The 115,966-nt window shown below is 42.2% G+C and overlaps 3 protein-coding genes and 2 long non-coding RNA genes across 17 annotated transcripts in view; 4 read left to right on the top strand and 1 right to left on the bottom strand.

The window, feature by feature from the left end:
* The first annotated feature begins 13,730 nt into the window (after positions 1-13,730).
* On the top strand, positions 13,731-18,306 carry LOC118377226 (unconventional myosin-XVB-like). The gene is made up of 5 exons (XM_052493075.1): positions 13,731-13,786; positions 14,106-14,183; positions 14,312-14,369; positions 14,795-15,015; positions 17,868-18,306. The coding sequence occupies exons 2-5, from the start codon at positions 14,181-14,183 to the stop codon at positions 18,105-18,107; spliced, it is 522 nt and encodes a 173-aa protein (XP_052349035.1). The 5' UTR covers positions 13,731-13,786; positions 14,106-14,180; the 3' UTR covers positions 18,108-18,306.
* Positions 18,251-86,922, top strand: LOC118374305 (unconventional myosin-XV-like). Its single transcript, XM_052485872.1, has 38 exons — positions 18,251-18,258; positions 19,778-19,785; positions 19,837-19,933; positions 25,519-25,830; positions 27,229-27,306; positions 29,638-29,754; positions 29,950-29,988; positions 32,275-32,483; positions 34,157-34,403; positions 34,657-34,822; positions 36,471-36,528; positions 37,778-37,810; positions 37,941-38,122; positions 38,698-38,949; positions 39,134-39,212; positions 39,336-39,656; positions 39,990-40,235; positions 64,262-64,368; positions 64,476-64,535; positions 64,634-64,709; positions 70,850-70,968; positions 71,187-71,305; positions 71,456-71,597; positions 72,337-72,448; positions 72,534-72,825; positions 73,909-74,045; positions 74,181-74,257; positions 74,376-74,452; positions 74,556-74,686; positions 75,022-75,116; positions 75,195-75,272; positions 75,359-75,455; positions 79,120-79,268; positions 79,394-79,518; positions 82,204-82,337; positions 82,503-82,636; positions 82,855-82,995; positions 83,362-86,922. Exons 1-38 carry the CDS (start codon positions 18,251-18,253, stop codon positions 83,446-83,448), a joined length of 4,941 nt encoding a protein of 1,646 aa, XP_052341832.1. The 3' UTR covers positions 83,449-86,922.
* LOC127914996 (uncharacterized) lies at positions 34,937-36,460 on the bottom strand. Of its 6 annotated transcripts, none has more exons than XR_008089762.1 (3): positions 35,940-36,460; positions 35,088-35,587; positions 34,937-34,957 (listed from the first exon to the last, which is right to left on the bottom strand). It is a non-coding gene; the product is annotated as an uncharacterized LOC127914996 (long non-coding RNA). The 6 variants fall into 6 exon arrangements; XR_008089764.1 differs by lacking the exon at positions 34,937-34,957 and adding an exon at positions 35,850-35,909 and having other exon boundaries at positions 34,968-35,587; XR_008089768.1 differs by lacking the exon at positions 34,937-34,957 and adding an exon at positions 35,850-35,899 and having other exon boundaries at positions 34,968-35,587; positions 35,950-36,460.
* Positions 77,967-79,109, top strand: LOC127914998 (uncharacterized). Its single transcript, XR_008089776.1, has 3 exons — positions 77,967-78,406; positions 78,463-78,518; positions 78,793-79,109. It is a non-coding gene; the product is annotated as an uncharacterized LOC127914998 (long non-coding RNA).
* A 10,178-nt stretch (positions 86,923-97,100) lies between the features above and the next one.
* Positions 97,101-115,966, top strand: part of LOC118374302 (transmembrane protein 94-like) — a 55,630-nt gene continuing 36,764 nt past the window's right edge. For 7 of the 8 annotated variants that reach the window (XR_008089645.1, XR_008089651.1, XR_008089644.1 and 4 more), the window contains exons 1-12: positions 97,101-97,599; positions 98,027-98,088; positions 98,421-98,773; positions 112,636-112,761; positions 112,860-112,987; positions 113,638-113,774; positions 113,962-114,176; positions 114,343-114,494; positions 114,870-114,972; positions 115,058-115,144; positions 115,271-115,387; positions 115,471-115,527. Coding sequence is in view for 2 of the 8 variants with exons in the window: in XM_035760680.2 (XP_035616573.1) it covers positions 98,750-98,773; positions 112,636-112,761; positions 112,860-112,987; positions 113,638-113,774; positions 113,962-114,176; positions 114,343-114,494; positions 114,870-114,972; positions 115,058-115,144; positions 115,271-115,387; positions 115,471-115,527 (1,146 nt within the window). In the remaining 6 variants the exon portion in view is untranslated. The remainder of the gene's footprint in view (positions 97,600-98,026; positions 98,089-98,420; positions 98,774-112,635; positions 112,762-112,859; positions 112,988-113,637; positions 113,775-113,961; positions 114,177-114,342; positions 114,495-114,869; positions 114,973-115,057; positions 115,145-115,270; positions 115,388-115,470; positions 115,528-115,966) is intronic. The other variant, XM_035760681.2, reaches the window with a different exon arrangement.

Genomic DNA, 115,966 nt, shown 5'->3' with positions numbered 1-115,966 from the left:
ATTGCTTGCTGTTTGGGGTTTTAGGCTGGGTTTCTGTACAGCACTTTGAGATATCAGCTGATGTACGAAGGGCTATATAAATAAATGTGATTTGATTTGAAGAGTAGCTGCTGCCTTGACAGGAACTAATGGGGATCCATAATAAACCCCAGGAAGAGTAGCTGCTGCCTTGACAGGAACTAATGGGGATCCCTAATAAACCCCAGGAAGAGTAGCACTGCCTTGACAGGAACTAACGGGGATCCATAATAAACCCCAGGAAGAGTAGCACTGCCTTGACAGCAACTAATGGGGATCCATAATAAACCCCAGCTAGAGTAGCTGCTGCCTTGACAGCAACTAATGGGGATCCATAATAAACCCCAGGAAGAGTAGCTGCTGCCTTGACAGCGACTAATGGGGATCCATAATAAACCCCAGGAAGAGTAGCACTGCCTTGACAGCGACTAATGGGGATCCATAATAAACCCCAGGAAGAGTAGCTGCTGCCTTGACAGCAACTAATGGGGATCCATAATAAACCCCAGGAAGAGTAGCACTGCCTTGACAGCAACTAATGGGGATCCATAATAAACCCCAGGAAGAGTAGCACTGCCTTGACAGCAACTAATGGGGATCCCTAATAAACCCCAGGAAGAGTAGCTGCTGCCTTGACAGGAACTAATGGGGATCTGTAACGGCGTTCTTCGTTTGTCGAAAGAGAGTCGGACCGAAATGCAGCGTGGTTGTTACTCATGATCTTTAATGAAGGAAAACGGAACGATACATGAAATAACTATACAAAATACAAAAACAACAAACGGAACGTGAAACCTAATTACAGCCTATCTGGTGAAACTACACAGAGACAGGAACAATCACCCACGAAATACACAGTGAAACCCAGGCTACCTAAATACGTTTCCCCATCAGAGACAACAAGAATCACCTGACTCTGATTGAGAACCGCCTCAGGCAGCCAAGCCTATACTAGACACACCCCTAATCAACCACAATCCCAATGCCTACAAAAACCCCAATAAGACAATACAATAACCCCATGTCACACCCTGGCCTGAACAAATAATTAAAGAAAACACAAAATACTAAGACCAAGGCGTGACAGAACCCCTCCCCCCTAAGGTGCGGACTCCCGGACGCACCTCAAAACCATAGGGAGGGTCCGGGTGGGCGTCTGACCATGGTGGCGGTTCCGGCTCGGGACGTGGACCCCACTCCATTAATGTCCTAGTTCCTCCCCTTCGCGTCCTGGGATAATCCACCCTCGTCGCCGACCATGGCCTAATAGTCCTCACCCAGAACCCCACTGAACTGAGGAGCAGCTCGTGACTGAGGGGCAGCTCGGGACTGAGGGACAGCTCGGGACTGAGGGACAGCTCGGGACTGAGGGGCAGCTCGGGACTGAGGCAGCTCGGGACTGAGGGGAAGCTCTGGACTGAGGGGCAGCTCGGAACTGAGGGGCAGCCCGGAACTGAGGGGCAGCCCAGGACTGAGGGGCAGCCCAGTACTGAGAGGAAGCCCAGTACTGAGAGGAAGCCCAGTACTGAGATGAAGCTCAGGTAGGTAGTAGGCTCCGGTAGATCCTGGCTGGCTGGCGGATCTGGAAGATTCAGGTTGACTAGCAGATCTGGAAGATTCTGGTTGACTAGCAGATCTGGAAGATTTTGGTTAACTGGCAGATCTGGAAGAGACTGGTTGACTGGCAGATCTGGAAGAATCTGGTTGACTGGCAGATCTAGAAGATCATGGCTGACTGGCGGATCTAGCTGCTCTATGCAGACTGACAGCTCTGGCTGCTTCATACAGACTGACAGCTCTGGCTTCTTTATGCAGACTGACAGCTCTGGCTGCTTCATACAGACTGACAGCTCTGACTGCTCCATGCAGGCTGACAGCACCCTGCAGACTGGCAGCTCCTTGCAGACTGACAGCTCCTTGCAGACTGACAGCTCCTTGCAGAATGGCAGCTCTTTGCAGACTGACAGCTCTGGCTGCTTCATTTACATTTACATTACATTCAAGTCATTTAGCAGACGCTCTTATCCAGAGCGACTTACAAATTGGTGCATTCACCTTATGACATCCAGTAGAACAGTCACTTTACAATAGTGCATTTAAATCTTAAAGGGGGGGGGGTGAGAAGGATTACTTATCCTATCCTAGGTATTCCTTAAAGAGGTGGGGTTTCATGTGTCTCCGGAAGGTGGTGATTGACTCCGCTGTCCTGGCGTCGTGAGGGAGTTTGTTCCACCATTGGGGGGCCAGAACAGCGAACAGTTTTGACTGGGCTGAGCGGGAACTGTACTTCCTCAGTGGTAGGGAGGCGAGCAGGCCAGAGGTGGATGAACGCAGTGCCCTTGTTTGGGTGTAGGGCCTGATCAGAGCCTGGAGATACTGAGGTGCCGTTCCCCTTCATGCAGACTGACAGCTCTGACTGCTCCATGCAGGCTGACAGCACCCTGCAGACTGGCAGCTCCTTGCAGACTGACAGCTCCTTGCAGACTGGCAGCTCTTTGCAGACTGACATCTCTGGCTGCTTCATGCAGACTGACAGCACCTTGCAGACTGACAGCTCAGGCTGCTCCGAACAGGCAGGAGGCTCCGGCAGCGCTGTAGAGGAGGAAGGCTCTGATAGCGCTGAACAGGCGGGAGACTCCGACAGCGCAGGAGGGAAGGAAGGCTCTGGCTGTGCTGAACAGGCGAGGCGCACAGAAGGCCTAGGGTGTGGTGCTGGAACTGGTGCTACAGGATCGAGGACACGCACAGGAAGCCTGGTGCGGGGAGCTGCTACCGGAGGACTGGTGTGTGGAGGTGGCTCTGGATAGACCGGACCGTGCAGGCGCACTGGAGCTCTTGAGCACCGAGCCTGCCCAACCTTACCTGGCTCGATGCCCACTGTAGCCCGGCCAATACGAAGAACTGGAATGAACCACACCGGGCTATGCACCCGCACTGGAAACACTGTGAGCTCCATAGCATAACACGGTGTCTGCCCGGTCTCTCTAGCCCACCGGTAAGCACAGGGAGTTTGCGCAGGTCTCCTACCTGGCATAGCCATACTCCCTTTAAGCCCCCCCCCCCAATATTTTTTTTGGCCTGCTTTTCGGGCTTCCATCCGCGTCGCCGTGCTGCCTCCTCATACCAGCGCCTTTCCGCTTTAGCAGCCTCTAGTTCTTCCTTGGGACGGCGATATTCTCCAGGCTGAGCCCAGGGTCCTTTTCCGTCTAATATCTCCTCCCAAGTCCAGAAGTCATTATATCGCTGCTCCTCACAATTAACAGGGAGAGTAGGCTCAGGTCTGACTCCTGACTCAGCCACTCTCTCTCTGAGCCCTCCCCCAATAAATATTTGGGGGTGACTTTCGGTTTTCGCTCTGCGCCGCTGTGTCTTTCTTTTTGACTCCATTCGCCTATAGCCCTCTTCGCACTGCTCCAGCGAATCCCAGGCGGGCTCCGGCATTCTCTCTGGGTCGGGCAGCCCACCTGTCTATTTCTTCCCACGTAGTATACTCCAAGCCTCTGCTATCCATAACGTCCTCCCTTCGCTGTTCCAGCTGCCTGTTACCACGCCACTCGGTCCGTGTGTGGTGGGTGATTCTGTCTTCGTTTGTCGAAAGAGAGTCGGACCGAAATGCAGCGTGGTTGTTACTCATGATCTTTAATGAAGGAAAACGGAACGATACATGAAATAACTATACAAAATACAAAAACAACAAACGGAACGTGAAACCTAATTACAGCCTATCTGGTGAAACTACACAGAGACAGGAACAATCACCCACGAAATCCAAAGTGAAACCCAGGCTACCTAAATACGGTTCCCCATCAGAGACAACAAGAATCACCTGACTCTGATTAAGAACCGCCTCAGGCAGCCAAGCCTATACTAGACACACCCCTAATCAACCACAAAAAAACCAATAAGACAATACAATAACCCCATATTTACATTCACATTAAAGTCATTTAGCAGACGCTCTTATCCAGAGCGACTTACAAATTGGTGCATTCACCTTATGACATCCAGTGGAACAGCCACTTTACAATAGTGCATCTAAATCTTTTAGGGGGGTGAGAAGGATTACTTATCCTATCCTAGGTAATATCACACCCTGGCCTGAACAAATAATTTCAAAAAACACAAAATACTAAGACCAAGGCTTGACAGGATCCCTAATAAATACATATACAAAAGAGTGACACCTAGAATGACCCCACTGTAACACAATGATTACTATTACTATGTCACCAACCTGAGTAACGGCAGAGTAACAAGCAGGAACTAGTGCCAAGGAAACCTTCCTGTTGCTAATGGAAGTCTGTGGGTGTGTCTGTATTGATGCAGTCATGTCCATGTCATCGCTGATGCGGCCTTCAGCCAATCTCAGAGCTCACCGCAAGAACAGTTGATCGTCATGAAGTACGTCAGAGGCACCAGTTTCTTTTTTCTCTCTTTAGAGTACGGTACTGGTCTGTCCTCTGGTCTACAGTACTAGTCTGTCCTCTAGTCTACAGTCTGTTGCGTCTTTCTATAGCGGCCAGAGTGGATCAGGTAAGACTGAGGCCACCAAGAGGATAGTCCACGTCTCGGCTCTATGTACCAGGGCAGGAACGACAACCTCAGACAGCCCATGGAGGTGCTGCCGATCTTTCAGAGTTTAGGTAATGCCAAGACCATCCTCAACAACAACTCTATAGTCGCTTTGGCAAATACCTTGTTCAGAGTGGTGTGCTCACAGGATGTGTTGTTCAGAGTGATATGTTATGTATGCTCACAGGGGATGTGTTGTCAAGTGTTTCTTCACAGAGATTTCCACATGCGCAAAAGGGATCTATCATAGCAGCCAAACAAATTAAATCGACATCCCTTGACTCAAAACCAGATCTTGTGCCTTGTAATTAAAGCAGATGATCTTTTCTCATGCAACATATTTCTATTACTTTACTACATCAAAGTAGCTCCACAAAGATAATTAGTTTGATGCAAACCCTAATTTGGCTTTGTATGACGTATAAATTAATTCGAAATCGCATTACACTTTTCAGGCGTTAAGGGCAGTTTCTCTAAATGTATTACCTGGACGGAAAAAATCCCATAAGTATTTAGACAGTCATATCATGCTTCAACCTTACAGTGGGGCAAAAGAGTATTTAGTCAGTCACCAATTGTGCAAGTTCTCCCACTTAAAAATAAGAGAGAGGCCTGTAATTTTCATTATAGGTGCACTTCAACTATGACAGACAAAATGAGAAAAAAAATCCAGAAAATCACATTGTAGGATTTTTTATGAATTTATTTGCAAATTATGGTGGAAAATAAGTACTTGGTCAATAACAAAAGTTTATCTCAGTACTTTGTTATATACCCTTTGTTGGCAATGACAGGGGTCAAACGTTTTCTGTAAGTCTTCACAAGGTTTTCACACACTGTTGCTGTTATTTTGGCCCATTCCTCCATGCAGATCTCCCCTAGAGCAGTGATGTTTTGTTATTTATCTTTATTTTCTTCACCCTACTGATTAAATTAACCGATCTCACCTCTCCTTCGATACTATGTTCGGAGGTGGTATCCACCCGCCAAGTCTTCCTGTTGGATCCTGAGGTAGGTCTGGGTCTGCTCCTCCTCAGGAGTGCAGCTTCCCTGTGGTCTCAATTTGGAGCCCCCTGTGCACAGTTTTACCCAGGTCGTCAGGAACGGGTGGAGTTACACCTCCTGGCAAGCTCGCCAAAAATGTGGTGGAAATTCTACCCTTAATCAATAATGAGGAGGTAAAATGATCAAGGTAGTAGTTTTATTAAAATACTTATGAGGCTTGTTATAACAAGGAGGCTGGTCGCCCCTCCCCCGCGGGTGGTTGGAGTGAGAGCCCCCTGAGTGGAGTTAGCTTCTAGGTTATATACTATCTCAGGATAGGTGCAACATCAGATATGATGTGCAATGGTTCCAAACACTAACCCCACACATCCTGTGCCAGACCTGGGACCCAAAATACAAATAACTTGTTTTGTTCAGTACTAAGAATTTAGAGCATTTGTTGTTACTTTGTTCTGCCCTAGTTCAAGGTGGAAACTGTCTCCCCCTAGGAGGAGGTGACTGACACACAGACACTGTGGAGACAAGTGATTGGTTCCCCATTACTCATGCCATCCCTTCACATGGTATGTAAATAAAGACACACAGTTCACATATGGAAACAATGTTTCCTTCTGATCTCCTTTGCCATACTCCTTGCTGATATTCTGCATAGCAACAGGGACATGTAATAGATAAGACTGACTTCTCCCCACTCTGGACCCAAGGTGAAGGAGGTCCATATGAGGGAGGAAGTGCACCTGCCAACACCAGAGTCAGAAAGGAGACATGTCAAGACCCGGTTACAAACTCGGTTCTCCGGTGTGAGAAACAGTCACTTAGCAAACTGACAGTAACTTTATGATCAAACTTTATCAATGTAGAAGCAACAGTTATTTTTCATACCTGGACAGCTGGATAGAACATCAGAGGGTTCATCTGGAACATTAGAGGGTTCATCTGGAACATTAGAGGGTTCATCTGGAACATCAGAGGGTTCATCTGGAACATTAGAGGGTTCATCTGGAACATTAGAGGGTTCATCTGGAACATCAGAGGGTTCATCTGGAACATTAGAGGGTTCATCTGGAACATCAGAGGGTTCATCTGGAACATTAGAGGGTTCATCTGGAACATTAGAGGGTTCATCTGGAACATCAGAGGGTTCATCTGGAACATCAGAGGGTTCATCAGGAACATTAGAGGGTTCATCTGGAACATTAGAGGGTTCATCTGGAACATTAGAGGGTTCATCTGGAACATTAGAGGGTTCATCTGGAACATCAGAGGGTTCATCTGGAACATCAGAGGGTTCATCAGGAACATTAGAGGGTTCATCTGGAACATTAGAGGGTTCATCTGGAACATCAGAGGGTTCATCTGGAACATTAGAGGGTTCATCTGGAACATTAGAGGGTTCATCTGGAACATTAGAGGGTTCATCTGGAACATCAGAGGGTTCATCTGGAACATTAGAGGGTTCATCTGGAACATTAGAGGGTTCATCTGGAACATTAGAGGGTTCATCTGGAACATCAGAGGGTTCATCTGGAACATCAGAGGGTTCATCTGGAACATCAGAGGGTTCATCTGCAGACACAACTTGGCTTCACTCAGTTCTGGGCTGCTCTGATGATCACCAGGAACACTAAATGTAGATCACAGTGAAGGGTAAGACCAGCACGTGTACACACACACACATACACACCCGTACACACACATACAGGAAATAACCGGCTGATTTATAACTAAGTCAATGACCGTGTTACTTGGCCACCATATTAAGTTTATTAAATACAGACTTTATACATAGGACTATACGTTATTTCCTCAATCCATTATGTTGCACAACACCAGTAGGTAAGAAACCCCATCACAGGTGTAATGGAGGAATGTGTACCCCTCCCCTCTCTCTCCCACCCTGATGTCGTTTCATCATGACCTTCCATATTCTACCTGAATGCGTATTGTAATGTATCTTGATACTGTTGTGGTACCATAATATATAATAATATATATAATATCTCACGTAACCTACTGCTGTAGTTTTATCCTATGGACCAGCGAGGAAGCGTGACTTTTCTAAGTTCAACAATGCTATGTTGTATGAACGTGGCTTTGGTATTACCTGTTGGTGTTCATCACTCATGTTTATGTTCACCTCAGTCATGGCTGAATCAATAAAGCCTGGTTCATTTTCATCCCAAAGAGACTTTTTGAATTCTGAGGAATTTAGTTGATTGTGTGAGAACTTCAGGATTAGAATGAGTTCAAGTCTTTGTGTTGACAGAGTAAGTGTTTGTGGTTTTGAAATTCATACCTTTGTGTTTGGGGAGAGCCGGGGTGTCCCTAACGTTGATCCGTGGGTTACGTACAGTCACTTCCTGTTTATAGAGAATCCTGTGAATTCAATTGGAGTGTTCTATTTTCTATGGTTATTAAACTAGCATGTTATGAGGTTGGGGGTGATTTTATTAATGTATAATTACATTTAGATTAGGGTGAATCCCTACTGTTTCAGAGAATATTTATTGACTAAGTGGTCCCTTCAGTAACTTACCTGGCAAGAACGGGTGACTGTTTATGAATGTAGTTGTTTGAAATGTGTGTTTTTGATCCTACAATTGATCTTTGAGAAGAAAGGCTTCAGGAGGGAATTGAAGTGAATGTGTAACCAGGCCTGCTGTTCCCTCTCTGCGTCACTGCCAGGTACATTCTAAAAAATGATAGGTTACAAACAAACCAATTTGGGTTATTTGATAACCCAGTGTTGGGTAAACATTAGATAGAACACACACTGTTTTTTTGTCTGGGTTGCAGGAATAATTCCACACGTTGGGTTGTTGGAATCGGTTCTGGGGTTTATTCCCTTTCACGCGGGGTTGACTTATCCTGTTCCGCATGTTACGTTTGTACACTTCTTTTTCAAGTATGTACACTGCAAATTAAAATGTTCCTTTAATATTTTTGCACATTACATATTCTTAAACTAAATGAATGATGTTATTATTTACATGTTGTAACAGTGGCATCTACCCCAAAATTACAATATGCTCTAAAGCTCATAAAGCTCATACACTAGTGTAAATCTCATTAAAGTCACAAACATGATAACAACAGAACAGATTAACCGGAATTATATTTGCTATCACGGGTGGCCAAAAATAATGTCCTAAAAGCCACACTCCTTCTAAACTACGGCTCCAGCCTTCTAATCTGACCCACTGGGTCATATCTCAATAACCCATCATCAACAACCCAACCCGGTTATCTTTAAAGAAAACAACCCTAACTAAGTAACACAATGCCTGCAACATTTTTTTTATAGTGTAATGTGATGTAAACAGGTCGTGGTCACTGAAATATTTCAGTTACTTCCTGTCCTTGTCCAATTTACCTACACTTACCACCTTCTATATTCTTTCCATACCCATTCTCTCTCTGTTTCGTGTTCCTCATACACACACACGCATGCACGCACGCACGCACACCCTTCCTGTCTTGGACTTTAACCCATATTACTGAAGTAAGAGGCTGTGGCATCTCTCCTTCCGCTTGCCAGTTCTTATCCTCTCTGGACTAATACAGGATTATTAACAGGTAGGTTTTGCTTCTTTTATCAATAGACTTTTTAATTCTTGATAATACTGCATCTTCTTCAGGGCTGTATTGACATTTTGAGAGTTTGGGGGAAGAAGAGAGATAGAGGGAGAGGAGGGAGAGGGTGGAGGGAGAGGGTGAATGCGAGAAAGAGGGAGGAAGAGTGACAGGAAGTAAGAGAGAGGATACTATTGCCAATGTTTAGTTTTTGTTTGCTGTTGAGGTGGATGATGATGAAGGTGAAGGTGGTCTTCTCCCTTTATTTTTCTCCCTTTCTATTGTTGTTCATTTCATTTTTCTCTGTGTTCATCTATTAGAGCGGTTCAGTTTACTTTCTTTTCGCTTCCCCTTTGGGTGCTGGTTATTTAGTCTCATTGGGTGTTATTGTTTTATGGGACTTGGACTATGGACACTGTTGTCATGATGACAGGCCAGGGAGAAAGAATGAGAGGCTATCGTTCACCTGGTAGAGCTGTTGTGAGCACTTAGTACCATGTACCATGTACCATGTACCTTCAGAAAGTATTCGTACCCCTTGACTTATTTCACATTTTATTGTTACAGCCTGAATTCAAAATCGATTAAATACAGTGCCTTGCGAAAGTATTCGGCCCCCTTGAACTTTGCGACCTTTTGCCACATTTCAGGCTTCAAACATAAAGATATAAAACTGTATTTTTTTGTGAAGAATCAACAACAAGTGGGACACAATCATGAAGTGGAATGACATTTATTGGATATTTCAAACTTTTTTAACAAATCAAAAACTGAAAAATTGGGTGTGCAAAATTATTCAGCCCCCTTAAGTTAATACTTTGTAGCGCCACTTTTTGCTGCGATTACAGCTGTAAGTCGCTTGGGGTATGTCTCTATCAGTTTTGCACATCGAGAGACTGAAATTTTTTCCCATTCCTCCTTGCAAAACAGCTCGAGCTCAGTGAGGTTGGATGGAGAGCATTTGTGAACAGCAATTTTCAGTTCTTTCCACAGATTCTCGATTGGATTCAGGTCTGGACTTTGACTTGGCCATTCTAACACCTGGATATGTTTATTTTTGAAACATTCCATTGTAGATTTTGCTTTATGTTTTGGATCATTGTCTTGTTGGAAGACAAATCTCCGTCCCAGTCTCAGGTCTTTTGCAGACTCCATCAGGTTTTCTTCCAGAATGGTCCTGTATTTGGCTCCATCCATCTTCCCATCCATTTTAACCATCTTCCCTGTCCCTGCTGAAGAAAAGCTGTCCCAAACCATGATGCTGCCACCACCATGTTTGACAGTGGGGATGGTGTGTTCAGGGTGATGCGCTGTGTTGCTTTTACGCCAAACATAACGTTTTGCATTGTTGCCAAAAAGTTCCATTTTGGTTTCATCTGACCAGAGCACCTTCTTCCACATGTTTGGTGTGTCTCCCAGGTGGCTTGTGGCAAACTTTAAACAACACTTTTTATGGATATCTTTAAGAAATGGCTTTCTTCTTGCCACTCTTCCATAAAGGCCAGATTTGTGCAATATACGACTGATTGTTGTCCTATGGACAGAGTGGCCCACCTCAGCTGTAGATCTCTGCAGTTCATCCAGAGTGATCATGGGCCTCTTGGCTGCATCTCTGATCAGTCTTCTCCTTGTATGAGCTGAAAGTTTAGAGGGACGGCCAGGTCTTGGTAGATTTGCAGTGGTCTGATACTCCTTCCATTTCAATATTATCGCTTGCACAGTGCTCCTTGGGATGTTTAAAGCTTGGGAAATCTTTTTGTATCCAAATCCGGCTTTAAACTTCTTCACAACAGTATCTCGGACCTGCCTGGTGTGTTCCTTGTTCTTCATGATGCTCTCTTTTAACGGACCTCTGAGACTATCACAGTGCAGGTGCATTTATACGGAGACTTGATTACACACAGGTGGATTGTAATTTATCATCATTAGTCATTTAGGTCAACATTGGATCATTCAGAGATCCTCACTGAACTTCTGGAGAGTTTGCTGCACTGAAGGTAAAGGGGCTGAATAATTTTGCACACCCAATTTTTCAGTTTTTGATTTGTTAAAAAAGTTTGAAATATCCAATAAATGTCGTTCCATTTCATGATTGTGTCCCACTTGTTGTTGATTCTTCACAAAAAAATACAGTTTTATATCTTTGTTTGAAGCCTGAAATGTGGCAAAAGGTCACAAAGTTCAAGGGGGCCGAATACTTTCGCAAGGCACTGTATATGTTTTTTTCTCACCCATCTGCATACAATACCCCATAATGGCAAAGTGAAAACGTGTTTTTATACATTTTTGCCAGTGATTTTTCCAGCCGATTTAAGTCAAAACTGTAACTAGGCCACTCAGAAACATTCAACATCGTCTTGCTAAGCAACTGCAATGTATATTTGTCATTGAACGATTACCCTGCTCACACCCCAATGGACATTCATTTTGATCATTGTCACAGTTGTAAATATGTGTTATAATTATTATAATTCTGTATTTATTTGATTGTTTTATTCACACCTGTATTGTTGGTGCTATTTTACGGCATCTGTGACCCTGTGCATGTCACTAAATAAACATCCAATCTAACCTACCCATAACGATGACAAGCATACCCATAACGTGATGCAGCCACCACCATGCTTGAAAATATGAAGAGTGGTACTCAGTGATGTGTTGATTTGCCCCAGAACATAACACTTTGTATTCAGGACATAAAGGTCATTTCTTTCCCACATTTGTTTTGCAGTTTTACTTTCGTCTCTTATTGTAAACAGGATGCAGCTTTACTTTAGTGCCTTATTGTAAACAGGATGCAGTTTTACTTTAGTGCCTTATTGTAAACAGGATGCATGTTTTGGGGTATTTTTAGTCTGTACAGGCTTGATTCTTTTCACTATGTAATTTAGATTAGTATTGTGGAGTAAGTTCACTGTTGTTGATCCATCCTTAGTTTTCTCCTATCACAGCCATTAAACTCTGTAACTGTTTTAAAGTCATCGTTGGCCTCGTGGTGAAATCCCTGAGCGGTTTCCTTCCTTCCCGGCAACTGAGTTAGGAAGGACGCCTGTGTCTTTGTAGTGCCTGGGTGTATTGATACACCACCCAAAGTGTAATTAATAACCTCAATGTCAGCTTTTGTTTTTACCCATCTACCAATGGGTGGCCTTTGCGAGACTCTGAGGCATTGAGAAAACCACCCTGGTCTTTGTGGTTGAATCTGTGTTTGAAATTTACTCCTCAACTGAGGGACCTTACAGATAATTGTATGTGTGGGGTACAGAGATGAGGAAGTCTTTCAAAAATCCATGTTAAGCACATTTTTACTCCAGAACTTATTTAGGCTTGTATAGTTACTGTCATTTCAGCTTTTCATTTTCAACTTTGACATTATGGGGTATTGTATGGAAGACATTGACACAAAATCTCAATCTTTTTATTTTTAAATGTCAAGGCGTGGGAATACTTTCTGAAGGCACTGTGTATTACTTGATAAGTAATGTGGAATTCAAACTCTGTGGAATTGTCACGACTTCCCCTGAAGTCGATCCCTCTCCTTGTTCGGGCGGCTTTCGGCAGTCGACGTCACCAGTCTTCTAGCCATCGCCGCTCCACATTTCATTTTCCATTTGTTTTGTCTTGTTTTCCCTCATACCTGGTTCACATTCCCTCATCAGACTAAATGTATTTTACCCTCTGTTTCCCCCATGTCTGTGTGTGGAGTTGTTCTTTGTGTAGGGTGTTAGGCTACAGGCTGTCTTGCACTAGGTTTGTTTCAAACCTAGGTTTGTTTGTTTTGTTTATCCGGTTCATGTTACCGTGGTTGTGCTTTGTGCTGCCTCACCTGTGCCTTTGGGCCAGGGTGTATTTTACAGTTATCCTGTTATCACCCATCTCTGCTCTCCTGTGCCCGGCAATCAGTCACTTTCCCCGTTACAGGAATGGATGTATAGATATTGTCCCCATCATACCAAATGTGGTGGATTAATGAAAGGATTACGATACAGATACTCTAGTGGACTATCGCTTTTAATTGTAACAGATGTAGCTGACTCATGTTTAGTAAACTGACAGCACCCATTAACCACCCAGCAATCACATCAGCAAATCTCTTAATCAGGAGACTACATTGTCTTTGCGTGTGTGTGTGTGTGTGTGTGTGTGTGTGTGTGTGTGTGTGTGTGTGTGTGTGTGTGTGTGTGTGTGTGTGTGTGTGTGTGTGTGTGTGTGTGTGTGCGTGTGCGTGTGCGTGTGTGCACCCATGCACCTCGGCATAAAACTACATTTTGTTTGTGTGTTTCTTTGTTTGTGTACTGTGTAACCCACACACACCCATCAATACACCTCAGTAAATACATTGACAAGGGATCTACGTGCATCCTAACAGAAGAGTACAGGATGATACGTTCACCGGGATATGAGGGAACACCTTTAGCTGTATCGAGCTCAGGCTGTAAACCAGAAGATAAAGGATTGCATTCTGGACTCTAGTATCCGTGTGGCTTGTATTGTGGGCGGAGGGAAGGCAGCTGGGATATATAGCAGGCTGTGTTACTGAGAATAGGACTGGACTCTCTCTCTCTCTCTGTCCATAGTCTGTTTACCTGACAGACCTCTTCACGCCTCTCCTGAGCAGGTAGAATAAGCACACCTGATGACAGCTACAGGAGAAACACCTGGAGAAAAACAGTCAAAGGTTTATTCACAAGCTGGGAAATAATTGAGAAAAGGCTGGATATAATCGAATATACGACATGAATTGCTGATTCCTGTTTGTGTAAAGCTTTGACAGCTGTGTGTTCATGGGTTGTCGGTTTGGTTTCTGTTATATTGAAAGGAGGGGTCCTCGCTGCCTATCAGTGCTCAGCCTCTCCTGATTGGATGAAAACTATTTAACATCATATAGATAGCTTGGGGCTCAACTCAGTCGAAGCTGTGTGTTTGTTTGCTCTCAGGAAAAAGACAGGAATGAGAGGAGCACGGTGAAAAGTACCATCACCACAAAGACCCAGGATTCGTACTCTACAGGAATGGTGGGAGCTAACTACAGTTTGTTGCTTAACACATGTACAAAATCTATTCCAATTATTAGATATAGAATTCAGAGCCGTATATTTAAAAGGAGCCTCTGCTACTCCTTCCTGATAATTCCCTTTTCCAGGATGTGAGAACGTTGGAGATTCCGGCTGAGCTATCGGCCAGACTACGCAGCGCAGCAGGTGAGTGAGAGCAGTGCTGGGAATGGAGAAGATGGGTTGAGGAGGGCTGGGATTGGCTAAAACATTTATGTAGAACATAACGCTTTTATCTGACTTCTTCTGTTCTGTAATTTTTTTATTTTTTATTTGTTTACCTTTGTTTAACTAGGCAAGTCAGTTGAGAACAAATTCCACTGTTCCTAGGCCGTCATTGAAAATAAGAATTTGTTAACTGCCTGTTCAGGGCCAGAACGACAGATTTGTACCTTGTCAGCTTGGGGATTTGAACTTGCAACCATCCGGTTACTAGTCCAACGCTCTAACCACTAGGCTACGCTGCCGCCCCAGAACAAGTAAACGACAGGTTGTTGTTGGACTGGACCCAAGGCTGCCATTGCCTCTGTCTTTTCTCTGTGTGTGATTGTAGTTCTGTGTCTCTCCACCAGGGCGGCAGCACGTATCAGGGGTGACAGAGGTGGCACCTCCACAGGTGAAAGCACAAAACACCTTAATCCTGCCCCTCGATATCGACAGCTACCCCTTCTCACGATACGCCAACGCCACACTGAAGGATGGCTGGTGTCAGCCACAGGGCTACTCCCTCCAGCGACCTCTGACCTCTCTGGAGCCTGAAGACGCTCAAACTGCTCTGGAGATCCACAAGCTGGTCAGTACTGGACACACATGCGCACACACACTGATACAGTATGGTGCTGGTGTTATCTTAACTTCATGTCTCTCCCTCTATATCCCCGTCTTTCCCTCCTCAGATACTGGTGTTATCTTAACTTCATGTCACCTCCCTCTATATCCCCGTCTTTCACTCCTCAGATACTGGTGTTATCTTAACTTCATGTCACCTCCCTCTATATCCTCGTCTTTCCCTCCTCAGATACTGGTGTTATCTTAACTTCATGTCACCTCCCTCTATATCCCCGTCTTTCCCTCCTCAGATACTGGTGTTATCTTAACTTCATGTCACCTCCCTCTATATCCTCGTCTTTCCCTCCTCAGATACTGGTGTTATCTTAACTTCATGTCACCTCCCTCTATATCCTCGTCTTTCCCTCCTCAGATACTGGTGTTATCTTAACTTCATGTCACCTCCCTCTATATCCTCGTCTTTCCCTCCTCAGATACTGGTGTTATCTTAACTTCATGTCACCTCCCTCTATATCCTCGTCTTTCCCTCCTCAGATACTGGTGTTATCTTAACTTCATGTCTTTCCCTCCTCCCTCTATATCCCTATATCGTCTTTCCCTCCTCAGATACTGGTGTTATCTTAACTTCATGTCACCTCCCTCTATATCCTCGTCTTTCCCTCCTCAGATACTGGTGTTATCTTAACTTCATGTCACCTCCCTCTATATCCTCGTCTTTCCCTCCTCAGATACTGGTGTTATCTTAACTTCATGTCACCTCCCTCTATATCCTCGTCTTTCCCTCCTCAGATACTGGTGTTATCTTAACTTCATGTCACCTCCCTCTATATCCTCGTCTTTCCCTCCTCAGATACTGGTGTTATCTTAACTTCATGTCACCTCCCTCTATATCCCCGTCTTTCCCTCCTCAGATACTGGTGTTATCTTAACTTCATGTCACCTCCCTCTATATCCCGTCTTTCCCTCCTCAGATACTGGTGTTATCTTAACTTCATGTCACCTCCCTCTATATCCCCGTCTTTCCCTCCTCAGATACTGGTGTTATCTTAACTTCATGTCACCTCCCTCTATATCCTCGTCTTTCCCTCCTCAGATACTGGTGTTATCTTAACTTCATGTCACCTCCCTCTATATCCCCGTCTTTCCCTCCTCAGATACTGGTGTTATCTTAACTTCATGTCACCTCCTCTATATCCTCGTCTTTCCCTCCTCAGATACTGGTGTTATCTTAACTTCATGTCACCTCCCTCTATATCCTCGTCTTTCCCTCCTCAGATACTGGTGTTATCTTAACTTCATGTCACCTCCCTCTATATCCCCGTCTTTCCCTCCTCAGATACTACTGGTGTTATCTTAACTTCATGTCACCTCCCTCTATATCCTCGTCTTTCCCTCCTCAGATACTGGTGTTATCTTAACTTCATGTCACCTCCTCTATATCCTCGTCTTTCCCTCCTCAGATACTGGTGTTATCTTAACTTCATGTCACCTCCCTCTATATCCTCGTCTTTCCCTCCTCAGATACTGGTGTTATCTTAACTTCATGTCACCTCCCTCTATATCCTCGTCTTTCCCTCCTCAGATACTGGTGTTATCTTAACTTCATGTCACCTCCCTCTATATCCTCGTCTTTCCCTCCTCAGATATTGGTGTTATCTTAACTTCATGTCACCTCCCTCTATATCCTCGTCTTTCCCTCCTCAGATACTGGTGTTATCTTAACTTCATGTCACCTCCCTCTATATCCTCGTCTTCCCTCCTCAGATACTGGTGTTATCTTAACTTCATGTCTCTCCCTCTATATCCCCGTCTTTCCCTCCTCAGATACTGGTGTTATCTTAACTTCATGTCACCTCCTCTATATCCCGTCTTTCACTCCTCAGATACTGGTGTTATCTTAACTTCATGTCAACTCCCTCTATATCCTCGTCTTTCCTCCTCAGATACTGGTGTTATCTTAACTTCATGTCACCTCCCTCTATATCCTCGTCTTTCCCTCCTCAGATACTGGTGTTATCTTAACTTCATGTCACCTCCCTCTATATCCTCGTCTTTCCCTCCTCAGATACTGGTGTTATCTTAACTTCATGTCACCTCCCTCTATATCCTCGTCTTTCCCTCCTCAGATACTGGTGTTATCTTAACTTCATGTCACCTCCCTCTATATCCTCGTCTTTCCCTCCTCAGATACTGGTGTTATCTTAACTTCATGTCACCTCCCTCTATATCCTCGTCTTTCCCTCCTCAGATACTGGTGTTATCTTAACTTCATGTCTCTCCCTCTATATCCCCGTCTTTCCCTCCTCAGATACTGGTGTTATCTTAACTTCATGTCACCTCCCTCTATATCCCGTCTTTCCCTCCTCAGATACTGGTGTTATCTTAACTTCATGTCACCTCCCTCTATATCCTCGTCTTTCCCTCCTCAGATACTGGTGTTATCTTAACTTCATGTCACCTCCCTCTATATCCTCGTCTTTCCCTCCTCAGATACTGGTGTTATCTTAACTTCATGTCACCTCCCTCTATATCCTCGTCTTTCCCTCCTCAGATACTGGTGTTATCTTAACTTCATGTCACCTCCCTCTATATCCTCGTCTTTCCCTCCTCAGATACTGGTGTTATCTTAACTTCATGTCACCTCCCTCTATATCCTCGTCTTTCCCTCCTCAGATACTGGTGTTATCTTAACTTCATGTCACCTCCCTCTATATCCTCGTCTTTCACTCCTCAGATACTGGTGTTATCTTAACTTCATGTCACCTCCCTCTATATCCTCGTCTTTCCCTCCTCAGATACTGGTGTTATCTTAACTTCATGTCACCTCCCTCTATATCCCCGTCTTTCCCTCCTCAGATACTGCGTTTTGCAGGGGACAGTGATCTGAGTGGCTGGCAGGAGCAGATGTTGGGGAACTACATTGTGGAGCAGGGCCAGACTAGACCCCCCCTGAGGGATGAGATCCTAGCCCAGCTGGCCCACACCACCTGGGGCAGGGAGTCAGAGGAGGTGGCGCTGCGGGGCTGGTTGTTACTGGCCTACTGCCTTAGTACATTCACCCCATCCCCAGCCCTGGACAAACCCCTGCTCAAGTAAGCAGCCCAGTGAGAAAAATCATTTGTAAAGATGTCGTTTTTGGAGTGGTTAAACATGTGCTTTGTGTAGTACTAGAAGAAAGGCATTAAAATATGTAATCTCTTTGTCAACCATTATGTTCTTGGTTCTTTGGTTTTGCGTACATGTGCAGGTATGTTGGTCTGTGTTTCTCTGTCTCTCCTGTGAACAGGTATGTTAGTCTGTGTTTCTCTGTCTCCCCTGTGAACAGGTATGTTAGTCTGTGTTTCTCTGTCTCTCCTGTGAACAGGTATGTTAGTCTGTGTTTCTCTGTCTCTCCTGTGAACAGGTATGTTAGTCTGTGTTTCTCTGTCTCTCCTGTGAACAGGTATGTAAGTCTGTGTTTCTCTGTCTCCCCTGTGAACAGGTATGTAAGTCTGTGTTTCTCTGTCTCCCCTGTGAACAGGTATGTAAGTCTGTGTTTCTCTGTCTCCCCTGTGAACAGGAATGTTAGTCTGTGTTTCTCTGTCTCTCCTGTGAACAGGTATGTTAGTCTGTGTTTCTCTGTCTCCCCTGTGAACAGGTATGTTAGTCTGTGTTTCTCTGTCTCCCCTGTGAACAGGTATGTTAGTCTGTGTTTCTCTGTCTCCCTGTGAACAGGTATGTTAGTCTGTGTTTCTCTGTCTCTCCTGTGGACAGGTATGTTAGTCTGTGTTTCTCTGTCTCCCCTGTGAACAGGAATGTTAGTCTGTGTTTCTCTGTCTCTCCTGTGAACAGGTATGTTAGTTTGTGTTTCTCTGTCTCCCCTGTGAACAGGTATGTTAGTCTGTGTTTCTCTGTCTCTCCTGTGAACAGGTATGTAAGTCTGTGTTTCTCTGTCTCCCCTGTGAACAGGTATGTAAGTCTGTGTTTCTCTGTCTCCCCTGTGAACAGGTATGTAAGTCTGTGTTTCTCTGTCTCCCCTGTGAACAGGAATGTTAGTCTGTGTTTCTCTGTCTCTCCTGTGAACAGGTATGTTAGTCTGTGTTTCTCTGTCTCCCCTGTGAACAGGTATGTTAGTCTGTGTTTCTCTGTCTCCCCTGTGAACAGGTATGTTAGTCTGTGTTTCTCTGTCTCCCCTGTGAACAGGTATGTTAGTCTGTGTTTCTCTGTCTCCCTGTGAACAGGTATGTTAGTCTGTGTTTCTCTGTCTCCCCTGTGAACAGGTATGTTAGTCTGTGTTTCTCTGTCTCCCCTGTGAACAGGTATGTTAGTCTGTGTTTCTCTGTCTCCCCTGTGAACAGGTATGTTGTTAGTCTGTGTTTCTCTGTCTCCCTGTGAACAGGTATGTTAGTCTGTGTTTCTCTGTCTCCCCTGTGAACAGGTATGTTAGTCTGTGTTTCTCTGTCTCCCCTGTGAACAGGTATGTTAGTCTGTGTTTCTCTGTCTCCCCTGTGAACAGGTATGTTAGTCTGTGTTTCTCTGTCTCCCCTGTGAACAGGTATGTTAGTCTGTGTTTCTCTGTCTCCCCTGTGAACAGGTATGTTAGTCTGTGTTTCTCTGTCTCCCTGTGAACAGGTATGTTAGTCTGTGTTTCTCTGTCTCCCTGTGAACAGGTATGTTAGTCTGTGTTTCTCTGTCTCCCCTGTGAACAGGTATGTTAGTCTGTGTTTCTCTGTCTCTCCTGTGGACAGGTATGTTAGTCTGTGTTTCTCTGTTTCCCCTGTGTACAGGTATGTTAGTCTGTGTTTCTCTGTTTCCCCTGTGAACAGGTATGTTAGTCTGTGTTTCTCTGTCTCCCCTGTGAACAGGTATGTTAGTCTGTGTTTCTCTGTCTCTCCTGTGGACAGGTATGTTAGTCTGTGTTTCTCTGTCTCCCCTGTGAACAGGTATGTTAGTCTGTGTTTCTCTGTCTCCCCTGTGAACAGGTATGTTAGTCTGTGTTTCTCTGTCTCCCTGTGAACAGGTATGTAAGTCTGTGTTTCTCTGTCTCCCTGTGAACAGGTATGTTAGTCTGTGTTTCTCTGTCTCCCTGTGAACAGGTATGTTAGTCTGTGTTTCTCTGTCTCCCCTGTGTACAGGTATGTTAGTCTGTGTTTCTCTGTCTCTCCTGTGAACAGGTATGTTAGTCTGTGTTTCTCTGTCTCCCCTGTGAACAGGAATGTAAGTCTGTGTTTCTCTGTCTCTCCTGTGAACAGGTATGTTAGTCTGTGTTTCTCTGTCTCTCCTGTGAACAGGTATGTTAGTCTGTGTTTCTCTGTCTCCCCTGTGAACAGGAATGTAAGTCTGTGTTTCTCTGTCTCTCCTGTGAACAGGTATGTTAGTCTGTGTTTCTCTGTCTCTCCTGTGAACAGGTATGTTAGTCTGTGTTTCTGTCTCCCCTGTCTCTGTGTTTCTCCTCCCCTGTGAACAGGAATGTAAGTCTGTGTTTCTCTGTCTCTCCTGTGAACAGGTATGTTAGTCTGTGTTTCTCTGTCTCCCCTGTGAACAGGTATGTAAGTCTGTGTTTCTCTGTCTCCCCTGTGAACAGGTATGTTAGTCTGTGTTTCTCTGTCTCCCCTGTGAACAGGTATGTTAGTCTGTGTTTCTCTGTCTCCCCTGTGAACAGGTATGTAAGTCTGTGTTTCTCTGTCTCTCCTGTGAACAGGTATGTTAGTCTGTGTTTCTCTGTCTCTCCTGTGAACAGGTATGTAAGTCTGTGTTTCTCTGTCTCTCCTGTGAACAGGTATGTAAGTCTGTGTTTCTCTGTCTCTCCTGTGAACAGGTATGTTAGTCTGTGTTTCTCTGTCTCTCCTGTGAACAGGTATGTAAGTCTGTGTTTCTCTGTCTCTCCTCAGATACTGTGGACAGGTATGTTAGTCTGTGTTTCTCTGTCTCTCCTGTGAACAGGTATGTTAGTCTGTGTTTCTCTGTCTCTCCTGTGAACAGGTATGTTAGTCTGTGTTTCTCTGTCTCCCCTGTGAACAGGTATGTAAGTCTGTGTTTCTCTGTCTCTCCTGTGAACAGGTATGTTAGTCTGTGTTTCTCTGTCTCTCCTGTGAACAGGTATGTAAGTCTGTGTTTCTCTGTCTCTCCTGTGAACAGGTATGTAAGTCTGTGTTTCTCTGTCTCTCCTGTGAACAGGTATGTTAGTCTGTGTTTCTCTGTCTCTCCTGTGAACAGGTATGTAAGTCTGTGTTTCTCTGTCTCTCCTGTGGACAGGTATGTTAGTCTGTGTTTCTCTGTCTCTCCTGTGAACAGGTATGTTAGTCTGTGTTTCTCTGTCTCTCCTGTGAACAGGTATGTTAGTCTGTGTTTCTCTGTCTCCCTGTGAACAGGTATGTTAGTCTGTGTTTCTCTGTCTCCCCTGTGAACAGGTATGTTAGTCTGTGTTTCTCTGTCTCCCCTGTGAACAGGTATGTTAGTCTGTGTTTCTCTGTCTCTCCTGTGAACAGGTATGTTAGTCTGTGTTTCTCTGTCTCTCCTGTGAACAGGTATGTTAGTCTGTGTTTCTCTGTCTCTCCTGTGAACAGGTATGTTAGTCTGTGTTTCTCTGTCTCCCCTGTGAACAGGTATGTTAGTCTGTGTTTCTCTGTCTCCCCTGTGAACAGGTATGTTAGTCTGTGTTTCTCTGTCTCCCCTGTGAACAGGTATGTTAGTCTGTGTTTCTCTGTCTCTCCTGTGAACAGGTATGTTAGTCTGTGTTTCTCTGTCTCCCCTGTGAACAGGTATGTTAGTCTGTGTTTCTCTGTCTCTCCTGTGAACAGGTATGTTAGTCTGTGTTTCTCTGTCTCCCTGTGAACAGGTATGTTAGTCTGTGTTTCTCTGTCTCCCCTGTGAACAGGTATGTTAGTCTGTGTTTCTCTGTCTCCCCTGTGAACAGGTATGTTAGTCTGTGTTTCTCTGTCTCCCCTGTGAACAGGTATGTTAGTCTGTGTTTCTCTGTCTCCCCTGTGAACAGGTATGTTAGTCTGTGTTTCTCTGTCTCCCCTGTGAACAGGTATGTTAGTCTGTGTTTCTCTGTCTCCCCTGTGAACAGGTATGTTAGTCTGTGTTTCTCTGTCTCCCCTGTGAACAGGTATGTTAGTCTGTGTTTCTCTGTCTTTGAACAGGTATGTTAGTCTGTGTTTCTCTCTCCCTGTGAACAGGTATGTTAGTCTGTGTTTCTCTGTCTCCCTGTGAACAGGTATGTTAGTCTGTGTTTCTCTGTCTCCCCTGTGAACAGGTATGTTAGTCTGTGTTTCTCTGTCTCCCCTGTGAACAGGTATGTTAGTCTGTGTTTCTCTGTCTCCCCTGTGAACAGGTATGTTAGTCTGTGTTTCTCTGTCTCCCCTGTGAACAGGTATGTTAGTCTGTGTTTCTCTGTCTCTCCTGTGAACAGGTATGTTAGTCTGTGTTTCTCTGTCTCTCCTGTGAACAGGTATGTTAGTCTGTGTTTCTCTGTCTCCCTGTGAACAGGTATGTTAGTCTGTGTTTCTCTGTCTCCCTGTGAACAGGTATGTTAGTCTGTGTTTCTCTGTCTCCCCTGTGAACAGGTATGTTAGTCTGTGTTTTCTCTGTCTCTCCTGTGAACAGGTATGTTAGTCTGTGTTTCTCTGTCTCTCCTGTGAACAGGTATGTTAGTCTGTGTTTCTCTGTCTCCCCTGTGAACAGGTATGTTAGTCTGTGTTTCTCTGTCTCCCCTGTGAACAGGTATGTTAGTCTGTGTTTCTCTGTCTCCCTGTGAACAGGTATGTTAGTCTGTGTTTCTCTGTCTCTCCTGTGAACAGGTATGTTAGTCTGTGTTTCTCTGTCTCTCCTGTGAACAGGTATGTTAGTCTGTGTTTCTCTGTCTCTCCTGTGAACAGGTATGTTAGTCTGTGTTTCTCTGTCTCCCCTGTGAACAGGTATGTTAAGTCTGTGTTTCTCTGTCTCTCCTGTGAACAGGTATGTTAGTCTGTGTTTCTCTGTCTCTCCTGTGAACAGGTATGTAAGTCTGTGTTTCTCTGTCTCTCCTGTGAACAGGTATGTAAGTCTGTGTTTCTCTGTCTCTCCTGTGAACAGGTATGTTAGTCTGTGTTTCTCTGTCTCTCCTGTGAACAGGTATGTAAGTCTGTGTTTCTCTGTCTCTCCTGTGGACAGGTATGTTAGTCTGTGTTTCTCTGTCTCTCCTGTGAACAGGTATGTTAGTCTGTGTTTCTCTGTCTCTCCTGTGAACAGGTATGTTAGTCTGTGTTTCTCTGTCTCCCCTGTGAACAGGTATGTTAGTCTGTGTTTCTCTGTCTCCCCTGTGAACAGGTATGTTAGTCTGTGTTTCTCTGTCTCCCCTGTGAACAGGTATGTAAGTCTGTGTTTCTCTGTCTCCCCTGTGAACAGGAATGTAAGTCTGTGTTTCTCTGTCTCCCTGTGAACAGGTATGTTAGTCTGTGTTTCTCTGTCTCCCCTGTGAACAGGTATGTTAGTTTGTGTTTCTCTGTCTCTCCTGTGAACAGGTATGTTAGTCTGTGTTTCTCTGTCTCCCCTGTGAACAGGTATGTAAGTCTGTGTTTCTCTGTCTCCCCTGTGAACAGGTATGTAAGTCTGTGTTTCTCTGTCTCCCCTGTGGACAGGTATGTTAGTCTGTGTTTCTCTGTCTCCCCTGTGAACAGGTATGTTAGTCTGTGTTTCTCTGTCTCTCCTGTGAACAGGTATGTTAGTCTGTGTTTCTCTGTCTCCCCTGTGAACAGGTATGTTAGTCTGTGTTTCTCTGTCTCCCCTGTGAACAGGTATGTAAGTCTGTGTTTCTCTGTCTCCCCTGTGAACAGGTATGTTAGTCTGTGTTTCTCTGTCTCCCCTGTGAACAGGTATGTAAGTCTGTGTTTCTCTGTCTCCCCTGTGAACAGGTATGTTAGTCTGTGTTTCTCTGTCTCTCCTGTGAACAGGTATGTAAGTCTGTGTTTCTCTGTCTCCCCTGTGAACAGGTATGTTAGTCTGTGTTTCTCTGTCTCCCTGTGAACAGGTATGTTAGTCTGTGTTTCTCTGTTTCCCCTGTGAACAGGTATGTTAGTCTGTGTTTCTCTGTCTCCCCTGTGAACAGGTATGTTAGTCTGTGTTTCTCTGTCTCTCCTGTGAACAGGTATGTTAGTCTGTGTTTCTCTGTCTCCCCTGTGAACAGGTATGTTAGTTTGTGTTTCTCTGTCTCTCCTGTGAACAGGTATGTTAGTCTGTGTTTCTCTGTCTCCCCTGTGAACAGGTATGTTAGTCTGTGTTTCTCTGTCTCTCCTGTGAACAGGTATGTTAGTCTGTGTTTCTCTGTCTCCCCTGTGAACAGGTATGTTAGTTTGTGTTTCTCTGTCTCTCCTGTGAACAGGTATGTTAGTCTGTGTTTCTCTGTCTCTCCTGTGAACAGGTATGTTAGTCTGTGTTTCTCTGTCTCCCCTGTGAACAGGTATGTTAGTTTGTGTTTCTCTGTCTCTCCTGTGAACAGGTATGTTAGTCTGTGTTTCTCTGTCTCCCTGTGAACAGGTATGTTAGTCTGTGTTTCTCTGTCTCTCCTGTGAACAGGTATGTTAGTCTGTGTTTCTCTGTTTCCCCTGTGAACAGGTATGTTAGTCTGTGTTTCTCTGTCTCTCCTGTGAACAGGTATGTTAGTCTGTGTTTCTCTGTCTCCCCTGTGAACAGGTATGTTAGTCTGTGTTTCTCTGTCTCCCCTGTGAACAGGTATGTTAGTCTGTGTTTCTCTGTCTCTCCTGTGAACAGGTATGTAAGTCTGTGTTTCTCTGTCTCCCCTGTGAACAGGTATGTTAGTCTGTGTTTCTCTGTCTCCCTGTGAACAGGTATGTTAGTCTGTGTTTCTCTGTCTCCCCTGTGAACAGGTATGTTAGTCTGTGTTTCTCTGTCTCTCCTGTGAACAGGTATGTAAGTCTGTGTTTCTCTGTCTCCCCTGTGAACAGGTATGTTAGTCTGTGTTTCTCTGTCTCCCCTGTGAACAGGTATGTAAGTCTGTGTTTCTCTGTCTCCCCTGTGAACAGGTATGTTAGTCTGTGTTTCTCTGTCTCCCCTGTGAACAGGTATGTTAGTCTGTGTTTCTCTGTCTCTCCTGTGAACAGGTATGTTAGTCTGTGTTTCTCTGTCTCCCCTGTGAACAGGTATGTTAGTCTGTGTTTCTCTGTCTCCCCTGTGAACAGGTATGTTAGTCTGTGTTTCTCTGTCTCCCCTGTGAACAGGTATGTTAGTCTGTGTTTCTCTGTCTCCCCTGTGAACAGGTATGTTAGTCTGTGTTTCTCTGTCTCCCCTGTGAACAGGTATGTTAGTCTGTGTTTCTCTGTCTCCCCTGTGAACAGGTATGTTAGTCTGTGTTTCTCTGTCTCCCCTGTGAACAGGTATGTTAGTCTGTGTTTCTCTGTCTCCCCTGTGAACAGGTATGTTAGTCTGTGTTTCTCTGTCTCCCCTGTGAACAGGTATGTTAGTCTGTGTTTCTCTGTCTCTCCTGTGAACAGGTATGTTAGTCTGTGTTTCTCTGTCTCCCTGTGAACAGGTATGTTAGTCTGTGTTTCTCTGTCTCCCCTGTGGACAGGTATGTTAGTCTGTGTTTCTCTGTCTCCCCTGTGAACAGGTATGTTAGTCTGTGTTTCTCTGTCTCCCCTGTGAACAGGTATGTTAGTCTGTGTTTCTCTGTCTCCCCTGTGGACAGGTATGTTAGTCTGTGTTTCTCTGTCTCCCCTGTGAACAGGTATGTTAGTCTGTGTTTCTCTGTCTCCCCTGTGAACAGGTATGTTAGTCTGTGTTTCTCTGTCTCCCCTGTGGACAGGTATGTTAGTCTGTGTTTCTCTGTCTCCCCTGTGAACAGGTATGTTAGTCTGTGTTTCTCTGTCTCCCCTGTGAACAGGTATGTTAGTCTGTGTTTCTCTGTCTCCCCTGTGAACAGGTATGTTAGTCTGTGTTTCTCTGTCTCCCCTGTGAACAGGTATGTTAGTCTGTGTTTCTCTGTCTCCCCTGTGAACAGGTATGTTAGTCTGTGTTTCTCTGTCTCCCTGTGAACAGGTATGTAAGTCTGTGTTTCTCTGTCTCCCCTGTGAACAGGTATGTTAGTCTGTGTTTCTCTGTCTCCCTGTGAACAGGTATGTTAGTCTGTGTTTCTCTGTCTCCCCTGTGAACAGGTATGTTAGTCTGTGTTTCTCTGTCTCCCCTGTGAACAGGAATGTAAGTCTGTGTTTCTCTGTCTCTCCTGTGAACAGGTATGTTAGTCTGTGTTTCTCTGTCTCTCCTGTGAACAGGTATGTTAGTCTGTGTTTCTCTGTCTCCCTGTGAACAGGAATGTAAGTCTGTGTTTCTCTGTCTCTCCTGTGAACAGGTATGTTAGTCTGTGTTTCTCTGTCTCCCTGTGAACAGGTATGTTAGTCTGTGTTTCTCTGTCTCCCCTGTGAACAGGAATGTAAGTCTGTGTTTCTCTGTCTCTCCTGTGAACAGGTATGTTAGTCTGTGTTTCTCTGTCTCTCCTGTGAACAGGTATGTTAGTCTGTGTTTCTCTGTCTCTCCTGTGAACAGGTATGTTAGTCTGTGTTTCTCTGTCTCCCCTGTGAACAGGTATGTTAGTCTGTGTTTCTCTGTCTCCCCTGTGAACAGGTATGTTAGTCTGTGTTTCTCTGTCTCCCCTGTGTACAGGTATGTTAGTCCGTGTTTCTCTGTCTCCCCTGTGAACAGGTATGTAAGTCTGTGTTTCTCTGTCTCCCTGTGAACAGGTATGTTAGTCTGTGTTTCTCTGTCTCTCCTGTGAACAGGTATGTTAGTCTGTGTTTCTCTGTCTCCCTGTGAACAGGTATGTTAGTCTGTGTTTCTCTGTCTCCCCTGTGAACAGGTATGTTAGTCTGTGTTTCTCTGTCTCCCCTGTGAACAGGTATGTAAGTCTGTGTTTCTCTGTCTCTCCTGTGAACAGGTATGTTAGTCTGTGTTTCTCTGTCTCTCCTGTGAACAGGTATGTTAGTCTGTGTTTCTCTGTCTCTCCTGTGAACAGGTATGTTAGTCTGTGTTTCTCTGTCTCTCCTGTGAACAGGTATGTTAGTCTGTGTTTCTCTGTCTCTCCTGTGAACAGGTATGTTAGTCTGTGTTTCTCTGTCTCTCCTGTGAACAGGTATGTTAGTCTGTGTTTCTCTGTCTCTCCTGTGAACAGGTATGTTAGTCTGTGTTTCTCTGTCTCTCCTGTGAACAGGTATGTTAGTCTGTGTTTCTCTGTCTCCCCTGTGAACAGGTATGTTAGTCTGTGTTTCTCTGTCTCCCCTGTGGACAGGTATGTTAGTCTGTGTTTCTCTGTCTCCCCTGTGAACAGGTATGTTAGTCTGTGTTTCTCTGTCTCCCTGTGAACAGGTATGTAAGTCTGTGTTTCTCTGTCTCCCTGTGGACAGGTATGTTAGTCTGTGTTTCTCTGTCTCCCCTGTGAACAGGTATGTAAGTCTGTGTTTCTCTGTCTCTCCTGTGAACAGGTATGTTAGTCTGTGTTTCTCTGTTTCTCCTGTGAACAGGTATGTTAGTCTGTGTTTCTCTGTTTCTCCTGTGAACAGGTATGTTAGTCTGTGTTTCTCTGTCTCTCCTGTGTACAGGTATGTTAGTCCGTGTTTCTCTGTTTCCCTGTGAACAGGTATGTTAGTCTGTGTTTCTCTGTCTCCCTGTGAACAGGTATGTTAGTCTGTGTTTCTCTGTCTCCCCTGTGAACAGGTATGTTAGTCTGTGTTTCTCTGTCTCCCCTGTGAACAGGTATGTTAGTCTGTGTTTCTCTGTCTCTCCTGTGAACAGGTATGTTAGTCTGTGTTTCTCTGTCTCTCCTGTGAACAGGTATGTTAGTCTGTGTTTCTCTGTCTCTCCTGTGAACAGGTATGTTAGTCTGTGTTTCTCTGTCTCCCCTGTGAACAGGTATGTAAGTCTGTGTTTCTCTGTCTCCCCTGTGAACAGGTATGTAAGTCTGTGTTTCTCTGTCTCCCCTGTGAACAGGTATGTTAGTCTGTGTTTCTCTGTCTCTCCTGTGAACAGGTATGTAAGTCTGTGTTTCTCTGTCTCTCCTGTGAACAGGTATGTTAGTCTGTGTTTCTCTGTCTCCCTGTGTACAGGTATGTTAGTCTGTGTTTCTCTGTCTCTCCTGTGAACAGGTATGTTAGTCTGTGTTTCTCTGTCTCCCTGTGAACAGGTATGTTAGTCTGTGTTTCTCTGTCTCCCTGTGTACAGGTATGTTAGTCTGTGTTTCTCTGTCTCCCCTGTGAACAGGTATGTTAGTCTGTGTTTCTCTGTCTCTCCTGTGAACAGGTATGTTAGTCTGTGTTTCTCTGTCTCCCCTGTGTACAGGTATGTTAGTCTGTGTTTCTCTGTCTCTCCTGTGTACAGGTATGTTAGTCTGTGTTTCTCTGTCTCCCCTGTGTACAGGTATGTTAGTCTGTGTTTCTCTGTCTCCCTGTGTACAGGTATGTTAGTCTGTGTTTCTCTGTCTCTCCTGTGAACAGGTATGTTAGTCTGTGTTTCTCTGTCTCCCCTGTGTACAGGTATGTTAGTCTGTGTTTCTCTGTCTCTCCTGTGAACAGGTATGTTAGTCTGTGTTTCTCTGTCTCTCCTGTGAACAGGTATGTTAGTCTGTGTTTCTCTGTCTCCCCTGTGTACAGGTATGTTAGTCTGTGTTTCTCTGTCTCTCCTGTGAACAGGTATGTTAGTCTGTGTTTCTCTGTCTCTCCTGTGAACAGGTATGTTGGTCTGTGTTTCTCTGTCTCTCCTGTGAACAGGTATGTAAGTCTGTGTTTCTCTGTCTCTCCTGTGAACAGGTATGTAAGTCTGTGTTTCTCTGTCTCTCCTGTGAACAGGTATGTTAGTCTGTGTTTCTCTGTCTCTCCTGTGAACAGGTATGTTAGTCTGTGTTTCTCTGTCTCCCCTGTGTACAGGTATGTTAGTCTGTGTTTCTCTGTCTCTCCTGTGAACAGGTATGTTAGTCTGTGTTTCTCTGTCTCTCCTGTGAACAGGTATGTTAGTCTGTGTTTCTCTGTCTCTCCTGTGAACAGGTATGTTAGTCTGTGTTTCTCTGTCTCTCCTGTGAACAGGTATGTTAGTCTGTGTTTCTCTGTCTCTCCTGTGAACAGGTATGTTAGTCTGTGTTTCTCTGTCTCCCCTGTGTACAGGTATGTTAGTCTGTGTTTCTCTGTCTCTCCTGTGAACAGGTATGTTAGTCTGTGTTTCTCTGTCTCTCCTGTGAACAGGTATGTTAGTCTGTGTTTCTCTGTCTCTCCTGTGAACAGGTATGTTAGTCTGTGTTTCTCTGTCTCTCCTGTGAACAGGTATGTTAGTCTGTGTTTCTCTGTCTCTCCTGTGAACAGGTATGTTAGTCTGTGTTTCTCTGTCTCCCTGTGAACAGGTATGTTAGTCTGTGTTTCTCTGTCTCTCCTGTGAACAGGTATGTTAGTCTGTGTTTCTCTGTCTCTCCTGTGAACAGGTATGTTAGTCTGTGTTTCTCTGTCTCCCCTGTGAACAGGTATGTTAGTCTGTGTTTCTCTGTCTCTCCTGTGAACAGGTATGTTAGTCTGTGTTTCTCTGTCTCTCCTGTGAACAGGTATGTTAGTCTGTGTTTCTCTGTCTCTCCTGTGAACAGGTATGTTAGTCTGTGTTTCTCTGTCTCTCCTGTGAACAGGTATGTTAGTCTGTGTTTCTCTGTCTCCCCTGTGGACAGGTATGTTAGTCTGTGTTTCTCTGTCTCCCCTGTGAACAGGTATGTTAGTCTGTGTTTCTCTGTCTCCCCTGTGGACAGGTATGTTAGTCTGTGTTTCTCTGTCTCTCCTGTGAACAGGTATGTTAGTCTGTGTTTCTCTGTCTCCCCTGTGAACAGGTATGTTAGTCTGTGTTTCTCTGTCTCTCCTGTGAACAGGTATGTTAGTCTGTGTTTCTCTGTCTCCCCTGTGAACAGGTATGTTAGTCTGTGTTTCTCTGTCTCCCCTGTGGACAGGTATGTTAGTCTGTGTTTCTCTGTCTCCCCTGTGAACAGGTATGTTAGTCTGTGTTTCTCTGTCTCCCCTGTGGACAGGTATGTTAGTCTGTGTTTCTCTGTCTCTCCTGTGAACAGGTATGTTAGTCTGTGTTTCTCTGTCTCCCCTGTGAACAGGTATGTTAGTCTGTGTTTCTCTGTCTCCCCTGTGAACAGGTATGTTAGTCTGTGTTTCTCTGTCTCCCCTGTGAACAGGTATGTTAGTCTGTGTTTCTCTGTCTCCCCTGTGAACAGGTATGTTAGTCTGTGTTTCTCTGTCTCCCCTGTGAACAGGTATGTTAGTCTGTGTTTCTCTGTCTCTCCTGTGAACAGGTATGTTAGTCTGTGTTTCTCTGTCTCTCCTGTGAACAGGTATGTTAGTCTGTGTTTCTCTGTCTCTCCTGTGAACAGGTATGTTAGTCTGTGTTTCTCTGTCTCCCCTGTGTGAACAGGTATGTTAGTCTGTGTTTCTCTGTCTCCCCTGTGAACAGGTATGTTAGTCTGTGTTTCTCTGTCTCTCCTGTGTACAGGTATGTTAGTCTGTGTTTCTCTGTCTCCCCTGTGTACAGGTATGTTAGTCTGTGTTTCTCTGTCTCCCCTGTGTACAGGTATGTTAGTCTGTGTTTCTCTGTCTCCCTGTGAACAGGTATGTTAGTCTGTGTTTCTCTGTCTCCCTGTGAACAGGTATGTTAGTCTGTGTTTCTCTGTCTCTCCTGTGAACAGGTATGTTAGTCTGTGTTTCTCTGTCTCTCCTGTGAACAGGTATGTTAGTCTGTGTTTCTCTGTCTCTCCTGTGAACAGGTATGTTAGTCTGTGTTTCTCTGTCTCCCTGTGTACAGGTATGTTAGTCTGTGTTTCTCTGTCTCCCCTGTGTACAGGTATGTTAGTCTGTGTTTCTCTGTCTCTCCTGTGAACAGGTATGTAAGTCTGTGTTTCTCTGTCTCCCTGTGAACAGTCTGTGTTTCTCTATCTCCCCTGTGAACAGGTATGTTAGTCTGTGTTTCTCTGTCTCCCCTGTGAACAGGTATGTTAGTCTGTGTTTCTCTGTCTCCCCTGTGAACAGGTATGTTAGTCTGTGTTTCTCTGTCTCCCCTGTGAACAGGTATGTAAGTCTGTGTTTCTCTGTCTCCCTGTGAACAGGTATGTTAGTCTGTGTTTCTCTGTCTCCCCTGTGAACAGGTATGTTAGTCTGTGTTTCTCTGTCTCCCCTGTGAACAGGTATGTTAGTCCGTGTTTCTCTGTCTCCCCTGTGTACAGGTATGTTAGTCTGTGTTTCTCTGTCTCCCTGTGTACAGGTATGTTAGTCTGTGTTTCTCTGTCTCTCCTGTGAACAGGTATGTTAGTCTGTGTTTCTCTGTCTCCCTGTGAACAGGTATGTTAGTCTGTTTTTCTCTGTCTCCCCTGTGAACAGGTATGTTAGTCCGTGTTTCTCTGTCTCCCTGTGTACAGGTATGTTAGTCTGTGTTTCTCTGTCTCTCCTGTGAACAGGTATGTAAGTCTGTGTTTCTCTGTCTCCCCTGTGAACAGGTATGTTAGTCTGTGTTTCTCTGTCTCCCTGTGAACAGGTATGTTAGTCTGTGTTTCTCTGTCTCCCCTGTGAACAGGTATGTTAGTCTGTGTTTCTCTATCTCCCCTGTGAACAGGTATGTTAAGTCTGTGTTTCTCTGTCTCCCCTGTGAACAGGTATGTTAGTCTGTGTTTCTCTGTCTCTCCTGTGAACAGGTATGTTAGTCTGTGTTTCTCTGTCTCTCCTGTGAACAGGTATGTTAGTCTGTGTTTCTCTGTCTCCCCTGTGTACAGGTATGTTAGTCTGTGTTTCTCTGTCTCTCCTGTGAACAGGTATGTAAGTCTGTGTTTCTCTGTCTCCCCTGTGAACAGGTATGTTAGTCTGTGTTTCTCTGTCTCCCCTGTGAACAGGTATGTTAGTCTGTGTTTCTCTGTCTCCCCTGTGAACAGGTATGTTAGTCTGTGTTTCTCTATCTCCCCTGTGAACAGGTATGTAAGTCTGTGTTTCTCTGTCTCCCCTGTGAACAGGTATGTTAGTCTGTGTTTCTCTGTCTCTCCTGTGAACAGGTATGTTAGTCTGTGTTTCTCTGTCTCCCCTGTGAACAGGTATGTTAGTCTGTGTTTCTCTGTCTCCCCTGTGAACAGGTATGTTAGTCTGTGTTTCTCTGTCTCCCCTGTGAACAGGTATGTTAGTCTGTGTTTCTCTGTCTCCCCTGTGAACAGGTATGTAAGTCTGTGTTTCTCTGTCTCCCCTGTGAACAGGTATGTTAGTCTGTGTTTCTCTGTCTCTCCTGTGAACAGGTATGTTAGTCTGTGTTTCTCTGTCTCCCCTGTGAACAGGTATGTATCTGATAATGGTCCAGGTGAATATCGTTCTCTGTGCCAGCACAAACTCCTCACCTCCCTCAAGTTACCCTCCCCTGCCTCCCGCCTCCACCCCCCCTCTCAGCTGGAGTGGACAACCAATCAGAGGAGAGGAAATATGGTGATGGACATACATACCTTCAACGGTGAGTGAGAGGGGTTATAAAAGTACAGTTGTGGCCAAAAGTTTTGAGAATGAAACAAATATTAATTTCCACAAAGTTTGCCACTTCAGTGTCTTTAGATAGTTTTGTCAGATGTTACTATGGAATACTGAAGTATAATTACAAGCATTTCATAAGTGTCAAAGGCTTTTATTGACAATTACATGAAGTTGATGCAAAGAGTCAATATTTGCAGTGTTGACCCTTCTTTTTCAAGACCTCTGCAATCCGCCCTGGCATGCTGTCAATGAACTTCTGGGCCACATCCTGACTGATGGCAGCCCATTCTTGCATAATCAATGCTTGGAGTTTGTCAGAATTTGTGGGGTTTTGTTTGTCCACCCGACTCTTGAGAATTGACAACAAGTTCTCAATGGGATTAACGTCTGGGGAGTTTCCCCGAGCCACTCAGTCATCACTTTTGCCTTATGGAAAGGTGCTCCATCATGCTGGAAAAGGAATTGTTCATCACCAAACTGTTCCTGGATGGTTGGGAGAAGTTGCTCTCGAAGGATGTGTTGGTACCATTCTTTATTCATGGCTGTTCTTAGGCAAAATTGTGAGTGAGCCCACTCCCTTGGCTGAGAAAGCAACCCCACACATGAATGGTCTCAGGATGCTTTACTGTTGGCATGACACAGGACTGATGGTAGCGCTCACCTTGTCTTCTACGGACAAGCTTTTTTCTGGATGGCACCAAACAATCAGAAAGGGGATTAATCAGAGAAAATGACTTTACCCCAGTCCTCAGCAGTCAAATCCCTGTACCTTTAGCAGAATATCAGTCTGTCCCTGATGTTTTTCCTGGAGAGAAGTGGCTTCTTTGCTGCCCTTCTTGACACCAGGCAATCCTCCAAAAGTCTTTGCCTCACTGTGCATGCAGATGCACTCACACCTGCCTGCTGCCATTCCTGAGCAAGCTCTGTACTGGTGGTGCTCCAATCCCGCAGCTGAATCAACTTTAGGAGACGGTCCTGGTGCTCGCTGGACTTTCTTTGGCGCCCTGAAGCCTTCTTCACAACAATTGAACTGCTCTCCTTGAAGTTCTTGATGATCCGATAAATGGTTGATTTAGGTGCAATCTTACTGGCAGCAATATCCTTGTCTGTGTTTCCTTGCAGTTGACTATGATTGACAGAGGAAGAACAATGATTCCAAGCACCACCCTCCTTTTGAAGCTTCCAGTCTGTTATTCAAACTCAATCAACAAGGCCGGACCTTGTCCTCGTCAACACTCACTGTTAACGAGAGAATCACTGACATGATGTCAGCTGGTCCTTTTGTGGCAGGACTAAAATGCAGTGTAAATGTTTTTGGGGGATTCAGTTCATTTGCATGGCAAAGAGGGACTTTGCAATTAATTGCAATTCATCTGATCACTCTTCATAACATTCTGGAGTATTTGCAAATTGCCATCATTCAAAACTGAGGCAGCAGACTTTGTGAAAATTAATATTTGTGTCATTCTCAAAACTTTTGGCCACGACTGTATATGTAATGTCAATAGAATATCTGTCGCTTTTTCTGTCTTGTGTTGTGGTTCCATTTGCTCAGTGGGATTCTGGTGGTACACTTGGCTGGAGTGTTGATGATTCCAGCACCAAGGTAGTATGCTTCATTCCCTCTCTCTCTCTCTCTCTCTCTATGTCTTCCAGAGGAGAAGATGACAGCTGAGGTAGAGTCCTGGACCACAGGGGAGCAGCTGGCTTCGTGGCTGCTCCACTTCAGAGGGTTACCTGAGGCTCCACGGGGCTGGTCTGTGTCGCTGCTAGCTGATGAGGGCTGGTCTGATCTGGCTGGATGTGACTTTGTCTTGGACCTGTTGGCTGGAGCAGAGACTGATGCTACACTGGAGATCGCACACACAGACCCTGACTACCTGTTCAACAATGAGGAAGACGGGTGAGACTGGGAGGCACACAGACCTTGACTATTTGTTCAACAATGAGGGAGACTGGTGAGATTGGGAGAACACAGAACCTCAACTTCACTCACTCTCTCTCTCACTCTCTCTCTCACTCTCTCTCTCTCTTTCTCTCTCTCTCTCTCTCTCTCTCTCTCTCTCTCTCTCTCTCTCTCTCTCTCTCTCTCTCTCTCTCTCTCTCTCTCTCTCTCTCTCTCTCTCTCTCTCTCTCTCTCTCTGTCTCTCCATTAGGATGATTACAACAGATCTAGATGGCTTCATCCCCCCGGCCCCCTCCATTCCGGCCCCTTGTCTCCCCCAGCAGGGCCGTAGAGACTACCAGCAGTCAGAGGGTTCTGGTCAGATGGAATACTATCTGGATGACCTCTTTGACCCAGTGATGGACCAGGGACCAGGGGTCGGTATATTACCTGAGACACTCTTTTCACTACACCATTCATTGTTATATATAATAGGAGGTGTCTGTGTTTATCTGTGTTTACCTGTGATTACCTGTGTTTACCTGTGATTACCTCTGTTTACCTCTGTTTACCTGTGATTACATGTGTTTACCTCTGTTTACATGTGTTTGCCTCTGTTTACCTGTGTTTACCTGTGTTTACCTGTGATTACCTCTGTTTACCTGTGATTACCTGTGTTTGCCTCTGTTTACCTGTGTTTACCTGTGTTTACCTGTGATTACCTGTGTTTACCTGTGATTACCTGTGTTTATCTGTGATTACCTGTGTTTACCTGTGATTACCTGTGTTTACCTGTGATTACCTCTGTTTACCTGTGATTACCTGTGTTTACCTCTGTTTACCTCTGTTTACCTGTGTTTGCCTCTGTTTACCTGTGTTTGCCTCTGTTTACCTGTGTTTACCTGTGTTTACCTGTGATTACCTCTGTTTACCTGTGATTACCTGTGTTTGCCTCTGTTTACCTGTGTTTACCTGTGTTTACCTGTGATTACCTGTGATTACCTCTGTTTACCTGTGATTACCTGTGATTACCTATGTTTACCTGTGATTACCTGTGTTTGCCTCTGTTTACCTCTGTTTACCTGTGTTTCCCTCTGTTTACCTGTGTTTACCTCTGTTTACCTGTGTTTACCTCTGTTTACCTGTGTTTACCTCTGTTTACCTGTGTTTGCCTCTGTTTACCTGTGTTTACCTCTGTTTACCTCTGTTTACCTGTGTTTACCTGTGTTTACCTCTGTTTACCTGTGTTAACCTCTTTTTACCTGTGTTTACCTCTGTTTACCTGTGTTTACCTCTGTGATTACCTCTGTTTACCTGTGATTACCTGTGTTTGCCTCTGTTTACCTGTGTTTACCTGTGTTTACCTGTGATTACCTCTGTTTACCTGTGATTACCTATGTTTACCTGTGATTACCTGTGTTTGCCTCTGTTTACTTCTGTTTACCTGTGTTTCCCTCTGTTTACCTGTGTTTACCTCTGTTTACCTGTGTTTACCTCTGTTTACCTGTGTTTACCTCTGTTTACCTGTGTTTGCCTCTGTTTACCTGTGTTTACCTGTGTTTACCTGTGTTTACCTCTGTTTACCTGTGTTAACCTCTTTTTACCTGTGTTTGCCTCTGTTTACCTGTGTTTACCTCTGTTTACCTGTGTTTACCTGTGTTTACCTCTGTTTACCTGTGTTAACCTCTTTTTACCTGTGTTTACCTCTGTTTACCTGTGTTTACCTCTGTTTACCTATGTTTACCTGTGATTACATGTGATCACCTGTGTTTACCTGTGTTTACCTGTGTTTACATGTGATTACCTGTTACTGGTTGGATTGGGTCTTCTGTTCTTTCGTCTTGGACGGTATTACTGTGTTATATTACCGTGATATATTACTGTGTTATATTACTGCATGTGATGTATAGATTAACAAAACATTCTACTGTTATGTGTTACTCTGTGGTGTGTGTGTGTGTGTGTGTGTGTGTGTGTGTGTGTGTGTGTGTGTGTGTGTGTGTGTGTGTGTGTGTGTGTGTGTGTGTGTGTGTGTGTGTGTGTGTGTGTGTGTGTGTGTGTGTGTGTGTGTGTGGGGGGGACCAGGAGCGTATGGTCAAGTTGAACAGGAGGATGAGAGGAGGAGGAGGGATGTATAGACCAGGTACTGTATCTCTCTCAATTAAATTCAAAGGGCTTTATTGGCAAAGGAAACATATGTTTACATTGCCTAAACAAAAGTGAAATAAACAGAAGAAACACTATGTACAGTGTTGTAACAATATGCAAATAAGTACAAAATGCAAAATAAATTAACATAAATATGGGTTGTATTTACAATGGTGTTTGTTCTTCACTGGTTGACCTTTTCTTGTGGCAACAGGTCACAAATTCTGCTGCTGTGATGGCACACTGTGGTATTTTACCCAGTAGATATGGGAGTTTATCAAAATTGGATTTGTTTTCACATTCTTTGTGGGTCTGTGTAATCTGAGGGAAATATGTGTCTCTAATATGGTCATACATTTGGCAGGAGGTTAGGAAGTGCAGTTTAGTTTCCATCTCATTTTGTGGGCAGTGAGCACATAGCCTGTCTTCTCTTTGCCTACGGCTGCCTCTCTCAATAGCAAGGCTATGCTCACTGAGTCTGTACATAGTCAAAGATTTCCTTACGTTTGGGTCAGTCACAGTGGTCAGGTATTCTGCCACTGGGTACTCTCTGTTTAGGGGCAAATAGCATTCTAGTTTGTTCAGTTTATTGGTAAATTCTTTCCAATGTGTCAAGTAATTATCCTTTCGTTTTCTCATTATTTTTATTGGGTCTAATTGTGTTTCTGTCATGGGGCTCTGTGGGGTGTGTTTGTGTTTGTGAATAGAGCCCAAGGACCAGCTTGCTTAGGGGACTCTTCTCCAGGTTCATCTGTCTGTAGGTGATGGCTTTGTTATGGAAGGTTTGGGAATCGCTTCCTTTTAGGTGGTTGTAGAAATGAACGCCTCATTTCTGGATTTTGATAATTAGTGGGTACCGGTCTAATTCTGCTCTGCATGCATTATTTGGTGTTCTACGTTGTACACGGAGGATATTTTTGCTGAATTTTTGCAGACCCCAGACCTCACCACCATAAATGGCAAAGGGTTCTACAACCGATTAAAGTGTTTTTTTTAGCCAGATCCTGGTATGTCGAATGTTATGTTCCTTTTGATGGCATGGAAGGCCCTTCTTGCCTTGTCTCTCAGGTCATAAACAGCTTTGTGGAAATTACCTGTGGCGCTGATGTTTAGGCCGAGGTATGTATTGTTTTTTGTGTGCTCTAGGGCAACAGTGTATAGATGGGATTTGTACTTGTGCAGGGTGAATATGTGGTTTGTCATATGATATTTTGGTAAAACACCCATTTGACTCTGTGTTGCAGGTGTTCCAATGACAATGCCAGGCTATTCTATGGGTGAGTGAGGGGAGTCATTTAATTACACAAACATTCTAATTGTGATTTAAACAAGTCATCTATTTTCTCTATCCTGCATTATTCTAACAATAATCCCCCCCACACCCCACAAAAAAAATGTGTCTCCCAGGAATGCCAGTGAACCCTGCCATGCAAAACTACGGGGCTCCAATGATGCCAAGTATGATGTCAGCTGCCCCCATGCCTATGATGCCAACCATGATGGCACCCCAGCCAGCTGCACCAGGCCTGGACCCCCAGCAGATGGCAGCACAGCAGCAGGCTTTCATCAACCAACAGGCCCTGCTCATGGTAAGGACTTGGAGACACTGGTGGAAAACTGGGACAAACATGCCATGATAACAAACAAACCATAATCCTACCCCTATCCTTAATTCATGTTCTTATGATATCACCATTTCTATTCTAACATGACTATACTTCCTCTCCATCTCTCTCTCTCTCTCTCTCATCACTTTTTCTCTCCATTGCTCTTTCTTTCTTTTCTCTCTCTCTCTCTCTCTCTCTCTCTCTCTCTCTCTCTCTCTCTCTCTCTCTCTCTCTCTCACTCACTCACTCACTCACTCACTCACTCACTCCTCCTCCTCACTCACTCACTCACTCACTCACTCACTCACTCACTCACTCACTCACTCACTTTCTCTCTCTCATCACTTTTTCTCTCCATTGCTCTTTCTTTCTTTCTCTCTCTCTCTCTCTCTCTCTCTCTCTCTCTCTCTCTCTCTCACTCACTCACTCACTCACTCACTCACTCACTCACTCACTCACTCACTCACTCACTCACTCACTCACTCACTCACTCACTCACTCACTCACTCACTTTCTCTCTCTCATGTCTCCATGTCTCCTCCTCCCTCCCTCTCCAGGCCCAGCAGATGACAATGCAGGCGATGACTATGTCCCAGCAGCAGACTCAGGAGCAGCAGCGACAGCAGCAGCGGCGCCAGGCTAACCTTCGACCCGTCACACCCCCCCTCTCCCCCTCTCCCCCGGCCCAGACACAGACACACCACTCTGCCCTCTCACCCCCAGCCCAGACACAAACACTCCCCAGCGCCCCTCCGCAGCTAACCACACCCAGCCAGAGGAAACCACAGATACAGCACCACATACCTGAGGTGTGTACGACAGAGGAGGGGTGTGATGCTAATGTGTTTGTGCTCAATTCTGCTTGATTCTTATTATCTTTAATGTACTTAGCCATTGCAAAAATGTGTCATTTCATTACAATAGAAACACATTAATAACAACAACATTATCTTGTAAGCAAACTGAGATGTAAAGTGTCTTTGTTTTTATCAGCCGGAGAGAGATGTGGACTTTGTCAGTCCAGACCAGCTGGACTCTTTCAAGGACAAGAGAGAGTTCTTCCAGATGATTGGTGAGTAGAGTTGGACACATCTTCCTATTCAACTTCAGATAAACTGTAGTTTTCTCAGGAGAAAATGACTACCACTTGTCTTACCTTACACCCAGCTGCCTGTGCTGTCATTCACTCTGTCAGGTTCTCAGCCAAAGCCAGCAGCCAAACTGTCAAAGCCTCGCCCTGCTCCCAGTAGCCCCCCAAACAGACCCGTCCCCGCTCTCCCTCCCCCTCCCCACCCCCAGCACCCAGGACTTGGCAACGTCCCGGAGGGAGCACCCCCAAACAGACCCTTCCCCGCTCCCCCTCCCCACCTCCAGCACCCAGGACTTGGCAACGTACCCCGTCTCCTCCTGCCAGAGAATCAGACCGCCCCAGCCCCCCTGCCTCCCCGCCCCCTCCCAGCACCAGAATCCGTGACATTATTAAACAGTACCAAAACCGCCCTGTCAACGATCCAAAACCCTTGAAACCAATCAGGTCAGTGGGACTGTGGATCCATCCTAAATGTTTGAAGTACATGACATCTGCTGTGTAGATCCCGCTGCATCAGCGGAAATCTAACTCCCTCGCTCCTCTCCAGGGTTCCAGCACAGTCGTTTGTGAAGAAGAAAGATCCTAAAGAGGAGGCCCTTTCTATCCTCAGAAATAACGGACCTGTACAACAGCAGAAGGTTAGAACTGTGTGTACATTGTTGCCTAGCCCGAGACATGTTGGTGAGGAGCTAACATATCCATTCAGTTATCTTACCTAGCCTATAGTAATACTCTTCTCCCCTCCCCTCACCCTGTCAGAGACAGCCTCCACCTGCACGGCAGCCTCCCTCCACCAGAGGGCCTCACCCCATTTCCAACCACATGAAGCAGAAACAGTGCTCCCTTGCAGACCTGTTCGGCAATCAGGGAAGCTCCGAGAACCCTCCGCCTGCTCCCCCGGGTTCACCCCCCCTCCTCCCCCCCCAGTCCAACACATCTATGAGAGCTTGCCAGACCCCCCCACCAAGGCTGCCCCCACACTCAGTAAGTTAAACTACTTCAGAGGTACAGTACGGGCAGACATGGACAGTAGTAAAAGTGTTTGTGTTTGCACTGTTGTGTCTGCACCGCCTGACCAGCCACAGCCTCAGATACACGTTCCATAACTCAGATACTGCAGTCACAACTCCACAGTGAAGTAAAGTAACTCACATTCTTTGTGTTTGGTGAGGAGTGTTAGATTTGTGTTTCATTGTTGTGAATTGTTAGATACTACTGCGCTGTTAGAGTTAGGAACACAAGCATTTCACTACACCAGCACTAACATCTGCTAAATATGGGTATGTGACAAGTAACATCTGCTAAATATGGGTATGTGACAAGTAACATCTGCTAAATATGGGTATGTGACCGGTAACATCTGCTAAATATGGGTATGTGACAAGTAACATCTGCTAAATATGGGTATGTGACAAGTAACATCTGCTAAATATGGGTATGTGACCAGTAACATCTGCTAAATATGGGTATGTGACCAATAACATCTGCTAAATATGGGTATGTGACCAATAACATCTGCTAAATATGGGTATGTGACCAATAACATCTGCTAAATATGGGTATGTGACCAGTAACATCTGCTAAATATGGGTATGTGACCAGTAACATCTGCTAAATATGGGTATGTGACCAATAACATCTGCTAAATATGGGTATGTGACCAGTAACATCTGCTAAATATGGGTATGTGACCAATAACATCTGCTAAATATGGGTATGTGACCAGTAACATCTGATAAATATGGGTATGTGACCAATAACATCTGATAAATATGGGTATGTGACCAATAACATCTGCTTAATATGGGTATGTGACCAGTAACATCTGCTAAATATGGGTATGTGACCAGTAACATCTGCTAAATATGGGTATGTGACCAGTAACATCTGCTAAATATGGGTATGTGACCAATAACATCTGCTAAATATGGGTATGTGACCAATAACATCTGATAAATATGGGTATGTGACCAATAACATCTGATATATATGGGTATGTGACCAATAACATATTCTAAATATGGGTATGTGACCAATAACATCTGCTAAATATGGGTATGTGACCAGTAACATCTGCTAAATATGGGTATGTGACCAATAACATCTGATAAATATGGGTATGTGACCAGTAACATCTGATAAATATGGGTATGTGACCAATAACAATAAAATGTGACCAATAACATCTGATAAATATGGGTATGTGACCAATAACATCTGATAAATATGTGACCAATAACATCTGATAAATATGGGTATGTGACCAATAACATCTGATAAATATGGGTATGTGACCAATAACATCTGATAAATATGGGTATGTGACCAATAACATCTGATAAATATGTGACCAATAACATCTGCTAAATATGGGTATGTGACCAATAACATCTGATAAATATGGGTATGTGACCAATAACATCTGATAAATATGGGTATGTGACCAATAACATCTGATAAATATGGGTATGTGACCAATAACATCTGATAAATATGGGTATGTGACCAATAACATCTGATAAATATGTGACCAGTAACATCTGATAAATATGGGTATGTGACCAATAACATCTGCTAAATATGGGTATGTGACCAATAACATCTGATAAATATGTGACCAATAACATCTGATAAATATGGATATGTGACCAATAACATCTGATAAATATGTGACCAGTAACATCTGATAAATATGGGTATGTGACCAATAACATCTGCTAAATATGGGTATGTGACCAATAACATCTGATAAATATGTGACCAATAACATCTGATAAATATGGGTATGTGACCAATAACATCTGATAAATATGGGTATGTGACCAGTAACATCTGCTAAATATGGGTATGTGACCAATAACATCTGATAAATATGGGTATGTGACCAATAACATCTGATAAATATGGGTATGTGACCAATAACATCTGCTAAATATGGGTATGTGACCAGTAACATCTGATAAATATGGGTATGTGACCAATAACATCTGCTAAATATGGGTATGTGACCAATAACATCTGCTAAATATGGGTATGTGACCAATAACATCTGCTAAATATGGGTATGTGACCAATAACATCTGATAAATATGGGTATGTGACCAGTAACATCTGCTAAATATGGGTATGTGACCAATAACATCTGATAAATATGGGTATGTGACCAATAACATCTGATAAATATGTGACCAATAACATCTGATAAATATGTGACCAATAACATCTGATAAATATGGGTATGTGACCAATAACATCTGATAAATATGGGTATGTGACCAATAACATCTGGTAAATATGGGTATGTGACCAATAACATCTGATAAATATGTGACCAATAACATCTGCTAAATATGGGTATGTGACCAATAACATCTGCTAAATATGGGTATGTGACCAATAACATCTGCTAAATATGGGTATGTGACCAATAACATCTGATAAATATGTGACCAATAACATCTGCTAAATATGGGTATGTGACCAATAACATCTGCTAAATATGGGTATGTGACCAGTAACATCTGCTAAATATGGGTATGTGACCAGTAACATCTGCTAAATATGGGTATGTGACCAGTAACATCTGCTAAATATGGGTATGTGACCAGTAACATCTGCTAAATATGGGTATGTGACCAGTAACATCTGCTAAATATGGGTATGTGACCAATAACATCTGCTAAATATGGGTATGTGACCAATAACATCTGATAAATATGGGTATGTGACCAATAACATCTGATATATATGGGTATGTGACCAATAACATATTCTAAATATGGGTATGTGACCAATAACATCTGCTAAATATGGGTATGTGACCAGTAACATCTGCTAAATATGGGTATGTGACCAATAACATCTGATAAATATGGGTATGTGACCAGTAACATCTGATAAATATGGGTATGTGACCAGTAACATCTGATAAATATGTGACCAATAACATCTGATAAATATGTGACCAATAACATCTGATAAATATGGGTATGTGACCAATAACATCTGATAAATATGTGACCAATAACATCTGATAAATATGGGTATGTGACCAATAACATCTGCTAAATATGGGTATGTGACCAGTAACATCTGATAAATATGGGTATGTGACCAATAATATCTGCTAAATATGGGTATGTGACCAATAACATCTGATAAATATGTGACCAATAACATCTGATAAATATGGGTATGTGACCAATACCATCTGCTAAATATGGGTATGTGACCAGTAACATCTGCTAAATATGGGTATGTGACCAATAACATCTGCTAAATATGGGTATGTGACCAATAACATCTGATAAATATGGGTATGTGACCAATAACATCTGCTAAATATGGGTATGTGACCAGTAACATCTGATAAATATGGGTATGTGACCAATAACATCTGCTAAATATGGGTATGTGACCAATAACATCTGCTAAATATGGGTATGTGACCAATAACATCTGCTAAATATGGGTATGTGACCAATAACATCTGATAAATATGGGTATGTGACCAGTAACATCTGCTAAATATGGGTATGTGACCAATAACATCTGCTAAATATGGGTATGTGACCAATAACATCTGATAAATATGGGTATGTGACCAATAACATCTGATAAATATGTGACCAATAACATCTGATAAATATGGGTATGTGACCAATAACATCTGATAAATATGGGTATGTGACCAATAACATCTGATAAATATGGGTATGTGACCAATAACATCTGATAAATATGTGACCAATAACATCTGATAAATATGGGTATGTGACCAATAACATCTGATAAATATGGGTATGTGACCAATAACATCTGATAAATATGGGTATGTGACCAGTAACATCTGCTAAATATGGGTATGTGACCAATAACATCTGATAAATATGGGTATGTGACCAATAACATCTGATAAATATGGGTATGTGACCAATAACATCTGATAAATATGGGTATGTGACCAATAACATCTGCTAAATATGGGTATGTGACCAATAACATCTGCTAAATATGGGTATGTGACCAATAACATCTGATAAATATGGGTATGTGACCAATAACATCTGATAAATATGGGTATGTGACCAGTAACATCTGCTAAATATGGGTATGTGACCAGTAACATCTGCTAAATATGGGTATGTGACCAATAACATCTGATAAATATGGGTATGTGACCAATAACATCTGATATATATGGGTATGTGACCAATAACATATTCTAAATATGGGTATGTGACCAATAACATCTGCTAAATATGGGTATGTGACCAGTAACATCTGCTAAATATGGGTATGTGACCAATAACATCTGATAAATATGGGTATGTGACCAGTAACATCTGATAAATATGGGTATGTGACCAGTAACATCTGATAAATATGTGACCAATAACATCTGATAAATATGGGTATGTGACCAATAACATCTGATAAATATGGGTATGTGACCAATAACATCTGCTAAATATGGGTATGTGACCAGTAACATCTGATAAATATGGGTCTGTGACCAATAATATCTGCTAAATATGGGTATGTGACCAATAACATCTGATAAATATGTGACCAATAACATCTGATAAATATGGGTATGTGACCAATAACATCTGCTAAATATGGGTATGTGACCAGTAACATCTGCTAAATATGGGTATGTGACCAATAACATCTGCTAAATATGGGTATGTGACCAATAACATCTGATAAATATGGGTATGTGACCAATAACATCTGCTAAATATGGGTATGTGACCAGTAACATCTGATAAATATGGGTATGTGACCAATAATATCTGCTAAATATGGGTATGTGACCAATAACATCTGCTAAATATGGGTATGTGACCAATAACATCTGCTAAATATGGGTATGTGACCAATAACATCTGATAAATATGGGTATGTGACCAGTAACATCTGCTAAATATGGGTATGTGACCAATAACATCTGCTAAATATGGGTATGTGACCAATAACATCTGATAAATATGGGTATGTGACCAATAACATCTGATAAATATGTGACCAATAACATCTGATAAATATGGGTATGTGACCAATAACATCTGATAAATATGGGTATGTGACCAATAACATCTGGTAAATATGTGTATGTGACAATAACATCTGATAAATATGTGACCAATAACATCTGCTAAATATGGGTATGTGACCAATAACATCTGCTAAATATGGGTATGTGACCAATAACATCTGCTAAATATGGGTATGTGACCAATAACATCTGCTAAATATGGGTATGTGACCAATAACATCTGCTAAATATGGGTATGTGACCAGTAACATCTGCTAAATATGGGTATATGACCAGTAACATCTGCTAAATATGGGTATGTGACCAATAACATCTGCTAAATATGGGTATGTGACCAGTAACATCTGCTAAATATGGGTATGTGACCAATAACATCTGCTAAATATGGGTATGTGACCAGTAACATCTGCTAAATATGGGTATGTGACCAATAACATCTGCTAAATATGGGTATGTGACCAATAACATCTGATAAATATGGGTATGTGACCAATAACATCTGATATATATGGGTATGTGACCAATAACATCTTCTAAATATGGGTATGTGACCAATAACATCTGCTAAATATGGGTATGTGACCAGTAACATCTGATAAATATGGGTATGTGACCAATAACATCTGATAAATATGAGTATGTGACCAGTAACATCTGATAAATATGGGTATGTGACCAATAACATCTGATAAATATGTGACCAATAACATCTGATAAATATGTGACCAATAACATCTGATAAATATGGGTATGTGACCAATAACATCTGATAAATATGTGACCAATAACATCTGATAAATATGGGTATGTGACCAATAACATCTGCTAAATATGGGTATGTGACCAGTAACATCTGCTAAATATGGGTATGTGACCAATAATATCTGCTAAATATGGGTATGTGACCAATAACATCTGCTAAATATGGGTATGTGACCAATAACATCTGCTAAATATGGGTATGTGACCAATAACATCTGATAAATATGGGTATGTGACCAGTAACATCTGCTAAATATGGGTATGTGACCAATAACATCTGCTAAATATGGGTATGTGACCAATAACATCTGATAAATATGGGTATGTGACCAATAACATCTGATAAATATGTGACCAATAACATCTGATAAATATGGGTATGTGACCAATAACATCTGATAAATATGGGTATGTGACCAATAACATCTGGTAAATATGTGTATGTGACCAATAACATCTGATAAATATGTGACCAATAACATCTGCTAAATATGGGTATGTGACCAATAACATCTGCTAAATATGGGTATGTGACCAATAACATCTGCTAAATATGGGTATGTGACCAATAACATCTGCTAAATATGGGTATGTGACCAATAACATCTGCTAAATATGGGTATGTGACCAGTAACATCTGCTAAATATGGGTATATGACTAGTAACATCTGCTAAATATGGGTATGTGACCAATAACATCTGCTAAATATGGGTATGTGACCAGTAACATCTGCTAAATATGGGTATGTGACCAATAACATCTGCTAAATATGGGTATGTGACCAGTAACATCTGCTAAATATGGGTATGTGACCAATAACATCTGCTAAATATGGGTATGTGACCAATAACATCTGATAAATATGGGTATGTGACCAATAACATCTGATATATATGGGTATGTGACCAATAACATCGTCTAAATATGGGTATGTGACCAATAACATCTGCTAAATATGGGTATGTGACCAGTAACATCTGCTAAATATGGGTATGTGACCAATAACATCTGATAAATATGGGTATGTGACCAGTAACATCTGATAAATATGGGTATGTGACCAATAACATCTGATAAATATGTGACCAATAACATCTGATAAATATGTGACCAATAACATCTGATAAATATGGGTATGTGACCAATAACATCTGATAAATATGTGACCAATAACATCTGATAAATATGGGTATGTGACCAATAACATCTGATAAATATGTGACCAATAACATCTGATAAATATGGGTATGTGACCAATAACATCTGATAAATATGTGACCAATAACATCTGATAAATATGGGTATGTGACCAATAACATCTGATAAATATGTGACCAATAACATCTGATAAATATGGGTATGTGACCAATAACATCTGATAAATATGGGTATGTGACCAATAACATCTGATAAATATGGGTATGTGACCAATAACATCTGCTAAATATGGGTATGTGACCAATAACATCTGCTAAATATGGGTATGTGACCAATAACATCTGATAAATATGTGACCAGTAACATCTGATAAATATGGGTATGTGACCAATAACATCTGATAAATATGGGTATGTGACCAATAACATCTGATAAATATGTGACCAATAACATCTGATAAATATGGGTATGTGACCAATAACATCTGATAAATATGTGACCAGTAACATCTGATAAATATGGGTATGTGACCAATAACATCTGCTAAATATGGGTATGTGACCAATAACATCTGATAAATATGTGACGAATAACATCTGATAAATATGGGTATGTGACCAATAACATCTGATAAATATGGGTATGTGACCAGTAACATCTGCTAAATATGGGTATGTGACCAATAACATCTGCTAAATATGGGTATGTGACCAATAACATCTGATAAATATGGGTATGTGACCAATAACATCTGCTAAATATGGGTATGTGACCAGTAACATCTGATAAATATGGGTATGTGACCAATAATATCTGCTAAATATGGGTATGTGACCAATAACATCTGCTAAATATGGGTATGTGACCAATAACATCTGCTAAATATGGGTATGTGACCAATAACATCTGATAAATATGGGTATGTGACCAGTAACATCAGCTAAATATGGGTATGTGACCAATAACATCTGCTAAATATGGGTATGTGACCAATAACATCTGATAAATATGGGTATGTGACCAATAACATCTGATAAATATGTGACCAATAACATCTGATAAATATGGGTATGTGACCAATAACATCTGATAAATATGGGTATGTGACCAATAACATCTGGTAAATATGTGTATGTGACCAATAACATCTGATAAATATGTGACCAATAACATCTGCTAAATATGGGTATGTGACCAATAACATCTGCTAAATATGGGTATGTGACCAATAACATCTGCTAAATATGGGTATGTGACCAATAACATCTGATAAATATGGGTATGTGACCAATAACATCTGATAAATATGTGACCAATAACATCTGCTAAATATGGGTATGTGACCAATAACATCTGCTAAATATGGGTATGTGACCAATAACATCTGGTAAATATGTGTATGTGACCAATAACATCTGATAAATATGTGACCAATAACATCTGATAAATATGGGTATGTGACCAATAACATCTGATAAATATGGGTATGTGACCAATAACATCTGGTAAATATGTGTATGTGACCAATAACATCTGATAAATATGTGACCAATAACATCTGATAAATATGGGTATGTGACCAATAACATCTGCTAAATATGGGTATGTGACCAATAACATCTGATAAATATGGGTATGTGACCAATAACATCTGATAAATATGTGACCAATAACATCTGATAAATATGGGTATGTGACCAATAACATCTGATAAATATGTGACCAATAACATCTGATAAATATGTGACCAATAACATCTGCTAAATATGGGTATGTGACCAATAACATCTGATAAATATGTGACCAATAACATCTGATAAATATGGGTATGTGACCAATAACATCTGATAAATATGGGTATGTGACCAGTAACATCTGCTAAATATGGGTATGTGACCAATAACATCTGATAAATATGGGTATGTGACCAATAACATCTGATAAATATGGGTATGTGACCAATAACATCTGCTAAATATGGGTATGTGACCAGTAACATCTGATAAATATGGGTATGTGACCAATAATATCTGCTAAATATGGGTATGTGACCAATAACATCTGCTAAATATGGGTATGTGACCAATAACATCTGCTAAATATGGGTATGTGACCAATAACATCTGATAAATATGGGTATGTGACCAGTAACATCAGCTAAATATGGGTATGTGACCAATAACATCTGCTAAATATGGGTATGTGACCAATAACATCTGATAAATATGGGTATGTGACCAATAACATCTGATAAATATGTGACCAATAACATCTGATAAATATGGGTATGTGACCAATAACATCTGATAAATATGTGACCAATAACATCTGATAAATATGGGTATGTGACCAATAACATCTGCTAAATATGGGTATGTGACCAATAACATCTGATAAATATGTGACCAATAACATCTGATAAATATGGGTATGTGACCAATAACATCTGCTAAATATGGGTATGTGACCAATAACATCTGCTAAATATGGGTATGTGACCAATAACATCTGATAAATATGTGACCAATAACATTATTATCTGATAAATATGGGTATGTGACCAATAACATCTGATAAATATGGGTATGTGACCAATAACATCTGGTAAATATGGGTATGTGACCAATAACATCTGATAAATATGTGACCAATAACATCTGATAAATATGGGTATGTGACCAATAACATCTGATAAATATGGGTATGTGACCAATAACATCTGATAAATATGGGTATGTGACCAATAACATCTGATAAATATGGGTATGTGACCAATAACATCTGATAAATATGGGTATGTGACCAATAACATCTGATAAATATGGGTATGTGACCAATAACATCTGATAAATATGTGACCAATAACATCTGATAAATATGGGTATGTGACCAATAACATCTGATAAATATGGGTATGTGACCAATAACATCTGCTAAATATGGGTATGTGACCAATAACATCTGATAAATATGTGACCAATAACATCTGATAAATATGGGTATGTGACCAATAACATCTGATAAATATGGGTATGTGACCAGTAACATCTGATAAATATGGGTATGTGACCAATAACATCTGATAAATATGTGACCAATAACATCTGATAAATATGGGTATGGGACCAATAACATCTGATAAATATATGACCAATAACATCTGATAAATATGGGTATGTGACCAATAACATCTGATAAATATGTGACCAGTAACATCTGATAAATATGGGTATGTGACCAATAACATCTGCTAAATATGGGTATGTGACCAGTAACATCTGCTAAATATGGGTATGTGACCAATAACATCTGATAAATATGGGTATGTGACCAATAACATCTGCTAAATATGGGTATGTGACCAGTAACATCTGATAAATATGGGTATGTGACCAATAATATCTGCTAAATATGGGTATGTGACCAATAACATCTGATAAATATGGGTATGTGACCAATAACATCTGCTAAATATGGGTATGTGACCAATAACATCTGCTAAATATGGGTATGTGACCAATAACATCTGGTAAATATGTGTATGTGACCAATAACATCTGATAAATATGTGACCAATAACATCTGCTAAATATGGGTATGTGACCAATAACATCTGCTAAATATGGGTATGTGACCAATAACATCTGCTAAATATGGGTATGTGACCAATAACATCTGATAAATATGGGTATGTGACCAATAACATCTGATAAATATGTGACCAATAACATCTGATAAATATGGGTATGTGACCAATAACATCTGCTAAATATGGGTATGTGACCAATAACATCTGCTAAATATGGGTATGTGACCAATAACATCTGGTAAATATGGGTATGTGACCAATAACATCTGCTAAATATGGGTATGTGACCAATAACATCTGATAAATATGTGACCAGTAACATCTGATAAATATGGGTATGTGACCAATAACATCTGATAAATATGGGTATGTGACCAATAACATCTGATAAATATGGGTATGTGACCAATAACATCTGATAAATATGTGACCAATAACATCTGATAAATATGGGTATGTGACCAATAACATCTGATAAATATGGGTATGTGACCAATAACATCTGCTAAATATGGGTATGTGACCAATAACATCTGATAAATATGTGACCAATAACATCTGATAAATATGGGTATGTGACCAATAACATCTGCTAAATATGGGTATGTGACCAATAACATCTGATAAATATGTGACCAATAACATCTGATAAATATGGGTATGTGACCAATAACATCTGCTAAATATGGGTATGTGACCAATAACATCTGCTAAATATGGGTATGTGACCAATAACATCTGATAAATATGTGACCAATAACATCTGATAAATATGGGTATGTGACCAATAACATCTGATAAATATGGGTATGTGACCAATAACATCTGATAAATATGTGACCAATAACATCTGATAAATATGGGTATGTGACCAATAACATCTGATAAATATGGGTATGTGACCAATAACATCTGATAAATATGTGACCAATAACATCTGATAAATATGGGTATGTGACCAATAACATCTGATAAATATGTGACCAATAACATCTGATAAATATGGGTATGTGACCAATAACATCTGCTAAATATGGGTATGTGACCAATAACATCTGATAAATATGTGACCAATAACATCTGATAAATATGGGTATGTGACCAATAACATCTGATAAATATGGGTATGTGACCAGTAACATCTGCTAAATATGGGTATGTGACCAATAACATCTGATAAATATGGGTATGTGACCAATAACATCTGATAAATATGGGTATGTGACCAATAACATCTGCTAAATATGGGTATGTGACCAATAACATCTGATAAATATGGGTATGTGACCAATAACATCTGATAAATATGGGTATGTGACCAGTAACATCTGCTAAATATGGGTATGTGACCAGTAACATCTGCTAAATATGGGTATGTGACCAATAACATCTGATAAATATGTGTATGTGACCAATAACATCTGATAAATATGTGTATGTGACCAATAACATCTGATAAATATGGGTATGTGACCAATAACATCTGATAAATATGTGTATGTGCCCAATAACATCTGATAAATATGGGTATGTGACCAATAACATCTGATAAATATGTGTATGTGACCAATAACATCTGATAAATATGGGTATGTGACCAATAACATCTGATAAATATGTGTATGTGCCCAATAACATCTGATAAATATGGGTATGTGACCAATAACATCTGATAAATATGGGTATGTGACCAATAACATCTGATAAATATGTGACCAATAACATCTGATAAATATGGGTATGTGACCAATAACATCTGATAAATATGGGTATGTGACCAATAACATCTGCTAAATATGTGACCAATAACATCTGATAAATATGGGTATGTGACCAATAACATCTGATAAATATGGGTATGTGACCAATAACATCTGATAAATATGGGTATGTGACCAGTAACATCTGCTAAATATGTGACCAATAACATCTGATAAATATGGGTATGTGACCAATAACATCTGCTAAATATGTGACCAATAACATCTGATAAATATGGGTATGTGACCAATAACATCTGCTAAATATGTGACCAATAACATCTGATAAATATGGGTATGTGACCAATAACATCTGATAAATATGGGTATGTGACCAATAACATCTGCTAAATATGGGTATGTGACCAGTAACATCTGATAAATATGGGTATGTGACCAATAATATCTGCTAAATATGGGTATGTGACCAATAACATCTGATAAATATGTGACCAATAACATCTGATAAATATGGGTATGTGACCAATAACATCTGCTAAATATGGGTATGTGACCAGTAACATCTGCTAAATATGGGTATGTGACCAATAACATCTGCTAAATATGGGTATGTGACCAATAACATCTGATAAATATGGGTATGTGACCAATAACATCTGCTAAATATGGGTATGTGACCAGTAACATCTGATAAATATGGGTATGTGACCAATAATATCTGCTAAATATGGGTATGTGACCAATAACATCTGCTAAATATGGGTATGTGACCAATAACATCTGCTAAATATGGGTATGTGACCAATAACATCTGATAAATATGGGTATGTGACCAGTAACATCTGCTAAATATGGGTATGTGACCAATAACATCTGCTAAATATGGGTATGTGACCAATAACATCTGATAAATATGGGTATGTGACCAATAACATCTGATAAATATGTGACCAATAACATCTGCTAAATATGGGTATGTGACCAATAACATCTGCTAAATATGGGTATGTGACCAATAACATCTGCTAAATATGGGTATGTGACCAATAACATCTGCTAAATATGGGTATGTGACCAGTAACATCTGCTAAATATGGGTATGTGACCAGTAACATCTGCTAAATATGGGTATGTGACCAGTAACATCTGCTAAATATGGGTATGTGACCAATAACATCTGCTAAATATGGGTATGTGACCAGTAACATCTGCTAAATATGGGTATGTGACAAGTAACATCTGCTAAATATGGGTATGTGACCAGTAACATCTGCTAAATATGGGTATGTGACCAATAACATCTGCTAAATATGGGTATGTGACCAATAACATCTGATAAATATGGGTATGTGACCAATAACATCTGATATATATGGGTATGTGACCAATAACATCTTCTAAATATGGGTATGTGACCAATAACATCTGCTAAATATGGGTATGTGACCAGTAACATCTGATAAATATGGGTATGTGACCAATAACATCTGATAAATATGAGTATGTGACCAGTAACATCTGATAAATATGGGTATGTGACCAATAACATCTGATAAATATGTGACCAATAACATCTGATAAATATGTGACCAATAACATCTGATAAATATGGGTATGTGACCAATAACATCTGATAAATATGTGACCAATAACATCTGATAAATATGGGTATGTGACCAATAACATCTGCTAAATATGGGTATGTGACCAGTAACATCTGCTAAATATGGGTATGTGACCAATAATATCTGCTAAATATGGGTATGTGACCAATAACATCTGCTAAATATGGGTATGTGACCAATAACATCTGCTAAATATGGGTATGTGACCAATAACATCTGATAAATATGGGTATGTGACCAGTAACATCTGCTAAATATGGGTATGTGACCAATAACATCTGCTAAATATGGGTATGTGACCAATAACATCTGATAAATATGGGTATGTGACCAATAACATCTGATAAATATGTGACCAATAACATCTGATAAATATGGGTATGTGACCAATAACATCTGATAAATATGGGTATGTGACCAATAACATCTGGTAAATATGTGTATGTGACCAATAACATCTGATAAATATGTGACCAATAACATCTGATAAATATGGGTATGTGACCAATAACATCTGGTAAATATGGGTATGTGACCAATAACATCTGATAAATATGTGACCAATAACATCTGCTAAATATGGGTATGTGACCAATAACATCTGCTAAATATGGGTATGTGACCAATAACATCTGATAAATATGGGTATGTGACCAATAACATCTGATAAATATGGGTATGTGACCAGTAACATCTGCTAAATATGGGTATGTGACCAGTAACATCTGCTAAATATGGGTATGTGACCAATAACATCTGATAAATATGTGTATGTGACCAATAACATCTGATAAATATGTGTATGTGACCAATAACATCTGATAAATATGGGTATGTGACCAATAACATCTGATAAATATGTGTATGTGCCCAATAACATCTGATAAATATGGGTATGTGACCAATAACATCTGATAAATATGTGTATGTGACCAATAACATCTGATAAATATGGGTATGTGACCAATAACATCTGATAAATATGTGTATGTGCCCAATAACATCTGATAAATATGGGTATGTGACCAATAACATCTGATAAATATGGGTATGTGACCAATAACATCTGATAAATATGTGACCAATAACATCTGATAAATATGGGTATGTGACCAATAACATCTGATAAATATGGGTATGTGACCAATAACATCTGATAAATATGTGACCAATAACATCTGATAAATATGGGTATGTGACCAATAACATCTGATAAATATGGGTATGTGACCAATAACATCTGATAAATATGGGTATGTGACCAGTAACATCTGCTAAATATGTGACCAATAACATCTGATAAATATGGGTATGTGACCAATAACATCTGCTAAATATGTGACCAATAACATCTGATAAATATGGGTATGTGACCAATAACATCTGCTAAAATATGTGACCAATAACATCTGATAAATATGGGTATGTGACCAATAACATCTGATAAATATGGGTATGTGACCAATAACATCTGCTAAATATGGGTATGTGACCAGTAACATCTGATAAATATGGGTATGTGACCAATAATATCTGCTAAATATGGGTATGTGACCAATAACATCTGATAAATATGTGACCAATAACATCTGATAAATATGGGTATGTGACCAATAACATCTGCTAAATATGGGTATGTGACCAGTAACATCTGCTAAATATGGGTATGTGACCAATAACATCTGATAAATATGGGTATGTGACCAATAACATCTGATAAATATGGGTATGTGACCAATAACATCTGCTAAATATGGGTATGTGACCAGTAACATCTGATAAATATGGGTATGTGACCAATAACATCTGCTAAATATGGGTATGTGACCAATAACATCTGCTAAATATGGGTATGTGACCAATAACATCTGCTAAATATGGGTATGTGACCAATAACATCTGATAAATATGGGTATGTGACCAGTAACATCTGCTAAATATGGGTATGTGACCAATAACATCTGCTAAATATGGGTATGTGACCAATAACATCTGATAAATATGGGTATGTGACCAATAACATCTGATAAATATGTGACCAATAACATCTGCTAAATATGGGTATGTGACCAATAACATCTGCTAAATATGGGTATGTGACCAATAACATCTGCTAAATATGGGTATGTGACCAATAACATCTGCTAAATATGGGTATGTGACCAATAACATCTGCTAAATATGGGTATGTGACCAGTAACATCTGCTAAATATGGGTATATGACCAGTAACATCTGCTAAATATGGGTATGTGACCAATAACATCTGCTAAATATGGGTATGTGACCAGTAACATCTGCTAAATATGGGTATGTGACCAATAACATCTGCTAAATATGGGTATGTGACCAGTAACATCTGCTAAATATGGGTATGTGACCAATAACATCTGCTAAATATGGGTATGTGACCAATAACATCTGATAAATATGGGTATGTGACCAATAACATCTGATATATATGGGTATGTGACCAATAACATCTTCTAAATATGGGTATGTGACCAATAACATCTGCTAAATATGGGTATGTGACCAGTAACATCTGATAAATATGGGTATGTGACCAATAACATCTGATAAATATGAGTATGTGACCAGTAACATCTGATAAATATGGGTATGTGACCAATAACATCTGATAAATATGTGACCAATAACATCTGATAAATATGTGACCAATAACATCTGATAAATATGGGTATGTGACCAATAACATCTGATAAATATGTGACCAATAACATCTGATAAATATGGGTATGTGACCAATAACATCTGCTAAATATGGGTATGTGACCAGTAACATCTGCTAAATATGGGTATGTGACCAATAATATCTGCTAAATATGGGTATGTGACCAATAACATCTGCTAAATATGGGTATGTGACCAATAACATCTGCTAAATATGGGTATGTGACCAATAACATCTGATAAATATGGGTATGTGACCAGTAACATCTGCTAAATATGGGTATGTGACCAATAACATCTGCTAAATATGGGTATGTGACCAATAACATCTGATAAATATGGGTATGTGACCAATAACATCTGATAAATATGTGACCAATAACATCTGATAAATATGGGTATGTGACCAATAACATCTGATAAATATGGGTATGTGACCAATAACATCTGGTAAATATGTGTATGTGACCAATAACATCTGATAAATATGTGACCAATAACATCTGCTAAATATGGGTATGTGACCAATAACATCTGCTAAATATGGGTATGTGACCAATAACATCTGCTAAATATGGGTATGTGACCAATAACATCTGCTAAATATGGGTATGTGACCAATAACATCTGCTAAATATGGGTATGTGACCAGTAACATCTGCTAAATATGGGTATATGACTAGTAACATCTGCTAAATATGGGTATGTGACCAATAACATCTGCTAAATATGGGTATGTGACCAGTAACATCTGCTAAATATGGGTATGTGACCAATAACATCTGCTAAATATGGGTATGTGACCAGTAACATCTGCTAAATATGGGTATGTGACCAATAACATCTGCTAAATATGGGTATGTGACCAATAACATCTGATAAATATGGGTATGTGACCAATAACATCTGATATATATGGGTATGTGACCAATAACATCGTCTAAATATGGGTATGTGACCAATAACATCTGCTAAATATGGGTATGTGACCAGTAACATCTGCTAAATATGGGTATGTGACCAATAACATCTGATAAATATGGGTATGTGACCAATAACATCTGCTAAATATGGGTATGTGACCAATAACATCTGCTAAATATGGGTATGTGACCAATAACATCTGATAAATATGGGTATGTGACCAATAACATCTGATAAATATGGGTATGTGACCAATAACATCTGATAAATATGGGTATGTGACCAGTAACATCTGCTAAATATGGGTATGTGACCAATAACATCTGATAAATATGGGTATGTGACCAATAACATCTGATAAATATGTGACCAATAACATCTGATAAATATGTGACCAATAACATCTGATAAATATGGGTATGTGACCAATAACATCTGATAAATATGTGACCAATAACATCTGATAAATATGGGTATGTGACCAATAACATCTTATAAATATGGGTATGTGACCAATAACATCTGATAAATATGTGACCAATAACATCTGCTAAATATGGGTATGTGACCAATAACATCTGATAAATATGGGTATGTGACCAATAACATCTGATAAATATGTGACCAGTAACATCTGATAAATATGGGTATGTGACCAATAACATCTGCTAAATATGGGTATGTGACCAATAACATCTGATAAATATGTAACCAATAACATCTGATAAATATGGATATGTGACCAATAACATCTGATAAATATGTGACCCAGTAACATCTGATAAATATGGGTATGTGACCAATAACATCTGCTAAATATGGGTATGTGACCAATAACATCTGATAAATATGTGACCAATAACATCTGATAAATATGGGTATGTGACCAATAACATCTGCTAAATATGGGTATGTGACCAGTAACATCTGCTAAATATGGGTATGTGACCAATAACATCTGCTAAATATGGGTATGTGACCAATAACATCTGATAAATATGGGTATGTGACCAATAACATCTGCTAAATATGGGTATGTGACCAGTAACATCTGATAAATATGGGTATGTGACCAATAATATCTGCTAAATATGGGTATGTGACCAATAACATCTGCTAAATATGGGTATGTGACCAATAACATCTGCTAAATATGGGTATGTGACCAATAACATCTGATAAATATGGGTATGTGACCAGTAACATCAGCTAAATATGGGTATGTGACCAATAACATCTGCTAAATATGGGTATGTGACCAATAACATCTGATAAATATGGGTATGTGACCAATAACATCTGATAAATATGTGACCAATAACATCTGATAAATATGGGTATGTGACCAATAACATCTGATAAATATGGGTATGTGACCAATAACATCTGGTAAATATGTGTATGTGACCAATAACATCTGATAAATATGTGACCAATAACATCTGCTAAATATGGGTATGTGACCAATAACATCTGCTAAATATGGGTATGTGACCAATAACATCTGCTAAATATGGGTATGTGACCAATAACATCTGATAAATATGGGTATGTGACCAATAACATCTGATAAATATGTGACCAATAACATCTGCTAAATATGGGTATGTGACCAATAACATCTGCTAAATATGGGTATGTGACCAATAACATCTGCTAAATATGGGTATGTGACCAATAACATCTGATAAATATGTGACCAATAACATCTGATAAATATGTGACCAATAACATCTGATAAATATGGGTATGTGACCAATAACATCTGATAAATATGGGTATGTGACCAATAACATCTGGTAAATATGTGTATGTGACCAATAACATCTGATAAATATGTGACCAATAACATCTGCTAAATATGGGTATGTGACCAATAACATCTGCTAAATATGGGTATGTGACCAATAACATCTGATAAATATGGGTATGTGACCAATAACATCTGATAAATATGTGACCAATAACATCTGATAAATATGGGTATGTGACCAATAACATCTGATAAATATGTGACCAGTAACATCTGATAAATATGGGTATGTGACCAATAACATCTGCTAAATATGGGTATGTGACCAATAACATCTGATAAATATGTGACGAATAACATCTGATAAATATGGGTATGTGACCAATAACATCTGATAAATATGGGTATGTGACCAGTAACATCTGCTAAATATGGGTATGTGACCAATAACATCTGATAAATATGGGTATGTGACCAATAACATCTGATAAATATGGGTATGTGACCAATAACATCTGCTAAATATGGGTATGTGACCAATAACATCTGATAAATATGGGTATGTGACCAATAATATCTGCTAAATATGGGTATGTGACCAATAACATCTGCTAAATATGGGTATGTGACCAATAACATCTGCTAAATATGGGTATGTGACCAATAACATCTGATAAATATGGGTATGTGACCAGTAACATCAGCTAAATATGGGTATGTGACCAATAACATCTGATAAATATGGGTATGTGACCAATAACATCTGATAAATATGGGTATGTGACCAATAACATCTGATAAATATGTGACCAATAACATCTGCTAAATATGGGTATGTGACCAATAACATCTGATAAATATGTGACCAATAACATCTGATAAATATGGGTATGTGACCAATAACATCTGCTAAATATGGGTATGTGACCAATAACATCTGATAAATATGGGTATGTGACCAATAACATCTGATAAATATGTGACCAATAACATCTGATAAATATGGGTATGTGACCAATAACATCTGATAAATATGGGTATGTGACCAATAACATCTGATAAATATGTGACCAATAACATCTGATAAATATGTGACCAATAACATCTGCTAAATATGGGTATGTGACCAATAACATCTGATAAATATGGGTATGTGACCAATAACATCTGATAAATATGGGTATGTGACCAATAACATCTGATAAATATGGGTATGTGACCAATAACATCTGATAAATATGGGTATGTGACCAATAACATCTGATAAATATGGGTATGTGACCAATAACATCTGATAAATATGTGACCAATAACATCTGATAAATATGGGTATGTGACCAATAACATCTGATAAATATGGGTATGTGACCAATAACATCTGCTAAATATGGGTATGTGACCAATAACATCTGATAAATATGTGACCAGTAACATCTGATAAATATGGGTATGTGACCAATAACATCTGATAAATATGGGTATGTGACCAATAACATCTGATAAATATGGGTATGTGACCAATAACATCTGATAAAATATGTGACCAATAACATCTGATAAATATGGGTATGGGACCAATAACATCTGATAAATATATGACCAATAACATCTGATAAATATGGGTATGTGACCAATAACATCTGATAAATATGTGACCAGTAACATCTGATAAATATGGGTATGTGACCAATAACATCTGCTAAATATGGGTATGTGACCAATAACATCTGATAAATATGTGACCAATAACATCTGATAAATATGGGTATGTGACCAATAACATCTGATAAATATGTGACCAGTAACATCTGATAAATATGGGTATGTGACCAATAACATCTGCTAAATATGGGTATGTGACCAATAACATCTGATAAATATGTGACCAATAACATCTGATAAATATGGGTATGTGACCAATAACATCTGATAAATATGGGTATGTGACCAATAACATCTGATAAATATGGGTATGTGACCAATAACATCTGCTAAATATGGGTATGTGACCAATAACATCTGATAAATATGGGTATGTGACCAATAACATCTGATAAATATGGGTATGTGACCAATAACATCTGATAAATATGGGTATGTGACCAATAACATCTGCTAAATATGGGTATGTGACCAATAACATCTGATAAATATGGGTATGTGACCAATAACATCTGATAAATATGGGTATGTGACCAATAACATCTGATAAATATGTGACCAATAACATCTGATAAATATGGGTATGTGACCAATAACATCTGCTAAATATGGGTATGTGACCAATAACATCTGCTAAATATGGGTATGTGACCAATAACATCTGCTAAATATGGGTATGTGACCAATAACATCTGCTAAATATGGGTATGTGACCAATAACATCTGATAAATATGTGACCAATAACATCTGACCAATAACATCTGCTAAATATGGGTATGTGACCAATAACATCTGCTAAATATGGGTATGTGACCAATAACATCTGATAAATATGGGTATGTGACCAATAACATCTGATAAATATGTGACCAGTAACATCTGATAAATATGGGTATGTGACCAATAACATCTGCTAAATATGGGTATGTGACCAATAACATCTGCTAAATATGGGTATGTGACCAATAACATCTGATAAATATGTGACCAGTAACATCTGATAAATATGGGTATGTGACCAATAACATCTGATAAATATGGGTATGTGACCAATAACATCTGATAAATATGTGACCAGTAACATCTGATAAATATGGGTATGTGACCAATAACATCTGCTAAATATGGGTATGTGACCAATAACATCTGCTAAATATGGGTATGTGACCAATAACATCTGATAAATATGTGACCAATAACATCTGATAAATATGGGTATGTGACCAATAACATCTGATAAATATGTGACCAATAACATCTGATAAATATGGGTATGTGACCAATAACATCTGATAAATATGGGTATGTGACCAATAACATCTGATAAATATGTGACCAGTAACATCTGATAAATATGGGTATGTGACCAATAACATCTGCTAAATATGGGTATGTGACCAATAACATCTGATAAATATGTGACCAATAACATCTGATAAATATGGGTATGTGACCAATAACATCTGATAAATATGGGTATGTGACCAATAACATCTGCTAAATATGGGTATGTGACCAATAACATCTGATAAATATGTGACCAATAACATCTGCTAAATATGGGTATGTGACCAATAACATCTGCTAAATATGGGTATGTGACCAATAACATCTGATAAATATGGGTATGTGACCAATAACATCTGCTAAATATGGGTATGTGACCAGTAACATCTGCTAAATATGGGTATGTGACCAGTAACATCTGCTAAATATGGGTATGTGACCAATAACATCTGATAAATATGGGTATGTGACCAATAACATCTGATAAATATGTGTATGTGACCAATAACATCTGATAAATATGGGTATGTGACCAATAACATCTGATAAATATGGGTATGTGACCAATAACATCTGATAAATATGTGTATGTGACCAATAACATCTGATAAATATGGGTATGTGACCAATAACATCTGATAAATATGGGTATGTGACCAATAACATCTGATAAATATGGGTATGTGACCAATAACATCTGATAAATATGTGTATGTGCCCAATAACATCTGATAAATATGGGTATGTGACCAATAACATCTGATAAATATGGGTATGTGACCAATAACATCTGATAAATATGTGACCAATAACATCTGATAAATATGGGTATGTGACCAATAACATCTGGTAAATATGTGTATGTGACCAATAACATCTGATAAATATGTGACCAATAACATCTGATAAATATGGGTATGTGACCAATAACATCTGGTAAATATGTGTATGTGACCAATAACATCTGATAAATATGTGTATGTGACCAATAACATCTGATAAATATGGGTATGTGACCAATAACATCTGATAAATATGTGTATGTGCCCAATAACATCTGATAAATATGGGTATGTGACCAATAACATCTGATAAATATGGGTATGTGACCAATAACATCTGATAAATATGTGACCAATAACATCTGATAAATATGGGTATGTGACCAATAACATCTGGTAAATATGTGTATGTGACCAATAACATCTGATAAATATGGGTATGTGACCAATAACATCTGATAAATATGTGTATGTGACCAATAACATCTGATAAATATGGGTATGTGACCAATAACATCTGATAAATATGGGTATGTGACCAATAACATCTGATAAATATGGGTATGTGACCAATAACATCTGATAAATATGTGACCAATAACATCTGATAAATATGGGTATGTGACCAATAACATCTGATAAATATGGGTATGTGACCAATAACATCTGATAAATATGGGTATGTGACCAATAACATCTGATAAATATGGGTATGTGACCAATAACATCTGATAAATATGTGACCAATAACCTTTGATTTGCTTTATTTGCTTTAATCCTTCCATTGTTCCATCTGGTGTATGTTAAATGGAGGGAGAAGGGACTGGTCACAATTTAAGACTTATACATAGATAAGCAGAGATAAGCTCTCTTCTTGTCCCATGTCTTGCTTAAGAAATACTTCATTTCATATGTCTGGCAGCTGTGTTATTCCTTTGTTTGTACTAAATTGCAAAATATATACAAAATATACAAGAACAAAGAAACAACTGATTTGATTTGTCCTGCATAGATCTGCTGTCTGGGGAGGAGAGTGTTCGCTCCCAGATCCACAGGTTCTCTGCCAGTGTCTACTTCTCCTACTCGGCTATGCCTGGCAAACTGTTCCTACGCAAAGAGGTGAGCTGGAACTGCAGGCAAGAACATCTGTATTGTTCTGTATTGTTCTACAATGTGTTTGCACTCTACTGTATGTGAATCACAATCATTTCCCTGTGTGTGTTCAGGTGTTTTACCCCAGAGAGAAGTTCAACCACCCCTACATCCTCAATCTCCTCTGTGAGCAGGTCAGTGTTGATTATTTCCCTGTGACCCTTTTTATTCACTATCTCCTACATATCACACCTTATATTCATATAAATCTGGGTTTTTGTTTCCCTTCCAGATCATGAGAGACACATACTGTGACACCTGTGTGAGGATCTCCAGAGAGGAGAGGAGGAAAATGAAGGACCTACTGGGTGAGTCTCGTTGTTTATTTACCAGGTGAGTCTTGTTGTTTATTTACCAGGTGAGTCTCGTTGTTTATTTACCAGGTGAGCCTCGTTGTTTATTTTACCAGTGGAGTCTTGTTGGTGGGTTTTTTTACCAGGTGAGTCTAGTTGGGGGTTTTTACCAGGTGAGTCTAGTTGTTTATTTTACCAGGTGAGTCTAGATGTTTATTTTACCAGTGGAGTCTTGTTGGTGGGTTTTTTTACCAGGTGAGTCTAGTTGGGGGTTTTTACCAGGTGAGTCTAGTTGTTTATTTTACCAGGTGAGTCTAGATGTTTATTTTACCAGGTGAGTCTAGATGTTTATTTTACCAGGTGAGTCTAGTTGTTTATTTTACCAGGTGAGTCTAGTTGTTTATTTTACCAGGTGAGTCTAGTTGTTTATTTTACCAGGTCAGTCTAGTTGTTTATTTTACCAGTGGAGTCTAGTTGTTTATTTTACCAGGTCAGTCTAGATGTTTATTTTACCAGGTCAGTCTAGATGTTTATTTTACCAGGTCAGTCTAGATGTTTATTTTACCAGGTCAGTCTAGTTGTTTATTTTACCAGGTGAGTCTAGATGTTTATTTTACCAGGTGAGTCTAGTTGTTTTTTTGCCAGGTGAGTCTAGTTGTTTACTTTACCAGGTGAGTCTAGATGTTTATTTTACCAGGTGAGTTAGATGTTTATTTTACCAGGTGAGTCTAGATGTTTATTTTACCAGGTGAGTCTAGATGTTTATTTTACCAGGTGAGTCTAGATGTTTATTTTACCAGGTGAGTCTAGTTGTTTTTTTGCCAGGTGAGTCTAGTTGTTTCCTTACCAGGTGAGTCTAGTTGTTTATTTTACCAAATTAGTCTAGTTGTTTTTTTTACCAAATTAGTCTAGTTGTTTATTTTACCAGGTGTGTCTAGATGTTTATTTTAGCAGGTGAGTCTAGTTGTTTATTTTACCAGGTCAGTCTAGTTGTTTTTGTACCAGGTGAGTCTAGATGTTTATTTTACCAGGTGAGTCTAGTTGATTATTTTACCAGGTGAGTCTAGTTGTTTTTTTGCCAGGTGAGTCTAGTTGTTTCCTTACCAGGTGAATCTAGTTGTTTATTTTACCAGGTGAGTCTAGATGTTTATTTTACCAGTGGAGTCTAGTTTTTTATTTTACCAAATTAGTCTAGTTGTTTTTTTACCAAATTAGTCTAGTTGTTTATTTTACCAGGTGAGTCTAGATGTTTATTTTAGCAGGTGAGTCTAGTTGTTTATTTTACCAGGTGAGTCTAGTTGTTTATTTTACCAGGTTAGTCTAGATGTTTATTTTAGCAGGTGAGTCTAGTTGTTTATTTTACCAGGTGAGTCTAGATGTTTATTTTACCAGGTCAGTCTAGTTGTTTTTGTACCAGGTGAGTCTAGATGTTTATTTTACCAGGTGAGTCTAGTTGTTTTATTTTACCAGGTGAGTCTAGTTGTTTATTTTAGCAGGTGAGTCTAGTTGTTTATTTTACCAGGTGAGTCTAGTTGTTTATTTTACCAGGTGAGTCTAGATGTTTATTTTACCAGGTGAGTCTAGTTGTTTATTTTACCAGGTGAGTCTAGTTGTTTATTTTAGCAGGTGAGTCTAGTTGTTTATTTTACCAGGTGAGTCTAGATGTTTATTTTACCAGGTCAGTCTAGTTGTTTATTTTACCAGGTGAGTCTAGATGTTTATTTTACCAGGTGAGTCTAGATGTTTATTTTACCAGGTGAGTCTATTTGTTTATTTTACCAGGTGAGTCTAGTTGTTTATTTTACCAGGTGAGTCTAGTTGTTTATTTTACCAAATTAGTCTAGTTGTTTATTTTACCAAATTAGTCTAGTTGTTTATTTTACCAAATTAGTCTAGTTGTTTATTTTACCAAATTAGTCTAGTTCTAGTTCATCTCTCTCTATTCTCTCTCTATTCTCCCTCCTTTCTTCTCTCTCTATTCTCTCTCTATTCTCTCTCTATTCTCCCTCCTTTCTTCTCTCTCTATTCTCCCTCCTTTCTTCTCCCTCCTCTCCCTCTCCCCTCCCTCCATCTCTCTCTATTCTCCCTCCTTCTCTCTCTATTCTCTCTCTATTCTCTCTCTATTCTCCCTCCTTTCTTCTCTCTCTATTCTCCCTCCTGTCTTCTCTCTCTATTCTCTCTCTATTCTCCCTTCTTTCTCCTCTCTCTATTCTCTCTCTATTCTCTCTCTCCTCTCCCTCCTTCTCTTTCTATTCTCTGTCCTTCTCTCTCTAATCTCTCTCTACTTTCCCTCTCCTCTCCCTCCTTCTCTCTCTATTCTCCCTCCTTCTCTCTCTCTATTATCTCTCTAATCTCTCTCTATTCTCTCTCTACTCTCCCTCTCCTCTCCCTCCTTCTCTCTCTATTCTCCCTCCTTCTCTCTCTCTATTATCTCTCTAATCTCTATCTATTCTCTCTCTATTCTCCCTCCTTTCTTCTCTCTCTATTATCTCTCTATTCTCTCCCTCTCTCCTCTCCCTCCTTCTCTCTCTATTCTCTCTCTATTCTCTCTCTATTCTCCCTCCTTTCTTCTCTCTCTATTCTCCCTCCTTTCTTCTCTCTCTATTCTCCCTCCTTCTCTCTCTATTCTCCCTCCTTTCTTCTCTCTCTATTCTCCCTCCTTTCTTCTCTCTCTTATTCTCTCTCTCTACTTTCCCTCCTTCTCTCTCTATTCTCTCTCTATTCTCTCTCTATTCTCCCTCCTTTCTTCTCTCTCTATTCTCCCTCCTTTCTTCTCTCTCTATTCTCTCTCTATTCTCCCTTTTTCTTCTCTCTCTATTCTCTCTCTATTCTCTCTCTACTTTCCCTCCTTCTCTTTCTATTCTCCCTCCTTCTCTCTCTATTCTCTCTCTATTCTCTCTCTATTCTCTCTCTATTCTCCCTCCTTTCTTCTCTCTCTATTCCCCCTCCTTTCTTCTCTCTCTATTCTCCCTTCTTTCTTCTCTCTCTATTCTCCCTTCTTTCTTCTCTCTCTATTCTCTCTCTATTATCTCTCTTCTCTCCCTCTCCTCTCCCTCCTTCTCTCTCTATTCTCCCTCCTTCTCTCTCTCTATTATCTCTCTAATCTCTATCTATTCTCTCTCTATTCTCTCCTCCTTTCTTCTCTCTCTATTCTCTCTCTATTCTCTCTCTCCTCTCCCTCCTTCTCTTTCTATTCTCCGTCCTTCTCTCTCTAATCTCTCTCTACTTTCCCTCTCTTCTCCCTCCTTCTCTCTCTATTCTCTCTCTATTCTCCCTCTCCTCTCTCCTTCTCTCTCTATTCTCTCTCTATTCTCCCTCTCCTCTCCCTCCTTCTCTCTCTATTATCCCTCCTTCTCTCTCTATTCTCCCTCCTTATCTCTCTATTCTCCCTCCTCTCTCTATATTCTCTCTCTACTCTCCCTCCTTCTCTCTCTATTCTCCCTCCTTCTCTCTATATTCTCTCTCTATTCTCTCTCCTCTCCCTCCTTCTCTCTCTATTCTCCCTCCTTCTCTCTCTATTCTCCCTCCTTCTCTCTCTCTATTCTCTCTCTATTTCCCTCCCTCCTTCTCTCTCTATTCTCCCTCCTCCTTCTCTCTCTCTATTCTCTCTCTATTCTCCCTCCTCTCTCTCTCTCTCTCTCCCTCCTTCTCTCTCTATTCTCCCTCCTTCTCTCTCTATTCTCCCTCCTTCTCTCTCTATTCTCCCTCCTTCTATTCTCTCTATTCTCTCTCTATTCTCCTCCTTCTCCCTCTTCTCTTCCTCCTTCTCTCTCTATTCTCCCTCCTTCTCTCTCTCTATTCTCTCTCTATTCTCCCTCTCTCTCTATTCTCCGTCCTTCTCTCTCTATTCTCCGTCCTTCTCTCTATATTCTCTCTCTATTCTCTCCCTCTCCTCTCCCTCCTTCTCTCTCTATTCTCCGTCCTTCTCTCTATATTCTCTCTCTACTCTCTCCTCTCCTCTCCCTCCTTCTCTCTCTATTCTCCTCCTTCTCTCTCTATTCTCCCTCTCTTCTCCCTCCTTCTCTCTCTATTCTCCCTCCTTCTCTCTCTATTCTCCCTCTCTTCTCCCTCCTTCTCTCTCTATTCTCCCTCCTTCTCTCTATATTCTCTCTCTACTCTCCCTCTCCTCTCCCTCCTTCTCTCTCTATTCTCCGTCCTTCTCTCTATATTCTCTCTCTACTCTCCCTCTCCTCTCTCTCCTTCTCTCTCTATTCTCCCTCCTTCTCTCTCTATTCTCCCTCCTTCTCTCTCTATTCTCTAATCCTCCTTCTCTCTCTATTCTCCCTCTCTTCTCCCTCCTTCTCTCTCTATTCTCCCTCCTTCTCTCTCTATTCTCCCTCCTTCTCTCTCTATTCTCCCTCTCTTCTCCCTCCTTCTCTCTCTATTCTCCCTCCTTCTCTCTCTATTCTCCCTCCTTCTCTCTCTATTCTCCCTCTCCTCTCCCTCCTTCTCTCTCTATTCTCCCTCCTTCTCTCTCTATTCTCCCTCTCCTCTCCCTCCCTCCTTCTCTCTCTATTCTCCCTCTCTTCTCCCTCCTCCTCTCTCTCTATTCTCCCTCCTTCTCTCTATATTCTCTCTCTATTCTCTCTCTCCTCTCCCTCCCCTCCTTCTCTCTATTCTCCCTCCTTCTCTCTCTATTCTCCCTCCTTCTCTCTCTATTCTCCCTCCTCTTCTCTCTCTATTCTCTCTCTATTCTCCCTCCTTCTCTCTCTATTCTCCCTCCTTCTCTCTATATTCTCTCTCTATTCTCCTCCTTCTCCCTCTCCTCTCCCTCCTTCTCTCTCTATTCTCCCTCCTTCTCTCTCTCTATTCTCTCTCTATTCTCCCTCCTCTCTCTATTCTCCGTCCTTCTCTCTCTATTCTCCGTCCTTCTCTCTATATTCTCTCTCTACTCTCCCTCTCCTCTCCCTCCTTCTCTCTCTATTCTCCGTCCTTCTCTCTATATTCTCTCTCTCTCTCTCTCTCCCTCTCCTCTCCCTCCTTCTCTCTCTATTCTCTCTCCTTCTCTCTCTACTCTCCCTCTCTTCTCCCTCCTTCTCTCTCTATTCTCCCTCCTTCTCTCTCTATTCTCTCTCTCTTCTCCCTCCTTCTCTCTCTATTCTCCTCCTTCTCTCTATATTCTCTCTCTACTCTCCCTCTCCTCTCCCTCCTTCTCTCTCTATTCTCCTCCTTCTCTCTATATTCTCTCTCTACTCTCTCTCTCCTCTCCCTCCTTCTCTCTCTATTCTCCCTCCTTCTCTCTCTATTCTCCTCTCCTCTCCCTCCTTCTCTTTCTATTCTCCCTCCTTCTCTCTCTAATCTCTCTCTCTCCCTCTATTCTCCCTCCTTCTCTCTCTATTCTCCCTCCTTCTCTCTCTAATCTCTCTCTAATCTCTCTCCTCCTTCTTCTCCCTCCTTCTCTCTCTATTCTCTCTCTATTCTCCCTCCTCTCCTTCTCTCTCTATTCTCCCTCCTTCTCTCTCTATTCTCTAATCTCCTATTCTCTCTCTATTCTCCCTCCTTTCTCTCTCTATTCTTCTCTATTCTCTCTCCTATTCTCTCTCTCTATTCTCCTCTATCTCTCTCTATTCTCCTCTCCTCCTTCTCTCTCTATTCTCTCCTCTCTCTCTCTCTCTATTCTCCCTCTCTATTCTCTCTCTATTCTCTCTCTATTCTCCCTCTCCTCTCCCTCCTTCTCTCTCTATTCTCCCTCCTTCTCTCTCTATTCTCCCTATTCCTCTCCCTCCTTCTCTCTCTATTCTCCCTCTCTTCTCCCTCCTTCTCTCTCTATTCTCCCTCCTCTCTCTCCTCTATTCTCCCTCCTTCTCTCTCTATTCTCCCTCTCTTCTCCCTCCTTCTCTCTCTATTCTCCTCCTTCTCTCTATATTCTCTCTCTATTCTCTCCCTCTCCTCTCCCTCCTTCTCTCTCTATTCTCCCTCCTTCTCTCTATATTCTCTCTCTATATTCTCTCCCTCTCTTCTCCTCTCCTTCTCTCTCTATTCTCCCTCCTTCTCTCTATATTCTCTCTCTACTCTCCCTCTCTTCTCCCTCCTTCTCTCTCTATTCTCCCTCCCTCTCTCTCTACTCTCCCTCTCTTCTCCCTCCTTCTCTCTCTATTCTCCCTCCTTCTCTCTCAATTCTCTGTCATTTTCTCTCTATTCTCCCTCTATTCCAGCCAGTTTCAATGTGGGTACAAGTGTCAGTTTGCTCCAGGATGACACCATGAAGAAGAGGATAGTGATGGCTGCCAGAGACAACTGGGAAAACTACTTCACAAGACTGTTCCCTGTCAAAGTGAGTTAGTCCCCCCACTCTCTCTCTCTTTCTCTCTCTCTCTCCTGTGTGTGAGAGACTGGAGTGTGTATAAACCCGTGTGTGTGTGTGTGTGTGTGTGTGTGTGTGTGTGTGTGTGTGTGTGTGTGTGTGTGTGTGTGTGTGTGTGTGTGTGTGTGTGTGTGTGTGTGTGTGTGTGTGTGTGTGTGTGTGTGTGTGTGTGTGTGTGTGTGTTGTAGGGTGATACCAGCGGGGACACCCAGGTATTGGGTGTGTCTCATCGTGGGCTTCGTCTGCTGAAGGTGGCCAGAGCATCAGGCATCAACCCCAAACACCTGATCCTGCTACGCAGCTACAGGTACTCCCATCCTTCCATCACAACCAAATGGAAAAGACGTATGAACTATGAATGTACGTATGATTAAGTGAGAGTATACATCTAGTATGTGATGTCGGTGTATGTTCTCCCTGTATGTGTACAGTAAGTGCTGTGGTTTTCTCTGTGTAGCTACGCGGAGCTGCTGTCGGTGAAGCTGCGGTCTGCAGACATGGTAGAATTCAGTCTGAAAGAAGAACAGCTGCAGCTGCAGAGCAACAGAGCTGCTCAGATCACTGCCGTGGTCAGGCTGTTCCACCAAGAACTCGTCGAGGTAACCACCCTCCTCTTCCACATCTCATATCATTCAAATAGTTGTTTATATACACGTTACATGGCCAAAAGGATGTGGACACCTGCTCGTCGAACATCTCATTTAAAAAATCATGGACATTAATATGGAGTTGGTCCCCCTTTTGCTGCTATAACAGCCTCCAATCTTCTGGATGTTGGAACATTGCTGCAGGGACTTGCTTCCATTCAGCCACAAGAACATTAGTGAGGTCGGGCACTGATGTTAGGCGAATTGGCCTGGCTCGTAGTCGGCATCCAATGTAAATCAAAAGTGTTCGAAAAAAAGTGTTCGACAGACAATATTTATTGTTTCAGCCCTCGGCAGTCCTACTCTGTGAGCTTTTGTGGCCTACTACTCTGTGGCTGAGCTGTTGCTCCTAGACGTTTCCACTTCACAATAACAGCCCTTACAGTTAACTGTGGCAGCTCTAGCAGGGCAGAGATTTGACAAACTGACTTGTTGTTAAGGTGGCATGCTATGATGGTGGGACGTTGAAAGTCACTGAGCTCTTTAGTTCTACTGCCAATGTTTGTCTATGGCGATTGCATGTCTGTGTGTTCGATTTTATACACCTGTCAGCAACAGTTGTGGCTGAAATAGCCGAATCCACAAATTTGAAGGGGTGTCCACATACTTGTGTATATATAGTGTACATTTCCTGGTACATCTTACTGTATAGAATCTTTGTTGTGTGTAACCTCCTACCAAACCTTCTCAGGGCTCGGATCATGTGATCGCCCTGAAGAGCTTTGAGACGGTCGACAAGAGCCTGCTCAACTTCCGCAAGGGTGACATCATCAAACTGCTGCCCATAGATGGCCTCAAACCAGGTGAGGTCATCACAGTGACCTTTAACCTCTGTCTCTCTCTCTCGCTCTGTGATAGTCCTAACCCTGCTCTCTCCCTCTCTATCAGGTTGGTGTTTCGGTTCCATTGGGGGGCGCTCGGGTCTCTTCCCCACGGACATCACTCAGCCGTCTGCCCCTCCTGACTACCACCATGTCCACCTTGACCGCCGCGACGAGAGGAGGAAGAGCATGAGAGCTCCAACCCCCAGACCCACCTCCCACAACGGCTCAGCACAGCCCAGCCGAGATGGCTCCGTCCTGGGGTCGGCTCGGTCGGTTCAGGGTAGTGAGATGAATGACGTACAGACGTTCCTGATGACAGAGTTTGCCATGAAATACTTCAGAGATGCTGACACGAGGTAAGAGGGGTAATTTTAATTGAACCTTTATTTAACTAGGTAAGTCAGTTAATAACCTATTCTTATTTACAATGACGGCCTACACCAGCCAAGCACAGACTACACTGGGCCAGTTGTGCGCTGCCCTATGGGACACACAATCACGGCCGGTTGTGATACTGCCTGAAATCGAACCAGGGTCTCTAGCACTGAGATGCAGTGCCTTAGACCGCTGCGCCACTCGGGAGCCCAATTACAACCCTGGTAATAGGGTTGTACAATGTACAGTGTGTAATCCTATGTTTAGTGTTACAACTGTCTGCCATAACTACACACTAACCTCTTTTTTCTCTCTTTAATCATCACCCCTCCTTCCTTTTTCTCCTCCTCTTCCTCCTCCTCTTTCTCCTCCTCTTTCTCTTCCTCTTTCTCTTCCTCTTTCTCCTCCTCTTTCTCTTCCTCTTTCTCTTCCTCTTTCTCTTCCTCTTTCTCTTCCTCTTTCTCCTCCTCTTTCTCCTCCTCTTTCTCTTCCTCTTTCTCTTCCTCTTTCTCCTCCTCTTTCTCTTCCTCTTTCTCTTCCTCTTTCTCCTCCTCTTTCTCCTCCTCTTTCTCATCCTCTTTCTCTTCCTCTTTCTCCTCCTCTTTCTCCTCCTCTTTCTCTTCCTCTTTCTCCTCCTCTTTCTCCTCCTCTTTCTCTTCCTCTTTCTCTTCCTCTTTCTCCTCCTCTTTCTCCTCCTCTTTCTCCTCCTCTTTCTCTTCCTCTTTCTCCTCCTCTTTCTCCTCCTCTTTCTCTTCCTCTTTCTCTTCCTCTTTCTCTCCTCTTTCTCAACCTCTTTATCCTCCTCTTTCTCATCCTCTTTCTCATCCTCTTTCTCTCCTCTTTCACCTCCTCTTTCTTCCTCTTTCTCAACCTCTTTTCTCTGCCTCTTTCTCATCCTCTTTCTCATCCTCTTTCTCCTCCTCTTTCTCCTCCTCTTTCTCCTCCTCTTTCTCCTCCTCTTTCTCTTCCTCTTTCTCCTCCTCTTTCTCCTCCTCTTTCTCCTCCTCTTTCTTCCTCCTCTTTTTCTTCCTCTTAATCCTCCTCCCTTTGTCTCTCTATCACAGCATGGAGGGTAGAGGTCTTCTTGATGGAGGTCGAAACTTCTCAGAGATGGTTCAGTACACAGAGGTTCCCGTTCGGGAATCTCTCATCCTGTACTCTGATCCTGATCTTAATAACCTGGCTGTCCAGGCCTTCATGAGTGAGTCCACACACACGCACACGCGCACGCACACGCACACGCACACACACGCACACGCACACACACACACACACACACACACACCTGCACTACATTGCGTATCAATTTTCCGCGTTGATAATACTCTCTCTGAAGGTGTGATGCAGTTCATGGGAGACCAGCCTCTGGGGAATCACAAGTCTGAGGAAGACTGTGTCAGCCATGTCTTGATGGTGAGACATACATATAAGTCACACACACATTATCGCTCACCGTACACTCCTAATGAGGATACGACTGCTTGAATGAAAACATGGGAGTAATATCTGTCCATCGTGTTTGTGTGTTCAGCTGGGGAAGGAGAAGGAGTTCCTGAGAGATGAGATCTACTGCCAGGTCATCAAACAGACGACTAACAACACTCACAGGTGAGAGGCTGGCAGTCTGTGTTTAAACCTTTACCTGTGAATAGTGTACAGAGGGTCAATTCCTTACGTATGTGTGTGTGTGTTTTGTGTGTGTGGTATACAGGCAGAGCTGTACCCGAGGTTGGCGTTTATTGCACCTGGTAACAGGGTTCTTCCCCTGTTCTGGCACTCTCAATCCCTACGTCACACAACTCTTACAAAACATCAGCCAAGACCCCTCACACCCTTACCAAGGTACACACACACAGCCCTGCTCCCCCTCACACACTGGCATGCCCCCAAAGATAACATTTAAAAGTCTGCAGCTGTCTGCTACCCCAGCGCTCTTCTTTAGTGCAAATGCACCTGTGTGATGCCCCCAAAGATAACCCTTTGTGTGTGTGCAGTGTGTGTGTGTGTGTGTGTGTGTCTTCTTTGTGTGTGTGCAGTGTGTGTGTGTGTGTGTGTGTGTGTGTGTGTGTGTGTGTGTGTGTGTGTGTGTGTGTGTGTGTGTGTGTGTGTGTGTGTGTGTGTGTGTGTGTGTGTGTGTGTGTGTGTGTGTGTGTGTGTGTGTGTCCTCTCCATCTCAGAGCTGTCTCAATACTGTAAGGAGAACCTGTTCCGGTCTCTGATCCACGGAGGTCGCAGACACGTCCCCTCTCAAGTAGAGATGGAAGCCATACTGGTGAGACATGAGTGTGGATATTATTTTATTTTGTGACGATCAGTTCCGTCATCGCTTGGTGTGTGTTGTTCTCTGTAGGCTGGCAGAAGCTCTCGCCGGTTCCCCATCAAGCTGCCGGGTGGAGTAGACTTCCCCTGTAAGATACGCAGCTTTAGCGTAAGTCAAGACTCCTTCTCTCCCTTCCCCTGCCTCCCTTTCATTATCATAATGAATGAAAATAAAGATTGACTCTGTGTACCCAGGTGGCTCAGGAGGTGGTGGAAGAGCTGTGTACAGAGATGGGCATCCAGGACCTGTCAGAAGTCAACGAGTTCTCTATCCATGCCAGCCGGGACCAGGGTAGGAGGACAAACAGACATCATATAGCTAACATGCTATAGATTATATACTGTATGTCACGATCGTCTAATGAATTAACGGACCAAGGCGCAGCGTACGTAGAGTTCCACATTTTTTATTTATTTCACCTTTATTTAACCAGGTAGGCTAGTTGAGAACAAGTTCTCATTTGCAACTGCGACCTGGCCAAGATAAAGCATAGCAGTGTGAACAGACAACAGAGTTACACATGGAGTAAACAATTAGCAAGTCAATAACACAGTAGAAAAAAATGGGCAATCTATATACAATGTGTGCAAAAGGCATGAGGAGGTAGGCGAATAATACAATTTTGCAGATTAACACTGGAGTGATAAATGATCAGATGGGCATGTACAGGTAGAGATATTGGTGTGCAAAAGAGCAGAAAAGTAAATAAATAAAAACAGTATAAAAACAGTATGGGAATGAGGCAGGTGAAAAAGGGTGAGCTATTTACCTATAGACTATGTACAGCTGCAGCGATCGGTTAGCTGCTCGGATAGCTGATGTTTGAAGTTGGTGAGGAGATAAAAGTCTCCAACTTCAGCGATTTTTGATCGTTCCAGTCACAGGCAGCAGAGTACTGGAACGAAAGGCGGCCAAATGAGGTGTTGGCTTTAGGGATGATCAGTGAGATACACCTGCTGGAGCGCGTGCTACGGATGGGTGCTGCCATCGTGACCAGTGAACTGAGATAAGGCGGAGCTTTACCTAGCATGGACTTGTAAATGACCTGGAGCCAGTGGGTCTGGCGACGAATATGTAGTGAGGGCCAGACTAGAGCATACAAGTCGCAGTGGTGGGTGGTATAAGGTGCTTTAGTGACAAAACGGATGGCACTGTGATAGACTGCATCCAGTTTGCTGAGTAGAGTGTTGGAAGCCATTTTGTAGATGACATCGCCGAAGTCGAGGATCGGTAGGATAGTCAGTTTTACTAGGGTAAGCTTGGCAGCGTGAGTGAAGGAGGCTTTGTTGCGGAATAGAAAGCCGACTCTGGATTTGATTTTTGATTGGAGATGTTTGATGTGAGTCTGGAAGGAGAGTTTGCAGTCTAGCCAGACACCTAGGTACTTATAGATGTCCACATATTCAAGGTTGGAACCATCCAGGGTGGTGATGCTAGTCGGGCATGCGGGTGCAGGCAGCGATCGGTTGAAAAGCATGCATTTGGTTTTACTCGCGTTTAAGAGCAGTTGGAGGCCACGGAAGGAGTGCTGTATGGCATTGAAGCTCGTTTGGAGGTTTGATAGCACAGTGTCCAATGACGGGCCGAAAGTATATAGAACTGCGTAGAGGTGGATCAGGGAATCGCCCGCAGCAAACAACATCATTGATATATACAGAGAAAAGAGTCGGCCCGAGAATTGAACCCTGTGGCACCCCATAGAGACTGCCAGAGGACCGGACAGCATGCCCTCTGATTTGACACACTGAACTCTGTCTGCAAAGTAATGAACCAGGCAAGGCAGTCATCCAAAACCGAGGCTGTTGAGTCTGCCGATAAGAATTTGGTGATTGACAGAGTCGAAAGCCTTGGCGACCGATGAAGACGGCTGCACAGTACTGTCTTTTATCGATGGCGGTTATGATATCATTTAGTACCTTGAGTGTGGCTGAGGTGCACACATGTTTATTAATTGAAACTCACAAAAACAATAAAGAGCAACGAAACATGACGTTCGGTTGAGCTCACAGGGATCAACACAAAAACAAGATCCCACAAAAACCCAGTGGGAAAGGCTGCCTAAATATGATCCCCAATCAGAGACAACGATAGACAGCTGCCTCCGATTGGGAACCATACCAGGCCAAGATAGAAATTGTAACGGCTTTCTTTAGGTGAAGTAGAGGCGGACCAAAATGCAGCGTGGTGGTTATTCATGTTCTTTAATTTATAAAGACACTACACATGAGATAACTAACAAAAACAACAAACGTGAGAAAACCTAAAACAGTCCCATCTGGTGCAAACACAAAGACAGGAACAATCACCCACAAACACACAGTCAAACCCAGGCTACCTAAGTATGATTCTCAATCAGAGACAACTAATGACACCTGTCTCTGATTGAGAACCATACTAGGCCGAAACATAGAAATACCCAAATCATAGAAAAACAAACATAGACTGCCCACCCCAACTCACGCCCTGACCATACTAAATAAATACAAAACAAAGGAAATAAAGGTCAGAACGTGACAGAAATACAAAAACTAGAGTACCCACCCTAGTCACACCTTGACCTAACCAAATTAGAGAATAAAAGGCTCTCTAAGGTCAGGGCGTGACAATATAACCCAAATTACTCCCCCAAACTGTTCACCTGCAACTTGACTAAATATTGTTGAGACATTAATTTTGTGACCACAAAAGCCTTCCCTTACAGTAAAAAACCCCACATGATCTCACATGTGAAATGTTCAATGTGATCACATAACCTATCACATTCTAATTTATTCTGATTCTAATTGTCACATGATGCCCCCCAAAACAGAGATGAGTCATTAGGATGTCACGAATTACATTGTGTGTTTATTTATGCAGTAATTATTATTCAACATGTCCTCACCTGGGATTTGAACTCACAACCTCTTGGTTCACAGCATTCCGATCTTCCTGTTACGCCTCCATGACTCTGTCAATAGCTGATTTAACCTGTATGCCTACACTTTGAACTGCAAAGTAAATCTCAGCTTTGTTAAAAATAAAATAAAACAATAAAAATGATTATATTTATCATAGTGATTCAGTAGTAACATTAAAACAGAATAAATCCTCCAACATTAGTCAGATTAACAGCACTCAGATGGTATTATTTTGCTAAATGCAGAGATGTATTATAGGTAATGACTGCGTAGGGATGTTTTATAGGTATTGACTGTGTAGGGATGTTTTATAGGTAATGACTGTGTAGGGGTGTTTTATAGGTCATGACTGTGTAGGGATGTTATATAGATAATGAATGTGTAGAGATGTTTTGTAGGTCATGACTGTGTAGAGATGTTTTGTAGGTCATGACTGTGTAGAGATGTTTTATAGGTAATATAGATAATGACTGTGTTTTATAGAGATGTAGGGATGTTTTTATAGGTATGTTTTATGAATGTGTTTTAGAGATAGGTCATGGTAGGGATGTTTTTAGGTCATGACTGTGTAGGGATGTGTAGTCATGACTGTGATGTTTTATAGATGACTGTGTAGAGATGTTTTATAGATAATGAATGTGTAGAGATGTATTATAGATAATGACTGTGTAGAGATCTATCTATATCCTGCCTCTGTAGAGATCTATCTTCATAGAGATGTATTATAGATAATGAATGTGTAGAGATGTATTATAGATAATGAATGTGTAGAGATGTATTATAGATAATGACTGTGTAGAGATGTATTATAGGTAATGAATGTGTAGAGATGTATTATAGATAATGAATGTGTAGAGATGTATTATAGATAATGACTGTGTAGAGATGTATTATAGCTAATGAATGTGTAGAGATTTTGTGGTGCAGCAGAAAGATCTCTCTTCTTCTCTCTTCATCCTGCCTTATCACAACCTCCTTCCTGCCTCTCTTCTTCTCTCTTCATCCTGCCTTATCACAACCTCCTTCCTGCCTCTCTTCTTCCCCTCCTCCGTCAGAGGGGATGATGCGGCCAATCCACCCTGATGAGTACCTGTTTGACTTCCTTTTGGATGACGGCTCCATTTTCCTGTCCTTCCACCGCGTCATGTGGACACACCCGCTTCACTTCGACAATGACCTGTACCTGGAGTTCCACTTCCAACAGGTACCGTAGTAACGACCCCGAGTTCTGTTATTACCATAGAAAACACCTCCAGTTATGTCAGTGGTGACAACCCTTCTGTCCCTGTAGTTCAATGAACTCCTTCTGTCCCTGTCTGTTACCTGCAGGTCCTGGGTGATTACCTGGATGGCAAACTGCTGCTGCCAAGCGGTGGTGCCAATGTTGTCCAGCAGATGGCAGAGCTGGCTGTCCTGCAGCGTCTGGCACAGGGTCTTACTCAAGAGCCCTCTGTGTGAGTACTAGTCTTAACCTTTAGCCTTTAGCTCAGTGCTACTCACTATTTTTTGTAAGGGGGCCACTTTGGGTTGAGACAATCATTCAGAGAGCCGCACAGATCTTTAAGTTGTTATACTTTTTCTTCCAATATTATCGAATTATCCAATTTGAGAGCAAATTGAGAGCAATAGAGCACCTGTAATTGATTTGATGTACAGCACATCACAAATATATACATACACACATCACATAGGCTACATCACATGTATAAGACCCATATTAAAGGTTACCTCAGTCGTTGGATGAGAGAAAATGACCCTGCTGCTCCTTGACTGAATTCATTCATAAATGTATAGTCTGTTGTTGCTATCCTTGTGAGGCAATCCAGGTGTGCATTGGTCAGTCTGTTTCTCTGTTTTTGTTTCACAATATTCATTGTTGAACATGTTGCTTCACATGAATAAGTCCTTTAAAAAAAATGGATGTCACCTTTTGCACACACTGCTTCAGAAGTGGATACTCTGTGTCTGACACAAGGCTCCAGAAATAGGTAACACCTGATCTTAGTTCACCTTACAATGTGTCATTTTCCCTGCAGCTCCACTATCTCTCTAGTCCAGCACGGTCAGGACAGGGGGCTGTGATGACTGGGGTCAGAGATGACACTATCTCACTCTCTATTCCAGCACAGTCAGGACAGAGGGTTGTGATGACTGGGGTCAGAGATGACACTATCTCACTCTCTATTCCAGCACGGTCAGGACAGAGGGTTGTGATGACTGGGGTCAGAGATGACACTATCTCACTCTCTATTCCAGCACGGTCAGGACAGAGGGTTGTGATGACTGGGGTCAGAGATGACACTATCTCACTCTCTATTCCAGCACAGTCAGGACAGAGGGTTGTGATGACTGGGGTGAGAGATGACACTATCTCACTCTCTATTCCAGCACAGTCAGGACAGAGGGTTGTGATGACTGGGGTGAGAGATGACACTATCTCACTCTCTATTCCAGCACAGTCAGGACAGAGGGTTGTGATGACTGGGGTCAGGGATGACACTGGCACATGAAAGGGGTTCTCGATGAAGTTTAAAAACTCCTTGTACTCCAGGATATCCTAAACTCCAACTTCAACTCTTTCAACACACACACAAATGCATCAAAGTTAACATGTTGCAGTATGTCTGGGTTGGATGTGGTGACTGCTCTGAGTTTGGGGAAATGGACAATCTATCTGTCAGGTATGAACAGTGTAGTGATTTTATTTTGAAATGCTGTGACCACATGCAGCATTTTGCTCACAGTTGTATCTTTCCCTTGGAGCTGGAGATTCACCGTGTTCAGGTGGTAGGTGATGTCTGTTAAAACAGCTTTAATATCCACTGTGGATCATCCAGCTCTGGCTCCTCTCTCCCCTTGCTCGCAACAAATTCACGGATTTGAGGGAGGAGAGAGAGCTGCTGTATTCTGTCTGGTATTCCTCCAGCAACTTGCAGAACCGCAGGTGATTCAGTGCCCTCGCAATTATCATGTGCATCACATGCACGACTTCCTGGATCAAATTCAGTCACCCGTTTAACCACAAGTGCTTCCTGATGAATGATACAATGAAACGTAACACATTCGGGAATATCCTCTCTTTCTCATCAGGCCTGAGTCCCTTCTCCTTCCCTCGCATGTTTGGGGCGCCGTCAGTGCACACAGATGCCCGATTTGACCAGTCAATATTATTTTCAGCAAAAAATGTAACATACAATATTTTAGTTAAGGCCAAAAAACATTATTTGACAATCTCCGCGTCTGTGAAGGCCTTCTTGTTTCTCACGAGTATCCAAGCAATCTCATGTTGCCTCTGTCGTCTTCTCTGCAACAGTGCCAGATCTGTCCATCATTTGTTGTTGTCCTTTGGGTTGTGTTATTCTGATGTTTCTGAGGTTGCTTTGTGACGGATATGTTGTGTCAAAGTGGGTAATGTGTGACTTGAAATGTTGCTCAAAATTTTCTAGTTGAAAACAATTGACTGTCTTCTGGCAAATAAGACAAAGTGAGCTAGTCCCATCATGCAGTATAAAAAAAGACTTCTGTCCACTTCTCTTGGAACTTTTGGTGTTCTTCTTGACTCGTATCCTTCTCTTAGCCACCGGAGCCACGTTAGCCACGTTAGCCACATTAGCTACATTAGCCACATTAGCTACATTAGCCACATTAGCTACATTAGCTACATTAGCTAGCTGCATTTCCCCACTGCCATCTTCCTGATTTTCCTTGTTCTCCGGTGGTTATTCGTTCATAGCAGTCACATTGTTCTCCAGCTCTTCCCCCTCATTTTCATTGTCAATAGATTTAGATTTTTTTACAATAAATCGATCCATGTCGAACAGATTGCAAAATTAGCTAGTAGCAAACTGATATGTGTAGCTGTGTTCTATTTCGACAAACGTTCTATTTCGGCCTTTCTGTTCAACAGCTGCGCTATACTGCCATCTATCTGCCATCCAGGGAACAATTTTCCCCATCCAGGGAAATCAGAAAATCACCGCGAGCCTCGCAATGAGTAACACTGCCTTAGCCCCTACACTCAGCAGCCCTCACTGTGAGCCATACGGTTGTTTTCAAACCGGACATAAGTGATCGTTCTCTCTGTCCTGTGTTAAGAGTGATAGAGTTACTGATAGTTCTCTCTCTTCTGTCCCTGTCAGGCCTGAACTGAAGGAGTACCTCCCCCGACAGGAAGGGGGCAGCACCAACCTGGAGCAGATCCACTCTATTTCCCTCAGAGAGAGAACCACCATGCTGTCCCTCAGCCCCCACGATGCCAAAGCACGCTTACTCGGTGAGGCACCAACACACACACACGTTTAACACTTTTATTTTGGCCTTGGTTGTGTAAAGCACTTTGTGATAAATGTATTTGCAAATATATTTAGATTCACTATATCTACAGTATAATGCTGTATGAGTACAATTATATTGATTGATTTGCTGCCTCTATCCCCAGAGTGCCTGAGCTCCCTACCTCTGTTCGGCTCTAATATCTTCCTGGCTCAGAAGGTCAGCCATCGCAGCTGCCCCTCGCCCTGCCTGGTGGCTGTCAACCAAGAGGAAGTGTTGTTCTGCCATCCCAAAACACAGGTAATGAATTTACACCCCAGAAACACTGTTGTGTGTGGAGGGACACCCCACACGTACATAATGTAGGCATAGTGTTTTCGGGAATTATGAGTGAACTGATTGATCACGATGGATTTTATGGATCTGTGGCTTTGAAAGATGTCTGCTATTATTAATGTTTTAATAATTTCTAGTTCGCATCTACAAATGCTTTCTAACCATTTTGCTGTGTTATTCAGGAGCGGGCGTTTGTAATCCCGTTGGTAGAAGTGCAGTCACTGAGCTTGGTCAAATCCAAGCAGGACAAGAAGGTGCCAGGAGTGGAGATCAAATACGGCAACCCAGGACGCCCAAAAACCATCACCGTCCACCTCAAGCAGGTGAAGTACAACTCAGTACACAGCAGGCTATGACAGTGTGGTGGTCACCAACCCCCAGTCCCGTGTAGAGATACATGGAGTGCAGAATTTAGTTGGAGCTTTCCAGGACAACAGGTTGGTGACCACTGGTGTATGGGTTAGTTGTGTAAGCTGTGAGGTTAGACAGTAGAAGGGACAGCACACGTTAGAGATGCAACCTGAACGCTACTCAATAGTGTGTGTGTGTGTCTGTCTCTGTGTGTGTGTGTGTGTGTGTGTGTGTGTGTGTGTGTGTGTGTGTGTGTGTGTGTGTGTGTGTGTGTGTGTGTGTGTGTGTGTGTGTGTGTGTGTGTGTGTCTGTGTGTCTGTGTGTTCTCTGCCCTACAGGCCAAGGAGTTGTGCCACATCATTGCTGTCATTATGGAGAAGCTGGTACAACCACCCATCAATAGTTCTGTCTCTAGCCGCAACTAGTAGATACGCGCACACACACAGACACACACACACACACAGACACTCTTAGAGAGGGAGCCTGCTGATACCCTCAGCCTAGATGTCTTAGGATCAGCCTATTGATTAACGGGCCTTTGATTGATTAATGCCTTCATATTTTTATCTACAACATTTAGTTATAAAAAAAATTGACATATTACAGCTATGAGTACCAATGAATGTCCACATTTTTAAATTCCTTTGTACGTGTTTATATAACCAATGTATCAATGTGACGATTTATTTGCAATAAATGTTTGTGTAATTTAAGGCCAGGCACCACACCCTCACATGGTAATTTTTTCCCCTTAATCAATATAGCAATGAACTTTTACCAGTTGAATGCAGAAACAATTATAATATTTTTTTTGTATTACAATTCTTCTGAAATATTTGGTTTAAATATGCAAATGACGCAATATCTAATTAAATGGCATTAAATGGCCACATATGTTCATATCATGCAAATCTAATTTTCTGGACACTGGATAAAGTCAGTCTAAATATTTTGGTTTAATTTTGTTAAGACACTCCATGACCGGACTTGTCCAGAGCAGATTGTGGATAAATACTTGTTATCTTTCTATCTGTGAAATACTAGACACGCACATAAAAATGCATTTTTGGCGCATTTTTCCAATGAAAATGTTATCTAGAATAAAAAATGTACAACATACAATATATGTACAAAGGTTTGTGGACACCCCTTCAAATGAGGGTATTCGGCTATTTCAGCCACACCCGTTGCTGACAGGTGTATAAAATCGAGCACACCGCCATGCAATCTCCATAGCCTAACATTTTCAGTAGAATGGCTCAGTGACTTTCAATGTGGCACGGTCATAGGATGCCACCTTTCCAACAAGTCAGTTTGTAAAATGTCTGCACTGCTCGAGCTGCCCTGGTAAACTGTAAGTGCTTTTATTGTGAAGTGGAAACATCTTCACAATAAAAGAGCAAAATTGTCTCATCCGCGAAGTGGTAGGCCACACAAGCCCACAGAATGGGACTGCCAAGTGCGGAAAAATGTAGTGATTCAAAATCGCCTGTCCTCATTTGCAACACTCACTACAGAGTTCCAAACTGGCTCTTGAAGAAACGTCAGCACAAGTACTGTTCGCCACAAGCTTCCTGAAATGGGTTTCCATGGCCGAGCAGCTGCACACAAGCCTAAGATCACCATGCACAATGCCAAGCGTCGGCTGGAGTGAGGTAAAGCTCAGCGCCATTGGACTCTGGAGCAGTGGAAACTAGTTCTCTGGAGTGATGAATCACGCTCCACCATCTGGCAGTCCGTCGGACGAATCTGGGTTTGTCGGATTCCAGGAGAACGCTACCTGCCTAAATGCATAGTGCCAACTGTAAAGTTTGATGGAGGAATAATGGTCTGGGGCTGTATTTCATGGTTCGGGCTACGCCCCTTAGTTCCAGTGAAGGGAAATCTTTTCAGGAAAACGCTACAGCATACAATGACATTCTAGACGATTCTGTGCCTCCAACTTTGTGACAACAGTTTGGGGAAGGCCCTTTCCTGTTTCAGCATGACAATTCCCCCATGCACAAAGCGAGGTCCATACAGAAGTGGTTTGTTGAGATCGGTGTAAAAGATCATTTGGAATGCCGACTGCGAGCCAGGCCTAATCGCACAACGTCAGTGCCCGACCTCACTAATGCTTTTGTGGCTGAATGGAAGCAAGTCCCCGCAGCAATGTTCCAACATCTAGTGGAAATACTTCACAGAAGAGTGGAGGCTGTTGAAGGAGCAAAGGGGGGAGCAACTCCATATTAATGCTCATGATTTTGAAATGAGATGTTCGACAAGTCCACATACTTTTGGTCATGTAGTGATTCAACAATTCCTTCAGGGGAAGTCTGGAGAATATATTTAAGGATAACCACACAATATGTTGTAAATGCAGATGCTTCTGAAGCTGAGAAAAACTAGTTGTGGGAAGAGGTATTTTCAGGAAGTGTCAGTTTAAGAACACTGAATTTGGAGGCCAAATGCCTTTTTATACCCAATCACCATCTCTTCAAAGTAGGTTACTGAATATAGTCCAGTTTGTAACACTATCTATGCAATGGTCTTTTAAATTATTGGTAATTTAATGTAGTGAGTTTTGAAAAGATTCATATATGTCAATTTTAAAGTGGCACTATAGTATGATAAACTAAAGAAAATATATTTTTTTATCAAGTTTAAAAAAATGTTATGCTTCTTTTTTAGAAATTACTCATATTATAAAATACCAACAAATCTCAAAATATATAAGTAGAAGCAAACATTTCATTTCAGCCTGTTGTGCCTGGCCTTGAAAATATTTTGGGGATTGATGTGTATAACTATGAAAAAGCTTGATGAATAAGGTATTGTTGTTTAAATTCTATGTGAACATGTATTGCTAATAGAAAAGCTATGTTAGAAAGAGATACTGTTTTCCAGCTGTGTTTAGTTTGATAGGCCTATAAAACCACAAACTGACCTGTCCCATTCTTACATAACTACAGTATGGAAACAACTTCTAGCCCAGAAGCCTACAGTAGGCCTGGCAATCCTGGAATCTTTGCAGGCTACTGGTAGGTTCTAATTTCTGGTACAATAATCCAGACCAGTGGAGGCTGCTGAGGGGAGGACGACTCATAAGAATGGCTGGAATGGAGTAAATTGAATGGCATCAAACCGGGGCTGCAGGGTAGCCTAGTGGTTAGTGGTTAGTAACCGGAAGGTTGCAAGTTCAAACCCTCGAGCTGACAAGGTACAAATCTGTCGTTCTGCCCTTGAACAGGCAGTTAACCCATTGTTCCTAGGCCGTCATTGTAAATAAGAATTTGTTCTTAACTGACTTGCCTAGTTAAATAAAGGTAAAATAAATGTGTTTGATGTATTTGATACTATTCTACTTATTCCGCTCTAGCCATTACAACGAGCCCGTCCTCCCAAATGAAGGTGCCACCAACCTCCTGTGTTCCAGACGGACTCGGAGAAAAATCAAGCTAGATTTATTCACCACACTGAGTGTTGCAGCTGCAAAAGACAATCTACAGGTCACACAAGCACATAGATGTATACCTTTCTGACTAGACCCCCCTACCGTATGTCTAGGATGAACAACCAGTCTCTGTTGCTGAGCAGAAACTGAGTCCGTTCCTCTTGGTGTTATCGTGTCCCAGAGTCCAGAGCCTTCTCACTCCTCTGGGCCTTTCCCAGGTCTTCTTATCGCTGCGCTTCCGAGTGGCGCAGCGGTCTAAGGCACTGCATCTCAATGCTAGAAGCGTCACTACAGGCACCCTGGTTTGAATCCAGGCTGTATCACAACCGGCCTTGATTGGGAGTCCGATAGGACGGTGCTCAATTGGCCCAGCGTTGTTAGGGTCTGTCCGGGGTAGACTGTCATTATTAATAAGAATTTGTTCTTAACTGACATGTCTAATTAAATAAAGGGTACATAAAATCAATCAGTCAGGCTTTGAGTTATTGGTAGTACACATTCCTACAGTCTACTGCTGTCCACTAGATAATTACACTTCTCAAACACAAAGACCTTAAACCTAACACTACTTTCAATCTCTAAGAATGTATTTTTAAAAAATAAACTGCATATTCATTCTAAGAGTATAAAAAAACAGTAAAGTTATAAGACAGTGATTATGGTCTATCAGAGCAAACCCCAGACACATGGCTATACAACCCTCACATGCTGACCACACAGCGCGAGCACGACCATTGCAAAATACATGTACACATACAGGTTAGTCAATCATTGCACCCACACTGCGCGCTAAAAATAGAACTTGGTTCTGTTTGTGATGCTTGATGCGCTGCAAGTCCCGCCTCTCCCATATCCTCATTGGCTTTTAGCAGCGTATACCCATGTGGGTGGTTAAAAGATGAACTGAGGTCCACAGTCCAGTCCAGTTAGAGGTGGTAATGCACCTTGAAGTTGGTTGCCAACCGCCATATGAAGTCCAAAGAAGAAGAAGAAGACCCTAAGGAGGGGAGATTACTAGAAACTAACTTGGTTTACCCTTTTATCTGTGGTTTAATAGTCGGAGTAGAGGACCTTGTGCATTTCAGGTGACAAAACAACCTAATGTTTATATCCCAGGACAAAATATCTAGCAACAGCAAGCTAGCTAGTTAAATTGACATACATGTTTAATGCTTTTTGACCTGTCCCCAAATTAATATAGTTGGTTCAGAGTTCGTTTTGATATTTCAACCTGTGTGTCCTGATCGGGTCTATTATGGGTGGACAAAATCAACAGGCGCTCGAGCGGTCTTATGTTATGTTATGGAATCATTTTTGCACTCAGAGATAGGCCCCCTTTATCTCAGCACAAACACAATGCACATAGATCATCCCATCTAACCCATAACATGATAATTACTACTGCTAGGCTAATTATACAATAAACAGATTACAACAGGCTCAAGTCAAATGGTCTCAAAATAAACCAAAGGTCATTAGTCACATGCACAGGAAACAATGAAATGCTCTCCTCTACAGTTTATTGGTCACATGCACAGGGTACAGTGTAAACGGTACAATGAAACGCTCTCCTCAACAGGGCAGTACACTCTATCATTACATTTGAGTAATTTAGCAGATGCTCTTACATTCTTGTACTTTTTCCCAGTGGGAATAGAACCCATAACCCTGGTGTTGCAAACACCATACCCTATCAACTGAGCCACACGGGATCCAGAAATCCTCACACACAAAAAAGTAAAAGTTTGTTTTGTTTGTTTTATTGACGGGCTCATTAGTGGGCTCATTATTAGTGGGCTCATTATTTACTGCCACAACAGGTCTGGTTTGTGGCAGAGCTGTGTCTCTTCAAGATATCCAAAGTTCACACACATGGACAGTATTCACAATTTGCTACCTTAATATTAAATCTAAGGGTTTCAGTTTGATTGAAAATGACTATATTGCCATAATGAGTGAGATAAGTGATACAGTACCATTTGACATCCAGTTCTTATACATTTTAGTAATAACCTTTGTAGTAACCTTGTGATTACTACAATAGCAACATTGTTGTTACCTAGGACTTTGTAAACTCATTTATAATTCCATAATAATGCAGTCTTTACAAAAGTGGAATAAGGAACAGTCACTATACCTCTTGTACAGTAGTTACAAAAACTCAGCTCATTGCTTCGCAATTAAAATACAATTACCAGAGTATGACTGTATGCAATGACATGCAAATAAAATGTTGATCCAAAAGTAATTACAGTTTTATTACACAGGCAAATCAAATCAAATCTTATTGATCACATACACGTGTTCAGCAGATGTTATTGGTCACATACGTGTGTTTAGCAGATGTTATTGGTCACATACATGCGTTTAGCAGATGTCACATACACATGTTTAACAGATGTTATTGGTCACATGTTATTGGTCACACATGTTTAACAGATGTTATTGGTCACATACGTGTGTTTAGCAGATGTTATTGGTCACATACACATGTTTAACAGATGTTATTGGTCACATACGTGTGTTTAGCAGATGTTATTGGTCACATACATGCATTTAACAGATGTTATTGGTCACATACACATGTTTAACAGATGTTATTGGTCACATACGTGTGTTTAGCAGATGTTATTGGTCACATACATGCATTTAACAGATGTTATTGGTCACATACACATGTTTAACAGATGTTATTGGTCACATACATGTGTTTAGCAGATGTTATTGGTCACATACATGCATTTAACAGATGTTATTGGTCACATACGTGTGTTTAGCAGATGTTATTGGTCACATACGTGTGTTTAGCAGATGTTATTGGTCACATACGTGTGTTTAGCAGATGTTATTGGTCACATACACGTGTTTAGCAGATGTTATTGCGGGCGTAGCAAAATGCTTGTGCTTCTAGTTCAGAAAGTAATATCTAACAGGTAGTATCTAACAGGTAGTATCTAACAGGTAGTATCTAACAGGTAGTATCTAACAGGTAGTATCTAACAGGTAATATCTAACAGGTAATATCTAACAGGTAATATCTAACAGGTAATATCTAACAGGTAGTATCTAACAGGTAGTATCTAACAGGTAGTATCTAACAGGTAGTATCTAACAGGTAGTATCTAACAGGTAGTATCTAACAGGTAGTATCTAACAGGTAATATCTAACAGGTAATATCTAACAGGTAATATCTAACAGGTAATATCTAACAGGTAATATCTAACAGGTAATATCTAACAGGTAATATCTAACAGGTAGTATCTAACAGGTAATATCTAACAGGTAGTATCTAACAGGTAGTATCTAACAGGTAATATCTAACAGGTAATATCTAACAGGTAATATCTAACAGGTAGTATCTAACAGGTAGTATCTAACAGGTAGTATCTAACAGGTAGTATCTAACAGGTAATATCTAACAGGTAATATCTAACAGGTAATATCTAACAGGTAATATCTAACAGGTAGTATCTAACAGGTAGTATCTAACAGGTAATATCTAACAGGTAGTATCTAACAGGTAGTATCTAACAGGTAGTATCTAACAGGTAGTATCTAACAGGTAGTATCTAACAGGTAGCCTAGTGGTTAGAGCGTTGGACTAGTAACCGAAAGGTTGCGAGTTCAAACCCCCGAGCTGACAAGGTACAAATCTGTCGTTCTGCCCCTGAACAGGCAGTTAACCCACTGTTCCCAGGCCGTCATTGAAAATAAGAATGTGTTCTTACATTTACATTTACATTTAAGTCATTTAGCAGACGCTCTTATCCAGAGCGACTTACAAATTGGTGCATACACCTTATGACAACCAGTGGAACAGCCACTTGCATCTAAATCTTGTTGGGGGAGAAGGGGGGTGAGAAGGATTACTTACCCTTACTTACCCTATCCTAGGTATTCCTTGAAGAGGTGGGGTTTCAGGTGTCTCCGGAAGGTGGTGATTGACTCCGCTGTCCTGGCGTCGTGAGGGAGTTTGTTCCACCATTGGGGGCCAGAGCAGCGAACAGTTTTGACTGGGCTGAGCGGGAACTGTACTTCCTCAGTGGTAGGGAGGCGAGCAGGCCAGAGGTGGATGAACGCAGTGCCCTTGTTTGGGTGTAGGGCCTGATCAGAGCCTGGAGGTACTGAGGTGCCGTTCCCCTCACAGCTCCGTGGCGAGCACCATGGTCTTGTAGCGGATGCGAGCTTCAACTGGAAGCCAGTGGAGAGAGCGGAGGAGCGGGGTGACGTGAGAGAACTTGGGAAGGTTGAACACCAGACGGGCTGCGGCGTTCTGGATGAGTTGTAGGGGTTTAATGGCACAGGCAGGGAGCCCAGCCAACAGCGAGTTGCAGTAATCAAGACGGGAGATGACAAGTGCCTGGATTAGGACCTGCGCCGCTTCCTGTGTGAGGCAGGGTCGTACTCTGCGGATGTTGTAGAGCATGAACCTACAGGAACGGGACACCGCCTTGATGTTAGTTGAGAACGTCAGGGTGTTGTCCAGGATCACGCCAAGGTTCTTAGCGCTCTGGGAGGAGGACACAATGGAGTTGTCAACCGTGATGGCGAGATCATGGAACGGGCAGTCCTTCCCCGGGAGGAAGAGGAGCTCCGTCTTGCTGAGGTTCAGCTTGAGGTGGTGATCCGTCATCCACACTGATATGTCTGCCAGACATGCAGAGATGCGATTCGCCACCTGGTCATCAGAAGGGGGAAAGGAGAAGATTAATTGTGTGTCGTCTGCATAGCAATGATAGGAGAGACCATGTGAGGTTATGACAGAGCCAAGTGACTTGGTGTATAGCGAGAATAAGAGAGGGCCTAGAACAGAGCCCTGGGGGACACCAGTGGTGAGAGCGCGTGGTGAGGAGACAGATTCTCGCCACGCCACCTGGTAGGAGCGACCTGTCAGGTAGGACGCAATCCAAGCGTGGGCCGCGCCGGAGATGCCCAACTCGGAGAGGGTGGAGAGGAGGATCTGATGGTTCACAGTATCGAAGGCAGCCGATAGGTCTAGAAGGATGAGAGCAGAGGAGAGAGAGTTAGCTTTAGCAGTGCGGAGCGCCTCCGTGATACAGAGAAGAGCAGTCTCAGTTGAATGACTAGTCTTGAAACCTGACTGATTTGGATCAAGAAGGTCATTCTGAGAGAGATAGCGGTAGAGCTGGCCAAGGACGGCACGCTCAAGAGTTTTGGAGAGAAAAGAGAGAAGGGATACTGGTCTGTAGTTGTTGACATCGGAGGGATCGAGTGTAGGTTTTTTCAGAAGGGGTGCAACTCTCGCTCTCTTGAAGACGGGAGGGACGTAGCCAGCGGTCAGGGATGAGTTGATGAGCGAGGTGAGGTAAGGGAGAAGGTCTCCGGAAATGGTCTGGAGAAGAGAGGATAGGGTCAAGCGGGCAGGTTGTTGGGCGGCCGGCCGTCACAAGACGCGAGATTTCATCTGGAGAGAGAGGGGAGAAAGAGGTCAGAGCATAGGGTAGGGCAGTGTGAGCAGAACCAGCGGTGTCGTTTGACTTAGCAAACGAGGATCGGATGTCATCGACCTTCTTTTCAAAATGGTTGACGAAGTCATCTGCAGAGAGGGAGGAGGGGGGGGGGGGATTCAGGAGGGAGGAGAAGGTGGCAAAGAGCTTCCTAGGGTTAGAGGCAGATGCTTGGAATTTAGAATGGTAGAAAGTGGCTTTAGCAGCAGAGACAGAGGAGGAAAATGTAGAGAGGAGGGAGTGAAAGGATGCCAGGTCCGCAGGGAGGCGAGTTTTCCTCCATTTCCGCTCGGCTGCCCGGAGCCCTGTTCTGTGAGCTCGCAATGAGTCGTCGAGCCACGGAGCGGGAGGGGAGGACCGAGCCGGCCTGGAGGATAGGGGACATAGGGAGTCAAAGGATGCAGTAAGGGAGGAGAGGAGGGTTGAGGAGGCAGAATCAGGAGATAGGTTGGAGAAAGTTTGAGCAGAGGGAAGAGAAGATAGGATGGAAGAGGAGAGAGTAGCGGGGGAGAGAGAGCGAAGATTGGGACGGCGCGATACCATCCGAGTAGGGGCAGTGTGGGAAGTGTTGGATGAGAGCGAGAGGGAAAAGGATACAAGGTAGTGGTCGGAGACTTGGAGGGGAGTTGCAATGAGGTTAGTGGAAGAACAGCATCTAGTAAAGATGAGGTCAAGCGTATTGCCTGCCTTGTGAGTAGGGGGAGGGTGAGAGGGTGAGGTCAAAAGAGGAGAGGAGTGGAAAGAAGGAGGCAGAGAGGAATGAGTCAAAGGTAGACGTGGGGAGGTTAAAGTCGCCCAGAACTGTGAGAGGTGAGCCGTCCTCAGGAAAGGAGCTTATCAAGGCATCAAGCTCATTGATGAACTCTCCGAGGGAACCTGGAGGGCGATAAATGATAAGGATGTTAAGCTTGAAAGGGCTGGTAACTGTGACAGCATGGAATTCAAAGGAGGCAATAGACAGATGGGTAAGGGGAGAAAGAGAGAAAGACCACTTGGGAGAGATGAGGATCCCGGTGCCACCACCCCGCTGACCAGAAGCTCTCGGGGTGTGCGAGAACACGTGGGCGGACGAGGAGAGAGCAGTAGGAGTAGCAGTGTTATCTGTGGTGATCCATGTTTCCGTCAGTGCCAAGAAGTCAAGGGACTGGAGGGAGGCATAGGCTGAGATGAACTCTGCCTTGTTGGCCGCAGATTGGCAGTTCCAGAGGCTACCAGAGACCTGGAACTCCACGTGGGTCGTACGCGCTGGGACCACCAGGTTAGGGTGGTCGCGGCCACGCGGTGTGGAGCGTTTGTATGGTCTGTGCAGAGAGGAGAGAACAGGGATAGACAGACACATAGTTGACAGGCTACAGAAAAGGCTACGCTAATGCAAGGAAATTGGAATGACAAGCGGACTACACGTCTCGAATGTTCAGAAAGTTAAGCTTACGTAGCAAGAATCTTATTGACTAAAATGATTAAAATGATACAGTACTGCTAAAGTAGGCTAGCTGGCAGTAGCTGCGTTGTTGACACTAACTGACTTGCCTGGTTAAATAAAAGTAAAAAAATAAAATAAAAAATAAAATAAAAAAAACAGGTAGTATCTAACAGGTAATATCTAACAGGTAATATCTAACAAGTAATATCTAACAGGTAATATCTAACAGGTAATATCTAACAGGTAATATCTAACAGGTAGTATCTAACAGGTAGTATCTAACAGGTAATATCTAACAAGTAATATCTAACAGGTAGTATCTAACAGGTAATATCTAACAATTTCACAACAAATACCTAATTACACACAAATCTAAGTAAAGGAATTAAGAATATATAGATATATGGACGAGCAATGTCAGAGCGGCAATGACCAGTAAATACATATGAGATGAGTAATGCAAGATATGTAAACATTATTAAAGTGGCATTATTTGAAGTGATCCATTTATTAAAGTGGCCAATGATTTGGATCTGTATGTGGGCAGCAGCCCCTCCGATGACTGTTTATCAGTCTGAGATAGAAGCTGTACCTGTACTGACCTCACCTTCTGGATGATAGCGGGGTGAACAGGCAGTGGCTCGCTCAGGTGGTTGTTGTCCTTGATAATCTTTTTGACCTTCCCGTGACATCGGGTGCTGTAGGTATCCTGGAGGGAAGGTAGTTTTCCCCCTGTGATGCGTTGTGCAGACCGCACCACCCTCTGGAGAGCCCTGCGGTTGTGGGTGTGCAGTTGCCGTATCAGGTGGTGATACAGCCGGACAGGATGCTCTGAATTGTGCATCTATAAAAGTTTGAGGGTTTTAGGTGATAAGCCAAATTTCTTCAGCCTCCTGAGGTTGAAGAGGTGCGGTTGCGCCTTCTTCACCACACTGTCTGTGTGGGTGGACCATTTCAGTTTGTCAGTGATATGGACGCCGAGGAACGTTCTACCTTCTCCAATGGTGTCCCAGCGATGTGGATGGGAGGGTGCTCCCTCTGCTGTTTCTTGAACAGTTTAATGTTAGGTGTTACTGAGGCGGCAGGTAGCCTAGTGGTTAGAGTGTTGGACTTGTAACCGAAAGCTTGCAAGATTGAATCCCTGAGCTGACAAGGTACAAATCTGTTGTTCTACCCCTGAACAAGGCAGTTAACCCACTGTTCCTAGGCTGTCATTGAAAATAAGAATTTGTTCTTTTAACTGACTTGCCTAGTAAAATAAAACTGAGAATGCTTGCAGTCACAAAATATGTCTATTAAGTGTTGCAAAATATCAAAAACCTGCCTTCTTGAATCAACTACAGCCAAGGTAGGTTGAAAATTGTGTTAGTTTGTATTCTGAGTAAACTTTCCCTTTTAAGAGGGTGTAGTGTGTGGTTGAAACAAGGACTCTTACCCTCAGATGGACAAAGAGGTTTGAAGTTGTTTTTGCTCAGCATCCAACTTGCTGTTCGCAACGGTTGCAAAAGGCTTTGAATTACTCTACAGTATTTTTCAGGTATCGTAAAAGGAATTGCCGCTTTCAACCTTTTCAGTGGCATGTTGAAAGAATCATACAGTAGTTGAGAATTGCAACTTATTTATACTTATCTGTTCAGAATATAATTAGTTTGACTTGATTATGTACACCTGGGGCAATGGACATATAGGACAAGGGAATGTTCAGATAGAAATGTATTGTGTAGATCACATATGACTGTCAGATAGATTGAAATAGTATAGGAGATGGTGCGTGCTCTATCCCTTTCATTTCTACCTTCAACATGCAGTTCCAGATACATTCCTGACATTAGTTTAAAGCAGCCAATCCAATAGCTTCAGGAAAGAAGTCCCTTCCTGAGATCTGTAATCAAACATTTAAAAAAGTAGTTACTTTCTGAGATCTGAATTGAAATAGTTTTTAAAAAGTAGTTACTTTCTGAGATCTGAATTGAAATAGTTTTTAAAAAGTAGTACTTTTTGGGATATGTATTCAAATATTTGTAGTCACTTCCAGAGTAACTATTAGTTCCCAGAGAAAATAGGTACTTTCCACAAAGCCTAGTTAAAACTATAGTTATCCCAGGTCTTCTATCCATACAAAGAATCGATTATCTCTTCCTCTGAGCGAGTGAGCCCAGCTTTAGAGATAACAAATGAAACGATGACAATCCAGCCATTGTGGTTTCATCAGCTGTGATAGTCTCAGCTGGATTTTGAGCTCTCAACATGGAAAACAATGCTACAGAATTGAAAGAAGAGGACTTTTCCATGGTCACAGACGGACAAAATCACTCTGTGCTTTATGCTGCTGTTGTAATCAGTCGGCACACATTTGAATGGTATCTGCGATGCTCATTGGATGTTTTAGGAGAAAGTCTCAGCATTTATAATTATTTTTTACCAGAAAGGTAAATTCCAGACCTTTCTTAAACAATGCCACAAAACCAGTTATTGTTTATAGCCATGTCATGAAAAATAATTACATTTGGGTATGTCTATTTAGGTGGAAATTAAAATGTTGCCCAAACATTGGTGGAAGCACTTTTGGCAGCCATTACTGCTGTGAATCATTGTGAATAAGCAAAGTTTCACCAGCCATATCAGGAATATGCAAAATTATGCATTTTGCATCATCATGATGTGGCCGGTCTGTGACAGCATGGGAAGCACCATTGAGGTTCTCTACATTTTAAAGTAGTACAATGTATTCTTCTTCTTTGGTTGATTGCACCCAACTCGTAGCAATCCCCACCCAGTTGAACACTTTAAAATGGTGGAAGCCCTCAATGGCAATGTCCATGCTAAAATGATGAGGCTTCTATCTCCATGACAACAGACACAACTCTGATATAAAGTTGTTGTTTTTTCAACGTGCATCCATTTTATATCAGTGCATTGGTAACAACCTAGCCATGAAGAAACTTCTATTCAATCAACAACAAAAAATTGCCTCATGTAGAAAATTAACAATTCAATGTTGACCAAATTCGACACGCTCTGATGGACCACCCTACAAAAGAATCCTTACTTCGTGGGCTTATTTTCATGGACCGCCTCTTCCTCTCTGGTAAAGCCAACTACGCAGTAACCTACTCACCTTTGAAAAAGATTACAGAGAGATTGAAAATCCTGAAAACAGCCGTTAAATTGTACAACCACCTAAAAGAAAGCGATTCCCAAACCTTCCATAACAAAGCCATCACCTACAGAGAGATGAACCTGGAGAAGAATCCCCTAAGCATTCTGGTCCTGGGGCGCTGTCCACCAACACAAACAGACCCCACAGAGCCCCAGGACAGCAACACAAGTAGATCCAACCAAATCACGAGAAAAAAAAGATAATTACTTGACACATTGGAAAGAATTAACAAAAACAAACGAGCAAACTAGAATGCTATTTGGCCCTAAACAGAGAGTACACAGTGGCAGAATACCTGACCACCGTGACTGACCCAAACTTAAGGAAAGCTTTGACTATGTACAGATACAGTGACCATAGGCTTGCTATTGAGAAAGCCCCCATTCTCTAGAAGACAGGCTATGTGCACACTGTCCACAAAGAATTTGAAGACAAACCCAATTTTGATACTCCCATATCTACTGGTTGAAATACCACAGTGTGCCATCACAGCAACAAGAATTGTGACCTGTTGCCACAAGAAAAGGGCAACCAGTGAAGAACAAACACCATTGTAAATACAAGGCATGTTTATTTATTTCCCATTTTATACTTTAACTATTTGCACATCGTTACAACACTGTATATGGACATAATATGACATTTTGAATGTCTTTATTCTTTTGGAACTTCTGTGAGTGTAATGTTTCCTGTTAATTTTTATTGTTTATTTCACTTTTGTTAATTATCTATTTCACTTGCTTGTTAACATGTGTTTCCCATGCCAATAAAGCCCATTGAATTGAAATTGAATTGAGGATAAGTAAAACTAAAACGGTCGATTCGTGTCTTGACCGTAAAAATAGGACTTCCACCAGCCGCCCCTCCTACAAACGTCAATCAAAACCCTTATCAACAAACGAGAGAATATTCCACCTATGGCAAGCCCTCCAGGAATCCCAGCCTATCACAACCGTACTTCACCGCTTCCAACAAGAAATGCCACTCCTTCACGAACATGGCGTTTCACTAGTGGACTGTACACGGGCTTTTCGAGATCAAATTGAGGTTTAAACGGTGTGACGAGAGACAGACCTCGTTGCAACCTGAACGTGAGTATGACAGATATATTTGGCGCATTGACAGTGGTGTCATTCGCTCTGTAAATTTATTAGCGCGAGATTGCCAGTTATCGCAGGCGTCTCTTGATATCGATAAGAAAACGAACCTTGACGTTGCAAATGGCAACGCTAGATAGCTTAGCTCGCATTAGCTAGCTGGCGATGAATCGGAAACAGTGCTTTAGCTGGCAACATTAACACGTGTTTTTGTCACACAACATTGATAGTGGGAAGTTTTAGCTAGGTGCATTGCATTCTTGTTTTTCCATGGCAGAATCTGCAGACACTACCATTGACTCCCAGTTATCTAGATGGCATGTGAAACAATAAGCTCCGTATGCACACTAAAACCGGAAGTCACTATAAAAGCATCATGACATGTGGGCTGTCGTTCATCGCCTCTCTCTCTCTCCCATAGAAGACACCGTAAGTACAGGTCAAATCAGTGCAAGGAAATCCAAGGATAAGCATACGCAAAAAGTGAGTACATTAAATCTATTATACATCTGTCCGCAACGAATAGTTCTGCTTCTGACGTAGGCTCTTGTTGTGAATGGGCTGGCTATATAAGTTCATGACGTCTTTCCGTATGTGCACAGTAGTTTGCACCAGTTGCTTATTGGACCGCATTCTTACACCATGTATACATGTATAGTAAATGGATCATACACGTTGGGTTTGGTTCCTGTACCTGTTCAGCTGAAACTGTCAGAAAGACATCCGTCTCTACCTCTTTCCCACGGACCTATAGCTAGGGTATGAAATCACTGCTATATACCAATACTGTAATCATTTATCTTTCCCTTTTACAGATCTCTTCCCCACACAGATCTACCCAGCCATTTGTGACTACAGTAACTAGCCTCCTCAAAAACTACATCTCCCAGCGTACCCTGCAGTGAGTCCATCTGGGCGTGCGTGGTCATCCCCTCAGACTGGCAGAGCAGGCTGACATAGCGGGGCCAGTGGGTGACATTGTCCTCCAGCCGACGTTGGGGATCGAGGGGACAGCCGACGTTGGGGATCGAGGGGACAGCCGACGTTGGGGATCGAGGGGACATTCGGAGGGTGAAGGCGCTGCCTATGCTCGTCTGGTGTGTGTGTGAGACTCGGAGCATGGTGAGAGGCTGCGCTGGTTGCCATGGAGCTACAGGATAAGAAGCAGGTGAGTTTCCTAGCGCCCAGCGACGTCAGCTGGCTCCCTGAAGTGGGCTGTTTGTGAAACAGAGACTCCTTGGGGTGTGTGTGTGTTTGTGTTGACTGATCCCCGCAGACTGCTCTTGCAAGGTTTTTTTTGTTTTAAGTTGGCCAATAAATGTAGGCTATTCATGACAGACATTGAAACCGTCTTTGGTCTGGTGTCTCAAAAGAGGAACTGGACTGTCAGCTCGTTATCATGAGCCTGTACTGTAAAGCAGTGAGTTGAAGGTTGACAAGTGTCAGCAACCACACTATCCGCTCTCCTTCTCAGCCTCCTCCCTTTCTGTCACCCCGCTTTGCTGTGGATAATTTTTCTCCGCTCATACAGGAGTGATAAAGGCCTAGAGTATATCGGTTCAAATAATATGAATTGAATTGTGATTTGTCAGCTAGTTCTGCAGCACCCTCGGTACCATTACTTCCCACGACTATGAATATACATGGGTTCTAACTTTTTACTTTACAATTGTACAATTTATTTTCCCTGCATATGAAAACCGAACACAAGATGATTCACACGGTGAACCTAGCTGTGAGGATTTTCCTACGATATTCACAACATATTGAGCAATTATAGTCTGTAAAATGACTTTATCAAGCCAGCTGCAGATGAAACAAAGTAAATTCTCTCTTCCCTCTTTCCCTAGTTTTAGCTTGAGGCTAAAACTGTCTAGCTGGCTAGATTTAGGATATTTACTAGCCAATACCAGTGACAAACTTGGGTATGTTATCAACATATGGTAATACACAAACAATCTAGCTCACTTATTTTGCCAGCTAGAAAAAAAGGCCACAAATGAATTCCGAAACGGAGGAAGCTAATGTTAGCTGAGGCCTCGTCAACAAGAAGCAGAGGAAGCTAACGTTAGCTGATGCCTTGTCAACAAGAAGCAGAGGAAGCTAACGTTAGCTGATGCCTTGTCAACAAGAAGCAGAGGAAGCTAACGTTAGCTGATGCCTCTTCAACAAGAAGCAGAGGAAGCTAACGTTAGCTGAGGCCTCGTCAACAAGAAGCAGAGGAAGCTAACGTTAGCTGATGCCTCTTCAACAAGAAGCAGAGGAAGCTAACGTTAGCTGATGCCTCTTCAACAAGAAGCAGAGGAAGCTAACGTTAGCTGATGCCTCTTCAACAAGAAGCAGAGGAAGCTAACGTTAGCTGATGCCTCTTCAACAAGAAGCAGAGGAAGCTAACGTTAGCTGATGCCTCTTCAACAAGAAGCAGAGGAATTCAATGTTAGCTGATGCCTCTTCAACAAGAAGCAGAGGAAGCTAACGTTAGCTGAGGCCTCGTCAACAAGAAGCAGAGGAAGCTAACGTTAGCTGATGCCTCTTCAACAAGAAGCAGAGGAAGCTATAACGTTAGCTGATGCCTCTTCAACAAGAAGCAGAGGAAGCTATAACGTTAGCTGATGCCTCGTCAACAAGAAGCAGAGGAAGCTAACGTTAGCTGATGCCTTGTCAACAAGAAGCAGAGGAAGCTAACGTTAGCTGATGCCTCTTCAACAAGAAGCAGAGGAAGCTAACGTTAGCTGATGCCTCTTCAACAAGAAGCAGAGGAATTCAATGTTAGCTGATGCCTCTTCAACAAGAAGCAGAGGAAGCTAACGTTAGCTGAGGCCTCGTCAACAAGAAGCAGAGGAAGCTAACGTTAGCTGATGCCTCTTCAACAAGAAGCAGAGGAAGCTATAACGTTAGCTGATGCCTCTTCAACAAGAAGCAGAGGAAGCTATAACGTTAGCTGATGCCTCTTCAACAAGAAGCAGAGGAAGCTATAACGTTAGCTGATGCCTCTTCAACAAGAAGCAGAGGAAGCTATAACGTTAGCTGATGCCTCTTCAACAAGAAGCAGAGGAAGCTATAACGTTAGCTGATGCCTCTTCAACAAGAAGCAGAGGAAGCTATAACGTTAGCTGATGCCTCTTCAACAAGAAGCAGAGGAAGCTATAACGTTAGCTGATGCCTCTTCAACAAGAAGCAGAGGAAGCTAACGTTAGCTGATGCCTCTTCAACAAGAAGCAACTGTGACAACATGGAACCTAAGATTTATTTTTAATAAAAACTTTCCCATTGAACAAAATCCACAGTCCACTCCTCCAAAGAAAGCCTGTCTCCAGGACTTCTCCAAAATGACCCCCAGATCCACAATCAGATCCATGACCAAAGCATTGCATTTCAATTTAGCCTACAGGCAGGCTCTATTGAAAACTCGCCTGGCACCACAGACCCCATCCATCGAGCACTCCACACACACAGAGCCCAAGTGCAGACAGTAGAGGTCGACCGATTAATCGGAATGGCCGATTAATTAGGGCCGATTTCAAGTTTCAATGACAATCGGAAATCGGTATTTTCTAGGCAAGTCAGTTAAGAACACATTCTTAGTTTCAATGACTGCCTAGGAATGGTGGGTTAACTGCCTCATTCAGGGGCAGAACAACAGATTTTCACCTTGTCAGCTCGGTAGGTCCAATCTTGCAACCTTACAGTTAACTAGTCCAACGCAATAACGACCTGTCTCTCTCTCGTTGCACTCCACAAGGAGACTGCCTGTTACGCGAATGCAGTAAGCCAAGGTAAGTTGCTAGCTAGCATTAAACTTATCTTTAAAAAAATAATCAATCATAATCACTAGTTAACTACACATGGTTGATATTACTAGATATTATCTAGCGTGTCCTGCGTTTCATATAATCTGACTAAGCATACAAGTATCAAAGTATCTGACTGAGCAGTGGTAGGCAGAAGCAGGCGCGTAAACATTCATTCAAACAGCACTTTTGTGTGTTTTGCCAGCAGCTCTTCGTTGTGCGTCAAGCATTGCGCTGTTCAAGCCTATCAACTCCCGAGATGAGGCTGGTGTAACCGAAGTGAAATGGCTAGCGAGTGTCGTGTCTTTACTATCATTAACTGAAGACTTATAGTTTTTATCAAAGATTCTCTGTAATTAGTTACTGCGTGATCAACTAATTAATCATGTAACTAATTAACTAGGAAGTCTGGGCACCAAGGAAAAATATTCTGATTACAAAGTTATCATTTCCTAAAACAACTTTTCAGATATTTTATCTTCAAATTAATGAATTATTTACTGTACCTCACGTTAGTCTCATTTCAAACGTCGTAAATTGTTGGTTATCTGCACAAAGCCAGTCTTCACAATGAGTCATCCATACATCAATTGTCTTAAATCATTTATTTTTTACTAACTAAGTAATTCACAGAAATGCATAAACAAACAAACATGGTAAATGTGGTTACATGAAATTGATAGGAGAATGTGCCCTAGTGGGCTGAACCGGCAGGGTGGCTTGTTTGACAACAGGGGGAGTGGGGGTCGACTAAGAAGTCACTACAAAGTGACTGTAACAATTGAAATGCTAATCCTTACACATGAACGCTCACTCAGTCGGGAACAATTGCAATCAATATATATATTCACGCTCAGTGTGTTGTCTTGATCACTGGTGAAAAGTACATTTATTTTGTAGAATTGTCCGTCTCTCTCGGTTGTGGTTAGAGGGGATTGTTCAGAGTGACATTCGTTATAGAATGAATGTTTCGGTGGTTGTCGTTCTTCGCGTTCAATGATGCTGAATTCCTAGCTGCAGACTAGTAATCAATATCAAAGACTTGTTCTTATTCTGTCGGTATCGATAGTCTAAGAGTTTAACCACGTGGTATGGTTAAAAAGATTCAGCGATGGCATACACCTTTAGCCATCTCGTAATTGAGGTAAGCTTGGTCTGGTGATAATTTCTCAAAGTTGGGTTTTATTTGGAATGGCAGGAAAGGGCTGTCCCAGGATGTCTGACCCTAACTGGGATCAGGGGTGGTCCTCTGATTTTAGTTCAAATCCAATTTCCTTTTTGAGTTTTCCTTCATTAAACAGTCCAAAATCACATTGTAAAATTGTGTAAACAGTGTCATACTCATTCATCTTATACAACAATTAGATGTAAACCTTATATCTGGGGCTATTATATAAACAGCGTTATGGTAATGTGGCCACACCGTCTCCCATGAGCTTCCCAAGTTGTGACAAACTGACCAGTTCATAGCTGGATTCTTCACCGATCTTTTACACTTTCTCCGGAACATGAAATTTGTTCGTACCTCAAGTTCTGTGAGGTGGAACGATTTCCTTTGTCTCCATGAAAACTACTCTCTATAACTGTGTGTCCATGAGGTTTTCTCAGGAATTTACGACCTCTGACCACAGCAGCCTAGTTGAAGGAGGTAAAGGGGGAGGCAGGGAGAGGGGTATGGGCTTGCTATATCCAAAAAGGCCAACGTCATGACATACCCCCCACCCCCCTGGTGGTTTGGATGTTTTTTGTCCTGCAAGTTACAAATCAAAATAAAATCATGAACACGTGATGTCCTGTTTGTAGATCATCGTTGCAGTCCCCTCTGGTGGTTGAACTTGGTAGGCTTCTCTGAAAGCGGAGCCGTCCACCACAAGGATGGCAGTTGATGTCGGGTTGGTGATCGCCGTTGCGGTCCCTTCTAGTGATGTACCTTGGTAGGTTCCCTGGAAGCTGCAAAGTACCCCAGGGAGGGTCAGGCTGTCCTGGTTGGTGATTGCCTTGCTTTCCCCCCACCTCTGGTGGTTTACCTTGGTAGGCTCCCTGACAGCGGGGCATGCCGCCACAAGGATGGGCCGTGGGTGTCCGGATTTGGGGTCGCCGTTCCGGACCCGTCATCTGGTCGTCGTTCAGACTGGAAGATCTGGGCAGTAACTTAGGCACATGTTAACAACGCACACACAGTCATGAAATATATATAATTACATTCATTCCCCAATGAGCGGCGTTGTGGCACTAAGTGATGGTTGTATGGGGACTTTGTTTATGGCTCTATCACTTCCTAAGTGTCAAAGGAACTGAACCGAAAAGGAAAGGAAGTATAAACAAAAGATATACAAAATATAGTTCTCACACAAAAATTATCTAATTGGACTGTATTTTATATACGTCCAATGTTCTGGCAAAATTGCTATCATGGCATTGTCTCTAATGCCATATCTAGGGTTTTCCTACTTGGTGTGTTGCTTAGCCTAAGTTGATAACTATATGATAAGTTTACAGCTGGAAGGCACTAGTTTTGGCAGTCTACAGGGATGACCTATGGACTTCTGGGAAGAAAACTGGTGAGTGCTGTAGAGTCAAAGGCCTAGAAGTAAATGTTCAACTTTATTTGCTAAGGCTGGTATTTTGCTTGGACCCTTAAGTGATCCTAGCATAAATCCTAATTAGATGTTCTGTTGTTCATGTGCGTTTATGCTTACACAAGCGCGCATGTCTAGGGAAGAAAACCAAGCATCCTGGCAGATTATAACTTGTTCAGAATGAGTCTGACGTAGTCAGGTAATTTTAGGTCAATGCCTGGAGGTCAGTCAGAATTGATGTCGAGGGAGTCTGTAGTAGTTTTTACTACAAGGTATGAAGTCTCTTTCATAGCTATGTTATCCACATAGAAGCTAACCTCACGACGGAAGTACTCTTTAAGTATTGGACCAGTCGTACGTGGTGTGATCGTGGTTAATGATTCTAATAATTTTCCTCTTCAATGGAGGATTCTATTTATTAGTGACGTGTGTGTTAACCATTGGAAGAGTGCACTGGAGATTCGCTTCCCCGTGTTGCACTCTGGGTGACTCCTATGTTGCTATTGTCAAGGGTAATTTGATTGGTTAGGTTTCTAACCTTCTTACTGATCGTAGCTAGACTGACTGTCGCTGGTATTGGTACTGGTGCTCAAAGGGACCAGTTATCCTACTGATTTATTCTGAAATATACTACCGGAACACATGATTGGAGCATTTTACTAGTTGTATTGCAGTTGAACCTACACATGGCAAGGAATGATTATTGTTGCCATTTGTTTTGGAGCTGGACAAGTCCACTGGACTTCCTTTACGACCAGTGTGGTACACCTCAGTACTATCTTAGATGTGTTCTAGGGGCCTGTCTGCTCCTCACTGTTCTCATAGGGGAGTTTACAACTAGATTTCATTTATGTTCTAGCGGCCTCGTACGGTGTTGTCCTTAGTCTCAACCCCCCCACCGGCCTCGATGAGGCTCATCATGGGTCTGGGCTACTATTCCTCCCCCCTTGGTGTCTCGGGAACCCACACCAGCGGGTGGTGTTGGTGTCTGAGGCGCAAACGAAAAGGTTGCCACGTTATGAGAATGGCTGTAACCTTTCAACCAAATATCCTGGTGTTTGTGCTTCAAAATGCTCAGTGGCTGTAGAGGCATGTCCGTCACCACCGCATCTGCATGTGGCAACCTCTTCAGTACCTGCGAACTGAGACGAGGATATCGGTCTGTGATATCGCAAAGTGTTTCACCAGTGGGAGTCATCGGGTCAATTGCTGGACTGACGCCATTAGTGACATTGTAAGGGGTGACAGTCCCCAACAAAGTGGAAGGTGTATCATCGGAATCAGAGTATACTCTGCACATCAATGTTTTTCTTGCTGAGACAGACAAAGTGCTTGCGGAAGTGTCCGAAGGGCAAGAGAAGTTCATCTCAACTACCGTATTGCACGACTGCAAGGAGGAGGGAAGTTGCGTATTCACAGAGACAGCTGGCTCGAAATCATGAAAAGAATGGTCAATCAGGTTGACTGATGGAATGTGTAGAGATATCGTAATATCTCCTTGGATCGGATTCTGCACAAGAGGTTTCTAAACGTCTTTCCCAAGGGGTGCTTTCGACAGATACCCCTCGTGAATGACTGCGTGGCAGCTAGCATTAGGGGAAGACAGTGTGGTCGGTGGAGAAGGCACTGTAGCCTGTGACCATACCTGGTTGGTTTTCCAATCCATCAATGGGATTAACCAATCCATCAAGTCTGCTCCAAGTAGCAGGGGTACAGTTTCGAAGCTGGTAACATACACAGGGTGAACGAGCGATACGTCCTTGAAGTGTAGTTTCAGCATGACTCTCACTGTGAGAGGCGAGGTAGTCTGAGTGACCCCTCGAAGTGCAGTGTCACATCGTTCCACTTTTAACCATCGTTTAGTTGACTTCAAAGCCCCTTTTAAGATCATCAAACAATGTTTGAGAGATGAGTGATATTGTCGCACCCGAATCAATTAGCGCATGACAAGTTAAGCAGTCCTCCAGGACTGTTTCCAGGTATGGGCGTTTAGATTTGTGTTTAGTGGACATATTCCCCACAAAGTGGAGTGGTCGTTCGCAACAACGTGATGTGCCATTTCTGTTCAAGGTGGAAGCAGATGGACTTTTCCGATTTGGAGTGGGCTTGGCTTTAACGAAGAGTTTGACTTTTTTCTTTGCAAACCTTTGTATCAGAATCTATAGACAAAGCCCGGGGGCTTGTTTCTTGATCAAGCGGGCCCTGGATATGGTCTCGAATGAGAGCGGGAGAAATTTGAATTTTAACGTCCTTGCTATGGGTGTTAATTCCTGCGGACCTGGTGTCCGGTAATTCCCCGTCTAGTCCTTATGACTTATCTTTTACCCTTTTCTCAAATGTTTCTCGCTTTAGTTCTTCACGTAGTGGAACTTCTGGAGAACATTGGTCTACGTTTTGATCGTCCTTCAGCCCTTTGTTACCCTTGTGCTCTGACCCTTTGTGTGGTTTGGGTACAGGAACGTAGTGAACAGGTCGATTGTAGCGGTAGTCATGTTGATGGCGACGTACTTCAGTTATTTTGACCGCTGAGGTTATTGTATTCATGGTAGAAACTGTTGTTGTGCTTCATCTCTCAACGCTCCAATACCTGATAATGCACCCTCTAACTGGAGTGAGTGCTCCTGGTCAAACTTCAAAACCAAGTGGTCAGGGCTCTTAGCGTTGTGAACTTTTGCCACTTTAAACAATGCTACCTAATATAATGTTTACATACCCTACATTATTCATCTCATATGTATATGTATATACTGTACTCTATATAATCTACTGCATCTTTATGTAATACATATGTCACTAGCCACTTTGAACTATGCCACTTTGTTTACATACTCATCTCATATGTATATACTGCACTCAATACCATCTACTGTATCTTGCCTATGCCGCTCTGTACCATCACTCACTCATATCTTTATGTACATATTCTTTATCCCCTTACACTTGTGTCTATAAGGTAGTAGTTTTGGAATTGTTAGCTAGATTACTTGTTGGTTATTACTGCATTTTCGGAACTAGAAGCACAAGCATTTCGCTACACTCTCATTAACATCTGCTAACCATGTTTATGTGACAAATAACATTTGATTTGATGCCTCAAGCTGTGCTTGCAAGCTCTCTGAGTTGTAAGATAGGCAAGCCAACGTGGGCGGCAGGGCCCAAGTAGGTAATGAAGGTAGGATACATGTTCGACAGGAACATTTGTTTAAAAGGTAACAAGTCTTCTATGCCTGTTTCAGTGAGTAGGCCAAAGTAAGCTGAACGAAGCCTATGATAGTAAGCCTGTGGGTGTTTGTTCTAAGCTTGTTTGACGGTGTTAGCCAGTGAGCTATTGTGTTTGCGAGTCACAGAACCACTGAATTCTAAATTCAGAGCTGTGGCAAGTTTAGCGTAGTCATTTAGCACGTGTTGCTGTTGAAGACGAATGAACCTTGTCACGTGTTTATTCGATGTTCGCTTCAACAGGTAAACCCTGTCAGAACCCGTATTGTTCGGGTAGCCCTCCAACGTGTCCTCCATGTCAGCTAGGAACGTCTCAGTATCGTTTGGCTGACCTGGAACGGGGTCAAAGGTGGGGAAATTCTTGATGAGTTTATCAAGGTATTCCGTGCCAAGCGGGCGGAGAGGGTTGGCTTCATCCTGTGGAGAGATTGGGGCCGAAAGGCCAAGAGGATGGGGCCAAGCCTTGTTGTTGTTGGCCAAGAGGCGCCATATTACTCAGTGCCGAGAGGAGAAGAGGAGGCCAAGTGGAGAAGACTGAGGGACACATGAGGGAGGCAAAGTCTGAAATCTATCGTCTTTAGTCCTGTGAGTACAGGGCTCCGGTTGCTCACGCTGGACTTCCTCCAGATGGTACCTAAGGGTGGTATTCTGCTGCATTGCAGAGTCCACTTGAGCGCTTAGAGTACTGATTTTGGACACGTGAGTGTCACACTTGCTCCTTTCGGTCTCAAACACGTTTTCGCCGCATTGATGGTCCCCAAGAACGCATTGGGCCTCCATTCTTAAATGGAGGAAATTGGGATCCACCCTTGACTCTTCCTACAGCTGGACGCCCAGCCAAACTGAGCAATCAAGGGAGAAGAGGATCTGAGCTTGAGAGGATCTGCAAAGAAGAATGGGAGAAACTCTCCAAATATAGGTGTTCCAAGCTTTGTAGTGTCATACCCAAGAAGATTCGAGGCTGTAAGCGCTTTCAAAGGTGCTTCGACAAAGTACTGTGTGAAGGGTCTGAATACTTGTGTAAATGTGATATTTTTTCCCCCATATTTTTTTCATAAATTTGCAAACATTTTTAAAAACCTGTTTGCTTTGACATTATGGGGTATTCTGGGTAGATTAATGAGGGGGGAACTAATCAATTTTAGAATAAGGCTGTAATGTAAAAAGTAAAGGTCTGACTCCTTCCCGACTGCACCGTCCGTACCTGATGAAGCCCAGATCATAACCTGTCTCTGCAGCTGGCTGCTTGTGATGCGTTGTTGGTATGGACAGCATCCACTTTGAAAAGCAAAGTTTTGCTGAAGCATCTCCTTCCGTTGTTGATAACCATGGAAGTTCTCACAGATGAAATGAGCCCCGCAGATTGATGAGTGGATGGCCAATTCGTCCACCTCATTCTCACAAATGATTCCTACTTTTACGAAGTTTTCCATTTGCGTAACCAGAGTTATACTCGCGTTTGCATAGCAAGTGCTGCTACTCCCTGCTACCACACAAAGGTTTGGTCCCTACCCCCCTTGTTTTAAGGGTCTGGGGGTTGTTATGTATAAGGACTAAGCTCAGTTCAGGTGACTTTTTAAAAGGACTTCCTACTCCAAAATGAAGGAAAAATATATACTTCCACCTCCCAGATATTGTTAAATGATTTGTTAAAATTATTTTCACATATAGCCTATGCATGGTCCATATTATAAGGTATACTATTAGCAATACGCATTATTACCTGTTACCCAGCTAATGCAGCATAGTGGCTATAAATAAATAGTCTGAAGCATAGGGTTGCCTCTGCATTTACCCTGTTGGGCTAATCATTAGCTAGATCCCAAATGTGATATTTTAACTAGTTAGCATTCTATTGATGAATTTTAAGTCCCCAAAAACTTGCATAGACACTGAATATAATGTAGGCCTGTCTTGTTTGGGTAACTTGGGGCCACTCCACCACCTGGGGTAACACGCCCCCTGTCTGTACTTCTCACAGAAACCACTTCATGGCAGTTTTTCCCCCAACACTTTCACTGGTGACCACTACTCTTGCTCAACTGAAAGTGTTTTGTGGTCGGGTGGCATTTTACCCCATGTTACCCAACAATTTACCCATGTTACATTTAACCCCACTTTCCCCTATGCAGTCACAGGGAATAGCAGTGGTAACTTGCTTAACCATGCCACTGCTAAAAACTCTTGGTTTAAAATGTTGCAGTTTGCGCATATTTAGGAGTTAAAAGTAGGAATGGAAAGCTGGGCTCCTCTTTTTAACGAAGGCCATTAATTTCTGTTTTCCCTGCAATTGCGAGAATTGTTATGCATTGACTTCTTGTCAGAATTTCATGTTTCCCTCCCTATAGCACTCGTAACTTGTTCCACAAGGAATATTTATGTGGCATAAAACGCACAAGCCGACTAGGTAAACAGATCATTCTGACAACCATCAAGAGTAGAATAGTTTTTCTTTTCATTACTTGTTTTGTTTGCAGATGAAAAGTGGACTGTAAATTTGTCGTGGCGCACCACCAAACACCACTAAACAACTGCTGCGGAAACACTGCAAAGCAAAACCCTCAATACAGTTTCTCTTCTCCTTTCCACCCATGCACTCTTTCTTTCAGCTTTCATATGCCTCCACTCTTACACTCTCCTGTATCATCTAGCCAGACATTGCAGAGGCACATTCAGTCAGAGCTCGTCCAGCTGGCACTGGGCTGTGGCTGAGCTCGACCAAGATTCAGTGTAGGGCAGAGAGCGACGAGACCGGCTAGCCAAGCATTAGGATGCTGAAGTGGTGTCAACCAGGCTCTGACCCCCGGGTGTGTTTTGTGTGTGTCCATGTCTAGAGGATTTTTTTTGCTTCTTGACTCTGGAGAATTGTCCGTTTTATTTATAGCTGTGTGGGATGTGGAGCTTGAAAACAAAGCTGAGCTGAAATTAGGTGTCTGTAGAGTGTGGGAAAAGATTGGGTTCCCACTGACATTAGGTATGACTGTTCCTCTGCAGCTGGCTTCCATTGTAACCCTAACCCACTGACATTAGGTATGACTGTTCCTCTGCAGCTGGCTTCCATTGTAACCCTAACCCACTGACATTAGGTATGACTGTTCCTCTGCAGCTGGCTTCCCTTCTGTTGTGCATAACTATACTGGAAAAAATATATAAACGCAACAATTTCAAAGATGTTACAGTACAAGGAAATCAGTCAATTTAAATGCATTCATTAGGCCCTAATCTATGGATTTCACATGACTGGTCAAACATGCATCCGTTGGTCACGGATACCTTAAAAAAAAGGAAAACCAGTCCATATCTGGTGTGACCACCATTTGCCTCATGCAGTGCGACACACTGTGTAGGAGATGTTGATTGTGGCCTGTGGAATGTTGTCCCACTCCTCTTCAATGGCTGTGCGAAGTTGCTGGATATTAGCGGTATTTGGAACATGCTGTTGTACCCATCGATCCAGAGCATCCCAAACATGCTCAGTGGGTGACATGTCTAAGTATGCAGGCCATGGAAGAACTGGGACATTTTCATATTTCAGGAATTGTGTACAGATCCTTGCGACATGGGTCTGTGCATTATCATGCTGAAACATGAGGTGATGGCGGTGGATGAATGGCATGACAATGGACCTCAGGATCTCGTCACGGTATCTCTATGCATTCAAATTGCCATCGATAAAAATGTAATTGTGTTCGTTGTCTGTAGCTTATGCCTTCCCATTCCATAACCCCACTGCCACCATGGGGCACTCAGTTCACAACGTTGACATCAGAAAACTGCTCACCCACACAACGCTGTACACGTGGTCTGCGGTTGTGAGGCCGGTTGGACATACTGCCAAATTCTCTTAAATGACGTTTGAGGATTATGGTAGAGAAATGATCTTGCAACAGCTCTGGTGGGCATTCCTGCAGTCAGCATGCAAATTGCAAGCTCCCTCAACTTGAGACATCTGTGGCGTTGTGTGATAAAACTGCACCTTTTAGAGTGACCTTTGCACCTGTGTAATTATCATTCTTTTTAATCAACTTCTTGATATGCCACACTTGTCAGGTGGATGGATTTTTCTTGGCAAAGGAGAAATGCTCATTAACAGGGATGTAAACACATTTTTGCACAAAATTTGAGCGGAATAAGCTTTTTGTGCGTATGGAGAATTTCTGGTATCTTTTATTTCAGCTCATGAACATGGAACCAACATTTGTGTTTTTATATTTTTGTTCCGTGTAGAGGAATGATTACATTTATAGCATAACAATATCTGCTAGAGGTCGACCGATTTATGATTTTTCAACGCCGATACCGATTATTGGAGGACCAAAAAAGCCGATACCGACTATCATATCAAATCATAGACTTAATTATAGTATAATAACACACAGAAATACGAGCCTTAGGTCATTAACATGGTCAAATCCGGAAACGATCATTTCGATTTAAAATAAAGTTTTCTTTCAGTGAAACACGGAACCGTTAAGTATGTTATGGAACGGGTGTCAACCCGAAGTATTGCTGTTCCATTGCACAACCTTCAAAGTTATGTCATAATAAGGTAAAATTCGGTCTTTGATCGGGAAGAAATGGTCTTCACACAGTTCGCAACGAGCCAGGCGGCCCAAACTGCTGCATATACCCTGACTCTGTTGCACAGAAGATAAGAGAAGTGACACAGTATCCCTACTTAATATTGCCTGCTCACAGGAATTTATTTTAACTAACTATGCACGTTTAAAAAATATATACTTGTGCATTGATTTTAAGAAAGGCATTGATGTTTAGGTACATTGGTGCAACGATTGTGCTTTTTTTTGCAAATGCGCTTTTGTTAAATCATTAACCGTTTGGCGAAGTTGAAGTAGGCTATGATTCGACGCTAAATTAACAGGCACCGCATTGATTATATTTAGAACACAGGACAAGCTAGTTAACTACACATGGTTGATATTACTAGTTTAACTAGTGATTATGTTAAGATAAGTTTAATGCTAGCTAGCAACTTACCTTGGCTCTTTGCAGCCACAAGGCCCTTTAGATGCTGCACTCGCCTAACAGGTGGTCAGACTGGCATGCAGTCTCCTCGTGGATTGCAATGTAATCGGCGTCCAAAAATGCCGATTACAGATTGTTATGAAAACTTGAAATCGGCCGACCTCTAATCTCTGCTCATTTAAAACCATATCCTATTGGCTTCAGTTAGTTTAGAGTGACGATAATTATACTGTACAGTTCAGTTTAGCTGTGCATAGGACCAAGGCAAAGCAGCTAGCAAGGTACTGCTCTGTTTCAGCGGTCATGGGCAGCCAAGCTGGCCAAGGTGCTTTTTGTACCATAAATGTCCATGAATTTGTGACCTTTTGAAATATTTGAATCATTCTTGACTGTAATGTGATTTGTGCATTCTAACTATATATGTGTGTGTGTGTGTGTGTGTGTGTGTGTGTCAGGAGGAGGGGGGAGCGGGGACCTTGGGCTTGTCCACTGGTCAGGCTCTGGGAACACTGAGGGACCAGCTCACCACCCTGCTTGACCAGCACCAGACCACTGGCCGTGGCAAACAACCCACTGCACAGGTAGATACCACCTCACATACATACATACACACATACTGACGCACACACACTTTGTTGTAGAGCGTAATGAGCTGTTTTGTTTGTTGATGTTATTTTAGGAGCAGTGGGTGAAAAGCTTCCTTCACCATGGCAACCGCCACTCCTGTCTCCATTGGCCGGGAGCCGCCCTCACACTGCTGGTGGTGGTGGGACTTCTCTGTTGTTATGGCGACCAGCCGCACGGCAGGTGTGTTTGACTGTGGAGCTGGGACAATTGACAGAACATTATCGACACAGACCATACCGATATCGTTTGTTGATATCGTTCATTACGATAAGTAACCTATACTAGAGAAATGTGAAATAAGTTTGCTAATATGGGTGATCGTTAATGGGACAATTGACTATAACCATCAAACTAGAAGTAGTAGTTTAAAGGATCATTTGAATAAACGGTGGTGCACATTAATGTTATTAACTTGCCGTTCTATTTATTGTTGTGGTATCAAATCAGGCAATTGGACCAACTTTTTTTGATTGTGGGTGTTATTTATACTGGGCCTCTGTAAATTGTGGGTATTGTGGGCTTAGACCGGAACGTGTGTGGGTATTGTTTAGACTGGGACTTGTGTGGGTATTGTTTAGACTGGGACTTGTGTGGGTATTTTTTAGACTGGGACTTGTGTGGGTATTGTTTAGACTGGGACTTGTGTGGGTATTGTTTAGACTGGGACTTGTGTGGGTATTGTTTAGACTGGGACTTGTGTGGGTATTGTTTAGACTGGAGCTTCAAACCAAATGTTCCTATCAGAGCTACCTCGCTGTAAAATAAGGTTGAAACACAGGAAGCCCCAACAGTGTGAATACTATCATATCTCTCCTCTCCTCTCTCTGTAGTTCTGGGATAGAGTTGGTGAACGCTGCAGCCCTCCTCATGCTCTTCACGCTGAGCTTCATGCTGATTGGTCGGCAGCAGAGGCTGAGGAGAACTGAGATGGTGCACCGGCTCAACAGCATCATCAATCAGCTCAACGGTGAGAGAAAGGGGGGGGTGGCGCAAGGAGGAGAGGAGATGGGATTAGAGTTGACAGTTGGACATTTAAATGGAGGGGAAAAGTTAAGAAATAAACACTTGTACTTGAGGTTGACAAGTTTCCACCATTCTCGTTTAGTGATCCTATCTTTTAATTTCCCCTTCCACCCTCTCTCTCCCGCCTCCAGGCTACCTGTCGGGCTGGGCAGATTTGGGTGAGGGGATGAGGTGGTCTCCTTCCCTTTACCCTGACCTGTACACCCCCTCCTCCCCCTCCTGGTCGCTCCACTGGACCTACCGCGACTCCAACCTGGTCAACCTGCCTGTGTCCCTACTGGTGGAGGGAGACGTCATAGCACTACGGCCAGGACAGGAGACATTCTCTTCTCTCAGAGGCATCAATGTACGGCGAGAGGGATGAAGAGTGAGAGGGAAAGAGGGGGGTAGAGAGAGGGAGGGAGGCGTAGATGGTGAAGGTGAGAGGGAAAGAGGGGGGTGTAGAAGGTAAAGGCGAGAGAGGAGGTGGATACTGCTTATGTGGATGTCTCACCTGTATCTCCCTTCTCCAGGATGACGATCATATAGTTCTGGAGCCAGGGGACATGTTCCCACCTCGTTCCCCCCCTCCCTCCCCCCGGGGGGACCGGAAGAGGGGTCCCCAGAGCCCCCAGCAGCACCGCCTCTTCAGGGTGGTCCGCACGCCCATCCTCGACAGCGTCAGGTGGGCAATGCATCCTCTTGAGGCTAAACAGTCTGACAAACTTTGATTTTGAGGTGAACGGGTTTGAGGTAATAATTCACCTCGAGCTAGTTTGATATCCAACAATTCTTGGTCCAAGAATTCAACTCGAGGAGAAAGTTTGCGCAAATCATGAATGATCATCTAGAGTCAAAGGAAACCTGAAATTGTGACGTCTCAGTGTGTCATTTTGAAGCAGTTTAAAGATGCAGGGCAGGTTTCCCAGACCCACATTAAGTCTAATACTGTTCTGAACTGCATGTTTGTTGTTGTTGTCCAGGATGAGGCTCAAACCGTCTCATGATGTCATCTAAAATGACTGACACCCCTGGCTGAATCCACCTCTGTGCTTTACAGGAACAGTCTGGACCTGGCTCTGTCTCGACCAATCACAGCCCTGGATAACGAGAGGTTCACCGTTCAGTCCATCATGGCCAAGTTCGCCTGCCCTATTGTACTGGTGAGAAAAGCAGAGACAGAAACACAGTTTCTTAATTAAAGCTACTTGCCGTTGTCCCTCATGTTATCCCTCTCTCCTCCTATAGATGACGTTCTTGGTTGTGAATACAGTGCGTTATTTCTTTGACGCCCCTAGCCTCACTCCTGGACGCTTCAACTTCATCCAGCTGCAGGTATGGAGACTCCCTCTTCCTGGCTGTGCCCCTTCTCCCTATTTATAGCAGGATGGGCGATCCTGTGGGGACAGAATCTCTTCAAACCTATAAAATATTCCTATTGTAATAAGTGTTGTGTTCCAGCTGATGGGAGTGCTGCCCATCCTTCCCCTGCTGTTTCCTGTCATGTGGGTGCTGGTCAACACCTATGGCGAGGCTAGCGTCCTGGCTGAGTCCAGCAGAGCTTCTCCTACTGGCTTGGTGAGAAACACATACACAAGCGCCATGAGAGACACAGAGAGATGCCTCCTGTGTGGTTTAACTAGCCTCTTCTCTCGCCCCAGCTTGCTAAGTTCTCCGAGGACACTTTAAGCAGCTACACTGAAGTGGTGTCCTCCCAGGTATAACTTCTCCAAGTCCTATCCCTGCCCCCCCCACTCCCACGTTCCTGTCCTCACGCTGCCCGCCCTCGCCCCTTCACCCACCACTGTGAAACCCTGTAGCTCACACACACCCGCCTCACGCATCTTCTTTTGTTGTTTGAGTTTGGGACTCCAATCATCTATTTGGTTTTGCATTGTGTATCCCTAATGTGATTGATTTTCTTCAGCTGGCATGATGAGATCTTTTGTCTCTTTGGCATTTCTATTGGTTCTCTCTGTCAACCAATCAGTCTTTCTCCAATCATCCCTAATGGAAGGGCAAATTTGACTCTTCTAGTTTGGGCAATTTTTCATCATACCATTTCTTCAGCTAATCACGTAACCCTTTGACTCCCCCACAAACCCCAGTACTCACCGCCCCCCCTCACCTCTACGTTACTGACACGTTGGCCTGGTC

Source organism: Oncorhynchus keta, chromosome 3 (assembly GCF_023373465.1).
Source record: "Oncorhynchus keta strain PuntledgeMale-10-30-2019 chromosome 3, Oket_V2, whole genome shotgun sequence".
In the NCBI taxonomy this organism is placed as follows: Eukaryota; Metazoa; Chordata; class Actinopteri; order Salmoniformes; family Salmonidae; genus Oncorhynchus; species Oncorhynchus keta.
Note: the sequence above shows the minus strand (reverse complement) of the source record. Positions and strands in the feature narration are given on the sequence as shown.

What these genes read in the sequence shown, in the direction of transcription:
- LOC118377226 (XM_052493075.1), top strand. An exon ending in CAGACTACGCAGCGCAGCAG is followed by an intron (nt 14,370 to 14,794) that starts GTGAGTGAGAGC and finishes TCTCTCCACCAG; the next exon opens with GGCGGCAGCACGTATCAGGG. An exon ending in CTCTGGAGATCCACAAGCTG is followed by an intron (nt 15,016 to 17,867) that starts GTCAGTACTGGA and finishes TTCCCTCCTCAG; the next exon opens with ATACTGCGTTTTGCAGGGGA.
- LOC118374305 (XM_052485872.1), top strand. An exon ending in AATGCCAGGCTATTCTATGG is followed by an intron (nt 37,811 to 37,940) that starts GTGAGTGAGGGG and finishes TGTGTCTCCCAG; the next exon opens with GAATGCCAGTGAACCCTGCC. An exon ending in TAGAGATGGAAGCCATACTG is followed by an intron (nt 75,117 to 75,194) that starts GTGAGACATGAG and finishes TGTTCTCTGTAG; the next exon opens with GCTGGCAGAAGCTCTCGCCG.